Raw genomic sequence first — 116,807 nt, forward strand, 5'->3', positions numbered from 1 at the left:
CCTTTAATTTGTGTGCTTTCAGGGCTTGAGGGCATTTTCCAGTAGCTTTTCTTTATCCTGAAGGGATTTGAGTATCCTTAACAGGGGACTAAATTAATCCTTACATCAAATGATACCAGAAACATGGCCTTCGCTTGTTGTCAATTTAGAATTAAAAATGAAATTGCCTTCTCAGAAAGCAAAAGGAATGTAGAACGCAGGTAGAAATTACATAGAAAAAAAAAAATCGCAGTCAATACTTTAGTGTCTACAACGTGATTACAGAAGTGACAAAAGAGCAAATACATCTTCATGTCCGTTGATCATAAAATCTTGAATTCACCCTGTGTATGGGTGTTTGAGCACGTAAATTAAAATTAACAGAAGGGCAAAATCATGGCAGGAGCGGGAAATAATAGGAAACTAAAACCCCAAAACTTCACAAAGAAGTCTACAACCATCAAACAAATAAACATTGTACTAACTTACAGTCATTAGGCTTAGGTACAAATACTCTTTCTTATGAAACATCCCCCAAGAAAAATATACCGAAAATCTACTATTTCAGAGTGAAATGTTGAAAGGCATTTTTTCCTTCATTAAGAAGGTATTTTTCTCCTGCCTATAATACCTAGCATGGTTTTTTTTCTCCTTTAAATGCAGGTGGAAAAAATAGCAAACTACTAAAGACTGTAAGACCAAGAAGCTACAAATTTCATATTTGTACCAGATTGATTGTTACCAGGCCTTATGACTTCCCACAGCAGCTGATGGTTGTTTTTAGCAATTTCTAAATACCTGACAAGATTCTTCACACAAATGTTCAAAAATTTATTATCTTCTAATGAAATAGTGATATTTTTAACTAAATCCTCTGCTGGTCAGAAGTTGGCTTATAGACCTTACAAACCATAATGAGGCTCTATTCACTGGTCTTTATAATCAAACTAAATAACCTTGACTACTGAAGGTAACTGGCTTTGTGATTCTTGGAAGAAAGGAAATAAAAATTGTGTCTCTGCTCAGTAACACGTACATGAAAGAAAATTCACTCTTTAAGGAACATCTGAACCACTGCCACAACAAGTTATTGTGCTTTGTGTTATAACCTAGACTATAATATGATAGACCTGTCAGTTCCTGTATTTCCAGAAATTTCCTTGAACCTAGTTTTCAGTATTTTTAAGAACAGTTAAAAAAAAAAGTCCTTTCAAGACTTGTTTCAGAAAATTTACACAATACATGGTAATTTTGGTATTTCAATAAGCCCACCAATTTGGGGGGGGGGGGGGGGGAGGAAATCAACATATTTTCCTGAGCAAATAATCGTGTAATGAAAAATGGATCACTAAACACCTTTTCCCAGGACAAATATCATAGAACCACAGAAAAATGTCTAATTTTAACAAGTAAAGATTAGCTACATTTTATTAATATTTACAAATGAAACCTGTATATTTACAATGGAAACACTTCAAATTAACATAACCTGTAAAAAAAAACAAAAGATCCTCAAGCATTTGACTAGTGGAACACATTTTCTCTCCCTGAATTCAAAGAGAAATAGAATTAAGCTACATCCAAAAGCTATTTCTTTCACTCTCAGAGGGAAATTACAAGCAGAAGTCTACAAGTAATAGAATGCTATTTTAAATCACAAGAATGGTTAGATAAATTAATGTGGCATACTTCTCATACTAATGTATGTTATTAAGGCACATGCATAACAATAAAATCAAACTATGTCAATGAAATATGTTAACATAAGTTTAGCTGGAAATTCAGGAAAAAAAAAGCTTTGTTCTACAAGCAGAAAGAGGGGTTTTTTTTCTAGCTTGGAGAAGTTTTGATTTTCCTTATGTAACACTTCTACTAATCCTTTATTCAAACAGATCTTAATAACGACTATCTGCTATTGCAGATTCCTTTTTCAGGAAGAAAAAACATTCTGTTTACTTCACTGATGGGAATATCCCTCAATGCTGGAATTGCTTCTTCTTGAAATGTCTTCTGTTGTTGCTTTTTTGCATAGTTATCTACAGGAGACAATGAGAATATTTCATGTATTAAAGATTTCTTTCAAGAAATGTTATAGAATGCAATGCTGTATAAACTTAGCTACTGTAAGTGTTGCTGAAAATCCCATCTTGCTTAAGTATAATGAGATGGTCATCAGAAATGCTTTACATCAACATATATTAGCAGTGCCCCTGAAGAAATCAACCCTACCCTCCTGCTGAAATCACTGTCTGGGACTTCGCTTGGTTTAAGATGCTGTAGGACATTAAACCATAACTACCAACAGATAAAAAGAACAAAGAAAAAACCCCACGATGAATAGCTCAGTCTGTAGTTTGAATACTTTGTACTACGATTTCTGCTGAGAGGTGCTGTCCACCCTCCCTTTATCTTGGTGCTTCTTCCCATCATCACATAGCATCCGTTCCTATAACAGCATAAACATTTCTACAGGTGCGCTTTGAGCACAATTATGGAACTGCTCCCTCTGAAAAGGAAAATGTTCAAATATAGTTGTTTTTCAAACAGAGCAGGTCCCCCATCCCACCTGCCATACAGCCACACAAACTCTTGCGTTGACACCAAATGAAAGGGTGACATGAGAGTATGAATGAGTGGCCAGGACCACAGGGATGACTAAATGACAGTTCTTCACAGAAGTGTTGGAGTAAGGCATTTGAACTACAGCCCTGACTGATTTTTTTTTCCTTAGCGGTTCAGTGTAATGTAATACTATGCGCATAGTTTGTTAAAACGATGCAATCTCAGCAGTCTTAGCAGTAGGTAACTTTCTTGTCAAATTTTACAGTCTGCATTTTTTTCTAACAACAAAAATGGCCACCTGCAAATAGTGGTGGAATTTCTCATGTGGAGGAAGATGCAGCTGCCTGGAAAATATTGTGAATGCCTAGAACATGTCTCCTTGGCAGGAGTAAAGGCTACGCGAAAGTTGAGAGAAAAACTGAAGAACGGCTTTTCTAGACAGGGAATCACTAACATACCTGATCAGGCCTCAATACTGCAACATGTCCCTTGGTACCACCTTGACTGCTGCATGCCTTCCCACTTCTGCCACTGCCAGGTAGGTACTCAGGCCCTTCTTCCCATGACACTCTTCACTGGTTTGTAATGCAAGGTGCATGCCTGGCACATCCCGATATGCCTAACCATTGTTCCTCTGATGCAGTCTGGTTTACTAACAAAGTATGCTCTACTAGTGGGAAACCACTGCCATAAGATGGCAAAGAGGGAAGCGTCAGGCTCGTGGCTATCTTTTCACTCCAGTACTTCAGTACTTCCAAGAACTCCTTTTTAGATCAAAATATTTAAAGGCTTAAAATTTGATTTATATTATATGTGGCTACATATATATATACAGAAATTATCAGTTAAGTACCAAAACCTTAAAAAAAAAAAATCAGTAAAATTACCTGTAACAGTATGTGTGGAGTTAAGCGGAGCTGTACTCATCATGTTAATACCAAAAAGTAATATATAACCAATTCCTATAGCAACTAGTAGGTACGCTGGCAAAGCAACTGCCCAGTATCTGAGGAAAAAGATTTTAAAATTTACATATCATAACAATAAACACAATAACAACCACTACATTAAAACTGTTGTATCTTTAGGTATCTAGTACAAACTTAGCCAAGAGAAAAGAAAAAACACCTCTGAATACGGACCCTGGTCTCTCCCATGATTACTGACTGCAAGGCCACTGTAGCTAGTGTGGTATATACCATCACACAGATTCCTTACAGAAGGTTTTTACATTTTTAATTACAGTTTAAAGTTTACTGTATTTTCATCAACAAAATTCATCATAAAACATTAAAATACTATTTCTGTCATTACACAATGAAAAACTTTCATCATTGCTACTTATCTACATAAATAAAATGCTTCACAAAGATTACAGTCCTTTCTCATCAGGAAAAAGTGGATTATACACAAGGCCACTATTTAAAAAAAAGTTTTGTTATTTGAAAATAATTAAGGGTGTTCTATACTTACACATATTCTGCCTAAAGAATTTAATTGTTTGAACTTACCTTTGAGGCCAGTATGTTAGTCCAAATGAGAACAGCCAAGTCTCGGGAACATATGCCCAGATAAGATACAAAACTGCACAAAAGAATTAAAAAGTCATAATAATAATAAGACTGATACTGTTTTAGACTTCCTTCCTAAGTTTTAGAGCAGTACTTCCCTACTGATACATGCTGAAACAATATTTGCTTTTATACTACTCAAACCAAAATTGTTCTACCAAAGCATTGTAGAATATGCCTCTCAGACACAAAACCTGCCCAGTGTGGGGGCAATATTTTGTAGCTGATTATATCATATCATTTTTATATTTGCTTTAACATTTAGTTTCTGACTTCCTATGTAGACAAACAAGAATATCTTGCACATTGGACTGCAGAACAAAAAACTCCTCAGTAAAAAGATGCCAAATGACTCTGAATGCAGAAAATATTAAAGCAGAAAATGATTACACAGCAGGTCATTTGGTTGAAAGAAAAATTGATAGAATTGCAGTGCTTGGATGGAACTGTTCAGAAAAAGTTACTGGAAATACTTTCTGATTCTTGGCAAGTCAATAATTTTCATGTGAATAAAACCAATACTGAGAAATTTTGCTCCCTAACAACAAATCCAGAGAAAAGTTTATCAAAACTTGAGGGGAACAGGTTAGAAGCCAGTGACACAAGATATGGAACTGCAGTGGCTTCCTGTGAGAGGAACAGAAACTAACGTTCTTTCTACTCACTTCCTGAGGGTGAGAAATACTTACGGTAGGACCCTGGTTTATTATTCAACTACAGTATATTTTTGCAGCACCTTTTGTTGTGATGAAAAAGCATTCTCACCCTCTCAAGTCTTGGCCCTGTGTGGGCATGCAAGATATCCCCAGTGAAATGCTAAAGCACCTGTCACACCAGCAAAGAAATGCTGGGATAACCCTAATCATTTTCCATTGCTGCTGACTAGGTCGACTTTCCCCCCCCCCCCTCCAGTATTTGAGTGGGGAAGGTTGCACTACTACTATCTACAATGGTTACCGAACAGTTACAATGTATGCAAGCCAAGTAAAAAAGTTACTAAAATGAGAATGCAGAGCATTTTTCAAAGAATTTGAGTGTGTAATACTATCAAAGACAGACAAAACATGAGGAAATCAGAAAAGGCAATGACAGAGCTTTGTAACAACTGACAGGTCTGTCAGTAATGCTTAGTCCACCATGCACCCTTACAACAGGTGCTGTAATACAACTTTGACCCTTTTCAGATGGTCTTACAGGAATTATACTTGTCTCGGAAGCAAAGCAACACTTTTCGGTGAAGTATTCAGTACCCAGTATACTTACTAAAGCCAAACCACGATCCTAAAAAAAGAGCAAATCCATATATTGCCCTTTCGGGCAACGGGGCTGGAGAGTTTTCAACCATACCGGTCTCTTCCCTTTAACTTCGGGGGTGGTGAGGACACACTAAGAAGCTCTGAGAGGTTTCTCCTAAGTTCCTCTCCAAACACCCCAGTACTCGGGGCGGGGGGGGGGAACCGAGACCACCCGAGCGGTAGCGTTTTGCTCCCGAGCCCACGGACACTCCTCCCCACCCCCGCCTCAGCCCAGAGCGGCCGTTTCACTCGCCCCTCAAAGGACACGCAGGAACCGCGGTGCTACCGTCCCCCTTCCCGCAGCCCCCCCTCGCTCCACCCGGCGAAGCCGCTCTGCCTCCTTCCTTTCGAGGTCACGGTCTGACTAGGGGAGGAAACCACACCCAGGACACCCCCGCAGCAGAACGAAGACGGAGGCGCACAGCACGCTCCCTATCACCCCCCGGTACCACGCGTCCGCCTGCCCAGCGGGCCGCATCTCGCACATGCGCAGCCAGAGAACCCCCGCCGCCCCACCGGCTCGGGGCCGCCTCAGCAGCGGGCGCATGCGCAGAGCCCAGGACGGCAGGCGTGGACCGCCGGCCGCTTGCCGCGCGTTGGCTCGTTCCCTTGACGTCAGGCAGTAAGCAGCCAGTAGCTAGGGCCCGGCTGGGTGAGGGTGCTGGTGTGTGCGGTGGGAGGGGTTCGTTGGGGGCGGGAGCCATCTTGGCCCTGCAGAGCTGGAGAGGAGAGCGGCTGAGGCTGGTGAGGGAGCGAGCAAGCAACCAAGCAAGCAGCAGGCTCTGGGGCGGCGGCGGGTGCGGGTGTGGGTGTTTCCCTCCCGCCCTGTGCGTCGCCGAGCTCTTGACCCCTGTCAGCCACTGAGGCTGGGTCCGGGAGGGTGATGCCTGTTTCTCCGGAGCCCCCCGGCAAGGTGACGCCCGGCGCAGTCCGCCTGGAGAGGGGACTGGGGCTGTCGGCCACGGGAGCCGCGGCGCAGCCCTTCTGGGACCGCTGGAGCTCCTTGCTGCGGGGAGGACCGGGTAGGGGCAGGGCTGTCCCGGCGGGAAGCGACGCGTCAGTAGCGAGCCTCGGGGTTTCCGGGGTCTAACGGCAGCGGGGGAGCCCGGTATGTGGGAGCCCGGCCGGCCCCCGCCTCGCCGCTGTCGGAGCGGGACGGGCAGTGCCGGGCGAGCCCCCGGGCAGGGAGAGGGACGCGCGGCCTGGGCGGGGCTGCGCCGCTGGTTCTGTCAGACAGGGCTGCCCGGCGGAGCGGGTGGGGTGTTTAACTCCGCTCTCCCGGGATGTGGCAATAATACCCGACCTGCTGCCCCCTGACACGGCTGGAAGAAACTGCCCTTCCCTCTCCTGCCTGTCAGATGTGAGGTAGCATGCAGGAGTACGGTCAGGTATCAGGGACTTAAAAGACTGTTAGAATTAGTCGATTTAACTACCTTTTAACTGATGCTTTAGGTTAATTTTTTCAACGTTAACCTGTGCTATGCAAAAATAAGAACACATCTTACATGAAACCCTTGCAAAGTGTAATTTAATGTTGTGATCATTTTAAGTCCTGTAAAACACCTGTTATTTGCTTCTTGCCTTCCCCTCACATATTTCTCATAATGCTTTTATTTCAGGATCATGTACCATGGGTGAACCTATATCCGAATCTGAGTTTGCAGCCTTGGCTTTTTATGCTGGTGATAAATCTTGCTGTGAATTGGTAAGTAGGTTTGAAAGTAGATGAAAAACTTGCAAGGTGTCCCAGTGGGGTTTATACCCAGATCTGATCTACAGAGTAATTGCTAGTGTTCATTAATTCAAACTAATGCAAAGATACCTTATACTACTGTTATTCTCTTGCAAAAGTACTAAATTAAGATAGAGCATAGAGACTGTGTATCCTTTATCAGGTAAGTTTTACTGAATGCATATACAGCTATGTAAAACTAGACAGTGATGCATAGGTCCTAGTAACAGAACTTGACCAACCTGCTGGCCATGTATCTAGGCCATACTTGAGATGATATACCTCAAAGTGACAGATTCAGTTCCTTTAATTGCAAAGCAATCACAGCATAGCTCATGGAAGTTCAAGTCTGCAAATTAACAGCAGTGTTCACCCATTCTTCGTTCTTGTCATCTCTTACATTTTTTTCTAGTTCTTTGTGCCCAATAGGGCCTCTGCTTATTTTGTTGTTGCTTTTATTGGATAAACTGTAGCACTCTTCTGTTTTTATGCTTCCAAGAATGCTTTCATTGACTCTTATTTTCTGCTTCTTGCTATGCTGAAGGAGTCCAAAAAAATGGTGTGGTAGTTAATCTTTCTGCTGCTTGGAGAGCTCAGTTATGAGTTATTTATCCTAAGTGTTGCTGCTGCAAAACACAAACTAGCTGGCGTACCATTCTTCCTATGCAGAACTAAAAAGTGCAGGTAAATTTAGTTTATTTCTAGAGCTGTGTCTTTATAAGGGACAGTTACTAGTAGTGAGTCTCATTGAAAACTGTTTATATTAATAAAGATTTTTTTTTTGTGTACTGTGGACAACATAAAGCACTTTAACAATTGTGTTAGCATAAGATACTAGGCATTTTCTCTCAAAGTGATGTGTGTGCTGTGCTATGGGAAGAAAGCCCTCGATTCTGTGCAAGTGCTGAATCTTGGGTTTTCAAGTTTGCTTTGGTGGGAATACCACCTTGGGCTTGATGTATGGGGGAGTGTGTGGTTTGTTTTGTTTTTAAATACTGTAGCAAAATCCACTCTGTGGAGTGAAGGAGACTTTCAGTGATCTTTCAAGTTTAACTGATTTTGAAATAATATTTTTTTTTCCTCATTATTATTGAATGTCCTGCTCTGTTAAAGATGTCAATGTAATAGTAACTTATTTTTGAGAGTAAGCCTTGATCTACATGTAAAGTTGTAATAGTTCAGAAACACTGCTTGGGGTGAAATCACATGATTGCTTGTCATCACCTTAGGTCAAATTAGTAAGCTGTCATTGCGCAGCATGCTAGTACTTCCAGAAAGTCTGCCACTGAAAGAGTAAAGGTCTGCTAAAGAAACTGTATGAAAGATGTGTTTGGTAATTTGTTTTTATACTTTTTTCCAGTCATATTCAGAAATAGCTTTGCATTTCTTTGAAATTATAATGCAGCAATACATAGGCATGATATGTAGTATTTATTAAATGACACTTACATAATGTTTCTTAAAATAATAGACTTTGTAGGGATGTGCAAAACAGAACAAAGTCATTTATTCTTCAGCTTGAGAAGCTCATATGGAGTATTATGTTTTAAACCCAATAAAGTAGTGATACAGTATGCTGCAATGAAGTAGTAGTAAATCAACCACTCATTCCACTTATTTTGATATACACTTATTGAAATATACATGCACTAACTGTCAAAACAGAATGCTTTTCCTAGGTACTCTTGAACATTATATTGCTGCCTAGTACCTGATTTTGAATTATTAACTTTTAGAATACTATTCTAGTGTGATTTAATAGTTTAACATATTAACAGTTTTCCCATCCATTCATATCTATGGATATTTTTTTAATGGATCTGCAGGTAAACATTTTTTTTTCATAAGACAGCAACTAAACCATTGTGTTAGATAACTCTAGTAAATATGCTTTTTTCCCCTGTTTGTTTTTGTTTGGTTTATTTGCTTTTTGGCTGTGCTTAGTATGAATTATAAGATTGGATCCAAAGGGGTTTGTCATTTGATAGTGCAAAATATTGCAGACTTTAAGTTTCCTTGTTTTCCTCAAAAAAACATTGGCAGAACTGCAGAAACCTGTGGGAGAATGGGGAATACCAGTAGTATTTATTTCTTGGGGAAATGGGATGTGGGGGAAAAAGCAGGGGGAATCTACCCACCTCAGATTGATCTTAGAAGATAATGAGATGCTAGTGAGCATTGAATGAGCATTATTAAGATTTTATAAAAAGCTTCTGTTCAGAATGAGTAGGTGAATAGAGATAATTTTCCTGTCTACGCCCATGGCGTATGCATGAGTATTTTAGTTAATTATGAAATAATTATAGTCAATAATAGTTAATGAAATAATTTTAGTTAATTATTAATTAATTTTGTTAATTAATGTTTCTGCATTAGTATTTTAGTTTGGATCAGGAAAACACTTCTGAAGCAGATATCCCGATTGTCCCTGTCTCTTGTGTTTTGGCTTATGTTGTGAAGAGATCTTGGAGTGTGTTAGTGGGATTCAGTGAGGATGAAACTAATTTAGAAGGTGGTTTTAAGAATATAGGTAATGTGCATCAACCACGAATGGGTGCTGTCTTTGGGACTAGATTTGAACTAATGCAAGCTAAAACCCCTTGAAGAGCACCTAATGTAAAAGTAGACTGCTTAGTGCCAAATACTTTGCTTTATAGATTTGTTTCCTATTTGATTATGCTGCTTGCTTATGAAGATATAGCCATAGACCATCTTTTATTCTCATCTAAATATGCGCAGTGATTACCTTCTCTTGAGAAAAGGAATTGGTGCCAGTACGTAAAAATCACTTCCATTCCTCCCTTCCCCTGTGGTAAACAGTTTATACTGGTTTAATATTTAGAAACAGTTAAGTAATTGTAGTATTAGTTAGTGTAAGACATTTGCAAGATGTGCAATGTTAAAAAATATGTTTATCTTTAGGGTCATGGAATGTTTATACAGCGATCACCGCATAAGCCTAAAACAGGTATGTAAATCAAACCAATATTACATAACTTTCTAATGCACTTTTTGTGCTGTGCTGGGATCTTTTGATTGCTGTTTCACTTTTTTCCTTATTTTGTCTGAATAAGTAGAAAAATATTATGTCTGAGCAGAAGCATTGGTATGTTCTTTTACATTGGAATAACTCTCATCTTTTTGTCCTAATGTAATGTGCAGAAGACTGCTATACATTTGTAAGAACAATGTAAATGGTCAATAATATGTACCTACATGCAGTAAATTAATGTTATGAGGATGGGCATTTAAGGCTTGTGTTCATTACCTGTGTTTTAATTGTAGCTATGTTTTAGTTTTATATGTCTAAAGATACCTTCAAGTTGATCTTTGTAGATCAAGTTTTTGAGTTATATTATTTAAAAATGTTTTTTAATAGTTGTAGAAAAGCAGGTGGCTTAACAGCATGTCAAGCTCTTCAAAACTGTATTTGCTATACAAATGGTAACCTCTAATATGTAGGAAACTCAGATAAACACAATCAGCTGTGTAAAATGAATTTTTGCATATATTCAGACAATACTGCTTCTGCTCTGAGAGTACTTGATGCCACCTCAGTAGTCTAATAAGCATTTTTACCTTTTAAAGACAGTCTCTCAGGGAAACGGATTCTATTTTTGAGAGAGCCATGCATCACACATGTAATGGCCTCTGGAGAAAAAAAGAATAATATTGCTGATCTTTTTGTACTGTGTTGCTATGTGTCACACTACTCTGGATTTAGTGTAGAAAATAATTGAATGGGTACAGTTAGAAGAGGCTCATGTTTTATCTTGAAAATAGCATCCCTTATAGCCATTGACCAGCTCACAGCCCTTGTTAGGCTCCTCATTGGAAGCAGGCTGCATTTATTCATTTATAATGCACTATATCAATACAATTCTGAACTCGGGCAATTTCTTAGGCAAGGAATGTAAAGACTGCCAGGAGATCCACATTCTTGCCTCCATGTAAATTCCCTCTCCCCCTTCTGTTTATAAAAAACCTCAAGCTGCCAGATGTATTTAGAGTGGTTTGGTTAGATAGTACTTAGGAATACGGTATGGAAATAACTGGTGTTTTTGAATGCTTGTCTGGATTTTGATTTTATTACTTGTGCCTCAGTTGTGTCTAATTCCTAACTCTTTTCTTAAAGATGTTGATCCCTGTGAAGTGTGGTGCAGTCAGCCCGTTGACATATTAAGAGAATATTGTAACGTTATTAAAATACGCATCTTTTGGCCTCTTCTCTTCAAAAGAGAAAGTAATTCTTTGGTAGCTGATTGGAGGTAAGTAGTCATGTTCTCAAAGTGATGTCATCACAGAACAGTAGGGGTTGGAAGGACCTCTGACATGATCTAGTCCAACCCCCCTGCTAGAGCATGATCACCCAGAGCAGGTTGCACAGGATGGCATCCAGGTTTTGAATATCTCCAGAGAAGGAGACTCCACAGCCTCTCTGGGCAGCCTGTCCCAGTGCTCGGTCACCCTTACAGTGAAGAAGTTTTTCGTCATGTTGAGATGGAATTTCCTGTGTTCCAGTTTGTGCCCGTTGCCCCTTGTCCTGTTGCTGGGCACCACTGAAAAGAGTCTGGCCCCATCCTCTTGACATCCGCCCTTTAGATATTTATAAGTATTGATCAAATCCAATTTTTTTTTTTTTTGCTACCTGTGAAAGATCATCGCATACTTTCAGTAGCAGTTAAACTGTCTGCAGGAATGTTTTTACCAGTGGGCTAAGTTAGTTAAGGTCAGAAGGCATAGTTCGTGAATATACAGCAGAAAAATACTAAGAACGGGTTTCTGAAGTTTGGATTCTAAGTGTGTATTTAAGTACTTAAACGCATGCCCTATATTTCAAAAGTATCCAAAGCTTTGCAGCGTGCTTTTTTTTCTCCTCTCCTCTGAAGGGCTTGATTTGAGTTTGTAACCATTGTCTTGCTTAGATCTAATTACCATAAATATTAGTAATTAAGACTATGTAACACAGTGTTATTTTTCTAATTAATAACTTGTTCTGTTTTTAAGCAGTTCACAGATTTTAGACCGGAATTGGAAGAGGCTCTGTGATTTAGAGGTTTTGGAAGACCTTATTGATTTAATTAAAAAAGTTGTTGTAAGTATATTTTAACTTTATGTAAGTTTTCAAGTATAAGAGATTAATTAAATCTGTATGCTATGCAGCTTGGGATTGTATCTTAAATCAGACATTTTCGTTTGCTGGAGTGAATAAATTGTCTGATAGTTGAGTTGCAGCTTTCTAGAAAGAGTGTCATAGGTTTCATTACAGTTGGGATAACTTACTAAATATTTGCAGAATCAATAATACAGTTGACTGGGGTCCTTGTAAATTGATAATAGAGTCCTATCAGGGAGAAAAATGGCACTGTTCCCGGATGAACAAGTTAAATACTTTTTTTCCCCCCCGCTCAGTTATTTCTTCCTCTTTCAACAAATGATAGTTAAAGTTTGATGTAGTTGCTGACTTAAAACAGAAACATAACAGTGCAGAGGACAGAATGATGTAAGAAATGTTCTCAGCAGCTGAAGGGAAGATATTTTATTTTTCTTTTAAATTTATGTATGACATGTTTTTTTAAAAAATGGTTTGTTTGAAATTCTGTGCTCAACCCCAAGCTATACTTCTCCAGTCCACCTTACTGTTATATGACTTTCTATGATTAGGTATTCCTATACTATATTGATCTTATGGATTCATACTTCCTTATGCTCTTTTTGCTGCTTCCTCCTTCAGGCTGAGTGCTCTGTTTTCACCTCCTTGTACTTCAGGATGCCCCTGCAATTTTTCCACTTTGTCTCATGTGATGGGTTCTTTGTGCTGTTTCCTCCTCTGGTAGTCTTCCGTTCAATCTTTATATGAGAGGGTCTGTGTATATTCCCATTCCCCTGTTTACCTCTGCTTCCCTCTTCTTACTTCCTCAGCCTGTATCTCCTTCTCCATGTAAAAGATTGTATATCCAATAGTAAAATTTATTTGGAGGAGCAGAAGATCTCAGGAGAGGAAGTACTGTTGGTTTGGATGGTTTTCATTGGATGTATCAGCTGGTTCTTTTGGTATGTAGATAACTGCAGAAGTGGCTAAAGTGGCTGACTTTCCTAACCAGATGCCATAGCGTCCATGCATTCTCTATTTCCACATCAATATTTATTTATTTTTCAACAAAAATGCTAGGGGATTTGCTACTGAATAAAAGAATATTTCCTGAAACTTTGAAATGGACCAGAGCAACTGTCCAAATGATACTGCATTGAAGCAGAACAGAAAATGTTATTGAGTTGAACCTGAGCAGAGAGAAACTAAAGTTATCAGCTCTTAATAACTTGGTCTTTATTTGTTTTCCATCCCTCTTCCAGAACGTTCCACCTTTTATTGGTGGCATACTGAGAATTGGCAGCAGAATCGAAAATGTAAGTTTCTCAAGTTATTTTTAATAGGAATACTTCTTTATTTGTGAATACAAACAAAATATTTGTACAAATACCCAAATTTTAAAATACTTGCATAAATAAATAGTCTGTAGTTTTTGGAATATGTAGTGTATAGAACTGGGGTTCACAGTTGTTGCAGCTCTGAGCCACAGAACAAAATCTCTGTATGACAGGAACTGTGAAATAAATATTGTCTGTATAAGAAGACTAAAATGAGAACTTTGGGGGTAGTTCACATGCTGAAAATAAATGGTTTCTCTTGGAGGTTGCTATTGCATTGTGGTGGGTGGGTTTAGATTGTGCAGCTGGAGCCCAGGTCAGCTCTCCAATATCAGCTTTGGTACCTGCTGGAGGCTTTCCTTGGTGCTTTCTCACAGATTTGCCACTTCTTGTTGAAGGCTTATTCCTTTGAGATGTCTCTGTGCTCTCTCTGTCTACAGTCTTGAAGATTCTTAGGTTCCCTCCCATAAGCACACAGTTCTACCTCTGTGGTGCGTTTTGCTTTGTCCTCTCTGTGCTGGTGTTGGTGTGCTACGCTAACAGTCTAGATATAGGCCAAAACACACTTTAAATGTAAACAAAAGAAGTTATCGTTAGTATAACTGAAACATTCCAGAATTAATTATTGCAGAAGAGGAAAGAAAATAAACAAATATGACTAAACAGAAAAAGTCTTATAATGTTAACTGTATTATAACTCAGCCTGGTGAAAAGAAGGCTCTGGGGAGATCTAATTGTGGCTTACCAGTACCTGAAGGGGCCTACAGGAAAGCTGGAGAGGGACTGTTTATCAGGGAGTGTAGTGATAGGACAAGGGGTAATGGGTTTAAGCTGAAGGAGGGTCGAATCAGATTAGATATTAGGAAGAAATTCTTTACTGTGAGGGTGGTGAGGCACTGGAACAGGTTGCCCAGAGAGGTTGTGGATGCCCCATCCCTGGCAGTGTTTAAGGCCAGGTTGGATGAGGCTTTGGGCAACCTGGTCTAGTGGAGGGTGTCCCTGCCCGCAGCAGGGGGGTTGGAACTAGATGATCTTTGAGGTCCCTTCCAACCCAAACCATTCTATGATTATCATTTAATATATACACTCTTCACAGTATCTGACCATTTTTCAGGTCTTGTGCTCACTCTTGTACTGTTCTTTGGTGAATGGCTTCTGTCTGGTGTTCCCATGTGTGGGGTAGCAGGGGTACAGTCATCCCTACCTGAAGTTTTTTGCCTCATGGACTGCTGTTGATGTTTTCTTCTTCCTCATTCTAGAAACTACTTGGGTCTATTTTTTATGTTTGGTAATGCGCTTTTATACCCTGCTCTTTATTTTCATTTGTCTGCAGGTTTAAGTTACATATGATTATACTATATATATACATATATATAGTATGTTTTAATGTAAGTTAGAAACTACTCTTGCCCAATTTTGTCCAGCTCTATTTTTTTTTTTTAACTTGGCCACTTGTTTATAGCCATTGGTTCTGCAGTGTTAGCTTGTGCCCCATCTCTTACTAGCCCGTGCCCATACTCCTCTAAAGTGCATTATGTTTCTCCAATTTTCATGTCCTATGCTCTATCATATTTGGCTTGCATTTCTCTATACTGCATCTTTATTAGTCATAGCGGCATTAACTACTCATTACTACTGTCTATATGAAAGCTATTGTACCATACAAAAGTCATATCCACCCAGTCAGAAGAACAATTGCTATTGGAGTTAAAACTGAGCTCTCAGCAGGTTAGGAAAAGCTCAGAATAAGCCCTGTGGCCTTGCTAACTCTGTACAAAGCTTGTGGCCTATTACTGGCAGTGGCAATGCTGTATGATGGGGCTACAGGACTGCAAGTAGGGCTAAGCTTGATCACTGAAATAATGCAAAAGTGCTTCTCTTTGGAGACAGGTTGGCAATCTTTTGTGAGGTTCTCAAACGCTGATGCAATCTGAAGGACTGTGAATGGCTGAGTAAGGGTGTGGTTTGGAAACCTACCGATCCATCTTCATTATCAAATTCAGTGTACAATAGAACTATACTTCTTACGTTTTTCAGCTTGTAAGCGTTGGACTGTGAACATTCTTAATTTCCTTGTGTCTGTCACCTTTTTCCCACTTTCTAGTTTCTGCTGCCTGCTGTAGATTAAGTGCAAAAGTTAAAATAAAAACATTGACGTTAAAAGACAGTATCATAGCTCATAGTAGCAATAGGAGAAGCAGAATAGGTACAACTGTATGTTACTGCTGGATAACCCAGTTCCTGTATTTTTAGTGATATCTGTTTTAGTCATGTGGGTTTTTAGATTACTTTTCAAAATCTGTAGGCCCAGATAATGTGGGAGTAGCCCAGGCAACAGACATTCTTCATTCAATCCCTCTCCTTCAAATAAAGCTCTATAGCTCAAACAATTAAATTTAGTTTGAATAGAAGTCTTGATTTACGGAATTAAGTCTTAGCCCTGGCCTGCATGTCTAACAGCCTGGAGAATGTTGCTTGTTCTAATCAGGCTTGTCACTTCACACTGAAGCAATTTTGTATGCAGTCATCAAAAAGACGTTTCTAAATCAAATTCTGTAATTTGAATCGCTCCTTGTCTGCTCTTGAAAGAATGACTGTTTCCATTTTGTGAATATGCTGTATTATGCTGTGCTTCAGTTATCCAGATATTTATATTTGTGAGCTGTTGTCTATTTCAAAGGCTAACAAATCGGGAACAAGTGCATAGTGTAAGTGCTACAGTAGTATTGTTTGTTGTATTTACATGGAATGCTTCCACTATATTGCCAGTGAGCTGTTGGTTTGTGTGGCGTTTGTTGTTTTTGTTTTAAGACTTTGCTTTGTATAGAATTAATTACTTTTTTTTTAATTTTCCTTCAATTGAAATAGGGTTTCTTTGATGTTGGAGATGCACTTGATTGGGTCAGATATACAGGTGATGTCAGTATTCTGCAGAGGCTGGAGAAACTTGGTGATTTTGGTTGGATCTATCTCGAAATTTTCTTTGCTGAATGTAAGTATGAATGAACACTTTAGAAGAAAGAATGGTGAGAAAAGTCACCTGTGTTGTAGTTATGAAATAGTTAATGTTTGCATGTATTTCATTATGCTGGGAGTGACTGGAAAAGTATTGGTGGTGTGGGGTTTTTTCTTGGTTTTTTTGCGTATTTGAACCAGTCAGTTCTTCCTTGAGTCTTTGTATGTGGGTTGTGTTTACAGGGCACATACTCTCTGAACAGTTCAAAACATTTTTTCACTTTGGTGTCCAATATGGGCTGTATATGCCCCCTGTATTCCTTTAAGTTACAGTTAAGTTGAAAGTTGCCTGAAAAATTATTTAGGTCTTTCTGTTAAACGTTTGGCAGAGGATTTTGTCAAAATATTAACTGAGATGTAAGTCATACTTTAAAAATTAGCTTATGTAGCTCATGGGAGTTACCGTAAGATATTAACACTAGTAGCAGAAGTTCTGCTGAAATGACAAAAAGCTCCCAGGCCTGCTGGTTTTGACGTGTGCTAAATGGCTGGTATTCTGGTGTTTCTTTTTACATGTACTGCAACAGCTGAGTTAGAATGCGTATCAGGGTGGTAGAAATTGAACTTGTATGTAAGGAGAACAACCTTTTTACGGTTAAGTAGCAAAGTACAAATTCTTTAAAATACAGATATCTACGAATCTTTAAAATGCAAAATCTTTAAAGATACAAGTGAGTTTCACTTGATTGCGTGAAATTTGGCAAGTGCTTAAATATTTTACAGTCTGCAGCCAGTTATTTTGGGCTTACCAAATAATAAATAATTCCTTTTCTTTTGAACATTTCTGTTCCTTAATTTGTTTCTATTGTTTCTATTTGTTTCTATTATTTAGTATGGTATGTCAAGTTTTGCTTTCAGTCAGAAAACAAAGCTTGATTCTTAGTAGCAGAAGATAAACCCTACTTGTCTTCAGTAACTTCTTTACTCACTGTGTTTTTCTGAATTTTGTCTCCAGGCAAACGTTATATTACTAAAGTTGCTTTGGAAGATTGTAATTTAGTTGAAGAATTTAAAGCTGTGACCTGTGAAAACTGTAGGAAGGTGAGAGAAGATATCAGAATGTGTTTTGGCATTTCTTGTTTTGTTGTTATTTTGGGGTTTTTTTTTTCATGATCAAAGATTATAAAAATGACCAAAATGATCAAAGATAAAGATTTCAAAAGCTTGAGTGAGTAGTTGTCCTGACGTAGTTACCTTGAGAGATCCCGGCCTAACAAACAGAACACTAGTTGTTTATGTTACCAGTGTACACTGGAGAGTGTTCCCCTCCTCACTCCCCCAAAAAACTCAAGGTAACACAGCTAATACTGATAGAAGATTGTTCTTTTAACACAGAAATAAGATGCTCTCAAATTTTTTGCCGTGTGTTCCTTTAGGGTAGATGTTTGTTTGCGTGGTGTGTTTTTTGGTTTTTTTTGTTTGTGTGTTTTGTTGGTAGTGTGTTTTTTTTTCTGGGAGTCTGTTTAATTACTGTGTCTTCCTTGCTGCAATTCCGTAGTTCAGGAGCTATGCTGAAAGGCACTGAGTAGGGAACTGGTTGAGCTGTGCTGTACTCAGCCTACTTTGCTATTTGATACGTGCTCGCTTTTGATGATGACTGTATAATAGAACCCAGGAGAGCTTCTGAGTTAGTCCTGCTTTTTAATTACTGTTCGTTGTATTCTTGTTTGCATAAGTTTTATTTGTACACTTATTAATTGCAATGAATTAAAAGTATTAACTTACAACTAATAGTGCATACATAACATTCTGTTTTTACAAGCATAAAAACTTAGCTGCCTCTTGTCAAATGTCTTCTTTACTTCTCATTGTAACTGAGTTTAATTACAGCGATTGCCGAATTGTTTTTTCTTGATTTCACAGAACAGTGAATCTATGAAACAGAAAGGAAATGAGGAATTTTCCCAACGAAACTTTGATCGTGCTATAATGTCATATACTAAAGCCATAGAGTTTTGGTAAGAACTAAATTGGGTAACTGGATTGTTTTATATCATATTCAGCTTATTCAGATTTATCCTGATTTTATATAGTTTTGCATGAGCCACTCTAAGTAGAGGCCAAATGATACCTAATTTAATTAAAAAAAAAAAAAAAAAAGAAAAACTCTGTAATACATTTTTTTTTCTACTTTATTTCTTGTTACTAGTGGTTGGTTGTACTTTTACTGCTCCAAAGGCCCTGTTAGGGTTTAAAACTGATCTAAAATGACTAACAGAAAGTATAGTAAACCTGAAAGGAAGTTATTTGGTGTGAACAGTCCTTTTTTTGGTACCATCCCTCCCAAATATTCTTCCAGCAAGAACAGTATGACCAGCTCTTGCAAATATGTATCATTTCAGCTATGATGCAGAACTAGTGAACAAGAACAAATATTTATTTTTAAGTATCTGCTTTTGACAACTTTGTATGTGACAGGCTTAACTTCCTTTTGTAAGTCTTGTTTAATTGCTTCCCAAACATTATTTGCTGAAAGGTGTTGGAGACTTTCCTGGGCTCTGTAAAGGGGCAGGGAGACAGAGATTAAATGAGAATTTGTCCTGTGCATATAGAGCATTTTCCTCCTTCCTGTAGTCTGCATGTACTGTGAACTAGGTACAGAACATTAGTTTGGTGTTATTGCTACTTGTGTTGTAGTGGTGCAAATGCTGCTATTACAGGTTCTGGTGTCTATGAAATATGGTGAAATTCATAAAGTCCCACCTTTCTTTAAAAATTGTGCAAAGGGTTTTATTTTGAAGTCTGTGCCTTTATAATTGTGCAGTTGAAAGGTTAGCATTTTGCTGATGTCTTGCCTCAGGTTTATGTCATATAGTAGGATACATTTCAATCCCAAATTCAAGCTGATTTCAGCCTCCTTGAAAAGTTGTGTAGGCTGACTTCCTCTCCATTAGGTACATTGGGGGCAATGTGTTAGCTCTTTAGAACTGCTGCTTAGCCTGCCCAGTCAAGCGGAGGGTTATGAAAAAGTTGTAGACCCAGTAATCCAGAAGTGTTCATGAGATGTTTGATTTAATTAGGCCTTCAACGTTAGGAATTCTAGAACAAAATAAACTGGGATATATGTGACAGTCGAACTAGCTTTTCCTTGCTTCATGCCATTTTTGCCTTTTTGCTTTTTTTTTTTAAGTAGGCTGAGAGTGATTTAAATTGGTTGGAAGTTTCATTAGTGGGCCCAAATCTTACAAATTATTACATAATTAAAACAAATATTCTCAGTGACTTGATGTGTAAATCAATGGGACTATTCAAGGAAGCTTGTATGTAATTGTTGGTGCTAGAGTGCTTGCAGATAATCATTGTAAAAACTTACTTTTGTTTTTTCTCCTTAAGATTTTCAAAAGTAATATATGTTACTAACTTTTCATAATTTTTTTCTAAGTCCTGCAAACCATCTTCTGTATGGAAACCGAGCTCTTTGTTTAATTCACACAAGGCAGTACAAGTAAGTAACCTCATGTTTGTAATTGAAATGTGGTAATTTGCAGTTAAAAATTGGCAATATACTTAGGAAAATAGTATTTTTAAAACTTAAGTATATAGTAATTGTGATGCTACTACCCCAGAAAACTGATATTAAGAAAAATAAATAATACTAGCTGTATCTGCTGTCAGTATGTAATACCATTTAAAATTTGTGTGTATGTGTGGCTTATACAACATGAAAAAAAATTCTCAGTACCAGTGAGTACTGTGATTGTTATTAAACCTTTTGAAGAAATCAGTGTGGGTATGGGGGTTATTTTCCTTAAGCCAGTTAAGCTAAAAATCTTGTTTATGGTCAAGGTAGATGCATACCTGCTATGTAATGTCAACCCACAAATTTCTTGCTAGTATAATTGAACTGTGTTACTACTCCAGATTTAATTGTTGAAATAAAAAAAATAATAACAATGTAACTAAAACTGGTATCCCCATGATTCTTAGTGTCTGCCTGTTTTCCCGGTGTTACGCCCACCCCTCCACTGCTCCTCTGGGTACTAAAGTTGGCAGTTTTACTGCTGTAGCAGTGGGGTTAGAGAGCTGTTGGTGTGCAGAGCCCTTCTCTGGGAGGAAAGTGATGTTCATGCTGATGGTTTCTTCTTCCTTACTCTAGGATCCACTTGGGGTCGCTTTTGTGTTTCCTAATTGCTATTACACCTTTGCTCTTTATTCCTCTGCAGCACCCTGTTACATCTGAATTTACTATACTATATAAGTATATGTTACTTTTTATGAATATTACTTTTTCTTTGTTACGACGGATCATCTCATTCTCCTTCACGTTCCTCTGTACAAGCTTTCCTGCTATAATGGTTACAAAAAACAGTGGTAGCGACTAGGCAATTTATGAATGCTTTCATGTGAAACGATATTTTTTTATTCTATATTCCCTCCCTTTGCGGAGCTAAAATAGTTAACGCCTCGTGGGCCTTTGCAGGCCTCTCAAATTTTAGATCTCACTGCAGACATTTTCTAAAAGCCTCACTGAATCAGCATGACCTAGCTATTGAAGGAGTGAGTTACTTGTAAGCTTCCTCATGTGAAGTAATCCATATGTGACTGCTCTTTTTACTATATCCTGCTTAACTGACATACAGCTGTAGTTCAGTGAAGAACGAGTGGTATATCCCAAAAGTATATAACCTCCGTAACTGCCTGCTTTGAGCAGCACTGGTTTCGGCAAAGGCTCTGTGTTCTTTCCTGTAGCTGTGGGGATAGTCTGCTTCTCTTTTCACCTGGTCAAAATTGTAATTCTGGTTATTCCACGACACCTCATGTGTAAAAAGTCAAAGTCGGGCATGTTCTTCAGGTTTCAGTTGTTGCGAGTTTTGGAGGTTACTGTCTTTCAGTGCTCAGCAGTTAATACTTGCACCCTGAAATCTCTACCTATGATTATGTAATTACCTTCTAATATGCTTTCTGTCAAAATATTTAGATCTTGTATTCAGACTTTTTTATTAAGACCTTGCTTTTCAAAGGAATGTTTTGTTAGAACACAGTTAAGGGGTAGGTACATAAGCAGAAATGCTGGAAAACCTAGTAGGTAGGGGGAGGGAATAAATATCTGATGGGTGAAATATTTGAAACTGTAACATTTTAACCCAGGTAAGTTTCAGCTAACAAATGTTATCTGACCATGCCTTTACACAGGTGAATGAACTGTTCCTTTATTCACTTTGTATTTTTATAATGCCTTGTTCTTCTGGTCTGTATATTTTTCTGAAGTATAAATAATAAATGCCTCTTCTTTTTCCCTCCCTTCTCTAAGGAGAGCCCTTGCTGATGGAAAAAGAGCCACGATTTTGAAGCCTAATTGGCCAAAGGTTAGTTTCATATACATTTCAAAATTGTCTTTTGGTGGTACTTTAACATAAGAACTCAGAGTCTTAATTACAGGTTTGACCCAGGTAGATATGACATGTTCTCATCTGCGTTTAGCACTAATGACGGTAGAATGAAGACAGTACCTTGTAGACTAAGAATTATGCTTCAGTCAGCCAAGTACCTAGTTTGCTTGTGTTTTTATATTAAAAATGTTATTTTGACATGCTTGTAAGTGTTGTTACATGGTGTTCTGCATGTGCAAAGACAGAAGAAAACATTTATTACATTGTTGTGCATAGCTATGTTATCACAATGTTTTAAAAAGAATATACATAGTCCTTACCAAAAAAACCAAAAAACCCCCACCTGATTAATGACCAACATGCATTTCCCAATATTCTTGGCCTAAAGAAGAGTAAATAAGGGGTAGTTACAAAATTGCAAAGTAGTAGTTGAGGTTAGGGGAAAAAGCAAATTTGTTTTTTTCCGAGCCAGAGGCTAGCTGCTACTCCCAGTGAATTATTATCTTTTTGTTTCAGTCGACTGAGTAGTTGGAAACTTTGATTATTCATCATTTGACCTGAAACAGGTGAAGTAGATAACTTTTGAGCATGTTAAATTTTACTTTGTCTACTGCAGCTGTTTTGGATATAAATTGTTTTCTTATTTGCATGAATTAATGTTTGAAATTTAAACTTATGTCCATGTAGGGTCACTACCACTTCTGTAAGGCACTGTCGTTACTGGGGGAACATGAACTGGCTTTGGAAGCTAATGAGAGAGCTCAGGAACTATGCAAGAATATTCTTGATGGACTTAAGGATCTTATTCAACAAAATGACAAGTTAAAGAAGACATTAGAAGAAATCAATGGTAACCTTTTCTGACTTCCAGATCTACCTTGAACATAGCAAAATTCCTTCATCGCTAATTTTCCTTTGAAACTAATTCTTTTTTTTTTCCCTTTCCTATATAATTTTCCATAGGTATTAAACAACATAAACAGAAACCAAAGGCGGTGCTTCTTGAGAAAAAGTAAGCAAGTGTCAAGTTTGGGTTTTTTTTTAATTAGCAATGCTTAGTATAAGATTGAAGGAATTCATAGCGTAGATATTACTTAGATTTTGTTATCTATCAGTAAATAAAAATGGAAGGAATAAGTTTATCAGAACTGCAACCAGAGTGCAGCCTAGGCATAAAAAGGACTTTTAGGAAATAAATAAGCTATCTTGAGATGTGTTCTACTTCCAAGCAGTTTCCTTCAGCATTTTTACCCATGTTGGAAATAACAGGAAACAGTTACATTTTCATGGGTTTTGTCCTCCTAACTTGAAGTACTTAGCTGTTGAGGAAATTTAGTGCCTGAAAATGTCAGTGCAATCACACCCACTTTTTTCTGTTAAGTTTGCTACATAAAGTTTGCTAGGAGATTAAGCTGATTTGAGGACCTGAATGCTAGCAAATGCATTTTGGCAATGGTAAAAATGAACGTGTATCCTAATTTGTAGGAACTTGGTTTTACCACATTTCTTCTGTGCTTTTGCTTTGCCCAGAGAGAGTAAGAGAGATTCCATATTCACAGATTCAGCCAAGTTACCTGTAACTTTTGCATTAAACATTTTTCTGAAAGATCTTTTAGATTTTTATTGGCTACTTGTATTGATGTGCTGTCATTAAAAAATGGTACAATAAGTAAACTACTAAACAGTTTTTTTGTAAACCCAAAAATTCTGGAGGAACTTACATTTGTTTCCCTTCTATATTGCACAAATAAATTGTGGTCTTGGGTAAGATTGATTTTTTTTTTTTTTTAATTAGTTACCATTATTTAATTAAAAAAAAAGGTGCAGTAATTCAGTTCCTGTCCCTTTTATAGAAAATGGTGCCTTTTTGTTATGTTTTTGCATAGCCTTGGACTGTGTAATTTGAAGGTGTAAAAAATGGCTATTTATCAAATCCTTTAAATATGCTTATGCCATTGCACTTCTATGAGGGGCAGACTTCTTGAATTCATCTGTTTTGTTTTGTTTTTTGGTTTTTTTTTTCATTATACTTGGATGGTATGTGTCTTAAATATGGGGAAAAGACATCAACATTGGAAGAACTAGGTTTCTTTCTTTTTCCATATCAGAGAATGCAGTTCTTCAGAATCTCATTTAATAATCTCTCAAGAACAAAAAGAAATAGAAAAAGACAGAAAGAGAGCACAGTCTGATCCCAAAGATCATCATTGTCATCAAAAACATGATACCAAGGTAAGTTATGCTACAGCTGGCATTACAAGACTAACAGTGTGTTGATTTTCATCATCCTGGAATGTGTTATGCAATAGTGTGGCTGAAATTTTGCAGCCACTGTGCTTTAATTGTGTACTTTCTCAGCCAAGTGCACTTTTCCTGTAATATTTGACTACCAAATCTATGTTTGGAACTTTGGATTTGAAAGGAGGTGGGAGGTGGCTGCCTGAATGAGAAGGTGGAGGCTGTATGTTATGAGAAGAAGAGAGATCTCTTCGGGCTCCTTGAAAGTGCGACTGAAGTCATGGCTGATTTAATTGACTGCCCAGTCCTGCCTGTCATTGTGCATTCAGATGCGGGCTTCCCTTTGGCTTTAGGAGAGGACTCAGTTAATGTGTACTGGTGTAACGGAGTTCAGTGGAAGGTGCTTTAACCAAGCTAACCAAGTTAATTTGTGCACAGGCCTTTTGCTGTACTGGAGCATCGTTTTGCACTGATACTGTGACGTTAAGTTATTTGCATGGTTATAGACCATTATTTCATGCTCTGTAAACAGATTTCTTTCATATGGGAAAAACATTGGTTAAATGCTGAAGGGGTTTGTATTTAAAACTAGGGTTTTGTGGTTCTCAAATATCTGTTTGGCTTGTGCGTTCGAAACAAGTGTACTATAATGCTAAAGTGCAAGATGGACTTGCGTTATATTAGTAGCCCTTTGTAATTCTTTAGATTAATTCTTTCGGTTTAAAATACAGTTGACATGGGCAAATATTCTACTAGATTGCTTCTATTAACTTTTTTGGTGAGGAAGGCTTAAAAGAGAACGTTAAACTGTTGTGAGGAAGATTTAGATTGCTTGAAGAACCACTGCCAAAAGCAGCAGCAAAAGTGGGTTTACTGAAATAAGATGATGTAAAAGTAAGGTCTAACAAAGTCTGATTGCAAGGCTCTATTACTCTGCTGCACAGAGGATACAATAATGATTCAAAGTTACCAACACAAGATCTTAATGCCCTGTGATACAAGGTAATGTGTGATGCTGGTCACTTACCAAAGATTTGCAGTTGGTAAGGGGTCTCTCAACCTCGAGGAGTAACCTTGAGAGGTGTCCCAGCCCCAGGTGAGATCACCGCTGTGCTACCAGCTACTTAGGAGGGAGAGCTCAAAAAAAGCTTGCTCAGGCTGTCATATTTATGGAATAATGTGGTTGGCTTGTAGTCAAATTACATGCGATGGAAATGGTATGCGTAAGACTCCTTTGTGACCGCAAATTCCTTTGTTCCTTGACCAAATTAGTTTTGGAAGAACCTATTTCTGTGTTAATCGCATGATCGGTGTTCCAGTTTCCAAGCTCATATATATCAAAGCTCACCATGTCAACCTGTCCACGTGTGGGTTTTCAAAGAACAGTTTGGAACTGGAGAAGTTCATGGCCTGGTCATGGCCTAGGCCTTTACTTCCTTTGCAGCCTGTACCACACTACCATTTGTTTGGTTAAGGAGTCGAGTGGATCCATCACAGAAGCTTAATAGAGTAAACTTTGTTCCCTGTTCATGGCTGATTTTTGCTTCTGAAAAACAATTAAACTAAGGATACACATTAGTGAAGGATGACCAAAGAAATCCATCAACAAAAGCCTCTAATTCTGCCTCTTAGAAGGTTATTTTACTATTGAAAGTGCAATGATGTACTATGTTGTGTTTTTTAAACCCTGGTAGGCAGCTCAGTCCTGTGCAGCTGCTCACTCACTCCCCTTGACAGGATGGGAGAGAAAATCCTAAGTATAAAAGTGAGAAAACTTGTGGGTTGAGATAAAGACAGTTTAACAGGTAAAGCAAAAGCTGTGCACAGAAGCAAAGCAAAATAAAGAATTCATTCACTACTTCCAGGCAGATGTTTAGCCATTTTCAGGAAAGCAGAGCTTCATTGTGCATAACGGTTACTTGGAAAGACAGATGCTGTAATTCAGAACTCCCCCACCCTTTATTCTTTTCCCCCCAGATTTTATTGCTGCACATGATGTCATATGGTATAGGATATCCCTTTGGTCGGTTGGGGTCAGCTGTCCCGGCTGTGTCCCCTCCCAACTTCTCGTGCACCCTTACTTGCCAGCGGGGCAGTGTGTAAAACACAAAAGTCCTTGATGCTGTGCAAGCACTGCTCAGCAACAGCTAAAACATCTCTGTGTTATCAACACTGTTTTCAGCACAAATCCAAAACAGAGCACCATACCAGCTGCTATGAGGAAAATTAAAAAAAGTGGGAAGTTGGGCGATTTTGTTGGTGCTCACCTTATTTTAAGTGGGTTTTGCTGGTGGATGTCAGTGGGATTTCCCAGCTGTTGCTGTCTTAGTGCCTGTCTTGTGCCCAGTATCATGGGGAGCCTGTAAACCATTCCCGTGCGTAAATTTTCCTGAGTGGTTTGCTTTGTTAGATGCATGCAGACTATGACAGTCCTGCTGTAACAGCATGGAATTAAAAAATTTAATAATCAACATCCAGTTTACTTCTCTTTCACGCTAATTATTAATTTAAAGAAACATTGGTACCTCATTCTGATTGTCTTCACTAACATTATTGTAAGCTAATCAATAGTTTGTTATTATTTAGCCTATAAAGTATGTTATAAATAAGCTATATAATATAGAAAACAAGATGATAAATAATGTGAATCTACTAGCAAGGTCCCAACAATCTAGCATGCACATGTGAAAAAACCCTTTCAAGTTTCACAGGAGGGCGGGGCAGCAAAAAAGATAACTCCGTAGCGGGGAAAATGAAACCAATGTACAAGGGCAAAGGGAAGGAAAACAAAGTTAGAACTTGTTGAAAAGCAATCTACAGAATGCACAGGAAGCGCTTAAAGATTTTTGACTGTCTTACAAAAACTGCCATCTGTTTTTATACTATGAAAATCTTCGTAATGTAGGTCTGTAACTTTTATCTTCCTTTAGCATGAATATTACTGCAAAAAAGGCTATTATTTGTCAAACTAGTAGATAATATAAATTGATATGAATTGGGGGGGAAGTATAAGTGAACAAATACACTTTGATTAATGAAATGATTTTTCTTTACCTCCTGATTGGGGACATAATATACAGTATTATCATTGTGATTTCTTTGTTTAAATTTTAATGTTTTCATTTTTTCTGCATTTTAAATTTAGTGAGCAATATTGTGTTTTGTTATCTCTGTAGAACCAAACTAACATATTTGTCATTAGGTGACTGACATCCAAAGAACAGAAAGCAAAGGTTGGTCTCTGGAGTTTCCACTAAGTGAGTTTGGTTTTGCTATTTATCAAGTCCGAATCTGTCCTTCCCTTGCTGTTACTGTTATTAATAAGCAAAAGTGTATCTAGTGTTATTTTTCACAACAGTAAGCTATCATGTTTCACTTTTCCTGTTAGTGTGCACTTACTTAGATGCGTCTTGTCTCCTGTATTTCTGTCTTATTTCCTTCACGCTTTTGTAGTTTGAATCTACTTTACACGGATGAATTCAGAATTGAAACTGGAACTAAAATAGAACGCTGAGTCACAGGGTAGGAATGCTTTCCCTTCGTCTGAGACAGGTATGGGATCTAAAAGGATCTAAGGTTAAGAGAAGCCTGTGGGTAGTTTCAATAGTCATAATTCATTTGTGATTGCTAAAAGCTCCGTATAGATCCTTAAGAAAACAATACTGCAGTTAAAGGAAGGAGGCCACAAAATATCTGTCAGAGTGTATCTTTAGCTACAAACTTTGAGGTATAAGTTGGTGTGATTTACTGTTTTGGGGGGTTTTTTAATGAACAAAGAAAACTCCCAAACCCAACCCTTTTATAGAGAGAACTTCCCCACACACACCCACCCCAAAACTCCCACAGTGCCAGAGTTACTTTTCTGTGGTGAAAGTGAAGAGCAAGCAGTTCTGATCTTTAAAGTGAAATCTTTTCCTGGATTTTGTTCAGGTTTTTTATCACCTGCTAAACCTGCTGTAATCAATAAAGCATAAGGTATTTCCTTGACATTCAGAAATTGTTCTTATTCATAATGTTTGTATGGAACACTCCTACTGTGTCTGGACCAGCTGCATGCTTACACTGTATTCTAAAGTTGTGGCCTCCAAGGCCAGTGGGCCCTTCTAGTCCTGACCATGTAACAGTCTGAAGTCCTTGGTGCCCAGCCATCCTGTTCTTTGGACTTTGCATACTTAAATACTTAGCTGAATAGGTGCCAAAGTGCAGAGCACTTCAAAATTTGATTTTTTAGGAAGCCAGTGAAGATATATTACAAAATTTTATTTTAAAACGAGCAGTAGAAGTGATCTTGTTCTTGTGGACTTTGAACTTGAAGAATTAAACAATTTATTGGGAGATGGAAAATGTGGGAAAGGTTGCAAAAGAAGAGTCAAGATGAAGTTGTTGAAAAGATGTTATGTGATAGGATGATTAAAAGAAGAAATTATAAAGTGTTGAAGGAACTTATTGCAGAAAGCATAAATCAGGGAAGGGTTTTAGAAAGGGGAGGTCAAGCTCTGGAAGACAGATCAGCGTGTAGATGGTGTGAAGGGGCAAAATAAGAAATGCATGGAGGCCATAGGGAATTTTGAATGAGTTTGACTTAGTTGTCAAAGTGAATCCAGGCATTTTCCTGAGCAAGAAGGTCTGAATAGTAATGGAGTCTGATGACACATTATAAAACAAAGCTTTACTGAGGCAGTGGAAAAGATCAACAGCAACATGCCCATACAGTGACCTGCCTAATCACTGATAGCAAACACAGGATGACAAGTGATGCCCTGGCTCCCATGGACTGCCAGCAATGCTTGGTGTCCAGCTTGCCTGGCATTCAAGACCAAATGGTGCTGGTGCCTTTTGAATGCAGGTAAGAGTTGCGCTGCCCCTTGGCTCCACCAGCAGTAGTGGGATTTGAGATAATTGTACTTTACGTGAATAATGTGGGCAGCCTCCCGCTGCCTGTGTTGGTTGGGGGCAGGGTGTCTGCTGTCTCTGTGCTGATGAGATTGGTGAAGGGGCAGAGTGTCAGAAGGATAGCTGATTTTTAGAGAGGTTCAGGAGGAAAGAGAGGTAATGAAAGGCTGAATGTTGGGAGAGAACTGAAAATTCTTCTAGGCTAAAGAGATCATAGGACTATGAAATGTTACCTTGAATGTAGTAATTTTGAAAAAAACCCATGCTGATTCCATGTTTTTTTTTCTGTTCCTTCTTCCTCCTCTCCTGCTCATACTTACTATATCAGTACTGATGTAGAAGAAAATATTTGATTTGGCTTTGACTTGAAAGGAGGAGTTACACTCTGAATGACTAGCTGATACAAGTGTACTGTGGGTGGGGAAGAATAGCTTGCTTTTTCTTAGCCTTTGTTTGCTTAAAAGCTGAAGACTTGCAGGAGATTTAAAGGAAAGCAAAGGAACTTTATGCCACTGTATCTTATCTTAAAGTTACTGTCCTTTTTAATTTCATTTTTTGTCTGCATGTACTATTTTTTTGAGCATGCATACATTTCTGTTAAATATCTTTGTTTGTTCCTAATGGGAATGTCTAGCAAAAGCAATACTACTAATATTTTAAAATGTTTGTGGGGTAAGTGAATCATGTTTGCTGTTGAATTAATACATCTCCTCAAGTATTTTAACTATAATTCAGCAGGATTTGCATGTTACTTTTAAATAAAAGTATCTTAAAAATCTGAAAGTAGTATTTTTTTAAGTTGGATGGTATATGGGAATAGTAGTTTCTGTAGGAATTTTTTCGTAAATAATTTTTTGTTGAAAGGCTTTTAAAATTAGATCATTCAATGAAAAAATAGTGCTGATTAATTCTTTATTTTGATGGTGAGAAGGAAGGCTTGTATTCCTTTATCTTCATTAAGATTTTGTTTTGAATGATAGATTGGTTTCTTAAGGGAAAAGAAGCTATATAATGAAGAAAAACTAATATATCTTTAAATGGTTAAATGATGATATGCTTGAAGTGTTTTCTGGCTTTCAGAAGGATTATTGTTTTCAATCATTTAAATGTCTCTATTATGAGAAATTTGTGATAATTATTAGTGTCACTTTGAAGTTTTTAATGCATATGAACTGTTTAACAGATACCTATTCAGACTCCTGTGTGACAATTTCAAGAAATGGTTCATGAAATAATTCTGAACATGTTCAGTCTTCATGATGCTTGATTTTTTTTTTTTATTTGTTCTGATTAATTTAAATTTTAAGTCATTAAGTAGTTTTTAATGAAAAATTACTTCTGGCACAAGACATGAAGTGTGCATGCATACAATTTAACTCGAGTAATGAGTACATGAGACATCCCACTGGCTTGAGTTGGATTACTCAAATTAGTAGATTTGTATTTCATGTATATCATGAAATAAACTGTTTTAAGCATAGATAGTTACTGAAACTTTATATATAAAATTGATAACTTTTTTCCTTCTTTTGAAATTTGATTTTATCATAGTTCAGCATAAGCGTAATAATAAATCAAGCAATATTTAATGATTTAGGTAGTTGTACCTTATGTTTGGGTTCCAGTGCTTGAGTAGCTTGAATCCAGGTACTGGACTGTATGTTGTCTGTGTGATTGTGTCCGATATTAGGAAGCCACAGTTGCCTCTTAAACTGCTTCTGAAAGATTGTAGCTGGAACTATCCCCTCTTGGAACAGGTAGCTGAGGCAGAAGAAAGCATGGCTGGCTATATGCCTTGTAAAATGCATTAGGTTTAACTAGCAAAAAAAAAAAATCTGCTGCTCTGCACCCCTTCAGTTTACCATGTGTAATAAGGAACATCTGCAACATGTGAGGCTCAGCAGTTCTGCAGCCGAATTTGTCAGCTGCATGTTGGTTCCTTACTAGTCCAGAAATGCTATTTTTTTTTTTCCCCTTGCTTGTCTGATCATCCGGTTACTAGAAGCAGTGGATTTTGTCACTGTTGATGTTGTCATTAACAGCTTGTAGAGTTCTAACTTAAAATTCTTGAATATTAAAAACCTCTTGACTTCTCATACATGAGTATGCATGTGTACATTCAGATGCCTAATGTTGTGTTGTAATTGCACAGAAAACAGTTGAGAGATTATTTTGTGGCTCATGGCATGGCTTCCTGGTTTTCACCAATTACAATAAAGTATTAAAATATGTTTTCTTCTTCCTTGTTACTAATGAATTGTTTACTCAGCTTGTAGAGCCTTGCAACTAATCAATGATAGTGTTAGATCTCTGAAGTTATAAAGCATTAGTAAAGTTTTGATTGAGTCTTTGACATTAAGTTTCAGAGTTAGAAATGAATCAGTATCACACGATAGATTCTTTCTTGTCTTTGTGATCCAGTATTTCCACATCATCAAGCATTTTTATTTTGTGATCAGGGACATTTATCTTGATCAGACTTGTATTTTTACATTTCTAAGATTAATGTAGGTTGAACTTAACTCCTTTAGCAATGTATTTTTGAAGTAGCAGACTCTTTTTGTAAAATTTCTGTAGTCAAACTTAAACATCCATAGTGATCTATTATTCCCTTTAAAAATTCTAGATATCAACTAATAGCAAATAATATCAACTCTGGTTTTGGATAACGTACTGATTTCTTTAGCTTGGAGGCCACTTTAACAGTTGTTACAATATTGTAGAGTCAGATCACTATCTTACAGAATTCTAAGATTCTTCTGTTTATTTGAAGTATCTTTTCTCCTTTATAGGAGTAATAAAATCCTATACTGTTTCATAAAAACAATGTCACATTGATATTGTAACACTCAGAGGTGGCTCTTTGAAAATTTTTTTGGTTTTGTTAGTTTTCAATATTGTAAATATTTAAGATCTATTATTTATAAAGCAAAATGTGAGTTCTGAGTTTTTCCCTTTGTTTTAGGTGATGATCGCATTGTTTGAAATTCTTTTTCTTATTACAGGCCAAAGTCATCAAAACAAAGGAAGGCCAAAAGCCAAACCTGGTGATTCTGAAAAAACGAGGTAAGAAATTTTATTTATTTTTTAATTTATTATTATTTTGAGTTATTTTATGTAGCACTTAGGAGTTAATGCAACTTTGACTTGCTGCTTGCTCTTTGTGAAGTGCTTTGTTTACATTGTCTACATACTCTTCAGGATATAGTTCATGTTAAGATAGCTGATAAAAGTTCACAAAATTCCAGTTTTCATGAAAACCCTGAATTATTACTTGAAAACTAAGTATTTTCCAAAGCTCTCTTGAATTTTTAGTAAATGAAGGCATAATTTTAATAACCACTGTTTAAAACCTGCGGTCCAAAAGCAAGTCGTGCAGTGTAGCCATAACAGAAAATGTGCGTCCTTTACAGCAAAAGATAATAGGAATTTTCTTCCAGCTGTTACATTCGAACTTACACCACAACATAACTCAAGCTCTATCTTATTTTCAAGGCCTCTTTGTACTAGTTCTAGTCTGTGTACCAAATAATTTTTAAAACTCCTCTGACACTTCCTATGCTTACTAAGAAGAGGTTTGACTGCAAGGAAAGCATTGTAAATCAGTCTCAGAATTGAATACTGGAAAAAACCTTTTACTTAGGGTCCTTCAGTTGTTTGTAGACTTGATTTTTTGCTTAAAGCATATCAATGTCTAGTTTTAAGTGTATACATAATCCCCGTAGAACACGCTGAATGTAAATGAGTATGTTTGATGGTTTGGGGCCAAAGTTAAATTAGTTGAGATAAAAAAGACTATAGATTTTATGGACAAAACTTATGCTTCCATCTGTTATAACATTTAAAACAAATTTTAACAAAAGAAATAATTATTTCCAGTGGTACCAGGACCAACATGCTCTAAACATGTTTGCAGAAATCACTGCATTGATAGGTGATATCATATGCCAATGTATTTCCTCATCTTATAGATAGTTAATGAGTAAAGAACTGTACTGCTGACTTATTTGTAAGGTGACTGAGGCAAATGATGACTTGCTGTTTAAGGACATGCAGAGATGGAAGTGTTCGGTGTTTTAACCTGAGCTGTGAAACGAGACAAATTGAGCTCTGACTGTACTTTCTTGCTTGTGTGCTTCTTCAGCTAGTGTTTTTTAGTTGTGTTTAGTGTGATTAAAAACAGATGAGGAGCACAGCAAAATAAGCTGTTTACATGGAAATAGGAAAGTTTACATTAAGTGATCATTTTAAAAGGCAGATTTCTGATGTAGAAGAGTGCAAGCCTTTAGGAAACCTGGGAGCTGAACCTGATTATCCCCAGTCCTAATCTAGGTGTGACCACAAAACCTACCATCTTTTAATCTGTATTTCTTACACTGCAATCCTTTTGTTTTTCGGCAACACTCTGAATACCACTGTAACTAGGACAATTGAAACTTTGTTACAGGAGTAGTCATTTATGTTATTTAACTGGGTTGCCACCGACTTCTTTCCCCTTTCACTTTAAGAGGCCGGGGAACATTAGAGTTAACTATGGGAACAAGTCCTCTTTGAACCATCTATAAAACTGCTTCTTTCACAGGGAAGTTTTAGACTTATAAAAAACATGCTATTTCTCAACAAGTGAGGTGCATGGTCAGTTACAATCTTATCTCCATTTCTGTAATTAGCAGGTTGCCTGTCTTCCAAAAATCTAGGAAATCCTCTGACACCTTGTAAAGAATTTCTCAGATGATCAGTGTTTACCTTCGAATGTGGGACAGAACTGAATGTATATTAGCAAAAGGCAATATGGTAGCATTAAGCATTGACCAGCAATCTTAGCATTGAGGGTTTAGTTTAGAGTATTAAGCAATACTTTACCTCTTCATTATACTTCCTCCATTCCCTAGTTGTGCATGGCATTGCTGCTGCAGTAGTGGAAAGGAAGAGCTGGGAAGAAAAACTCTGTTCCTCTCGTCTCTGCTTTCCCTGCCCCCACCATGCATAGCTGCTACATGTATTTGATTTGAAGTGGTGATTGTGCTAGGATAAAGGCTCTTGTACTTAGGAAGAGTAGAGAAGGGGAAAGAGGCCTAAGTACCTTCTTATACTGCTGCCTTTGGTATAGGGAAGTTCTCTAGTTGTCTAGCCCACCCCTTCATAAGATCAACTCAGCTGCAAATAAGGTGGAGAAGATAAAAGAAAACAAATAAAATGATAAAGACTGCTACTTTGCTCAAGCCCTAGTGATTCCTGAGCCAGAAGTATATGAACTATATGTGTGGTATAATCCTTGATAGTGTTATAGTACTTACTGTGATTGTGAAAGTGTGCCATAATCATCTCTAGCTTGTAGACAAATGGGATGTAGTTGATAAAAGCACAGAAATTTCTGTTTCTTGAAAATAAGATTACATATAAAGTACATGTACAAACTCATAATGCCGTTGTCCTGTTATTTGTAGAGATCACCTTGATTTGAAGATAGAGTCTAAAGCCATCCAGGATAAACTCTTCTATACTGCACAACAGGTAACTGGGAATTCATTAAGCATAAATGATTTTTTACCTTTTAGTAACACTGTCCAAAACCTTGGTTCATTCAAAAATTTAACACTTCATACTTAGCCTGACTTCTATCAGGAGACAAAGATTGTGTGATTACACTGATTTATACTGTCTTTTTGCTATTAGTCCTCCTCTGCTTCTCCTCCTTCCCCTCCTGTTAGACCTCACACTGGAAATTAGCGTAACAAATCTCAGTGTAGTCCTAGAATAACTTAGCTAAAACAATGAGTTAGTAATATAGCTCCATTGTATCTTAACTTTTAAGAAAACCTACAAAAATTGCTGGGGATCATTCAGGGATTTTTAATACCCCTCCCAAAGTTCTGACTACATATATTTTCCCGTGTTTGATACATACATTTGGAAATAATCATAGGACATTTTGTTGAACAGCTGTTTAAAACGCTATAAAATTTGAGTTGAGAATTCTCCTTCTTGGGTCTTATCAGCAATGCATGATGAGTATCCCCGAGTTCTTGAATGAAATCATGGGGAGGTATGTCATTAATCATTTCCTCTCTGTTAATTCAGGGAAGCAGATACCAGAAACTTGTATTCTGATTAATTACCTCATAAGGCAAAACTGTATTCAGGAGAAGGTCCAGGTTCCGCCTGCACTTACTTCCTTTAAAATACCTATTTTTGTAAGGCTAACGAATTACTAGTATTGAAAGTAACGCTTTTAGTTGGCTTAATCAGCTTCATATGTCGTGTAGCTTAATATTATTAGCTTAACATTTAATTCATATAATTTATTTGGTTCTATAACTGTATGCTCTGGGAGCATTACCTTGTCTCAATAGTTCTAGGAAATTAAAATGAGTCTTAATTGTTTTTTCATTAACTCATTTCTGCACTTTGGTCTTTTCTGTATCTGTTTGTAGTTTCTACTGTCCCTGCCACTTTTGTTTATAACTATCACTAGATCATGGGTATTTTCTTATGCTTGTCCTTTTTGGTCAGTTGACAGGATGAAGACAAAACAAGATTGAAACTGATAGATGCTTAGGAAAATACATTCAGGACACGCATTATATTTAGTATGTTAACAGCCTAATTCAGTTCACAGGAATATGATTAAGTACACCACTAGAATAATGTTAGAAAAATTGGACAACTCAAAAGTTATGTTCCATTCTTCCCAAACCTTCCCATTCTTTCAGTTTTTCCCTGCCCACGACCCTGTCTTCAGAATCCCAGGCTCAAATATTAACAGACTGGGGGGAACAAGGGGCAGTTAACAAAAAGCTTGTAAAGCAGGATTACTTCATACTGAAGATTAATTCATACTGAAATGAGGTAGTGGTAGTCAGATTACTTCTACCCTGGCATAATGTTCTGCTTCCCAAAGATAATTTTATTTTAGTTTTTCAACGGATCAAGGGAATAGAAGTTCTTATTTCTGCAACTGCTTGTCTTGATTTACAGTCTCACTGCTGGAAATTCCCGTGGACTTCAGGAAGTATCGGTAGTGAAAGACAAATAACATAATACATTCTGAAACTTTCTAGCATTAGCTATTAATCTAGATGGAGAGAAAGTGTAGGCAGAAGGAAATAGTTGTCAGTTTTTTTCAAAAATGTTTGTACACAAACCGGACTATACAAGTAAGGAAAAGCATAAGTCTGGGTTGTTTTTTTTATATATGTAAGAAGGATTAAAATGATGCTTGAACTAAACTTGAAACTTTCTGGAGAAGAAAGGATGTACCTAATTTGCTGCTTTAAAATTGAAATTGTGATAAAACTGTAGGAAGTACAGAATTTTAAAAGTTGTCTGCTGGATAAGTATTTTAGCAAATAGCTTGCTTGCTTTAAAGAAAAAAAAAAAAAGGAAGAGACTATTTTATTTTGGACTTACTGTTTTCTTAAATATTTTAGGTGGATTTAACTATGTTGCCGGAAGAGGTTAAATCCCTTGTTCATGAAGGTTATACAGCCTTGATGGACCAGCGGTGTCACAGTGCTGAACAAGCCTTTTCACAATTGTTGAGCATTCTAAATCCTTCAGAATTAAAGGTAAACTGAGAGGAATAACTTAGTTTATTAGAGTAATTGAAGCTTATGCTTTCAATACCATGTTTCATTCTTTCCTTCCACCTAAATAGTCATTGTTATTGAATTGTTGCCTGTGAAGTTGACTACAATGCCAAGTGTTTCACTAATAAGTATGCCAAGGACCTTATGATTGAGAATAGGATAAAAAAATTATAGTAGCACAGGATGTATTTTTGTAATGTTCAGCATACATGTGCATTTCTAGATGCAATCTAAAAAGTATTTACCAAAATAATATTCCTATAAAAATCACATAAGATACTCTTATCAAATACCTTATTTAATAAGGAACTACTGTCCATTGTCAGCTTAATCTTTATTCATAATAATGTTGGGTAAAAATAATTTGTATTCTTCAGGTCAGGTAACTCTTTGATAGCAAATACTGTGAAATTTTGTGTATATGTATCTAGCCAATCAGCCATTGACCCATTTGTCATCCTAGATTTCTTTAAATTATTGTACTGTGGTGTGTGGAGATGCATTGCTGTGTTTCAAGCTCCCATTTTAGTAAAGGCTGTTGCAGTACCAACAAGTCTGTCCAAGCAAGTAATGCACCAGTTCATCTGGAATTGTGATCTAGATTGAGGAGGAAAAAGGTTGAGAAAGGTGGGGTGGGTTTTTGTGGTTTTGGTGGGGGGTTTTTTTATTATTTAAAAAAAGAAAAAAAACCCTGCTCAATGCCACACATGCAATATAGCAAAGATGCTGTACTGCATGAGGTCAACGTAGTAAGGCCTGTAGTTAGCACTTCTAAAAGCAGACATTTCAGGATGTATCAGTTTGAAATATATAGGGGTGCTAAATGACCAGCAGTAAAGGTGAAGTTAACCTTCACTTTTTATGCTAATTGTAACATAAATCTGAATAGAGGCTGTGATAAGAAGGGTGAGAAAACAGTTTCCTAGCTCTGTTGTGAAGATCTTCAAGTCACAGTAGACAGTAATGTTCTAGTTACCAGCAAAATGGTTTTGTGCATGCTGCTGCTGCTATAACTTGACTCTATTTGCAGCAACTGAATCTTCGTATTATTAACTATGTTGTAATCATCTATGGACACGCCACTGCTCTCCTTGGAATAGGACAACCTGAGGTATGACACTAAACCACTACATTGCTTTTATTGAAAATGCTAGTTCAGGTTATTGGCCATCCGTTTTTGTCTCTTCTTAACAGACATAAAATGAGTGGGGAAAGAAAGCTTTTGTTGCATTTTAGAATCATACAGTTTAATATCTGGGAGTAGATCTTCAATGGTTTTGGATAAATTAAGCTACCAGATAAAATTTCTTTTTAAGCTTTCAAATGAGAATCTTAAGTATTAATGAAGTATAGTCAATTATTTTTCTTCTACTTTGTTATAAGGTGGTTATGCACTAGTCTTTCTAACACAAACATTCTACTTCTAAAACAAGAGAAAGAGAATGCTTTTGGTTCTGGAAAACACCAAAGCAGAAGTGTGGGTTGTTTGGGGTTTGTCTGGGGTTTATTTGTTGTTTGGGGTGTGTGTGTGGTGTGTCTTACAATGAATTTAAAAATGCCTGGGCATTTGTAACTCAGTGAGCTCAATCATTTAATTTCATTATTTCAGAGGGAGTCCATGTTTACAGGTTAAGTTTCTTTTAAAAAAAGGAAGCCTTTGTGTGTGATCATAAGGCTGCTTAATTCCCTTTACTGTTCATAAGACTGATCAAATAATAGGGCGTATTGACCCACTCAACTGGAGCAAAAAAAGGGAGAGGAAAGGTGAAAAGCTTCTGGCAAAGTGCCACATATTTTTGTCTTCAATTTTTTTTGAAGGCATTGACAAAGGCTGAAGACCAGTTTAAGAAAATAATTGAACAGTACCAGGAAGAAAGATTTGGTTGTTTGGCATATTATGGCATTGGAAAAGTATACCTCAGACAAAACAGGTTGGTATAATGTAAAGCTTCAATATTTGATACAAAAAAAGCTTAATTTGAGAAACCATGTATGATTTTTTTTTAATAATAATTATTCTCTGTAAATCACTAAATTCATCCATCAGACTGATTTATTACAACTTCTAAGTTTGTAACTGCTAAGGATCTAGTGGACGCCAGGGCATGGGGATATGACTGTGACGTGGTTTAGCCCCAGCAGGTAGCTGGGTGCCACGCACCACTCACCCACCCCTCCCCCGTCGGGCTGGGGAGGAGAATGGAAAAACAACGGCAAAGCCCCGAGGGTTGGGATAAGGGCAGGGTACTGGGACAGCAAGGGAGAGGGAAACAATCAACAACAGTACTGATAACAGATATTCACAATCGGTGATAACAAAGAACAATTTACCGATCCGACGACCGACCGACCGGACGCTCAGCCTGTCCCAGAGCCACACCGAACCCACCCCTGCCCGACTGGCCCCCTGTTATGGTGAGCGTGATGGCACATGGTATGGAATAGCCCCCGGCCAGCTCGGCTCACCTGTCCTGGCTCCTGGAGAAATTAACTCTGTCCTTGCCAGAACCAGGACAGGCTGATTAGCACACCCCTGCAGTGGAGGAGAGCTCCTAGGAGAAGAGCAAAAACTGATGATCTCAGGGAAAAATGTATCGCAAAGAAAGCTTAACTTATCTCAACACTACGGAGGCTGGAGAGTAACCTTGGTTTTAGATAAGGCAGCTGCACCAGTGAGTCATCAGGTTCCCTGAGACAGATAAAGAGTAATGTCTTCTGGAGCTAGCCAGACCAGCATGGGGAGAGGGGGGAGTGGTGTGCGTGGCTCAGCTGAACATAAAGTGCAGAAACTGGACAACTATTAAACTTGAGAGTGAAGGACTTGAGCTGGCTTCAACCCATGTATTCCTGGTGGTATTTCTTCCCAGCATCCTGATGGTAAGCATATAGAGACCAGTAATGGGAATCACGTTTGTATTGATTCAACTGTGTATTGCAACTGCTTTGTTATGCTCGTGTTGTGATTTCAGAGTATCACTGTATTGCTCTACTTAATCAAAATCCCCCTTAATGCCTGTGGTGGGTTGATCTTGGGTGGCTGCCAGACCCTCACCCCAGCTGCACTCCCCCTCCCCCTCCTCAATGGGAGACAGGGAGAAAATAAGATGAAAAGCTCAGAGGTTGAGATAAAGACAGGGAGATCACTTGCTAATTACAGTCATAGGCAAAACAGACTCAACTTGAAGAGAAATAATTGAATTTATTGTCTGTTGAAATAGATTCGGATGGTGGGAAACAAAAAATGAAACTCACCTTCCCCAGGCTCGATTTCACTCCGTCATTGCAGACTTCTCTACCTCCTCCTCCTCGTGGCACAAGAGGATGGGGACTGGGGATTGTGGTCAGTTGTAACAACTCTCTGCTGCTCCTTCCTCCACAAGGGCTGCTGTTCCTTCAGGGCACATCCACCTGCTCTGGCAGGGATCCTCCACGGCTTCCCAAGCTTGCCACATAAACCCAATACAATGCCAAATATATCAAATAAGTTTGATGTTAAACATTAAACATTCTTCATATCGAATATCTAAAAGCACCTGGTCAGAGAGCATTGGATGCTGAGAGGGGATTCCTCCTTCCCACTGCTGCAGCTAAGCCAGGTGCAGTCTGTGTCCCAGGAGGTGTCTGCACCCCAGTCCCACAGAGGTGGCTGCAGTTTCCCTTGGTAGTTTTGACCAGTACTGAGGCTGCGTGTGTGTCCCGAAGAGGTGTGTACACACGCACACATGACAACACAGCTGGCTGCCCAGGCTACCCCAGACGGAGCAGCTCCCATGTATAGCACCACCTGAACTCAAGTAAAATGTAAGTGGGAGAGTCCTGTGCCTCCTCACTTGCTGATCAGGGTTGAAGGTCACTTGTGAACATACACATGCCCTCGCTCTCTGTATTGACAAGCACACCCATGTTCATGGGTCCCTTGAATATCAGTTCAGGCTCTCAGTCTGCCTCATATCTGTGCCTGGACTCTGGGCCCCTTACCCAGGCTGGCTTGCTGGCTCACACCTTGAGTCTTTTGTACTGAAGAGTCCTTAAACATATAACTTAATGAACCAGGTGCTTTTTCATTCCACGTGCTCTTACAGCTACTGGTTTTTTGTTGTTTGTTTTTTTTTCTTTAATCATTACATGAATTGTGAAAGTATTAAAAGCCTTGTAGAAGTTATTCGTATGTGATCTGAATATGTGGTACCTGTTTCAAACTTCAGATTTTCAGATGCGCTTGATCAGTTCATGAAATCGCAAACAATGGTTAATCACAAGATTGTACCTGGAGTATTAACTTGGCCCACAACATCTCGGGTCATTGAAGAGACACGCACAGAGAATTTACAGGTAAGTTTAAAAGAAAAAAAAAAACAGTTGTCATCCTCCTCCCTGCCCCCCTCCATTGTCAAGGCTAAAAGAATGGATGGAGGGTGAAAGGGAGGTTTCAGCCTGGAGCAGCCAGTGCAAGCACTGCTGCTCATTGTCTAGAGTGTTGTCAGCCCTAAGGCCTAGTCTTTGTAGAGCAGAACTCTTGAATGACCTGGGAAGCATCCCATTTACAGCACACAGGTCAGAGCTCTATGTCAGGCTCTATGCTTGGGTATTTCTAGGTAATAATATGGTTCTAATCCTCTCCAGGTGTTTCATATTGTGTTCACTTAGTTGCACCTTACCAGACTTTGTGTATATTATTCACATTTATTTAATGTAATGCTAGAGAGAACCAGTTAAAAAATTTGAATTAGCAAAAATCTGAAGTTGAAAATTGCAGCAGCGGTGCTATATTTAAAACCAAATAGGAGAGTTTGACCATGTAGTTCTTGATCGATGTGGTGGAAGTTGTATGGTAAAATTCCCTGTTTGACTTGAAAAATTTAACTTGTGGTTCTGACGTCACAAATTGCTTTCTCGCACTGAGCAGCTTTTTTTTTTTTAATATAAATTGTTACTATTGTTATTATTTTTAAACTATAGTTGAGTCACTGTTATTTGTGAAAGCTTTATGGATAAACCCTGCCATGAGAGGCAAGGCGCTTGAGCTCCTCTGCATGGAGGCAGTTTGACACAGTAGAACATGCTAGGTTAGTCAGTGTATGAACTTGGCTATACGATACTGACCTGTTTCATTTCTGGTAGAAGCAGCAGTACTGTTCTTTCCTAAACAAAAACTGACCTAAAGATTTCTCATAGACCCCCAGCTGACACCACAGTAGTCTGACCACAGTAATACATAAGTGATGTGGGACTTCTGGAGAACATAATGCAGACATCTAAAAGGCTCTGACTGGTGGTCTGTTTGTTTCTAATAATGTTTTATTAATCTGGGCTCAATGCCAATCCTATGGGACTTGAACTGGCTTTATATAAAGCCACTGTAATGTCTTTACCTCAGACACTATTCTGGGAGATCTCACTAGCTCCAGTGCAGGGCCAGGTCCGAGCTGTCCCTGGGACTGTACTTGTAACCCAGATCCCAGGTGAGGCACTCCTGAAATGGTGGAAATGAGCAGACGCTCCATTTTTGTCATGTTATCTGAGTAATCTGGCTCATCATTTTGGCAATGGAAAACTTAATATATTTTCTCATGGAATTTGTCAGCATGTAAAACATTGGTCCAAGATTAACCCGTGTCACGGTTTAACCTGGCTAGCAGCTAAAACAACCACACAGCCATTCGCTCACTCCCCCGTCCCTGTGGGATGGGGGAGAGAATTGAAAATGAAAAAAACCCCACAACTTGTGGGTTGAGATAAAGGCAGTTTAATAGGGCAGAAAAGGAAAGTAATGATAAAAGAATATACAAAACAAGTGATGCACCACACAATTGCTCACTAATTTAACATGATGCTCAGCTAGTTCCTGAGCTGTGCCACCTCCTGTCCCATTCCCTGGCTGTGTCCCTTCCCAGCTTCTTGTGCACCCCACCCCCCCACACCCCACCGCACCCCCGCCTTCGCCTTCTTGTTGACAGGGCAGAATGAGAAGTTGTGTCCTTGACTGCTTGGCAACAAGTACAAACATCAGTGTGTTATCAACACTATTCTCCTCCTAAATACAAAACACAGCACTATACCAGCTATGAGAAAGAAAATTAACTCTGTCCCTGCTGAAACCAGGACAACCTGCATGCAGGGAAGCTATGAATACTTAGCAGTTCAAATGAGTTTTTGAATATTTTGCCATAAAAGGACAATCTTCCATAGCTTTCACTAGAGAAGAGTTGTTCTTTTGGTATTAGTCTTGTGCTGTTCAAAAAACAGATGTGTGTTTCACTGCTGATTTCCCTAGATATTTGTAAGTACATATCGGATCTTTTCTTGGTTTCTGTGCAATTTGTTTTATGTTGTGTTTCTCAGTTGATTTTAAAGAATTGTATTGAGGAATGCAAGTTCCCTCCAGAACCAGATGCAATTTGTCGATATCAGCAATGCCATGGCCACTCCAAAATCCAAATATTTTTTACAGACCCAGATTTTAAGGTAAATTTTTAGTTTAAAAGGGTTTGGGAAATAAAGCTTCATGTTTACATGTTTTCTGCCCCCTTTCATATTAAAGAGCTATCTGGAACATACCATCTTATCCTAGCTACTACAAAGTTGTGCACTGTTTTCTGGTTTGGTTTTGGTTATTTCAAGATGTGAAATTCATACTTTTTCTCAATATTAGGGTTTTATACGTATTACTTGCTGTCAGCAATGTAGAGTGGAATTTCATATCAGCTGTTGGAAAAAGTTGAAAACAACAAACTACAGTGATAAAAATGATAAGGTAAGAGCTGTGTCAGATTACAAGCATTTTTTTTTAGTCAAGACAATAGCATTCCTTTAGTTTGGTAAGTTCAGTGATACAGCCTGATGTTCTACCCCCATGATAATGGCAGGAGGAGAGACAGGAAAGAGGATTCTTTTGCTAAATTGTCTGACATGTGAGTGTGGGTAAAGCTTGCTGTTGTCTACAGAAAAAAGGCCTGTCTGTGTGAAGCTTGCTATGCTTAGCCTCTTTATCTTGCATCATTTATGTCCTTCCATATGGGAGCGTTATTCTTTCTACAGTCTTGCTGTTGAAGCAACAGTTTGATGTGGAATATATCTAAAGGAACTTTACAAAATACAGTATCAGCAGCCAGTGTAAAATGAAGGGAAATCCTGGCAGAGTATGAACTCATAAAAGAATATTCTTAAAGTTTACTCTTGAAGTTGGATGAAGAGGGGCTTTGCTATAGCTTTGGGAATAACATGTATATGCCACAGATCTAGGATCCTTTTGACTTGCAGTCCTTGCCAAGTCACCTGTCACTTGTTTTCCTCATCCAGTAAGAGTTCAGGACTGTGCTAGCTTGAATAACCCTGGTCACCTCAAATTAAGAAACTGTAATCTGTATATGAATGTAGATTTTGTGTGAATTTAAATGTATTTGTTGTGTGTATCGCTTTCTCCTACAGGATTTTCTTCAAGAAATATGTTTCACTCCTGATTGTACAGGCCTTATTTCAAAAATAGTTATTTTCAGTTCTTCTGGTCTGGTAAAATGTGAAGTAAGTAAATGTTCACGTAAAATATGAAAATAACCTTTAAAATATTTACCTTGGTAATGGAGATAAAGTGAAGATGAGACTGTAACTGTGAACTCATAAGGAATATGCTATCTTAACTACGGAATCTGAGCATTATTTAGGAATATTAATTACCTGTTGTCGTCTTACCTTTTCTGGTAGAGCAGGCATTACTTTATGGTATTGGTTAGAATTGTCATCGATGAGAACTGGAGCTTCGTTTTATATTTAGCATATGTGACATGAAGGGAGCTGTTAGTTTAACTTGGAGCTAATCTTGCTGAATGAAATAGTTGTATTGGAAGAGTGCTCTTACCCTCTATAGAGTCACAGGAAGATGGATACTTCTTCCCAGAGCAGTACTGATGTATGAGAAGCGGGAAAAAAAAAAATTATAAAGTTTGCTTCCTGCCCACTGGTAAAGCAAAACAGCCTCCTGTTCTTCCTGACTTTGTGTTATCTTTCAGCCTGTCTTCTCTGTGGATAAACACGTGTTGCTGTATACCAAGTTGTAGCAGTAGAAGATAATTTTAGGTACACCTTCCTGAGGCTTATGTAGGCTGCATTCTCTTCTGTAGTATTACTTTTACTGCTTTCCAAAGCATCAAATGGCCTCGGGTTTTGAGTACAACAACGTTGCATTGCAACCTCAATTTAATTAATACGATGTCACTTATTTTGGTAGTTTGAACAAAAAATCACAAAACCCAAGGAACCACCAAGAGCCAGTATTAAACAGAAATGTACAAGGTAAGATCTCTACTGTTTAAAACTAAGTTGAATCAATTTGAGAACAAAACAGATTTCTCTGATTGGTTTTCATGCCTTTTTAAGAATTGCTAAAATACCGTAAATACTTTGGAAAATTATTCTTGCCCTTTGCCTCTGAGAAACTGTCTGGTAAATATGTTATGATCCAATTATAAAAGCATTTGAATTAACTTCTAAAAGAAGATACAGAGCTACAGATTTATAACGAGCACAGGAGGGCATTTACTGAATATTTGCTGAATAATATATTGGTAGCTCTCTAGTAGTCATACAGTTCTTTAAAAGCAACATTTTCAATTTGGTCACAGGAAACTGTTTTCAAATATACAGCATATGAGTTGATGCAAATCTGATTTTTCCAAACCTCTGTATTGAGAGATAAATTGTCCGTTGCACCATTGACTTCCCGGCAATTTGAACCAAGAATTTTTGAATATAAATCACTGTGGTCATCTTTAAGTCTTTATACTTGGCACCTGATTTCATTGTGAAATCTGTGGGCATGGACCTAAGGTGTTATTTGGGGAAAGTGTGATTTGGAGGTTGTGTGCAGAACTTGAGAACTGCTTCTTTGCCTTTGCTCTCCATACATGTCTTTCATTTGTGCTGATACTTAACAATTGGAATGCTAAAAGAGTGGGTGTCTGATAATCTTCTTAATGGATTGAGTGTCTTAATGACACTCGACTTTCACTGCAAGTATGTCTAGATTAGAGTACCGCCTCTATATTCAGTCTGAGACTGCAAGCGTTGTTCTATTCCTTCCCCTTGCGAGAGGGAAGAAACTCAGCAAGCTTTTTAGCTGGATGGGAGAGGTATTGCTGTGTGGCATAAGTTCAATGCCACTGTCCCACAGCATTTACTATCTAACCAACTTTGTGTGAATGTTTAGAAAGTGTAAATAAAACCTGCATATAACAATGCTATTTGAGTTATTGATGGACATACCTTTGACATAACTGAGTTTACACTTTTTGATCACCTGCATATAACAAAGCTATTTGAGTTATTGATGGACATACCTTTGACATAACTGAGTTTACACTTTTTGATCAAGTAGGGTTATAAATAATGAGGAATCATGCTGAGAGCATAAACAAAATTGATTTTTAAAAGTTAAGGAAAACCAAATGTTGTTATGTTGTTTGAAATACTGAGTTATAAATTAAGGAAAAACCTGATAGTATTTCAGTTAATCTTAATTCAGACATCATTAATGAGAGTAAAAATTATTGTGTCTTGAGGATATTCTTACTCTTACATACTTAGTTTTTATTAAACTATTATGAAATTTTGTGGTCTCTTAACTTCTAAAAGAAAACTAGCTTTATTATATTTGTACTTTTCAGCATAATATTTTATAGTACAATGGAGCTTATAGCTATTCTAAGACACGGAGAACAACTTAGATGTGCCTAACTCCTTTGGCAACTTAGCTCAACTAACATTAGGCTTACCCCTTAATTGCCTTTTTAAGTCTTAGGAAGTTAAAAATGAAACAAGAAAAAAAATTACGAAGAAAACGTGCACGAGAAGAGGCACGGAATTCTGCTAAAAAGAAAATAGAAGAAAACCAGATGGGAGATGAACCATCTCAATACAGTGATCACAGTGGTATGTGGAAGTATAAGTTCTCATTCTAAATTATCATGAGGTAGCATAAATAGCATTCTAAATGTCCTAAATGAAATAATAACAGAATACTAACATTGAACATCATACCCTGTTAAAGACTTGCAGTTTTACTTAAGATTACTTTTATTTCAGTTCTGGTTTTAATTTCTAAATAACTGTAAGATGTTAGTGTATGGTTGAGTTCCTTGTAGAAAACCTTTATTCATGCTTCATTGGTTCATGAAGAAGCAGCCTGAAGAGGGCAAAGGCTCAAATTCCAAGTTAATCTATTTAAAAGTGGTTTCAGAAAAAGCTTTATGCCCAACAAGTTAGGACACTGCTACAGAAAAAAGTAACTGCATCTCAGATAAAGAAAGAACGATATCCTTACTGCAGAAGCTGCAGTGACTTGAAATGTATGTTTCAGAGGATTGGGGAAGATACTTTAACCTGTAAGTACCTAGCTGGTTAATGCTTCAACTCTTGTGTTCCAGTTGTGTTGATCTGCAGTGCTCTGTATTTGAGATGTGAACTTCCACTGCATTTTGTATTTGCTACAATGCAAACAAAAATGGGTCTCTTCTGTAATTATTATTTTTTTCATTTTTGTCATATTACTAACTTTAAAATAGTGCTTATGTTAATTTCCTTGTAGAATTTAATATTAAACACTTTGCAGGCACTTTTTTATCCCATACATGCATACTTGGAGTTCTCCAGAACCCTGTTGCCTGTTCAATGGCATATCCTGGCCTTTTTATGAAACACTCTGTGTTTAGTTTGGGTTTTTTCTCTCAGTCATTTTATTTGAGAGCAGTCCCTTCTGTTAGCACCATAGAATACTATTTTTCCTTCCATGTGGTTGTCTAAAATAACAGTTGATCTTGTGTTGTTGTTTGTTTGTTTGTTTTTCTTTTTAAGTCTAATCTATCTCCTTTCCTATGGCTTATCTTTAGTTCTGGTCCTTGGATCCATTGCAGGTCACTCACTCCCATTGATGTGACTTGACTGTCCCAAACTTAAAACCTCTAAGAACTGAAAATGCCTTTAGTGTGACAAAAACACTCACCCTGCAGTACTGTGGGTAAAAGTTGGGACACCGATGCAGGAACTTTAACACAGTTCTGCAAAAATCTGTGTGTTGGTGTTGGCCGACCTTTTTAATTTGTCCTGAGTTAATTCCGTAATAAAATTGAAGTCTTGCATGTCTTTGGAGACAAGCTATCTATTACCCTGGTTTTTTGCTTGGGGAAACTGCGAGGAAATCTTTCAAAAGAACATCTAATTTAATCTCCCAAGCTGCCTTGAGAGGTTGAGAGGGCAGTTTCAGGGGACAGCTAGATCACAAAGAGGTGTTTTGTTTTGTTTTATTAGCAGCTGTAGCTACATTTAAATAAGAACAAATCTGCTTGCAAATTGGAGAGAGATACAAGAGGAGCATTTTTTTGTATGCACACTTGTAAGATAGAGGTTTTTAATGCGGACTCCAGGATAAACTCTAGGCATGGCTTATACCTGTAGAGTTCATTGAATCTGTTAGCATGCTTGGAACTGTTTGTGTTACAATGCTTAATTATTCTAGGTGTAATATGTAGTGCTTTGTTTTTAAAAAAATTCTTTTCAGATTTACATCTTTTGACTATGGTTGCTGTCAGTTAAAATCTGAGAGTGACATTCGATAAATGTCTGGTCTTGAAGAATAATGAAAGGTGAAGGCTGATATGAACCAGCAATCTTATTCTATAAACAACCAGTGGCAGGGTCAGGGCAAAGGTTTGCTACTAGGTGTAGCTTGGGCATTCCAAAGTGAGCCTTTGCTCTGAGACCTGATGCTTGGGGGAATTCTATCTCTGCATCAGATAAATCTGTATAGACAATTGCTTGAAGCTACTATTACTGGCAGGTAACTTATTTTTTTACTTCTTTCTGAAATCTAGTAAAGATGCTAAGGACTGTTTCTTTGTGTAAACTAAATTTAAAACAATGTTGTGTCAAATTCATAATGCTAAGGCTAGTTTGTATGGAAAGTTATATATTCTGTAATTTTCAGTGTTGTGATGTAGCAAGTAATTAAAAACACCACTTAGTCTAAATTATCTGTACTTTAAAGTTGATGTTTTTATTGTGATAAACAGGCATGAAATCTTGTTTTGTTTGTTTGTTTGTTTTTTAAATCCCATTATAGGTTATGTTCAGGACTTATATGCTGGTGATCGAGTCCTTCAGCATATCAGTCGAAATGCTGAGCAAATAAAAACAGCTGTTCATGATACTTCCAAACTATTAAAGGAATTACTTTCATGGTTTGTAATCAGTGAGGAGGATTACACATCATATTCCAAAACTAGTAGCATGCCGCATGAAGTGATGGAGCAGCTCATCAGCTACTTAATTCAGGAAAAAAACAGAGTAAAAACACGGGGTTTTATCCATGTGCTGAGTGAGCTGGAAGAAGTGGATCCCAAATTACACAAATGGCTGAAACACCTTAACAACTTGGGTAGGCTCTATGTTTATGTAATAGCAGAAGACCTTACCCTGTCATAATTGTTCAGTTTACAGATGAAAAGGTAACCTCCCTGTTTTCCAGTCTTGTTTTCTTAACTTTAAATGGTAAAGTAAAGCTTTCCTCTTTTTCATTTACTTGATCCTTAACCAGGATTTCTAGAGAAGAAAGAATGACCTCTCCTGTCTCTGCGAGTAAAGCATTATATTGTGGGCAGGGCTTTGTCTGTGTAGGGAAGAGAAAATTGAACAGATTGTGGTTTTTTAATGTCTTTAAATTCCAGAATAGGCTTAGATGATAATATTTATATAAATAATTTGTTTCTGGAAAGTAAATAATGGTGAGGGTTTTGTCATAAAAGTTCAGCTGACTGTATAACTTTGAAGTAATTTAACTCGGTGCTCTGTGGTAGTGTTGCCTTGCCATGTAGTTTTCTATTGAATTTATAATGGCGTGAAGGCAGAAGTTTGGTTTTGCAGGCAAAATGGACATAAGATGCCAAAACCTTGGATTTGGGTTCTTAATTCTATTCTGTTGTGTCCATGTCCTTTAAGGAATTTATATAGCTTTATTATACAAATAATAATGTGGTGTTGACTAAGTAAAATTTATATAAACTCCATTTATCATTTGTGTTTGCATTTTCAGGATACAAAACATTTTACATAATCTGTTTCAGCTACTATGTATTTAATTTCTAGAACAAACTGTTCCTCTTTGAAGAGGAATATCAAACTGTAAGCACTAAAACTCTGGAGCCGGAATGAAATGTTGGGGTTTTTTATCTGTCTTAGGTCTGACAGCTACGGAGAACTTTCTCCTTCAATATGGACAACTTTTAAAAGAGCTTGACCTTTCTGTTTTAACCACACTCTGGAATGAGAAGTATGGTAGTAAATTTGACTATGTGACAACTAGTTTTGAAGACAAAGAAATTCATGATTATTTCTTAAAACCACCCCTAGAGAAAACTCGTTGTTTTATATGGCTGTTAGAGGACAACAGAGAAAATTTTCCATTTCTTCATCAAGCTTTAGATGAATTCTTTGATAAAATGGGTAAGTATGCAAAGGTCATCGTTCTTACAAGCAGTGTATTTTGTCTGTTTTTACACCACAATTAATGGGCTCTGTGAAAGGCTGAAACCTCAGCAGACTACTAACCTCCTTGTCATACGGGAACCTGTGTGTTTGGTGCTTAAAAGGCAATGTGGCCTCAAAAGGCAAGGCACCCCCTTTTTAGGCTGCATTCTGCTGTTTTGTTTCATGTGCCACAACCAGCATGTGAGTTTAACTATATGCATATATGATGTCCAACCAAAATAAGTATTTATCTTTCAGTTTAAGCATAAAGATTCTGCAACTACAGTCTTTGAGGTGCTTTGGTGGTGTTGAGGAGAGGATTATAATAATTATTACTATAATTTCATAGCTCACAATTATAAGTTACATAAAATATTGCTATTTTTGTTTATGAATGTGACTTTATCCTTTCAATAGATGACCCTACCATTATATTAAAGAAGCAGGGAAATGAAAATATATCGGTAAGTGAACTTGATGTCTATTTGGTATAAGCTCAGAAACAAGTACGAGTGTGGTGTTTTAAAACTGTGCAAAAGTGAATAGAGACGTGCATCTCTTGATTTATTTTACATCATCCTTCAGAACCGATTAAAGATTTACTCTTTTATTTTATCTTCTCCTCCCACCCCTGCTTTTCTTAAAGCATTTGAAGACTGCATACCGTTTTACCTAAATATCTGTCAGTAAAATACTTGTTTAGGGTTTTCTGTTTAGTTAAAACACAAACTAACAAGTTACCTTCTGGATTATGAGCGTTTCAAGGATGTGGATGAAGAAGTTGTAGCAAAAGTGGATGAGGGTACACTGATGCGCTGTTATCACCCCCTTTGGATAAGGAAGATAAGGCAAATAAGGTGCATGGGAGTAACATTTACGTACTACTTATAACAGCAGTTCGGTGTTCACTTAAAAAAAAAGTCTCTTTAAAAGTATCATTGGGGAATTAAAAAAAAAAAGTGCATGACTTACAGACAGAGAGACATTTATGAACTGCCATATCTGCATATTTACCATGACAATGGAACTTGAAGTGTGATTCTTCCCTGAGTGTGGTTAACTTGAATCTGCATAATCTTGGATACTAATTGTACTGTACGTTTTACAATCCAAAGCAACAAATGGACAGGTAGTGTAACCCATCTTCACCTTCAGACGTCATTAAATTGTAAGGCTAAGAATTTGATGTTTGTTCTGCTAATAAGCAAAGTAAATTTGAGGTGTTAGACATATTTTTGCAATTGTTCATTACAATTTATAGATGCTTTTCAAATTCAACCCATAAGTCTTAAACTGTACATCATTCTGAATCACTTCTTGATTCATATCTTAATTAAAATCCATTCTAACTGGCAGAAGTATATTATGTATTTCAGTTAGTTATGTGTTTGAGGCACTTCTATTTATAATAATTCTAGCCTGAAGATAAATTTATCTGTACAAAACAAAGATTTACTTTTGATACAGAATAAATCTTTACAGTTAATTAAAATATAACTCAATAAGATGTGAAATCCTTTGCATTTTCATGTCATGAATTGAAAATCCAAGAATGAAATGAAAGCCATTAGAATAAAACTACTTCTATTTCAATGTTACTTGTATCCTAAAGTAAACTGTTAGTAGAGTTATGTTAATCACAGTCCTATTAAAAAGTGAAGATGCATTATCTTGCATATCTTAGAAAATCGAAGTGCCCAGAACATTTGACAGTTCTGTTTGCTTCTTGTTCCCACGTGAAACTCTGTTGTGTGGGATGTCACAGCTGCTTAAATATGCAATTTCAGCTATCAGTAATGAGTAAGCATCTGAAATACTAAAATGGTAGAATATTCTGATTTTAAAAATTGATGTTCTGTGCATTTAAAGAGGAAAATGATGAACAAAGTGGATAGTCTTGCAAAACTCTGTTTCTTTTTGTGTTTTCCAGCTGGGGATGGAGAGAGGGAAGATTGCATGCTTAACCTTGTAAATCTTGCTGGTCAAACCAGAATGAGAATTTTAATATGAGACTTCTTAAAATTTGCATACTGGTTCTGGAAATGCATCATACTTTTATTCTAACAAAAATCCCCAGTGATTTTATTTTTTTCTGTTTCAGACTAATGGTATCAAAGTTAAAAACAAAAACAGGAAGAAGAACTCAAAAGACTCAAGGGTCAGTAACTTTTTAGCTGCTTACTACAAAGTTGTTTTTAGAATTGCTGGAGTTCAGGTGTATAGAGGCTATTTTCCTAAATACCTTGTGGAGACTCATTAATGAAGTAGTTTTTCCTGAAGTAGAATAATGCTGTTAAGACTCAATTAATACAGTTTTGTTTTGTTAAAATATGAATTTGTCAGTATAAAAGGTATTTCTAAACTTGGGGAAGAAAAAAGTTACTTTTGGCTCTGACTTGATACAAGTACCTTTAGTCTATCCACTGTCTTCATACTGAATGACTGTTTTGATCTTAATTTCCCATACGGGAAAATGAAAAAACCCGCCTGTGAACACAGCGCACTGACTGCACTATGTAATTAATACTTCGTGCTCCATTTCATTTTGCACTGACAAATAGCAAATTTGGACAAGGATGCTTTATCAGTCATTTTGAGAAAGAAAAATGTGCCCTTACACCTGATGAAATGGATCTGAAATTATGTCTTTAACTGTATCTTCTGATAATTTCTGTGGGTGTATCAGTTATTGAAGATGCAAGTGATCCATTTATTGCTCAGAAAAATATTGTTCAGTATTTTGTAGATTTTGCTAGGAATAGTATTCTACCTGAAACTTACACTGTCTCTTGTCCTGCTTTTCTACGATTTTGCTTTATTGAAAGCTTCAGATACAATCGTCTTTGTTTCCTACATGACCCCAACTTTTTATAATTTTACTAGAATTTCAAGAGTAAACTTAAGATTTTTTTTTTTTTTCCCCTGTTCTCATCAGTCAGGTTTTTCTGACTTGGATGCATTCATACAAGTCTCTGTATTTCTAAAGTTATCAGATAATAAAAATTAAAAGACAACTAAAACATTTGTAATGGTAAATTTAAGAATAACAGGTGTCATATTAAAACCATGTGGAACTAGGGATAACTCAGACTTACTTTGTACTAAAATTATTAAAGCTTGAAGGCTCTCAAATGTAAAGAAAGAGAAGCCTAGAAAGTCAGTTGATGTGCAGCCCAGTGGAAAGCAGTTATACAGAAGTTTTAATGAAGCAAAGCCATAGTGTTGGGGTTTTTTTTCATCCAAACTCAGTGAAAAATTGGGCACATCTAGGATTTTGATGAAATTAGTAAAAAATTACAAAGGGAAGTTGGGCCGAATATCCCAATTTCTTATTCCAAAATAAATTCTGAAGAAGAAATTAATAATTTCAAATTAAGAACTTTCTCAGTATGGCTTAGTATTCATAATTGTACTTAAAAGTTTTGCAGTTCATAATACGGCATCTGAACATGACAAAGTTGCAGATCACAGCTCCATGTAAATAAGTTACTCATAGTCTTTACAATGGATCATTTTGCATATACTTTTGTGAGATAAAAATAATGATCTGTTTTTAATTAGTCTATTTTAGTATTATCCAGTGGAGTTAGTACAGCACCACGAGAAGAAGAAAAGATATTTATAGAAGAAAATACTTTGTAAGTACCATTGTGCATCTTTGCTTTTATTTCCCAAACTCCAAAGTGCTTTGCAGGTACCGGAGAAGACAGAGTCTTAGAAACACCAAGTCTGGGTTAACATCTAAGTGGTTTTGCTATGAGCTTGTATGGAGCCATCACTTCTCTGCTTCTAGGGCAGGTGTACGGGGTATTAGATTTTTAACGATCTTAACAATATAGGAAGTAACCAACTGGTCACCAGGCCGCATCCCAGTACATCATCTAGGCCAAAAGCTATTCTTTCAAGTAAGATCTTACTTGCTTTGTGTTCCACTTGAATGTAGCAAGAAATGAGTTGACAAATTTGTACATAGTCCATCAGTCACAGCTGAACTTTGCTGTCCATGCCACGTCAAGCAGGTTGTCACGTTGAATTGAGATAATCTGTAGTGCATTGCTCAGAATTTGTGTGTTAATTAGGAGTCAGACTTTGGTATTCTGAGCCCAGTTTTGCTCTTGCTTACAGATGGGAAAGCTGCTAGGCAAGAGCTAGGCCTCATTATTAGCTAGTCACAGGTTAGTAAGTTTAGCAGTTAAGTGTTTTGGGGATAGTGTTTGTTCTGCTTGTTAGAAAAAAGTTTGCTATTGGAGTATATTTTTAGCACTATGTAGTTACAGTATACCGTTTTCAGTATATGTGAAAAGTGCAATTATTTTCAGACAAGAATTATTGTTCATATGCACTATTTCTTTCTTCTCTTTCTTTCTTTTTTTATTTTTTTAATGCTACAGTGATTTCACAAATTCTTATGAACCATTTGTAATCCCAGAATATCTTCGGGGGCAACTAGAGGAATTTGAAGCTCTCTGTGACGTTTCAAATAGTAACAGTTATCAAAGATTTTTGGATAACAACCCCAATCAAACTTGTGAAAGCTTATACGAGTATGTATACATTTCTGTGCTTAGCAGTTTAAAGGGTTTAATATTACTTCATAATTTTATAACATATTGTATTAAGTCCAGAATTTGAGTCGTGGTGGTCTGGTACATGTAGGTACATACATAAAGGTATGTAGTAATGCTTTGAAATAGTTGCATGGTTTTAGTAAGATGTGGACAAGCAAGAGTATTACAGAAAAATTTTATGCTTGGCTAAACAGCATCTTCCAAATGATTGTTCTTCAGTAGTTCTAGAGGTTCTTTGCTTTTAAGTATTATTGTGAAAATACGATGTGTGAAATACGATTTTAGAATTACATGAAAAAGCTTCTATTAATAATGACAACTTTTTTTTTTAAGATACTTCTCTCAAATCTTGGAGGAACATGGCCCTATGGAAATTAATAATAAATTACTAGTTGGGGAATACGAACATTTCCCTGAAGAAGCTCGAAAGATTGTAGAAGATGAAGGTGGTCTGAAATCTTTTCTTCTGAAATCCCTTCGTTTCATTATGGTGGATAATCTTATTGGCCTAAGAAAGCATGCAGTTCTTATTAAAGAAAATACAAACAGCCATGAGACTGGAGATAATGAAGAAAATTATGTAGTCTGTGATGCGCAAGAAAATTCTTCCCAGAAAAAGCTACAGTTAAATCCAGCTGCTAAGGAATTCAGACCGCTCTCTTATCCTAAGCAACCCCATATATCAACATCTACTGACTTGACAGTAGCAAAGTATAAGCCTCCACAACATTTGCCATGGTCTTTTCCTACTTCATGTAAATCGGTGCGTTCTTTGCATAGTCAGAATACCGATACCATAGAAAATGAGTCGTCGTTTTCAGACATTTTACTAAAGTGCTTTGATTCTAAAAATCCTGGTATATTTTTGTCTCAGACTTCCTGGGGTTATCAGTATGAAAGACTATTGCCAGTGCCTTCTCAAATGCCTTTCATTTCAAATGTTGCCAAGCAACCTTGTTGTATTTATGCTGATCATGTAACTCATCAGGATAATGATGAATCGACGATTTCAGACAGAAAATATGTCTTCGGCAGTCTTATACCAACTGAAGTACAAACATATGAAGACTCTTGGTGCCAACTGGAGAACTCAGATGACACATTTTCTGAAGACAATTTTGCTGTTGTTAATAGTACAAATGAAGCTGAATGTGGTATACAGGTTATTAAGATGAAAAAAGAAGGCAGAGGCATACCTCTGAAAAACAATCCTCATACAAGGATGATAGCTGTTCAGGTAAGAAATTAAAATGGAACTGTTAGTTGAGAGCTTTTGAGTGATAAATGACAGTGGTGAGCATTCTTTCCCCCCACTTCATGTTGGGCTGTATTCTGTGATGATGTTCTTGGAAACTTCGCATAGGCCCACAACAAGGAGGTTTTAGAGCTTTGTTCTGTAGCTATTCAGATATAGGAGTATGTTTTGAGGAAATTTAGTATTTCCTCCCCCAAAATCTTGAGGTTTGATTTTAAATACTCCATTTAGGCACAGAGACAGCTCAGTCTGAGGTTAATGGTAGTTTTATGCCAAAAGTGAGAAAATGTGGCCTTTGAACTCATCGTATTCTGTTCATGGTCAGATGTGAATGTTCATTTCCTGAGCTGGACTGAAACTGTTATACAACTTTCTCTTAAACACCCCCCACAACCAACAAACAAAAAACCCTACCCCAACCACACTCAAGATTTTGAATCTCAACTGGCAGCAGTCTGTTCCTTTTTAGACATGGTGAATGTTTGCTGCCCTGTGGTAACAGATAATAGATTTTTTTTTTTATAACTGATTTATTTTCAGGGAGATATTCTACGCCTGGAAAAAGAGCATCAGGTATTAAAAGAACAAGTTAAAGAAGCACAGGAAAAATATGATCAGTTACAAAGCCGAAGCTCGGAGGAAATCAGTGCCTTAGAAGAGCTCCTGAAAAAAAGCATTGAAGAGACTGAGGTAATGTTTTTATCCATGCAACAGTGGGACAAACTGCAGTGGCTCACAAACTTGTATGTAATTGATGAACCATATTTTTGAAACTTGAATGGTAGTCCTCATTGCTGTGAAGTCAGCAAACCTCACCATCTCTGTGTGTCATCTTCCTTTGAACGCACTTCAAACACATAGGATATTGGTTGCCTCCATCTAGTGGACAGATACTGGATTTGGTTCAACCCAAGAACAAAAAAGCACTACGCTGACTACTCCTTCTTGATTTGCTGGGTTTGCTTTTGGCTTTATTTCCATGTAAACGTCAAGGAGCAAGAGGAGTAGTCCCCAAATGGCACTATCAGCCTATCATCACTTTGACTTGATTAATTTTATAGTTTAAGCTGTAGATGCTGCAGGCTACCCATTTGTCTACAGGAAAAGGAATTTTTCCATTTTAAAAAAAATATTTCGAGTGAGACCAAAGCCATCTCTCCCCATGCCCTCTCTTTAATCTTTAGTAAGTTAGGGCCTGTCATTCAATCCCAACTTAATGCATTTTTTTTCCTTTCAATGGTGTGTTGGGGTAAACTCATATACTGCAGCTTGGGAGCTCCTCAGTTGTAGCTTTACCATTGACTGCAAGTAGCCTGGCAAACTTTCATGTAAGGGATGGTGGAGTCTCACATCTGGTTTTCTGTATGAATATTTGGTAAAAATGTGAGGTCAAAAAGTTTTGAGCTGAAAGTATGGCTGTATGCAGGGATGAACTTGTCCATAGGCATTGTAGGCGCTTTTTAAAAAATAGATTTTTATATTTCCCAATGATGCATTAATGCCACTTCGATTTTTTTTTTTTTTTTTTTTAAAGCAGTTATGGCAGCTGTAAGATTCACTACTGTCTTCATAGAATCACAGAATCACAGAACAGTTTGGGTTGAAAGGGACCTCAAAGACCATCTAGTTCCAACCCCCCTGCTGCGGGCAGGGACACCCTCCACTAGACCAGGCTGCCCAAAGCCCCATCCAACCTGGCCTTGAACACTTCCAGGGAGGGGGCCTCCACAGCTTCTCTGGGCAACCTGTTCCAGTGCCTCACCACCCTCACAGTGAAGGACTTGTTAGTACAGAACCAACAGTGACCTACTGATTTTGAGCTGGATTTTGAGTTGTATTTCAGTGTGTACTTGTACGTGACACTGTGTAAATGGGTTTCTTTTATCTGACTGCAAAACAGGGTTGCAAGTATCCTGAAGCCACGTAAATGAGGTGTGCAGATCATTGCAGGAAAGTATTTATGAGTATGTTGCCCACATTAAACACCTGAACTAACAGTAATTAAGCACCAGTAAAACTCTTACTGTAATTTTCCCTGGCTTAGCTTCTGCTCTAACTTGCATTTGAATAAAATAGTATTTTCAGAAATAATGTTTTCTTATCTTTGCTTTTAGGTATCAAAGAATGAACTGGATTGGCTTCAACAAGACTTAGAAATAAAAATGAAAAAATGGCAACAGGAGAAAAAAGAAAATCAAAAGAACTTAAAAGCACTAAGGAACACAGTTAAAAAGCATACAGATACCAATGATAGGTACTAGTTTTATATACAGATTTACATTACTTTCCTTTTGCTTGTTTTTTTTTTTTTTTTAAAGCAGCAGTAACTTCTGATAGGCTATGATCAGTTTCAGTATCTACTGATTCCATGATGTACGCAGAGTGAAAACTCAAACTTGTTGCCCTGATTATGTCACTCTGAAATGAGTTAAATGCAATTCTTGGATTAGAGCTGCTGTTCATAGGATCTACATACAACATTATTTAACATAATTAATAAATACTACTCCTTCACTATTTAAGACCTTCCCCCATTTTCCAGAATCCTTTAGATCTGTATGGCTTTTTCACTTTTCGCCTTCATGACTTACCATCGCTTCCTCAGCGTGCTCCTCTACTGCATTATGATTAGCTTTAAATTCTCATTTCCATTTTCATTCTTCCTTCTTCTCTTGCACAATTGACCCAGCCGAACTCTGGCCTGCATCTATTTTTCTGACGCGCTTTTTCTCTGTTCTGCCGCATTGCTTATCTGAGGGTCATCCGAGGATACATGTTTCCTTCTTTTCTAGTCCTGTCACTCATTTCTCGGATTCAAGTGAAACTGCAAGAACTGCATAACTGCAAGTATCTATTGTGGTGGGGTTTTTTTAACTCATCCTTCATCCTAAAACAGCAATCTGCAGGGCTTTCCATGGCACTTAAATCAAGACTATCAGTGTGTGAATCCCATCACGGCCCCACGTGCAGCAAATGCAGCTCTTCCCCTGGCAACGAGCTCTCCTGGCTATGGAGGAGCAAGAATCAATCTCGGTCAATTTCTACCACAGTCAACAAGTATCCATGAGATCATGTCACTGACATACTGAAAAAGAAATCTTGTGTCATTTGATGAAGTATTACCAGTAGCTCTTCCTGAAATCTTCAGAAATCTTTAAGTGACATAATCATTGGCTGTGTAAGCAGCTAGATGTTTTATCGCATAATAGGCTGAAATATGCACATGTCTGCTTTTGTATTTCGGTTTGGGTTGGTTTTTGTTGTTTGGTTTTTTTTTCAAGTTACAGGTAAACATTTAAAATAGCTTCTAGATAACTGATGAAACTGCCTGACTTAGCAATAATATTTGTAATCAGATTTGACAAGTCCTACTGTATTTTTAATGTGTTCTCTCATTCTGTCCTTGAATGCTGTTGTATTATCTTTAGTCTGAGTAGTTTGGGCTGAATCTCTCTTGAAGGATCATTGGCCTGCTTTTCTATTAGTTACTGCTTAATTAGGAATACATTTAAATGCACTTATAGTATTAAACAGCATATAAAACATATAGATTCTCACTGCTGTGTGATTGTCACTATGGTTATAGAGGAACGTTTGCTTGTGAACATTTTTCAGAACGAGCTGAGTAAATGTTTTATTACTCTAGGTATTTGAAGACCATTGATGAGAAGGAAAAGCAGTATAATGTATCTTTAAATACGTATCTCGAGACCAGGTAAAACTCTTGTACCTTTCCGCATTATTTAAATTTTTCTACTGACTTGTGATTATTGGAGTTGTCTGCTTCACTCTGTATTTCTTACTATCTTCACCTATATCTCTTATTCTCAGTTAGTTTACTTTTACCTATTGTAAGTAAGTATTATTTTCTGTTAGATATTTAGAATAATAAAAGTCTGGGTTTTCAAAATACTCTCATACATTTCCCTTGATTATATGATACCACGTTCTAGAACAGACGTTAGAAGTTGGGTGCGATAGATATACTGAATGGTTCTATGTAGCTTTGGATCTAAGTGTCATTTAGGACACTTAGTCCTAAATGTATATAAGGTTATCTAAATATTTTCTAAAAGTTACTCATTTGCACGTAGTATAAAGTCAAGGTTTCACGTATAGGTACGTTATATATGTGATCAGGCTCAGAACAATTCTACTTGCGTGACTGCAGCAGTCAAACTCCTCTAAGCTTTTTAGGTTGCAGAGTGAAGTGTGGTTAAGAAACCCCAGGGTCGTGTCCGTGTAGCCAGCAGCATGGCTACGTGAACATGAAGGCACAAGCTGTCCAGTGTCAGTGGAGACGCGTGGTTCCGAAGAAGAGAGAAGCAATAGCTGTAGAAAGCCTCTAAAGTGCCATAAATTTTAACTACTACTCTGTTGTAAATGTTACTCAAATATTTAACTTCTTTTTATTTCACAGTAATAAACTTGCTAATGAGAAAGTAAAATTGGAAGAGCTTATAAAAAAGAGCCAAGATGACTGCCAAGAGTGTGTGAAAAGAGCTGTTAAAGCAGAGGTACAAACAAAAAAAATAATCTTAAAACACTTTTGCTAGAGCTTGGATCACTTGCGCTGATAGTAGGTGGGGAAGATAACTGGTGAAGTCTTATCTAACAATGTACTTTTTAAATAGCATCTAAAACTTTTCATAAGCGTATATCAAAAGCGTTACTCAAATATTGACAAGTGCTGTTCATGATGTTATCCTACCGAACTTTGCAGATCATCAAGGCACAGTATTATGATTGACCAGTATTAAAAGTGCACAGAATTTGGGGCATATAGTAATTCTCCAAACAAAATTCAACTCATAATTGAGTTTGATGCTTATCCTTGTTATGAATTGATTCTATTAGTAAGAGCTACCTATAGGAACATAAAATTCCTTGTTAAAAGTAAGTCATGGTTAGTGAACGTGTAGCTACTTCTTCATTGGGTAGACTCAGAATGCAACAAGAGACTCGTGTGTTTCCCTGAAAGGAGGAGAGTACTAATAAATAACAAGACTTTTTCTAAAACCAGTATGTTTTATACTGGAAATGCTTTGAATATCCTGAACAATTCTCCCTTCTTAAGAAGGACTTGAAGGCTGTCTTATCTGCAGTAGGATAAAAAGATTAGATTGTTGGTCCACATTAGGCTTCAACCATGCAGTATTTAACAGGCTGCCTGAATCACTTCAAGTGTGTATGTGTATATATATTGACACATAGATATGATAAGTTGCAAATGGAACATTTATGGAAGCTTTCTACTGTGAGTTGAAGAGAATGTAGCCTTTTTATCCTTGCGAAGGCCTGCCAAGGCTGTTAATTCCACTTGAAATTCCTCACAGTAGGAACTATGTGGTGTACTCTGTATCTGAAACAATAGTTTGATGATGCTTATTAAAATCTATTTTGAGGTTTTATTTCTTGTGTTACAGCAGTGCTATTACTGCACTCTTTTTTTACACTTTAATGGTTTTTTACAGATATCAGTACTCAAAAACTGGAAGGAAACTGAAGTATGCAGACTAAATGGTATAACTGCCAATGCAGAAGTAAATCTCAGGGTGCTGAAGTCATTCAGCAGGTATGGAGAGCTTACACCAGAAATTTCAGAACTATTCGCTGCTAAATACGAGCAACTACTGAATGCTCAATCATGATCGATTGTTTAACTAGACAAGTTAGCTCAAGCTCAAGACAAGCTCACAAAGGGATGCTGGCCTGAAAGGTGTGTAGAAACTTGATAGTTAAATGCAGCTTTCCTGAAGCTGAATTTCTTCTTAAATTACCAAGATACTTAAGCAGGAGCAAGCTTCTTGTCTTATTCTTTTCTAGCTGGGGAAGATCAGGCTACAGGGGACATTCCAGTTATTCCTGCACAGTATCACTGGGAAAGGGCTGCAATGTAAATAGAAAAGAGTGCAAAGAAAACTGCTGGGCGTGCAACAACATTGGTTTCTTCCTTACAAGGAACTCATTTAGCCCTTGATGTTACCTTTTTGAAAACTTAGGCCACGTTCCCTTTCCCCGCCTTTATGTTGCTGCAAAATACTAATTTACATTTGTGGAGTCCACTTCTGAGATCGGAGAGGATCTAAGTGCCAGTATAACTGATTTTAACTTAAAATTGCTTGAAGTCTTTAACTGTGATTTAGTTGGTAGTTTTAGTTGTACTAAAACTATCAGTCTTAAACTCCAACATTGCCATTACTTTTTTTTTAACTGAAAATCTTGAATACTTCAGCAGCTCACCTTCAGCAGCACCCACGTTGAAGTCACAGATTGATTCTTGGGAAATATTTATTTCAAATGTAAAGAAACAACTGGAAAAAGTAGAGGTAAGCCTTAACTTCTCTTAACAAGCTTTAAGTTGAACTTTGGAAATTAGAACAGAACTAATATCTTAAGTAATTTTGCCTTCCTTTTTTAAAACACCGGTAGCTTGTCCTCCAAATACTGAACTGCATTTTTTTAATTACAAAAGAAAGATCTAGTTTAAGTCTAGATTATTTAAGTATAGTTAAGTTACAATAAATATCTTCAATTTTATAAGGGCAAAAATCTGTCTGTTATACCCTTGCTTCAAAACTGGATCCCACATTAACAAGTCTAGTCTCTTGGTTCGTTTGTATTTTTTGAACTTTAGAAATCCATGCGACTTCTTTAAAAACAACAGAAAACTCTCTATGAAAAGTTAAGATGTAAAATGTCTGGGCTGAGTTTTAAGAACTGGAACGGGTTTCCCAAAACCTTTCAAGCATCAATGCAAGTACTTAAGTACAGATTTATGTTTCTATAGCAAATGGCCTCACGTCTCCATTTGAAAGTCCTGGCAGCTTTGGCGTTTTGCAAAAAAGTAGTTGTGTTAATGCCATTTTAAATAAAGAGTGAGCTTTAGTTAATGCCAATGTAGAGGATAATTTGTTTTCCTTCTGCAGGCTAAGTATGAAGAAAAAATTCAGATGGTGAAAAATGGTGTACGGAACTGCCTCACTAAAATGGAAACTGTGGAGCTTTCTTCTCCTCCCAGCGTCTTAGTACGTATCTCACACTTGATAGCAGTTTAACAAGTTCTTTAAGTTTGCATCGGCATGGCTATCCCTTACAGGACATATATTCAAGTTCTTTATCTACATAGCCTTGAATACAAAGTAATCTGGCTCTCCATACATCCAGGTAATGTTCAGAAGGAAAGGTGACTGCAGATTAGCATGATGAAGTCCAGCGAGAAGCACATTCTAAAGGCCTTTGAGAGGCTTAAGATGTTTAAAGTTAACTTGAAAGTGCTTCGTGTTCTGTCTGAATTAGAACTAATGGTTTCACATATCATGACTTCCCTGTAGCACCAAAACCCATAGGGACAAGCCCGTGTTACACCAACATGTGTAACAGATTACGAATGCCAAAATCAACTTCCAGCCGTATCTGTTATGGACTAGATGGAGTATAGCCATTTATGGAAATGCATCTGTAATGACTACATCCCAGATAAATATAATTTAAAAACACTTTCTCGTGGGCCAACAGTTCCACAAATGCTTTGCTCAAATCATGTCAGTGACTTCTGAACCCTGTGATTGTTCTTGGTGCAAAGATGATGTCAGTATGAGTCAATATTCCTTGAAGGGTTCATCAGCATGGTGGTGGGAAGACACGTGGCGATGATAAAATACTTAGAGCCGAGCTTGCTGCAGCAGTGGTGTGAACAGCCTCTCTGCTGCCATTCACCAATGGTAGAATTGAAGCCAGGGCACAGAGCCGATGTCCAGTCGTGAAGACAAACAGCATTCAGCCAACCACTGGACCTGGGATGCTTTGGAGTAGGGAAAAAAGGGTTCAGTCATGTCTCAAAATAGGGGAGGTCATTGACCCAGTAAGTAAAAGGCACTCGTAGTGCACATGCATACAAAATCCCTGAATTCATCGAAGATGCCACACAACTTTTTAATATATATTCTGTGCAGAAGTCCTAGATTTTTCTTTTGTTTGTTTTTTGGTATAATTTAGATTCAAGGCTTTAATGCTGTATGCTTATATGATTGTTAGTACAGGTTTTCTGGACTTACACAAGTCCTAGTCACTCCTGCGGGCCTTTTCTTCCCCATTTATTTCTAGGTATCTCCTTTTTACTTCCTGGCACAGAACTCTTAAGAATATGTAGGTAACTTAGTTACCATGAATTTACAGGCCGGGAAAGAGCAACTTCTGAGCCTCTTGTTCTGCATTTGGTATCTATTTTTACTGCAGTAATACAGGAGTAACCTTTTAGAAGAGAGACCTGTAATTCTTTCAGCTTTGAGAGGATGTTAATAGGCAAATACTGAGTCCAAATGAAAAAGATGTGATGAAAATCCTTTTGTCCCTGTTGAATTAATTCAATTAATTAAACACCTTTACAGAGAAGCCAAAGTACAGCTTCAGAAACATGGTAAACTAAAGAGCACAGAAGAACCAGCAGGTTTGACTATGAAGAAGTGTAGAATTTTAGTTTCATGTGTTAGAAAGCCACGTTCCTAGAGCAGTCAAGTTCTGAAACAAACAGCAGTCATGGGGTCAAACAACGAAACTTATTTTAAGGACGTCTTTCCATTTATGGAAGAAAGTTGTTAGTGCAAAAAGAAGTCTTCCTGGATCATGTCAGCTCCAAGTTTTTCAAGACAATGACTATAGCTGACACATGTTTCTGTTAAAAAAAAAAAAAAAAATTACACTGGATTATATATAGATTATATAATCCATTAAAAGCAGTGAGTTTTGTATTTTCAAATTGATAGCACTTACTTAAAGCAGTTCTGTTTCTACCACCAACTTCAAGCTACGCTTCTTTACAGCTACAGATGCCCAACAGCCATGCATTCTTTAGCAAAGCAAGAATAAGTTAAGGGAACAGTTTGTGTACGTGCTGTCCTACGCAATCCTGTTTCAGACAGGTCGTATCTCTGTGCAGCACCTATTAATGAGCACCTTTGTGCAATGTTTTTATCTAGGTAAAGCAAATTAAGATATGTTGATAAGACCTTAGCTAAGATCCTTAGCATGACCAAATGTGCTGCAAACACTTGAGAGTTCTGCTTGATTTACTCTAATCCTTATTTTTCTTGTAAAACCTGTTTATTTCCTAGACAAAACAAGGCAGACCTCCAGTCAGTGACCCAGCCATTGTCACATATTCCTCTGCATCTGCACATCCTAATTTACTTCCTGCATTTTCAAGTTCTGAAGATCCAGGTCCAACACGCGCTTCACTTAATACACAGGCCGGAGTTAAGCCAACACATGCAAATTCTACGGCTTGTTCTGCAAGTGGTGGATCAGTGAAAACACACTCCAAACCTCTGGAAGGATCATATTCTGATAAAGTTTCAGCAACTTGCCCGTCGGAGATTTCTGGAAGTAATATTCAGAGTGTCCAGCCAAACCAGAACCACCAAGATGACTTGGCTGTACAACTGAGGCCTTCTGGACTTCCAAACAACAAAATGCTTCCAAAAGCATTTGAAAATGTTATTGCGCATTTATGGAGTATATTCCCAAACTATAGCAGGTATGGTTTTTAATGTGTGTAATGTTACGCTGGGTAACAGGAGTTCTAAACATCCAGTGATAAAGTACAAAAATAATTGTTCTTTTAGTAGATGGCTTGTTTCATGAGAAGAGTATTAGTTGTTGCCCTCCCTCCCCTCCCATTCAGTGAGACGTTCCTTAAGGGAATAGACCTATGGTGTTCACTTAGGTGTTTTGGGTTTTTTCCAATTAGAACCACCAGCAAGTAGAAGTGGTATTATTATTATTCCAGAGCACTGGAACAGGCTGCCCAGAGAGGTTGTGGAGTCTCCTTCTCTGGAGAGATTCAAAACCAGCCTGGATGCCATCCTGTGCAACCTGCTGTAGGTGATCCTGCTCTAGCAGGGGGGTTGGACTAGCTGATCTCCAGAGGTCCCTTCCAACCCCTGCTGTTCTGTGATTCTGTAATTATTTTACTGTTTGAGTTTTTTCACAATTAAGGTAGCTACATCCTAGTTTACTGAGAGATATTGGAAGCAAGTACTTGCTACAGTTCATTTGAGAAGTTAGTATCTTTTAAAGGCGCTACTGCTGTGACTCAAAGATGGCAGCTACAGTCTTCTCTAACACTGTGACCATGCTGGTAACAGCCATAGTATTGCCAATCAGTATGATGTCATCTTTTTTTTTCCCTCCCTTCAGTTCAGAGTTTACTAGCTTCATAAAAGACGTACAAAGAAGAAATGGGAATACACTGTCAGGTTTGAGCTTAGACGAAATTCTAAGCAGAGTGACAGAACTCATTCTGGACCAGCAAAATAAGGTATGTGGTGTATGGAGCTGCTGCCTTCTCTACTGTGCATCCCTGACAGAGGGAACAGCGCAGCACAGTCCAGAAGAGGATGCAACCTTCCTTTGCTGTCAAGCTCCAAAAGAGGAACTTGCTCAGAATTCTTTTCCAATTCCTGCCTAGGCACCAACTTCAACAGGGAGACCTCTGAAGTCAGTATCCCCTGCTTCACCAGCGCAGACTAGAACTCGGGGTTGGGAAGTAGCTGCAGAAGAAAATGTGCCCAGCGCACCCAAGGCAGGACCTGTGCAGAAAAATGCCTCAAGTAAAAATCCATCTTGGCCGAATCCCCAGCCGTGGGAAAATGTTGGAGCAACACCTAAATCAAAATGGAAAAAACTAGACTACACAGTAAGTTCTCCACTGTCTCAATGAATGGGAAGCGATTGCTGTGTACTTCTTATAAGGACATGAAATAATCTAAGTATTTCTGAAAAAATAATTGACTTGTTCATTGTGTATACAAAAGCTTAAACGTACTTGGTTAAAATTAGTAACATTATGAACTACTTAGAATTTGCTGATTAATTGTTGCTAGTTTGCAAATAACTTCACATTTTATGTACAGGCCTCCAGTGATGAGCTGTGCACAATATGTCATGATGAGCTAAGCAAAGACTTGTGTGAACTAGAATGCGGGCATTGTTTTCACAGAGAGGTAAGGATTTTTGGGTTTAGCACTTAGATGCAAACATTTACAAACTCTGTTAGGTTGTGCCCTTGTTCCACTTGCTAAAAGCAGCCCTCCCCCTCTTACCCTCCAGTGCTTAAAGAACAGCACACAATTTTCTTTTACATACTTTGTACACCAAGATTTGCTATATATACAGTCTTAGTGTGTTAGAAGGCTTCCAGGTTTAGATTTTTAAGTAAAATGGTAATTCATCGGAGTGAATTTAAGCTTATTCTTCAGAGAATAAATTTAGCACTCGAGTCAGATTTGTTTGCAGCATGCTCATGGAATGGGCTATCACCGTAAACCCTGCATTTCCCACCTGATAGCAGTTGCTTGCTTAACTTCACGTAGTAAGAAAGTCAGAATTATGTTAGAATACTGTGATACTTCTGTCCATGACCTTTTTGAATTAGTTGGTTGGTTTACTGCTGATTTGTTATTGCAGAATAGATGCAAATGTAAATTGATCAGCAGAGCGTCAGGATTGGAGAACAGTTTTCTAACTACAAGTTTTAGTAACATAGAACATGTTGGAAAATTACTTTACCTATCAGTGACTATTATTAACGTACTTAAGCTGAACTCTTTATACCTGACTCTGTTTCCTCAACATCATCTTCCTGTTCTTGCAGTGCATTAGAACATGGCTTAAGCAACATTCAAGTACCTGCCCCATCTGCCGCATTCATGTTTTGTTATCCGAGGACTTTCCTAAGCTTCCTGCGCGGAACAAATATGCCTAAACCTTGTTTTATTTGAACACATTGTAAGAAGATGCAAAGTGGCTGCAGAATAAGGACTGTGAGAAGGAAGAAACATGATGCCTAGAAAGAGGCAGAAACCCTGGTTTTATTGAAAATGGTACAAGAACTCAGACTGACTCAGTATCTAACACTTGGCATTAGGCCGCAAGAGCCTGGTACTGCCACGGCACCTGCAGAATCAAGTTGGCATACTCCAAGACCCAGCACTTTCCCTGGCTGCTGCCTTAATGTGTGAAGCTGATGCAGCTCAGAGGCCAGCAGCACACCAAACTAGTATGGTTTTTGGCCAAGGGATATTTATCTACTTTTCTCAAAGGATGGTGCATAATTCCTGTAAAGAGAGGGTTTCCTTCAGAGTTTACACCACACTGAAAATAAATTCTAGTATCAAGCAAGTAGGTGATCTGAATGATGGACTAGCAGAATTTGGAACAGCCAAGACATTACCTTCCTCTGGCATTAACAATTACAATTTAACTGCAGGACTCATCAGGCTTGTTATAGTCATTATGAATGCTGTTCATATAACTGCAGCTCCCTTCTCTGCATAAATCCACAGCTAATAATTCAAATAGTTTAAATAATTACTTTTAGTAATATTTTGAAGCAAGAACTTTCAAGTATTCATGTGCTTCTTTCTGTTTGTATATCAAGTTGGAATACTATGGCTCAATTCTTTAATCTTGAAACATGGTTTGTATTTCCCTCATCATCGAAGAGCTGATTTGTTAAAATAAGAATTACAGGATTTTTATTTTTGAGGAATCAATACACTGCATCTATATTCTGTGCATGAATGCTCATTAACAGTGAGTGTTAGTGAGGTACAGAACACACCCAGCTGAAAGACTGGTTATCCTGCTGCTTTAAGAGCCTGAGCTTGGCAGAGTACCTTCGGCACTGTAAAACTTATCTCAGAGCCAGAAGACCAGGACTAGAGTGTGTACAGCTTAACCACTCCGAAAGTAGAGTGTGGCTGTTTGGATACAAGCAGTATTAAATTGATCATAAGACATTAAGTTAGCCAATTCTAGGGATCATTTGTTTCCCCAGGTAAATGTGTATCCTCCAGATGAACTTTTAAACTACTCTGTGATTAATGAGTATATTAATCTGCACTTGATTAAAAATAAAACTACTGCTGCAGTGATGTGTTGTTTTGAGTTACTGCTGAGAAATCTACTCTGTGCTAGAGAGTTAAGGCACCTTGTGCCTGAAGAATTAGGTGCTGTGCTGCTATTACAGCACTTGCATTTTTTCCAGCTCCCATTATTCTCTTAGGGCAGGGAATACACACATACCATCTTCTTAGCTTTTTACAAAAGCATCCTAAGTCCTTGGCCCTCAGGATGCTTTTCCAGAGCAGAGGTGTCCTTGACCTGCTAAGCAGTGGAAAAGCAGTTCCCTCTGTACTGTACTGGGCAGCATTCTCCAAAGAGAACATCACCTGCCTTGGGGTAATAAGGGTGAGCTGGCTGTGGAAATGGAACTGGTATTTACCTACACTTGCTTGGTATTGGCCAATCTCATTTCTCCCGTACCCACAGCACAGCCAGGATCCCAAGTTCCTAAATAAGCAGGATGGGTGTTAATCTGGGTTCTTTTCTTCTTCCCTGACTCCCACAAGCCAGAAGGGTGGTAGTGATCCCCAGAGAGAGTTCAGTCACAGCTTTAGAAAGGAGTCCCCCAGGGCCATGGCTGTACAGGGAGAGGGGCAGCTGAGCAGGCTGGAGCTCAGCTACTCTGGCGGTGGGGGCCCCAGGGAGGGTGAAGGCCAGGCCCTCCTCCCCAGTCACTTGTGATGGTGGGAGGTGATAGCGCTCTGCTGAGCAGCAGGTGGCACTGTTGAAACATCACACAGACTAGAAAGAGTGGCTTTCCTTTTCCACAAATGATCCTGTACAATTTCCTGATCTTTGAGAAGTGTTAAGTTGTAGTAAATAGCCTCCCCCCCCCAAACATTGAAATAAGAATTTCAGATGTTTATCCCTGAAATACAGATGACATAGAACCAGGGCCAAACCTGGAATTATATTTTCCTGCTTGGCAATGCTGCTGGATAAAGCTAAAGGAAATTTTTTTTTTTCTTAATTCTGTCTTTGCAAGTTGTCATCTTTACACTTATACTGTATATAACACTGTATATACTTAGCCTGCCTCCATCCCACATAATATTGTATGCAAAAATTCACAATTAGAATGAAACTTAAAACAACATCAAAAATCTACAACCCATTTGTGTTGGGAAAGTTATTTCTTACTGAAACAGTTTTCCTATATAGTTCCCTTAAGATGTATAGTTACAAACACTTTATTTACCTTAAAGTATAAATGTAAATGCCAGGAAAGGAACAAGTTAAGTTGAACAAGTGACAATATTAACCCACCTAATTAAAAAGAGACAGTAGCTCCCTTGACATGGTTATTCATATAATGACAAGTCAGAGGCTGAAGGTAAAAGGTGCCCCAGGGTACAAGTCTTTAATGCAGTTTTCCCACCAGCAGCCCAGGCTGATCTGCAACAATTCAGTGGTGCTGTTTGGCATGTGACAGACTCTTTTTTCATATCAAAACTGAGCTGTGGAAGTCTTATAAAAGGGAAGACAGCATAATGCAAAGAGTAAGTATATTCTCAAACTATAAACTTGCCTGATCCTTTTCAGCATTACTTTACATAAATTGCAAAGATGAAGCAAGGTCATTGTTTTTCTAACCCAGGGAAGAGCCCAGGGAAAAACCAGACACAAGAGAACGACATCAATTCCTCCAGTACAGACTCATACTCCCAATTTGACCAAAATACACTCAGTGTTATTACACATCATTATTCATTTCACATCACATTCATCTTGCGATATTCATCCTGCATCACCACCCTGCATTGTTGTAGCACCATTTATTTTACCTTCAAAGACAGTATTATATTACAAGTCCCCTACCCTCCCCCCAGTATATATACACCACATATAACAGGACCTACTAGGTTTAAGAGGTCTTTAAAGGATTTTGGAACAAGTATTACAACATGAAAAAAGGAGAGAAACTCATTACATATTTCTGCAACTTATAGAAATACAGAATTATTCCTTCAGGATTTATCTGAGAAAAACTGGGGAAAACACGGTTGTTGAAGTCCAAAAGAGACCTGACAGCTGTCTGGATCAATACATCCATGTAGGCTACAGTAAGGCGGGCTAAAAGTCTTAGCAGGATTTAGAGACAACTGAAAGCACAAGAACTACCAGCAGGGAGAAGGAAGTGATGTTTTCAGTTAAAATGAGACATGGATAAAATTTCACTTTGCCTCTAATGAATTTTGTCCTTTTTCTGTAAATCCTTAAGTGATTCTCCTCTGGCTATTTACATCCTGCAGAGCTTCAGCGGGAAGTTCTCTGTGATGAGATGATCATCATGCAGAAGGACAACAATGTTAACTTCAAACTCTGGAAGAAGGGGGAAAACATAAATAAACAAGGAGTTGGGTATGAATCTGAATCGCAGCAGCAGGATGAAAGGCAGGCAGCAGTTCCCATGCTCACACATAGCACTTCACAGGGCTCTTCCAAGCTGCTTCAATACCCTGGATTTGCCCATGGCAGGGATGAACACGGTACTCTAGGCAGAACCTCACCACAGCCATCCCAGACCTTGGGCTGTTCCTAGAGAACCTTGGCTTGTTTGTATCCAGAGGAATCCCAAAGATTACCTTTCGTATCGCTGAAAGACCATGGCATGCAGTCTTCTGGACAACAGGCAGAGTTCAGACATCTACGATTAAAATGTTTGGGGAAAGACACCTCGCACCAATATGCACCGTTCAGAAGCACGGAAGTGTAAGAGTTAGGGAACAGCCTCCTCGCCTGCTGCCAGCATGTAACACGGCATTACGTATGGCCTTCAAGCCCAAAAGACAATAAACCTACAAACTATGAGAACAAGTTTTCAAAAGGAAATCTACTCTTTAGATATTGTACTGTGTTGTTCAAAACCAAAATCAGTATCAGACCCATAATCAAGCCTAAATGGAGACAGAATACAAAGTCAGGTAGAGTTAATAAAGGGAACCAGAGATCAGAATAAACTGAAAATAATTGTCCTTTTTAGAATTTTCATAACTATATTAAGACTGTTCTTATAAATAAAAGTAGATACTACACTAAGAGTAGCCATTTGTCACTGTAAATTACTATTCAATAGCTCAAAATGGCAAAAAGTAGAAAATAGTATTATTCTGGGGAAGAAACCCTCACTGTACATGTCGGGTGCAAATATGCTCTTGGGGAACAGATAAGCAAGTAGGCAGAGCTGAACAACGAGTTGTGCACATTTGTCCAAGGTGGTACAGCAGAAAAGTAGGAGGGGCTTCAGTTGGGAAGGATCCTAAAGGCTGGGCCTTGTAGCTTCGATCTGATACAATAAAATAAAAAAAAGATCCAACAGATTCCAGCAGGATGAAGCGAAGAAAAACAAGCTAGCAAAGAGAATTTTTGTAGTAAGTATTTGAACAAGTGAGGAAAATCCTAAATTTCAGGTGTTTTTTAAGGAAAATGTTGGATTTTGGCAACGATAAGCAGGAAGAAGCAGCTGGTGTAGATCAAGAAAAGCAAAGTCACATACAGCCTAACCTTACCTTTTCTACCTCTGAGACTGCAGCAGGAGAATGGGAAAAAAAAGGAGAGGAAATGGAAAGGGGGATTCTCATTGGTGATGAAAAGAAAGGGTCATCTTGGCATTTTATCTTAATCACACCTAATTTTTTGGCAGAAAAAAAAATTCCCTGCCATTACACTGCTTCTCCTGTCCCTTTACCATATAATTCTATTAGTCAGAAGTAGCTTAATAGTTGCACAACTGTTTTTAGCTAGAAGTATTTGGGCCGTATTTTCTCAATTTATATGAAATACAGCAGACCACAATCCTGTTTCAAGAAACCTCTACATGGAAACAGATTGATGTCCTTGGTTCTTCTTGCAGTGCTGCCAGTGATTTATCCTGTTACCTGCCAGAAGCTAAAGTGAAACTAGAAACTTATCTAAGATGAAAGATGCCAACACAGCGTAAAGTCCTATGGACTTACCAACTTTGAAGTTTGTTGTTTCCAGGGTAGGGCAGGTGAACAACCTGGGAAACACCATGTATATAGGAATCGGGAGGCCCCTGCAGACATCCCCATCAGCGATCTGGATATTCTGTATCTCTGTGGCATCTCTGGCGTAACCTTCTGCACACCCTGGTGAAAGTGGGAAATTCAGAGAGAAAGAAGAGAGGAGAAGAGAGAAGAGAGGAGTGGCCAAAATGTAAAACAAAGACACACTGGGGTTGGGGGGGAAAGGGATGTGTTAATTGTTTAAATTCATGTTTGGACTGTTCCACCTGAAGTGCAAAACAATCTTTTGCAAGTCTTTTTAATTAGATGCCTTTTGACAATCTTTCATACTGAAGCTGAAAGAGTGCACGTGGTAATTACTGCAGTCTATTCCATTCACATTCAATTTATAGAGAAACTTACCACAGGTTTCCACACGCACTAACTGCAGCTCAATACTTTTGACTGCAGCCTCTGCATTCTCCACTACCAGCTCCCCTGTTAATGGCTGTGTAATGATACAGTTTGTAGAACTGAGATGACCTCTGATGAGGAATTTTGGAAGTGAGGCTCTCTAAAAAGATTGAGGGGGGGGGGGGGGGGGGAAAGACAACTGTGAGAACAGATGAAGACAAAAATACCTTACAGTTAGTTATCAAAATATGTAGGAAATCCCAAAAAATTGCAAAGTTAAGAACTCAAAAGTTCAGAAATGCCTCACGTAACTTAAATAATCTAACTTTTTAAATATGCATCCTTATGCAGATGCATTAAGATCTCTCTTACTACCCCCTGCCTTGACATGCATCCCCCTACTCATTCCATCCACAGGAGCATTTTTCCTGGGAGTCACGGACAAAACTTGGCTGTTACAATTAATCCAGAAGTCAGGAATTGCATGGTGAAGGATGTATGCTGGCAGGAACTAACAGGATGGTCAACTTAAGTCAGTTGGCAGTGCTCTAGAGAAGTGCATTCTGGACCCATTTTGTTATGGATTACACTATAGTCTATCATTTCAGTGATTTTCCCACCTTTTTAAATTTCTCTCTCATGGCCACTATTATTGGGAAGGAAAACAGGCATTTAAAAATCTTCATTTAATGCAAGATGTAGCTTATGTACTGCTTATGTACCAAGACACCAATTAAGGACAATTAATAAAGAGCTTAATTTGAATACAGAATCACACTTTTAAAATTTTCTTAGAAAATAGGAAACATGCTTGCTGTTAAGGAAGGAGCAGTAAGAATAGCTTACTATTATGTCGAGGATAACAGTCTATAAATCAGTCTCCATAGAAGACCAGAGTGGGGGTTTGCTCCCCTGGCCCTCCCCTTTTTTAGGCCAGCAGAGGAACTCACATGCCAGAAGCTCTGGCTACAATTCAAGTTCTGACAGGAGGCAGCTGAAACAGCAAAGTTTTCTACCTATGTCTTCAGCTCCTATCGTCACCATCCAACTATTTCAAACTCTTTGAGCATCCTGCTCTACCCTTCCCCTTAATTTGCAAGCCTTATTCTTCTCTCCCTTCTTAATTTGTTGTTATTGACACCTTTGATGTTAGCCCCTACCTGTTCACACTTGCTTGTGGTGTCAGATTTCCTTGCCTGATTTTCCCTTCTTCCAAACCAACTCTCTTGTCTCAAACACTTTTTTCTCCCAATCTGTTTGTTTTGCTTCTTAGGCCTGGCTGCCAGTAGCAATGCCAAAGAAGTTCTCCCCAGCTACTGTTCAGACTGTTTCACTCAGATAACCAACACCTCCGCAGAACTGAGCTGTTCCACTCAAAATAAATCTTTGCAGGAAATAAAGAGAGAGGAATTTTCATATGTTTAGTAAACGTGACCTCACTGGGGTATCTTCTCCCAACTTAACAGAAGTTACATCTCTGACAAAACCACCTTATGAAATATTGAGTCCTAATAATGTATTAGTAAAATGCCTTTTTACTGTATGATCCCCAGCAGGTTCTTCTCATCACCACTGTTAGTAAACACAGACTTACTTCCCTGCTTCACAGGGACATCATATAGCTATCCCTCGAAGTACAGTGCTCAGGAACCTAAGAGATGGAGATAAAAGGAACTTGTGGAACAAGAACTTGAGGCCATTTTCCTCAATCCTAGTCTACAAGACTTGTTTGGGTTTTTTTAAGCTATATTTCTCCTAAAGCCTTACTACTCTTGTCAGTGCTCTTCATATTTTAATCCTAGCTAGGTCTTCTCTCATAGGGCCCATCATTTACACGCTATTTCATAATCCCCTAAAAATGAGAATTAAGAACATATGAGCAAATCTATCCTGGTTTTTCATATAACCGCTTTGTGCTTTGCTTGGCTACTGCAAACCTCCTTATCAGTTTTCTAGCAGTCTACTAGAAATTATAGTTCAGTTACAATCTCCAGACAAGCAGAGAATTGAAATTTTATTATTTTAAATATACTGAAACAGTGACTTTTTGTACCTGTTCACCAGGTAGTCACTTCAGACCCATACATTTTTCTGAGACATGGAGGGGGGAGAGGGAAAAAAAAAAATAAAGAGAGAGGCTACCATACTACCATACACATTCAATACCATTCTTTAGGCAGCTCCACAATTAAATACCAAGATCTGCTGGATCATTTAGAACCTACTTTTGTGGTTATGTACCTGAAATAGATAAAGGCACAGGGTCTGCTATTAAACTTAAGAAAGAGCTCTTAAAGGATAGGACTTTCTCATGATGTACACTACTGAGTCTTTGCTAAGACAATGAGTAGAATATCAAGATAGAGAAAAGAAAGAAGAAACAGAAGATACTGTATGGAAACATGGTTCATAGGAAAAGCAGACTGTTGAGAGCTTAGTATTTAGCAGTAGTCTCAAAAGTAATTTTACCACCAAGAATAGTTATTATCTCCTTATATTTGGAAAAACATATACTTTCAGTGTGCAGCAATCTCCAGAGACATGAGACACTGCTGGCCACAACCTGCTCATCCTCTAACTCAGCTGGATTTAGAGTTCAGCCATGACAGCTGGTTGGTTTTCTACAATCACCTCCTCTACGCTCAAGAATGGTCTATTCCAACATGCAGAAAGTCAAGCTAAGGTAGGAGGAGACCTGCATGGATGAACAAGATGCTACTGATAAAATCATAAAAAGGAAGTATACAAAAAATGGAAGTAGGGTCAGGTGACCCAGGAGGAACATAAAAACACTATCTGAGGGTGCAGGGATGGTTTTGGGAAAGCCAAAACCCACGTGCGGTTAAATCAAGAGACATGAAGGGCAACAAAAAGGGGCATCTACAAGTCTACCAGCTGCAAAAGGAAGATGAGGGCAAATGTTGGCCTTGTACTGAATATGGCAAGGGACCTGGTGACAAAAGACATGAAAGAGACAGAGGTACTTAATGTCTTCTCTGCCTCGCTCTTTACTGATAAGATTTGCCTTCAGGAATCCCAGGCCCCTGCAACCACAGGGAAAGTCTGGAGCAAGGAAGAGTTATCTTTGGTAGAAGAGGAGCTACAGGCTCATCAGCCTTGCTTCAGTCCTTGGAAAGCGATGGAGCAAATAACCCTGGAAGCCATTTCCAAATATATAAAGGACAAAAAAGTGACTGGAAGCAGTCAGCATGGATTTATGAAAACGAAATCATGCTTAACCAACCTGACAGCCTTCTATGATCAAATGACTAGCATGGAGGACAAGCAGAGCACCATTGATACTGTTTATGTTGGCTTCAGGGCTGGTTTTGATACTGTTTCTCCCAACAACCTTACTGACAAACTGATGGAGTACAGACTAGAGGTATAGATGAGACATGGAGGTGGACTGAGAACAGCCTGAACTGCTGTACTCAAAGGTTTGTGATTAGTAGCACGAAGTCCAGCTGAAGGCCAGTCACTAGTGGCATACACCAGTGATGGGGGTCAATATTGAAGATGATATTACTTCACATCTCCAACAATGGCTTGGATGATAGGACAGAATGCATCCTCAGCAAGTCTGCAGACACTACAAAATTGGAAGGAGTGGTTGGTGAACCAGATAGTTGCACTGCAACAGGGACCTCAACAGGCTGGACAAACGAGCCTACAGCACCCTGAGCTGCATTAGAAAGTTTTGCCAACAGGTTGAGGGAGGTGATTCTCCCCATCTCTTCAGCACTGGTGAGACAAAATGGGGACAGTGTGTCCAATTCAGGACGTCCTGGTACAAGAAACACAGACTTACTGGAGCAAGTCCAGCCTTTGCTGGATTTGGCTGTAAAGATGGCTAAGAGCATGTGACATACAAGAGCCTGAGAGCTGGGATTGTTCACCCTGCAGAACAGATGGCTCAGGCGGATCTTATCAGGATGTATAAATACCTGATGAGAAGGAGTAAAGATGATGGAGTCAGTGGTATCTAGTGAAAGGACAAGAAGCTATGGGGAAAAAAAAAAATCAAAATAAAGGAAATTACTTTTAAATTTATTTTTTTTAATCCTGTGAGGGTGGTCAAACACTGTAACATTGTCAAGCAGTTGCAAGTCTCCATCCGTTGAGCTACTGGAAACTTGACTACACATGGCACTGAGCAACCTGCTCTAGATGATTCTGCTCTGAGCACAGGAGCTGGACTAATCAATCTTCAGAGGTTCCTTCCAACCACAATGATTCTTTGAATATGTAGAATAAGGTCAACAACAGTATGAAATAACCAAACAGCTGATTAAGAGGTCTGTTTTGAGAAACAAGTAGAAGAGCAGGTCTACAGTCAGAAGTCTGGGGCTAAGAGCAACGGAAGACAAATTAGGGATGCAGAAGGGAGCCCTAAAGCAGAAAGTAGTCTTATTAACAAAGAGAGCACAACAAGAATATCTGGAAAAAAAGAACACAGGTCTCAGTGGACAAACAGCAACCAGTGTTCAGAAAGCTAAATGACCAAGACATCTACTGCTGTTCACACAGGCTTCCCAAAGCCACATGGAGCTGTAAAAAAAGGCATAGCCAAGGATCAAAATACACATTTTTAAAGGATCTCAGCTACCTGTGGTATAGAATGTTCTCCCTTGCTTCACTGCCATCTTTCACTCAGAAAAATGATAAAAATGTTTAACCATTACTGAACAAAGTTCCACCTTACATTAGTCACCACTATCACAAGAGATCAGGCAGAATTACTTGATTGCTTACAAAAGAAAGAAAAGGGAGAGAGGGAAAAAAAAAACAAACAAAAAAGTTTATTATCTGCAGGGCACATTTAATCATTCCTCTCTTGTTCTCCCTCAGAATCACACAAGCATTACGTTTAAAATAAAATAAAATAATAAGAAAACCCTTACCTCTTTAACATTTTGTAAAGTTTCAGGAGTAATTGTGAAGTCTACTGGGCTAGGCATCAGTTTCCCTTTCTGTGACTACAAGTAATGAAAGAGTTAAACTGTAAACTATTATTTACAAAACACACAGAAAATATTAAAAATGGCAACAAAGTCAAGCAACTGTTGGATGTATTAGTTTTCAGGATTGTCTTCATACTGCAAGTATGCATCTATGTAATAAACTCCCTGAGACTGCCTGTCTTTGTTATTAAATAACATCATGATATTGTCTAAATACAAGTCACAATGCATCACAAATCTGAATTACAGAAACAGAACTGTGTCAGTTTTTGGTTACTTTGTGTTTGTCATTGCAATAAACCACAAGTTCTCCATTTGTAAGTTTTTGACATAAGATCTACCTACAGTGAAAAAAAGAAAAAAAGGAAAAAAAGGAAAACAAAACCAAAACATGTTTGACTAAACCACCTAGAAAAGAAAAAATACACTACCTATCTGAAGCATATAGTATACTATAGAAAAAAGTTAAATTTCACATTTCTGTATTTGCAAATAATTACATTTTATATTTCACTTGCAATGTTTTCTTTCATTATTAATACTTAGTAAATTTGGGGAGGGGAGAGAGGGGGAGATAATAAATGAACTTGTTCCATTGCTTCAGATATGTTTTATGAACTCTCCCTCCCTCCCTCTTGTTATCTCTGAGCACTTTGAACTCTTTCTGCTGCCCTTTCAATAACAGCTCAGGTCTCCTAAGCCAACCTCATAATACTAGGAGATCCTCAGCTGATGGAATCTAACAGCGCTGATTTAATGGGCTTAGCATTCCATCATCTTTAACTGTAAAATAAACAAAACTTGGTCCAGGTTAACCTTCCACACTGGTGAAGCAATTTTGGGGGCACATTATTACAGTTCTTCAGTATCTATTTACACCATTTATCACAAAACCAGGAAGTTAAGTCTTTCTGTAAGTGGCTGAATGGGCCCTGAGCTCTGCTGAGAAGGCAGCCGGTATAGTGCATCAGGAAGGTAAGTTTCACTTACCATTCACCGACCTCTTTCTCTCTCTCTCCTTATCTCAGTGATGCACACTGTCTTTTCCCAACATATTTAGAATAAGTGGCCAGCGCAGCATCAATTATGAGAGACCCACTGTATGTAACTGGGAGTTGGCAGAGCACACCACCACCAATGGGCTTAACTTGAACTCTTAGGATCTAGCCTCACTGCTTAAGAATTCAAAATAGCTTCTGCTGCCCAGCTGCAAGATGGAAGATATTAGCAAAAGATTGACTGTAGTTTCCCATAAATGACAAATTCTGGCAAAGAATAAAGTTAAGGGAAATGGTACATTGAGCACTGACAGTGAGAATTATATGTTCAGTAAAACCTCATTAATTCACCCTGACTGAGAGACTCATGATTTACTGACTTGTGATCTAAGAAGTGCTGTAGTGGGAACAAGAAATAAAACCAGGAAACTGCATAATATGTAATTTGTTCACTATTTTGACAAGTGTGGCTTACTTAAAATGTAATAATGGACCAATAAAATGTAGCATAATACGTTTTAGAAAATAATGAAATCTTACCAACAGGAAACTTCTTTATAGCATCTAGCTAAATCTTTAAAAAAGGTACTATAGAACTAAAATAACATATTTCCACCATTATTCATAAGACAGACAAAAGAATCTAATACTTTACTGTCCTGTTAGAGTTCAAAGGAATGATACAAACAGTATGTTCTAGCAAGTTGTGGGTGGAAAGAGAGATACTTAATTAGGCCTGCACAGTCCGTACTGAAATCAGATGCTCTGGACATGCGTACAAGTCAGTATAAACTAAAACCCAGTCTGACATAGGAACTTCAAATAACAAGCAGCAAAGCATTTCTTGTGAGACAGTCACATATCATCCCACAATGCTACCTCCACAGGAGGAAGGCTTTCTCCGTGTTACTAACCACGGGGTGTGGATATTTGTTAACCTAGTTATCTTACCATATTGCCAATCATGGGCTTACTTAATAGTCAAAGCAATTAAGCCGACAAGCTTCTTATTTCCAACTTGATACAGTCCCAACTTTGATACTTTGAGATGACTAATTATGATTTAGAGCCCTGACTCAAGAACAGAAATCAGATATTTTCTCTTCACCAACGAACTCACGTTTCTAGGACAGGCATTGTGGGTGCCTGGAACTTTTGGCTAAGAAATGCTCAGATAATCTGAATCAGTGCTTAGAACAACATCATAATATTTATCTAACCACACTATTGTTTCAGAACTGAAAGGATGAATAAGAAAATAAACTCACAGTGCAGTATAAAAAACATCTTATAAGCCACATCCTCTTTGTACCATTTTCTTTAAATGAAGAGAGAGATGCGTTATTCTAATCAGAAGCAACTGACACCCTAGCTCTTCTGGATGGTTTTTTTTGAGGCTAGCTTCCGTTACTCATACATATCCCATGTATTGCTACTACAAATTACATGGGTTTACTTGGTTTTCTGACCTTACCTGCCAAAATTCACTTAAAGTGGAAAAAAAAATAAAATCTCACTTTGTATAGTTAATACAAACCACACTTACCAGTGAATGGACAATGAATTCACAAGTCTTAGTTAGGTCTTTTGCCAGCAGAGAACGTCGCATATCGCACCGTAGGGTATACTGGCAAGGACAGGATGGCAGAGAAAAAGAAAAGAGCCTCAGTTAAGATTTCCTCTGTCTCTCTTAACTTTTCATCTTCTTATTGCATATGTGCAGAATGTTACTGATATTAATATTTAAGGCATCATTTCCAACAGATTAGTGGGTAACGTATATACCAGTGATGGGGAGAGGGGAAAGAGGCAAGAGATGTACAATGTTTTTGGATGCTCCCAAATGAAAGCTAATTTTTCTTTGTGTTTACAGTCCCAGAGTCATTTGCAAATGCTTTCCATATCTTCTGTGTTACGTTACAACCTGTGAGACTGAGGGACTAATCCACTGACAGAGAGTAGTACTCTTGTATGGCTTCAGCACCCAAATTACATTCAGTTAAGAGCGATTACAGTACTGCTTTTCACCATGCTTTGGATAAGCGATTATCAATAAGATATATTCACAGCCCCTCTAATTTCAATTTCAGTCTTACAATAAATTTAGCAGCAGAACAGTTATAAGCATATTTAATGGGGAACTGTCTTTAACTATATAGCTGAACCTTCTTCAAAAACTTGCTGCCTATTTCCTTGCCTTTCTTGCCTAAAAAGGGAGCCATGAACCAGCAACTGAAAATAGTGCAACTTGGTTCTCACAGTAATCGTACACTTCAGCACCTGTAACATAGCCTTTCAATGTCCTCACAAGATAGGGAATTTGTTGGGGCGGTATTTTGGGGCTTTTGTTAGTTGTGTTTTCAGTTCCTTCTTTACAGATGAGGAATTGGCAAAACCAAGTACACTCAGACTAAGGGACTAAGCTTCATAACTTCTAGTTTATGGTGCGTCTCTGCACATAACCTGAATATGCGGGCAAGAACAAGACCGGGCTGCATATCTTTCCCCATCACAGACTATGGTTTCCACTGAAGTTGATCACTGTTGAACAAACCTTCTACTACTGCACTACACTTCGCTCAGACCAGGGAATCCAGTGCAATGAGGCAGCAGGACCACACATGCCTTGCAATTTGTCTCACAGCCTCCCCATCGTTGTCTAATTAGAAGGTCTTTGCATGAGAACAGAGACTTGAATCTTGATACTGAACCCCCAGCTAACGTACTAATACCTAGATCAAGAAATACAGGCTTGCTTTTAAACTGCACAGGAGTTGGACAGAGGTTTAGGAAGTGTTTCTTAAACACTACCTTTCATTACTCAAATGAAAAGAATAAACAGGTGGTATACTGTTTGTAGTCTATTTTTCCATTTCTCAGTTTGAACAGAGAACATATATAAATATGTTAGAAGCAAATGAACTCTTTCCTTTGATTTATTTAAAATTAGCAAAGCATTTTTAAGCAGTTCAAGCCTCCTTTTTCTAGAAAACAGATTTAATGTTCCCCAATTTATATCTACATATCTGTTTTATTAGGTATCAGTGTACCTTAAATAAGCTTGGGAGAAACTGCATTTTCCTTTTCAGGACTCTAAAAAGGTTGGCTGAAATCTAATGATTAATCTTTTAATTACATTTTATCCCCAACTTGTAAAGAGAAGCTACGTAGATGAGAGAGGGAATGATAAAACAAATATTCACCATTAAAGTCTACCTTAAAACAACTGATATTGATCATAGGCAAGTTATCTGGATTATGGAAAGCAACTGAACCAGTTTCGCACCATTTTGACATATGTACCACAAACAACAGATGTTACATTAGGGAGAAAGCCAAGACTGAAAAAAAGACTAAAAAAACATCTGAACATAGACAAAAACCAAGGGTTTTTTTTTTTAGTTACTTCTAGTTTGTTAGGTTTTTTAAAAATCTCAGACTGTAATATAACACTTCCAGTTCAGCTAAATAGCTAACAGTTTCTACTTTGTCATCAAATCCAATAGTCTCATCAGTGAGCTACAAGTTTGTGTGGGGGAAGGTTTACAACCCAGTGATTCTTCATCAGCACTGGTTTGAAGACTTTTGCATTTAGCGGCTCCTACAACTTTTTCCTTGAAGATTAAAAAAAAAAGAAAAAACCAAAATAGTAAGAAAAAGTATCTTCTAACACAATATTTACATTCAAGAGATAGCTGAAGAAAGACTTTCCCTCAATAAAACCCAAATAAACCCATTTACAGTAAGAGAATTTTTAATTAAAAAAGGTCAAATTTCAAAACTGTGTTTCCACAAGACTGTTACAAGCATGTAGTACACATGGATGCGGGCAGAAAACGTTACTACTCATCTCCACAGGAAAGCAAACAATTCACGGTTTTGAAGATCCTACAAGCTCTCAACGTTTTGGTTGGAGTCTTCATTATGAAATTACACAGCCACATTTCTTTGAACAAAAGGACACTGGTGCAGTCTTTTTTCACGAAAGAAATAGATGTAGTTGTCTACAGCATAAGGAGGGATCAGATTTCTGTTACGGTAGTTCTGGCAAGGTATATAAAGCACGGCATCTCGTTACTGTTCTGTTTATGCCATCATTCCTTGAATATTTACTCCATATGGAAGGCCTGAAACGGTAAGTGATGGAAATATTTCCTCTACTTAGAGGACGTTTCTCACAAATGACAGTGGGAAAACAGACCCTCAATGCTAGGTAGCTTTGTTTCTGTAGGATTTATCCCTGTGTCTTAAAATGGATCTGGTAAGTCAGTACACTTCATTTTTAATAAAGTATTATGAGCAGTAATTGCTTGTCTACTATGCTAACAAAAATCTCACTGGTACTAGGTTAACAGTACATACACCTGTATCTGGGTATGTACTACTATATAGATTATCTACAAAAAGGTAAATGCAACTTCTTTCACAATAAAGTCAGAACTAGATGAAAACACCACCCTGTACAAGAACTGTACAAGATTTAACAAGCATGACAAATACATTCTATCCCTTCTCAGCCCAAAGCCCCTTTTTCCAGTATGCTTTTAATTCTCTTGTACATCTCTTGTTACATCGATCAGTTTCATTACCATCAACAATTTCCAATGAAAAAAAACTTGCTGGAAGAGAAAAAGGAACAGACATCGCAACAACTTTTTTAAAAGCAACATTATATTAATGGGATTCTAAGATCTCAAGATGGTTCCTTTGCTACATTTAGGAAGTGTTTACCACCTGTGGAAAGTGTTGACTCCTAGAAACTGAAAAAGGCAACTAGAAACTACCTACAAACTAGTACTTAAAAGGTTAACATGTATGCTGATTTTTACTCTTAAGTTCTATCTAGAAAAATACAGTACACACCAAAAGAATGCTACATTAATAAAGGGAAGCTTAAAAGCTACTTATTTCAAAGGATGTCTAACTTTCTGCTCATTCTTCAAATTGAGAAAAGAAAACATAATGCACTATGAAAAGAAAACTTTATCACAAAACTTTATCCTCTGCTTCCATGGAATAAGAGATGCTTTAGAATACATTCTGCAGATAACAAAAGTTTAGATTTTCTTTACAGATATGACTGCCTTACCTGAATATTAACAAAGACACCATGATATGTCTCATACAGAACTTTGTTCCCCTTCATGTGCAATGGAAATTCAAATGGAATTTCTGTCTTGCCACTGGGAAGTTTCCCTGGTTTTACCATTTCAATAGTGCTGTTAATAATTTGAATAGGCTGCAAACATAAATATTTAAGAGGTTTAGGTTGAAGCTGAGTGACAGACCCATCACTTCATGAACCGACAACATCCATAACGTTCTAACAGACTTCCTGTATTTCCAGAAACTCAGGTATTTCTTCACAACACACAGCTCTCCAGTCTTCTAATGAAAAGAAACATTAAGAATGCTTTTCTCAAGAAAACAATTTGTGATCTATTTTATGGTTGTATCATATTAATGACCAAACATATTTAGACAGCTAAACAGCAGAGTCTCCAGTGCTTTGGAAAGTGGAGTTCCATTTTTCTAAATTATGACCCTTAATAGTAGCAGCAGAAGTCAAGAACTATGTGTGCCAGTTGAGCAGTTCACCATTCCGTCCTACCTTCTTCCTGGCCCTTTCCCACTCTAAAGATCTGTATTTAGGGCTAGTTGTTCACTGGAACAATGGTTAACTATGATTCAGCTGGGGAAGCCTGCTTGAGGATTACACCTTTTCTCTCTGGAGTTTTACCTCTACTAGACAGAAATAAGAAAATCTATTGCTTCTACTGTTTTTTTCTGTTTTTCAATCATTCATGGGCAGATTATTCATACTGTAAAAAAATTAACTATGATACAAATGAAGGCTTTAAAAGGTCCTGCACCAAGGCTATCCTAACTTAAGCAAACAGTTTTGCAAATGTAGCTATTCTGTCTCTAGACAAAGCCAGCCTTGCTTCAATCAGTACAGCCATGTTTGTGTGGAGCCTGAGGTATCTTGCCCTATTAGATCCCAAACCCCACACTTCCAAACCCGGAGAGCAGCAGAGAGACCTTCCAGGAGCTCTGCAGTCAAACAGTCTGTGCACAGCGTTGTACTCCACAGAAGAATCTGTGCGAGTCCTGTATTGTGCCTAGTAACACACAATCTCAATGGCCTCTGCAGAAACTATTGTGATAGTGGCTGATCTGGCACAAAAGTCCAATTAAACCCAGTCACTTTAAAAAAAAAAAATAAAAAAAAATCACAAAATTTATTATTTTTCTTTAAGTCACGGTCCTTCAATGCATCATCCAGTAACTATTCTATTTATGTTACTGCATTTCAACCCTAAAGAAAACTCTCCAGTAAGTACAAGTTCCTCCCCAAAAATGTCATCATATATCACTAGGTAATGCTAAGCATTTCTCTGCTTTCTATCATTTATATACCACGAAGTGCTGTAACTACCTGAAAGCCATTAAGGAAAGATTTAATTTGAGAAAAGAGACAAAAGTTTTGTGCTAAAAATATTAACCTGCACAGGTCTTACCTTGACAGAGTTATAGAAAGCTTCGAACACACCCACACTTTTGGCACTAAGCTGCAGATTTACCGATCCTTCCATTGTTAATGAGATACCTTGGTGCTGGACTGTATCCTTACTTGTTATGACCACGACTCCAGAAAGAATTTCCTAATAGGAGAAAAGACAACGTGAAAACATTTGTTTATAAATTTATTCTATAGCTGTTACTCAGCGTGCTAACTGATTTTCAAACTCAAGAAAACTGTTCCCAGAGAACAGCCTAACCTTGTCAGAAAAGTACTGATAATGAAAGCAATGTGAGGAAGAGCGCTCTGTACTTTTAGTTTGTTTTCTTTACAAAAACATTCTCCTCCTCCTTGCAGAAGTACTAATCTAAGCTTCAATTCTTTCCAAAGTTTCAAGATCTTCCTCTCCAGGAAGATGAAAAATATCCTCATAAACAACCATTAGGTCAGATGGTAATAGACAAGTTTCATTTCACATGTTAGAATGAAATTGCAGGAGGAATTTTTATATGAAGAGTGGCACGGTCAGTCATAGGAGATGGAAGAGAAGGCATAACTGTAAAAGTGATGGCCAAGCTGAGGATAAGACTCACCTCAAGAGTGGAGTGGAACAGATTTAAAATGAACAAATAAATAGTTGTTCTGCTACACAAGCAAATTCCATGCTACATGGGAAATAGTTTAAAAGTGCATCTGAATCTAAGGCACAAGATGTATAACTCAAGAGATGTGTCACTTATCACTTAAAGAATGTTTTGCCTACAAAATTTTATTTGCACACAAACACTGCATCTTGGAAGTATCAACTTAGCAGTTCTAATACTGGAAAAAGATTAACTGCAGGACAGCAACACAGTTGATTTTACATACCCCATAGTTTATCCTTCCCCTCTCCTACGACAGAGAATCCACTCCAATCCAGAGTTCCCCATCAAACATTCATACACATCTGGAAATAGCAGCAAGTAAATTGAGAACCTGAAGAAAGTTTCTCGGAGCTAACCTTCTCTTTTTCTCAATACTAATGCTCTCTGCACCTTCACCAAGCTTGCAAACTAGACACCAAACTACAGATCACTCCAACCAAAGGATAATTCAGACTGCCCACTCTACACTCAACCAGTTAAAACCAGTCTAGTTACGTACATCTCTGACAGACGCTATTTGAATTTTGCCAGCCTTTTGTCTTTACTAGTGGTACAGGATGACAATATAGAAAATGGGTCAGGTGGTTTAAAGCAGAACAGGACAGCAGTAGAAGATCAAGCATCACAACAAAGGCTGACATGCTGCAAGTCTGAAAAGAAGACCTGCAGCAATTGGGAAATGCCAGGAACAGGAGGCACCAGCACAAAAGGACAGTGAAGAAAAGCTGACCTAAATACTGTACTGCTTTGCTAACAGGCTTTAATTAGTACAAGCAATTAGGTTATTGCTTTGAAAAATGAGTACAGCTGAACTATAAGAAGCAAGGACAATCCTGAACATATGAACTGCTTTAATAAATGAGAACGGTCTCCCACCACACAGCAACAACCTATTCCAGGGCTATTGCCTACATACTTTCACACGATAAGGGTGTATATATTTGGGGCAGAAGAACGACTTGAAGTTAAATATGAATTTTTCTTCTAACATTTAACTTCTCTTAAGACATGAAAAAACACCTCAAAACCACTTTCTAACAAAAACTTTTAAAGGTCACTAGTGCGGGGGAGAGGGAAGTATCATGAAAAAGATGCTGTAATATCTACTTAAACTATTTATATGCAATCAGGTTATATTTCTGTTTAATGGGGGAGGGGAAATTGGCTATGTCTTCTCTGGAGAAGAGTTACTTTGTCCTTTTTTGTGTAAAACCAGGCCTCCCCCTAAATTCAAAGCTGTCGGTATATTTGTCCTTCTAAAAAGTACAAATCAAAGAACATATGCTTACCAAGATGTTCAAATACTTAGAGGTAGCACACAATTTATGAGAAAACTTTATTTTTGCAAAATATTTGCAAACATGTACCATTTGTAAAAGTTACGTGGCATCGCTTAATACTAAACTAGTACTGTTTTCAGTCCATACCAAAAGGGGTTCTTTACCTTTAACACCACAAAACTAAAGGTGTAGAGAAAGCCACCATTGGAATTAATCCCCACATACTACAATGTAGTAACTTAGAATCAGTTGCTCTTACTCACTGCTCTGGACAGACTGGAGAACTGGGCAATCACCAACCACATGAGGTTTAACAAGGGCAAGTGCTGGATTCTGCACCTGGGAAGGGGCAACCCTGGCTATACATACAGACTGGGTGATGAGACGCTGGAGACCAGCCATGCTGAAAGGGACTTGGGGGTCTTGGTCGACAGCAAGTTGAACATGAGTCAACAGTGTGCCCATGCTGCCAGGAAGGCCAACTGTATCCTGGGGTGCATCAAGCACAGCACTGCTAGCTGGTCTAGGGAAGTGATTGTCCCACTCTACACAGCGCTGGTGTGGCCTCACCTCGAGTACTGCGTGCAGTTTTGGGCGCCACAGTACAAAAAGGACATAAAACTATTGGAGAGTGTCCAAAGGAGGGCAGCAAAGATGGTGAAGGGTCTAGAGGGGAAGATGTATGAAGAGAGGCTAAGTCCCTTGGTTTGTTCAGCCTAGAGAAGAGGAGACTGAGGGGAGACTTCATCATGGCCTACACCTTCCTCATGAGGGGGAGCAAGGGGGCAGGCGCTGATCTCCTCCCTCTGGTGACCAGTGGTAGAACCCAAGGGAACAGAATGAAGCTGTGATGGGGGAGGTTTAGGTTGGATATTAGGAGAAGGTTCTTCACCGAGAGGGTGGTCGGGCGCTGGAACAGGTTCCCCAGGGAAGTGGTCACAGCACCGAGCCTGACTGAGTTCAAGAAGCGTCTGGATAACGCTCTCAGTCATATGCTCTGATTCAGCTGGTCCTGTGTGGAGCCAGGAGTTGGACTTGATGATTCTCATGGGTCCCTTCCAACTCAGGATATCATATGATCCAATGACTTTTTACCTTCTCCCTTACCAGGAACTCCTCATGGCTTCACCATGTGATGACATAACTTTGCAAGACGGGACTAAGCTAATACAGTTTGACACAGACTTATTCATCTAGAGTATCCATCCACAGGAAGGCCAGTGAAGCAGACCGAAGCGTGAGGTACATATGCTAAACTGCAAACAAAACATTCTTGCGAGAAGACTGTCCCAGGCTAATGATCCCAAACAAGCTTTTTAGCTTTCTGCTGTCAGTTCCTTACCATTCAGATATGCGCATGAAACTGCTAGGAAGACTGACACTTTCAAAGTTTTGGTCACTTTCAAGGTCACAACTAAGATGAACACCTGCTTCATCCGATCCAGCAGCACAATCCCTTGTTTCTCTAGCTGTGGAGCAGAGTTACTCAAGTCTGGCTGAGGACAATTTAGAACGATCTTCAATCAATAACAGGAAATGGTGCATAACACGCATCACAGAATCTCATCTCGAGTGCCCTAACATCTAGACTTCTGACTGAACTAGACAGCTATTCAGCATCTATAAACTTTATGTAAAGACAGGAAGGATCAAAGTACACACTACAGTGTCCCATAAATTGTTGGGAAAATTCCTTTTAGTGTTACAATATATACTAGTTCCAACCTGACTGTTTACACTATCAGGTCTGTTTGCTACAGTAAGGAGCTAGAAAAATAATTTTAGCTAGATATTGTGTATTTTAAGATTATATAAAATCACTTGACAGCATCCCTGATAAGAAAAATCAGTTGGTTTTTTTTTCAAATGCAAGGTAGCTTTGAAAAAATAACAAACCACAAGGCAGGTGTGGTGGGTTGACCCTGGCTGGGGGCCAGGTGCCCACCAGAGCCGCTCTATCGCTCCCCTCCTTCACTAGACAGGGGAGAAAATCTATAACAAAAAGCTTATGGGTCAAGATAAGGACAGGGAGAGATCACTCACTAATTATCATCATGAGCAAAACAGACTGAACTGAGAGAGGAAATTCATCTAATTTATTACTAAGCAAAACAGAGTAGAGGAATGAGAAATAAAATCAAATCTTAAAACACCTCCCCCCACCCCTCCCATCTTCCCGGGCTCAACTTCACTCCCGGCTTCAACCTCCACCCCCCTCAGCGGCACAGGGGGACAGGGAATGGGGGTTACGGTCAGTTCATCACCATTGTTTCTGCCGCTTCTTCATCCTCAGGGAGAGGACTCCTCTCATCGTTCCCCTTCTCCAGCATGGAGTCCCTCTCACGGGGTGCAGACCTTCAGGAGCAAACTGCTCCAGCGTGGGTCCCCCACGGGGTCACAAGTCCTGCCAGCAAACCTGCCCTGGTGTGGGCTCCTCTCTCCATGGGTCCACAGGTCCTGCCAGGAGCTTGCTCCAGCGTGGGCTTCCCACAGGCCACAGCCTCCTTCAGGTGCCTCCACCTGCTCCGGCGTGGGGTCCTCCACGGGCTGCAGGTGGAACCTCTACACCCCCTCATCCTTCCTCCATGGGCTGCAGGGGGACAGCCTGCTTCACCATGGTCTTCACCACGGGCTGCAGGGGGATCTCTGCTCCGGTGCCTGGAGCACCTCCTCCCCCTCCATCTGCACTGACCTTGGTGTCTGCAGAGTTTCTTACATCTTCTCACTCCTCTCTCCGGCTGCAAAAGCTCTCTCTCTCTAAGTGTTTTTCTTCTTCTTAAATATGTTATCACAGAGGCGCTGATTGGCTTGGCCTTGGCCAGCGGCGGGCCCGTCTTGGAGCCGGCTGGCATTGGCTCTATCAGACACAGGGGAAGCTTCTAGCAGCTTCTCACAGAAGCCACCCCTGTAGCCCCCCCGCTACCAAAACCTTGCCACACAAACCCAACACAGCAGGTTTTCAAGACCACTTGAAATCTGTCACCACATTTTTTGAGGTGTTGGTAACAGCAGAGGACATCATACCTAATACCACACAGAAATGCCTAACGTTTCTCTAGTTCAATGTGGTATCCACTACACATCTATGGACTAAACTTTTCATTATTTTGGTAGAATGGAAGTCCACGGTCAGTTGGTTACCAACAAGATGCCTTAGGTTCCTTTTAAGATTCCACTTTCCACATCACAGGCATTCACTTTTAGGACAAAGGACAAACATTTGGCAATTTAAAAATTCACGTTAAGCTCACGTAAGTCAAATTTACTAAATATTTCTGATCATTTTCTTCCACATCTATTCCTCTACGCAAGCCACCTGCAAATCTTAACTACACATAATTCTGATTATTTAGAAAGAAACCGACCACATGCAATAGAAACAGTCTGCTAGACCCAACTAACTAGTCATTAGATGCTTTAAAACCTCAATGCTCATATTTACTAATTAGTTTGCTTTTTTAGAAAAAGTAAAAGGCTTCCTTATGGGCAAATTCTGACTTAAGTATATTTTGGACTCACTTGTCATTAAAAGTCTTGGCTGACATTAGCTATGGCACCTTTCCTTGTACAATGCATTTTGCAGGCCTTTCAGCTTAGAATTCTTTTAATTATCAATCTCAGACTAACTACCACAGTTACTCCAGTCATCCTGTTTAGGTTTTCTAAATAAAATGCATCATTAGTTGTGCCTGTCCCTCATTCTTCTGGCATTCCAGAATTTATTAAATGAGCCTCAACAGCTCAAGAATTCTCCAATTAAAAAATAAAGTCTCCTGAACAGAGATCTTCTGTTCCTAGGAACTTAAACACAGCTTTGCTGCAATAATCCTTATTTTGCTATTACAGGACATGCTATTAGGATCCATTTTATTGTCTTTTTGTTCTTAAATCCTCTTTTTTTTTCTTTTTTTTTAAACAATGCTATTACTCTTTTGGTCCAAGAAATGGTAAACTTCGTTTTTACTCACAATTTAAAGTAATGTGTTTAAGCCAGCTTTTCTCAGATTGTACTCTGGACAAAATAACGGTCTTTGCTTAGTTCCTCCAGTTTCTGATGATTATAACTAATGAATACAGAACATGCTTACTGTTTATCACAGCACATTATTTTAACCAACTTCCTTTTTAAAAGCAGGAACACAATCTCAGGCTTGCATGAAGCATGACTATGTTACAAATTTTCTGGCTAATTTCTCCTAATTAAAAAAGAACAGTCAACGTAGAAGCAAAGAACAGCTAAAAAGAACAAAATAGTTGCACGCTTAACTACCTAGAACTAAAGAAAGTTTTAGGACTCCCACTTGGCCTAGAAGATCACTTTGCAACAGTGAAAAATGACTGAATTCAGCTGGATTTAGTATAACTAAGGTCACCGTACCAGGATGAGAAGTAGTCTGACCCAACGCAAGACAATAGGGAACAGTATTTGAAGGTTCTGTTATATGATATTTCAGCACCAAAGAGAAATTTTAAAGAACTTGGCCTGATGAGGAAAGCCTACAATGAAACATACGCATCACTCTGACCTTACAAAAAGCAAAAAAGTTGTTATTCAGCCTTAATTTTCCTGGTAAGCTGCTTGCTTAAAATACATCCTTATCTTCTCCACTCACCAGCCTTCTCATATGTACTTTCAACAGTATTTTCCCCTAACAAGACTCAAATTCAGTTCTGCAATAAAATTAAAGATAAGTTTGTTAACTTTCAGAGTTCTTCCCTGAAAGTTTTTAATGTAAACTTGTGCACCTCCAGGGCCTTATTCAGTATGGAATTTACCATTAAGAGAGTCTCAGAACAGTGACTTGTTAAATATGGATCTCTCCTGTATCTGTTTCCCCTCACTCCTTCCCTCTTGGTGGGAATAAAGATGTATAGCAAATACGCTCAATGATTGTAAAGATGCTGGTTGATGTACACCCAACAGATGAACAGATGCCAATTGCTAAAAATCCCTGAATATTTCACCTGGACTATGCACTCTCAAGAGGTACAAAACCAGATCCTGAATAGAAGAATCAGCAGCCATTGCCATTATCAGTTTTTTGGTCTATCATCACTTAAAATCACAGGCTGAGATCCTTTAGACTGTTCTTTATCTACCCCACTGTATTTTGTTTGTCAGATTTCCTGCTCTGCTGGAGCTGCTCCACTATGTCTAATCTCTCTTCTGTAGGCCATCCAGCACATGACCATTCTGATACTGATTGTTAAATATTCTCTGTTCTACTCTACTTGAGAAGACATTCATAAGAAAAACAAAAAAGTATGTTCATGATTCAACAACAGAATGATTTTTTAAATTATTATTTACTGGTTTTGATTGTTGCGCCAATCAAATACTATCCATTTCCCTGATCTGGCTTACTGCATAGCCAGTACTATCACAGCACAAGAAAGGTGGCAGAAATTGAATGGCTAGGGAGGCAAGTGGCATTATGGAGCTATGCTGGATTAATCATGGTCTCGGATAAATTATGACTTAGAAAGCTCAGTAATGTTTTAGCAATTTTTTGTGCTATTATAATAGGCATAACAGAAAGACTATTATAGCAGTGCACAATTTAGACATCACCTTCTTCCATATCCAAATGCAGCTTTAAATAAGTTCACAAAACAAAAGATCAAGTATAGCCACAGTATCCGTATTGCCTTCAAATGAATAGCTAGACATATACATTGGGATGAACTACTGTCTTTACTACAGGAATCCCTTCATTTTCAAGTAGCATTGATGCAAGCATGTTTTGGGATGCAAGTTGCCATATACCAAAGGTATTATTAGCATAGCTACTGTCACTGACATATACAACAATCAGTACATTTCTAAGAAAAACTTCCAACAAACCTGCATACATTCCATGCCTAGAGATATGTAATTCCTTTCTGTCCCTGTGAAATTTCTATTAAAAAATCATGTTGTACTTCCAGTGTACAGCTCTTTTGTCATTGTGTTTTCACATCACTCAAACCTCCAAATTTCAGGCCTAGTTAATGAATAAAATTATAAACCATTTCACACAGAGTTAAAGTGGAAGCAAACAAACAATACTGACATATTTACTAGCCATAAATATCTTATTTAACTTTGGCTCTAAAGACAGAAGAAATCTCTTTCCTGTATTAAAAAAAATAAAAATCTAGTTTAAAGTGATATAAAGCAAGCCAAGAGAAGAAACTAAAAATGGGCACAGCATTGTGATATGGAAATAAATAAGATCCTTCTAATAATGTACATGAGCACAACAATGTGAAAGCGAGATACAGAAAGTAGTCTTTACCATTATGACGCCATACCTAAAAGGATGTGTTGTTCCAACTGATAATTCCGCTTTATGAAAGTCATTGTCTAGATGATTTGACAATTGTAGAACAGATGCTGCATACCTGTCCATTCAAATCCACTTGAAGCAGTTTTCCAGCATTAAAAACATCCAATAAATTAGAAATGTGCTTTATACACTGTAACAGCCAAACTACTAGCATACAGGAAAGCTGTGTGTGAAAGGGATTTTTGTAATACAAGTGTGTGGCTGGATAGCAAAAAAAAACAAAAAAGGACCTGAAACCTTCTGCTTAAACAATACAATATTTTGAGAAAAACAGTGATAAAAATAAACCTCAAAAAGCATGAGACAGGTAATTATTTTTTGTAACTGCGCTTGAAGTCTTCAACAATAAAAAAAGGCGCAGCATTTTCTCAAGTAGATGGAAAAATTGAAGTATGCACAATCACTTTATCACTATCAACAACTACATCAGTGAAAAAAGTTAAGAAATCAGACTCCTGCCCAGTGGAAAAAAAAAAAAATCTGTTCTTGCCTAAGTACTTTATCTAAGAGCAGATTTCCTATCAGATACAAATAACAACTGAAGACACTTTCAGGTTTCTTGAAGAGCACAGAAAAGCCACAAGACTCTGTAACAGCAACTGGCCGCGCCTGCATACTGCATCAAAGCATCAGTCCTGCTGTAATACACAAGTATAAACAACAGAAGCGACGCTACCCTATAGGTGAACTCCAGATTGGCAGGGGGCCTCGCTCCTTCCTTTCCCTCTGAAGCCCTGCGGCCCTGCCCAGAGACAGGTTAGCGGTACTCCCGCGGTACCGCCACGCTAGCTAGAGGAAAGAGAAGGACAACAAGCAGGCCTTAATCCCGAAGAAGTGCCGGAGCTGAGCACCGCTTTACTACAGGAGGCCAGCGGGAACCCGCGGCGTCCTCGGTAGGGACCTAAGGGGGGAGCCAGGGGGAGGGCAGAGGTGATGGAGGAGAAAAGCTCTGGGCAGGGGCACAGGTAAAGCTTCCCCCAGCACGATGGCAGCAACAGCCTGCAAGCCCGGCCACAGCCCCATCACCACGGCAAAGACTGGCGCGCAGCAGAGAGCCGTCACTATAAAGGAAGAGATAGAAGGCGGCGACTTATTCCGCCTTCCAAGGAGGCGCCCCGCTGCCTCAGAGCAGCCGGGACGTTCCCGGGCTGCCGGCAAGCCCCAGCGAAAAGCCAGGAGCCAGGACACGGCACCGGGCGGGCAGACCGGCTCCGCGGTGACGGCCTCAAGCCGAGTCGGGGACTCGCAGCCCAACGGTGGCGGAGTCTCCGCGGGGCTGGGGCCGGGCGTCAGGGGGCCAACGGGCGCGCGTGTCGGTTGGGGCCGTTGGGCGGGGGCGCGCGGCCGCACTCACCCCGCAACGGTAGACCTTGTTGGCCCGCTTGATCTTGATGTCCAGCGCGGTGCCCATCGCGGCTGCCGCGCGCTGTCACGTGGCGCCGCGCTGTCACGTGACCAGGCCCGCCGGGAGGGAGTCCTTCCCCAGCCACCCGCTTCCGCCGGGGGGGAAGGGAGGGGAGGGTCTGTCCCATGAACATCCGGGTCTTCAGTAGCGTCATTTCTCAGCTGATGACTCCGCTTCCCGATCGGCTCCGCCCGCTTCCTGGTAGTCATAGCAGGGAGGGGGAGCTTCCCGCCGGGCGGAGGCAGTGGAACCGAGAGGCGGGTGACGCGACACGTCCCGGGAACTACAAGCTCCCGAGCGCTTGGAGCGCGCTGTGGGCGAGGGAGGGCCGCCTGGCCCGATGGGACGCGTAGGCGGCGCCCGCGGGAAGCTGGAGCATGCGTAGGGCGGTTCAGCCCTAACGGTCGAGCTCGGGGGAAGCGATCTCGCGCGTGCGCAGCCGGTGTCTCGGAGCGGCGCGCGCTGTCCGTTGGCGGGCGCGGTGGGGCGGGGCGGCTGATGCCGGGAGAGGGCGGCGGTCGGCCTCTCGGAGCCCCGAGGCTGCGTCTGTTGCCTCTCGCCGCTGTCGGAGAGACTGCCCAGTCAGGCGCACCTGTAACGGTGGCGGTGTTCGGGTGGGAGTGCGGGAGTGCGGGCCGGGCCGCCCTGCCTCGCCTGCCCGGGGCGTCCTGGAAGCGGCCGTCGCGATGGTGCGGGCCGGCGCCTCTCCCTCGGCCCCTGCGGGCGCGGCCTCGTCGCTCCTGCGCTGTGGTAGCGCCTGCGGGCCGGATTCTAACTGCAGTAACTATGGGAGACAAGGAAAGGCTTCGCAGTCTTTAGATTGATATTTCTGACGACGCTTAAAGGGATTAGTCTTACATACGCCTTACAGTCATAAGAACCTATATATACGAGGACTGAATTTGTCTCTGTTATAATTACACATACGATTCAGCATATTGAATTTCAAAATACATTCCAGCCTCTCTTTCTCAAAGCCGTCTGCAACTTGTTTGATGAAAAGGCAATGCCTTGTAAAATATACGGTGAGAAAGTCTGTGTTAAAAACCTGAAGCAAAGAAATACCTGGACTGGAAAATGTTGCAGGTGAACAGCTAATGTACATGGTCATGTTTTAGTACTGAGAGAAATGCTTCAATCTTTTACAGATGTGAACCACAGATAGGTAATTCCTGTGATTTCAGTTGGACCAGAAATTGTCCATCAGCAGTATCTCAAGTCTCAAAGGAAATCTATAAAGCATGAATCTAGTCATGAATTTTAATGGCTTTCTAAAGTCGTTATTCTTACCATGTTAAAAAGTGAAGGCAGCCATTTCATTGAGATGATACAAGCACAAGCCAGCTTCAGAATCTAGCAACATCGTTCTTACCTCATTTTAAAAGGTGGAGTTCTTTAAGTCACTCTTAAAATATAGCTTGGTGGGGGAGCAGGGGATTGTGATAGATTTCTGGTTTTTGAGTACTAGCAATCAAAATAACAGAACCACTGAAAGCCTGAACAAAAAAATCTGGAAGTAGACTGTGCAGCTACTGTAAGCTGGCTCCACTGTAACAAATGTGCATCAAGTGCACAGCTGAAGGGTCAAGACAAATTTGTCTGTGGAATGCTGACTTCCACAAAGGCTTTAGATGGCCCAAGATAGACACTTGGGGAACTGTCCGTTGGTGGCATTATGGATCTTTGAAGCCTGGTTGCTAGAGCTGGTTCTCTTGACCAGAGCTTGACGAGGAGTCTCCTAGCATTTTTATTACTGTTCTCTGTGAAAACAGGTAATGCAAATGCATCTAGAAGAAATTAGCGAATGAATAAGCCTTTCAAGGACTCTAAAGTTTTCTATATTTTAATTTTATTGCCTAGTATAAATAACTCTGTTTTTTTAAGATTGGTATTTAGAAGTAGCAATCTAAAGATACATTTTCTTAAGCTTCACATAGTTAAAAAAATACAGCCTCTTTCAGTGGTGGGAGTACCATGCCCTAGCAACAGCGTGCAGAGAGACCATTCCTGCGCATGAAGGGGCTCTAGAAGTGACGAGAGGGAAGCACTCACAGTTCACATGAAGCGGTCTGCAGCGCTCCAAGTCTGCATTCAGTCCTCTTGGCTACATGCAGCCAAGAAGTTGGTTCTGTCCTATTCTTTCTCACCCCAACGCACACTTCAGTACTGAAGGCCACCTCATCACTGTGCCCCTGTGACAGATGCACTCAACTCCTTAACTAAAGTAGCGGTAGTTTGGTATAGGCTCCAAAGGATGTAAAGGCCTGAGTCATAGCTGGGCTGACAACTCTTCTAGTTTCAGTCTGTTCTCTGAAAACCCACAAAGGAGCATAGTGGCACAGTGGGCATCGAGGCGTAGGAGCTTGGAACACCGATCATGCGATTAACACATGAATAGCAGGTGGCTTTTCCAAGACTCATTTATCAAGGAACAAAGAAAGTTGTGGGTGCAAGGAGTCTCATGCATACCTTTCCCATCGCATGTAATTTGACTACGAGCCAACCACTTTATTCCATAAATATGACAGCCTGAGTGAGCCGCCTCTGAGCTCTCCCTGGTAGGCAGCGTGGCTGCATGGCGGTGATCTCCCCTTGAGCTGCCTCGAGGAGCAGCCTTTTACCAATGGCAGATCTTTGGTAAGTGACTGATAGCATGCTGAATTAATGCTAATGAAACATTACTAATCCATGTAGCTATTAAATATTATTACATACTTTGTATAGATAATTCCATTAGACATAAACCTTTATCCAAGTCTGAGACTAAGATTGGACTCAGCCGCACTTAAGCTCCATCAGGAGTTTAGAAAGCCAGGGGGTCCACTCTGAACCTTGTGACTCATCAGGAGGGTCTTCCTTACCCCTTTGTGTTTCCGGTCTCTGTGTGAATCTTTCTAACTCGATTCTGACTCAATTTTCCTTTGTATGTTTCTTCCATGCAGTAATTAATAGCATGAACCCTGCCATTGAACTTTGTTAAGTCGCACTTTTACAGCATCATATTAAAACCACTTTTGCTAATACCTTTGACAGTAGTTTCTTCAGGGATCCTAAATCAGGATTCGCGACTTACTGAACCTTGGTAAGCCGCTAAATTTTGTTCTATCAAATTTATTGAACTCTGTCAATTATTTTTACCTCAATAAAACATATTGCTGCTTCTCTCTTTTAAGTGAGGTGCATTCCGCTTTTTGGTGACACCTCCTTCCTGCTTGAGTGCTTACTGGCAAAAAACAGTGCACCCTCTTGTAACGAGGAGCATCTCTTGTTTTGGGAAAACAAGTGAGATAGCTAATTCATTCCACATTCCGCAGTGTTTCAGAGAAGAGAGAATGAGAGTGGTCAGTATAAAGAGAGAGGAGCATTTAACTTTGATTAATGAATATTAGTGCCATGCCTTATATAGCTAGTTACTATTATTAGGTACTGTGAGGCAGGTAGAGAGGGAATATTTTCATTTTTACTTTTTACCCCAACAAAGGAGAACTTGAAAGAAAAAAGTATTAGCCTAGACGGTATAGTTGCCTTCTGAGTATGTAGATTTTTCTGCCATCACTTTCACAATCGAGTGTTTATCATTCTTAGGAAACTTTTTTAAAGGTACTTCAGTTACTCATTTCTAGGAACTGAAGTCTCATGTCCAGAAAAAGCTCCCGTCGGTACAGGCTGTAGCTGCCCATCTGCCTAGCAACACAGATCATCACAAACAAACCGCTCTGGAGCACCCGGGTTCCCAATGAGTGCAGTGTCCAAATACGGTCTCTGTATTGACATTTCAACACTCTTAGTGCAGTTCTTTTTGCCAGCATTGGATATCTCCTTCAAGTCCATGACCTCTGATGCAAGGTTTGTTCTGGTGGACTAGTGAGGTTGTTGGCTAAAAAAAAGGAGATTTGCAGATGTGACCATCAGTGTTCCCAAATGTCTGGACCAAGCTGATACTAGTTACAACGATTAGAGATGGCCTAGCCAAATACCAACCTCATCTCTTCAATTCAGCTTGCCAAAGTCTGACACTGATTTTTACTGTTACTTTCTTGTGATCGTGCTTTCCCCTTTCAACTACTTTTATCTTACAATATCAAAAAAAAAAAATTATCAGAGTCAAATCCAGCCCTTTGAAGGGAAGATCACGAGTCATCAAGTCATCATCTCTTGTATTATCTGTTTCTGTCATGTTACTAGTTACAGGCCTAACTAGAACCATTCATAGGAACTGATTTTTTTGAATGATCCAAGTTACAAATTTTATTTTCCGAGTATCCACCTCATACTGAATTATTTTGGAAGATTTCAGCAAAATCAGTTAAACAGTTCAAGCTTTAGAGCAAAGGTTTGGATTTTGGAAGTGAGTCCTCTCATCGTCAGGAGCGTGCTGCTTCTGTCCACTTGAAAAATCCACTCTGAATTTGGACAAACAGCCAGACTGAAAATTAAAGTCTTCATTTGGCCAGCGGGAGGTCAGGTCCTTCAAGGAACTGCAACCGTGTGTTGTTTGTACCAGCCACACTCCAGGGTGAAGGTGCAGAAGCAATGAAAAGGGAAGAGGGGGTAAGGGGCTTCTCCGGGGAATTCTGGTGCCCACAGACTGCAGGTGGAAAGGCAGCTCGCCTGTCACCACGCGTGGGTGACGGACGCCACCTGCGGCACCTGGAGCAAACCGCGGGGCTTGCTCCCTCTGAGGGCAGACCCAGGCACATGGCGACAGCTTGTATCACTCAGGCTATTTGCGTAGCAGTGGTCTGTGATGGGAGTTAAGGTATTCCCAACAGATGATGTGTGTGTATCACTACTGTGCCATATAGCAGAATTTGGGAGGTGTTTTTGTTGCTTTCTTCACCTTCTAGTAATTTGGATGTGCTGGTAGATCCCAGGGTTAAAGAATCACAGGTTAGGTAATTGCAACATTAAGGTTACTCTGCAATCTTCAGGTGCTCTCTCTGTATATACATTTTAATGACAAAATCATATGGAATATTTCTATCCCCTAAAGTAGTTCTTTTATTCCTCTCTTTTTTCTGTTTTGTTTTTGGTTTTTTGTTTTGTTTTAACATAGTTTTATTTAGGAGATTTGAATTAATTTAGAAACATAGTAGCTACTTTGATATGACAGCTCTTTATTATTTAATTTGTATAAGTGTTACTGTTGTTGGTTCATGCAGTGCTGCATTCAGCTGCAAGAATAAGATTAAATAAATAAATTCTGTTTATTCCTGAATTTATCACAAAGAACTAGACAAAAAGGTACACTTTTGTTTGAATTAATCTTGTATGTAATTCTACTTGTGGAGTTAACCAAATCCAAACTTTGAACTTCAGTCGTTTTTCTTGAAAAAAACATTTTCAAGTTTTGCTGAGCCTGAACCAGAACTGAAGTAGAACAACTCTGGTAAAAGATGAACGTAAACTGAAACCAAATGGAAAAATTATATTAACTTCAGCAGAATGATACATACATTTTTTTTTTGGATGTAACTGATCTCCTCTGGGATTTAATTTTAACAAATATGTTTAAATTATTTAGAATAATCAGACTTCTGTATTTGCCAGAGCTGAAATTTATGCGTGAATTGCTATAGAATGATTGCATTCATAACTTGGAATAAGCAAAATGTAGTCTGTGCAAATTGGGTAAGTGTCCATAGGGAAGCTGAAACATACTTTTTTTTTTTTTTCTGCTTTTTTAATAGGTTTGAAACCTTTGCTTAGAGAACAGCAGTACACCTAAGGAGTTCAATGGGAGAAGTTGTCCAAGTAATACAAAGTCACAACAATAGAAATGTACTTGAAAGTTCACTACTTGCCAACAGAACAATATGGAGTACATACTAGTGAAAGAGATCAGAGATGAAGAAGTCTAATAAAACAGTAATTTCAAATATTGTTCATGTATTGGACAATTTTCAGAGCACTACATGGTTTATATAAGCATATGTTTGATAAACTGCAATTTGTTTTTTAAAGCACCTGAGTGGAAAGGCTATTCTTCGCTCCTAAGTAACACAAAGGAGTTAGCTGAAGAAATGACTGTGATACACTAAACAACAGGAAGTGTATTGAAATTCGTTCTCTCTGGTGGAGTAATCATACCAAATCCCAGCACTGTAACATGTAAGTGGTAGTGTTTCTGAATGCCTCAGAAATGAGGAAGATAATAAAAAAGAAATTAAAATCTCTGTGCCACATATAGGGGCTACATACACATTAAATCCTATCCATGTTTTCTAAAACATTTCTCATTGCACAGAAATGTCTTTTTCATTACAACTTATTCTTTAAAGTATATCAGACTTAAAAGAACTACGCATGTATATAAACGAGAAAAGGCTACAGAAGACAACAAAACACACCTATTTGTTCTAAAATCAAGGTGGAAAAAGCTAGTCAAGATGAAATGAAGCTGAGGAAAAATCCATACGGAAGGTCTAAACACAGACAGATAGTATGTCCTGTTAAAATTAAGAGAGATACAATAACCATAAATGCTTGGAAAGAAGAGACATAGAGTAGAAGAGTGCAGGTGTAGATTCCTTGTCCATGTTAATTAGAGGAGACCCTATTCAGCCACTAGAAAGTAAAAAGAACAAGAACTAGATTCTGTGCTATTGAAGCCTGTAGAGCTTTTAGTGTTAACTTCAGTGGCAGCATGATGAGGACTCCTCTAAAGAGGGTAAAACCACTGCAAACTGATGCGTCACAGGAAATGCGGAGATACCTAATTTTATATCTGCCAGGCAACAAAGCAGTGCTGGAAACTGAGGTGTTGAAAAAGCAGGAAATGGTGATAGGAAGGCAAGAAACTAAATGCAGATAATCCCATAAACTAGATAATATCGGTCAAGGCATTTCAAAGCTATTTAAGAATGAAGTAACTCATTTTCCAGCAAAAATTCACAATTTTTAAAGGAATTACCTCAGAGTAAATGTCATTAGATAGCTTAAAAAGGGCTTGAACTGACTGAAAATTGCACTGAGCTTTACTTCCCTCTCAAAAGAATTAGCAAATATTAAAAATCATAGAATCACAGAATGGTTTGGGTTGGAAGGGACCTCAAAGATCATCTAGTTCCAACCCCCCTGCTGCGGGCAGGGACACCCTCACTAGACCAGGCTGCCCAAAGCCCCGTCCAGCCTGGCCTTGAACACTTCCAGGGAGGGGGCCTCCACAACCTCTCTGGGCAACCTGTTCCAGTGCCTCACCACCCTCACAGTAAAGAATTTCTTCCTAATATCTAATCTGAATCGACCCTCCTTCAGCTTAAACCCATTACCCCTTGTCCTATCACTACACTCCCTGACAAACAGTCCTTCTCCAGCTTTCCTGTAGGCCCCTTCAGGTACTGGTAAGCCACAATTAGACCTCCCCAGAGCCTTCTCTTCTCCAGGCTGACTAACATTATGAAACATGTAGGGGGTGACAACCAACAGTAGATTAAAAAACCCAAGTGATTTAGACATTCAAAAAAAAATTATTGAAAGAGTCTGCCAGGAAAAGAAAACAGTGACAGCGAGGCCTTATCCTGAATAAGAGGTACTTTAGAATGAGAAAACAACCTGTACTAATAAATGATAATTTTTCCTAGTGCAAAAGGTGGATACTGGGTGCTGTTAGATTCTGTATGATGACATGCAAGCTGGTATCTTTAAAAATGTTGTGAAAAAAGAAATTCTTAACAAAATAGTAAAATTTGCAGACTTCTGTGTGAGGACTGATTGATATAAAGGAACTGATTGGTAAGTTGCCAGATAGCTTATGGCATGGTACAAGTATGTAGAATAAAAACAGTAGAAAGTAAGTTGCATGCTCCTACTGAAACTTCCGTATTCTGCCAGCACCAATAAATTGATGTAGGCAGTGTTAAAAAAAAAAAAGGTTTTGTTTAAAAGAATGTTAAAATAATATTAATCACACATAATTCCTGTGTAAAATAGACTAACTCTTCGAGTGCTGATAGCACTTGAAAAATAATTTTATATTTATATAGATACTGAAAACATCCACAGTCATATTAAACATAAAAAGTGTTGCCCAAAATTTATCTGGGAGATGGATATTCCATAACGCTCCATGATGTTTTTTATGACACGTCTTATGTAGATAGCAAAATCTTGGATCAATCAACTCACTAGTTTGATCTAACTTGATAATGTTTTTTATTCCTTTGGTCATTATGCCCAGTACTTAGGTCAGAGAAGGTACTTAGAGGAGCAGAAATTGCCATGTTTTCCCAGGAAACAAGCCTATGTACTTGCTAATAATGCAATATAAACCTCACATTTTACATCAACAAGCTTTTTATAATCAACAAGCTTTGCATATCTAAGTTTTGTAGTCGCCTCAACAGAGTTGAATGTAACAGAACTTTTTACATTTTTTTTTTTTTAAATATTGGTTTGGGACTGGATAAAAAAACTGTATCAGTAACTGATATCAATACCCTCAGCTCTTTACATTTTAATGCTATATGAGTAGTTTGTAAAACTCCAAGTCAAAATTACAATTTATGGATTATTTTTTATCCACTGATGTTTCTTTCTGCTAGTTGTAAGGAGTATGTAAACAGCCATATTTAAGCTATGTTAATGACTGGATGTTTACAACCATACTGTCTTGATTGTTGGGCTGTGGAGCTAGCTGATGTGGTACAGAGATCTTTTTTTAGTTTTCTTCTTGTAACATAGAAATAAAACTAACAGGGTCCCTAAAATAGTTTTCCCCTTTGGCATATTATAGATATGGTGGCAATGAGATACCATCACACAATGTTGAGTGGCACTAAGCATTTTTAATGATTGTGGTGGGTTGACCCTGGCTGGAGGCCAGGTACCCCCCAAAGCTGCTCTGTCACTGCCCTCCTCAGCTGGGCAGGGGAGAGAAAATATAACCAAAGGCTCCTGGGTCGAGATAAGGACAGGGAGAGATCACTCACCAATTACCGTCACGGGCAAAACAGACTCGACTTAGAAAAAATTAATATCATTTCTTACCAAACAAAACAGAGTAGAATAAGAAGAAATAAAACCAAGACTTAAAACACCTCTCCCCACCCCTCCCTTCTTCCCAGGCGTAACTTTAGTCCTGGTTTTCTCTACCTCCTTCCCCGCAGCGGCACAGGGTGACACGGAATGGGGGTTGTGGTCCATTCATCACACATTGCCTCTGCCGCTCCTTCCTCCTCAGGGGGAGGACTCCTCACTCTCCAGCGTGGGGTCCCTCCCACGGGAGGCAGTCCTCCACCAGCTTCTCCAACGTGAGTCCTTCCCGTGGGCTGCAGTTCTTCACCAACTGCTCCAGCGTGGCTCTCCCATGGGGTCACACGTCCTGCCAGCAAACCTGCTCCAGCCTGGGCTCCTCTCTCCACAGGTCCTGCCAGGAGCTTGCTCCAGCGTGGGTCTCCCACAGGGTCACGGCCTCCTTCAGGTGCCTCCACCTGCTCTGGCATGGGGTCCTCCACGGGCTGCAGGTGGGATCTCTGCTCCCCATCATCCTCCATGGGCTGCAGGGGGACAGCCTGCCTCACCATGGTCTTCTCCATGGGCTGCAGGGGGATCTCTGCTCTGGTGCCTGCAGCACCTTCTCCCACTCCCTTCTTCACTGAGCTAGGTGTCTGCAGAGCTGTTTCTCTCACATCTTCTCACTCCTCTCTCTGTCTGCAAATGCTGCTCATCTGGGTTTTTTTTGTTTTAGTTTTTTTTTTTTTTCTTAAATACATTATCCCAGAGGCGCTACCACCATTGCTGATGGGCTCAGCCTTGGCCAGCGGTGGGTACGTCTTGGAGCTGGGTGGTATTGGCTCTACCGGTCATAGAGTGGGTAGTGCCTGTAGACCATCAAGGTGTAAAAGGAACACTCAGAGAAAGCAAGACCATAGGAGGAAAGACTGCATTCATCTTCTTGCATCTGTGTTCACAGTGCAGCAGCTTAGAGAAATCCATGTCCAAACTTTGCATTCTGGAGAATTTAGGAGATCTGTCTCAAACGTAAGGGCAGGGCAGAAAAGGATAGAGAACAAACAGAATAAACAAGACATCATGGGGACCAGGTGGCCTCCATCCAGGAGTTCTAAGAGAACTCAGGTGTCAGAAAGCTGAAGTACTAACTGCAGCGTGTAGCCCTAGTTTTAAAACCCCTTCCCCTGCTAACCAGGTGGGGAAGGCAAACCCAGGCAACTACATGAGTGAGCCTCTTGTGTTGTCTGTCCTGGGCAAGTCAGTAATACCTGTCCTACAGAGCAGAATCACTAGACAGTTATGTAAGTATGACATATCAAGGAAGACAACACAGCTTTTGTTGTATTATATCAAGTACTGCAGATCCGTAATTCTTTGGTGATGTTAACGTATATGTGGACAAGATCTCATGTTTAAGGGTCACTGGGATTTCCAGGGGCAATGAGATTCCTAGACAGAGCTTCATTAAAAAAATAAAAGGACCTTTATGCAATAAGAAGCAAGAGGAATGAATCAAAAAATGGCTAAATGACAGGAAACAGAAATAAAACAGAAATGAAAGGTCAGTTTTCATAGAAGAGGGAGATCACAAGAGGAGTCTGCAGGGACCTGTGCCGTGACTTGTGCTGCTTAATGTATTCATAACTGATCTGGAAAAAGAGGGTGAGCAGTGAGATATCACAGATTGCTAATGATATTAAGCTATTCAGGTAAAGGAAAGTTAGAGGACAAATTGTGATGCAGTTAAAGGGCTGACTGAAGAAATGAAGAAATACCTTACAAGACTGAGTGACTGCATAATAAAACAGCAGATAAAATTTGATGTAGTTGTGTAAAGTACTGCACCTGAGGGGAAAAAAAAAATTATATATACAGTGATGGGCTGTAAGCTGGTTTTCCACTCACAGATGAGATCTTTGGGTTCTGATGAATATTTCTATGAAAATATCAGCACAATGTTCCCTTTTACTCAGAAAAACAAATCAAATATTTGGAATTACTAAGAGTGGAACAGAGAACAAAACAGAGAACACTAACACATCCACCACCCCAGTATCAATCCATAGTTCTCTGTATATTGAGTAGTATGTACAGTTCTTCACATCTCAAAAAGGGCGTAATAGAACTGGAAATGACTCAGAAAAGGTTTGACAAGGATAACCAAAGAAACAGTATGGTTCTGCATGAGGTATACTTATGGGGTCTTAACTCTGAAAAACAGATGACTGAGGGGAGATACGACAGAGGTCTACAAAATCACCAGTGGCAGAGGACAGATGGAAGATGGAGACGCTGTTACTGTCTTTTTCCAATATGAGTACCAAGAATATTAGTGAAGCTGGTGGGAAGCATGTCCAAAACAAAAAAAGGGTTCTCTCCATGATTTTAAGTTATGGAAATCTTTGCTGCAAGATACTGTAAGATGATGCAAGATGCAAAAGGTTTGGGAGATAAACCCAACCAGACAAATTAACAGAAGAAAAGTCCATTAAATATAAGGGCTGTTAAATAAGAAAACATCACCCCCATCCAGACTGCAGAAGCCTCCAGACCACTGGGAATGCTTGGGGACCACACGCTTGTTTGTAAGCTCTTCCTTGGGCATCCTCTATTGGCTGCTGCTGGAAACCAGATACCAAACTAGATGAGTTTTAAGTTCCCAGTACAGCAGTTCTTCATACAAATGCTATAGAAAAGAGAAGATTAAGAGGCCGTGAGGTTTACCATTATGACATGATTCAGAGTCATGAAAGGTTAGGAGAAAGACCGATGACTTCAGGAAGAAAAAATCCTAATCCATATAGCTGGAAAATAGTGTCAAAACCAGTTAGGCAGTGAAGTAGGTCACCCGTGTGTAAATACCTAACACCAGCCCTCTGCAGGGGAAGGCATGCTGGTGTCTGAGGGTTCTGCTGGTGATCACTGGGACAGCTGCTAGCTACAAAGGCGTATCACTGAGCAGAGGGAGAGAATTAACTTAGAAAGCAAGAAAAGAAAGAAAGAGCCCATGGTGGAGGAAAGGCTACCTTCTTGTAGGAGAAGAGGCCACCTCAAAATCCCTCTCCAAAAATAAAAGAAAAATCTCCATGAATTGTCCAAAATATTTTGGTTTTTTTTTTTCAGGTGGCCACTGCCATTTTGAGAAACAGAAAAGACGAGTGTAAATGTGGGGGGTAGAAATGCAAGAGGGAGTGCGACCTTCAGATGCGAAGAAGAAAATGTAATCTCCTCCCTTTGTATTTGTATACTCAGAACTTCTCTCCCTTTAGATGTATGGCAGAACATGGCATAATGCTACAGCGCAGCCTGAAATAAAAATTTTCTTCAGTTGTAAACAGACTGTATAGAAGATGCTCGTCTCACCTCAGCTGTTTGCACATTCACCAGATTATAACGCTTGCTGTGCTGAACTGTGTTACCTGAGGTTGTAGTTGAGTATCCTTTTTCATCTCCCTTTTTCATAATTAAAAAAAAATCCTTTTTGCACTGGAGCTTTGTGTGCTTTGTTTCAACTCAAGAGTTACTGGGAAACTTTAGCAAAATCAGTTATTTTTTACTTATATAGCATGAAGGAAAATACATTTCCCGTTAGTCGCCAGTTGAAATGTCCACGATCATAATGCAAAAGATGAAATTTGGCTTGTGGGGCCATTAAGGAAAGGAAAACAATCTGAGTCTCAATACAATAAAATCATTATTTTGGTGCTGCAGTAATTTAAAACTGAAATATCTGTATTGATGCAGTAAAAACGGCCATTCATTCTAGGTGATCTATAGCTAGAATTGTTTATAGTGCTATATGAATGTCAAGCTGCTGTAGTTCTGATTACTCTCATCACAAAGTTACCTTACACCCTTAGTAATGGCCTTAAAGGATTATTTGGTTCTAACTCTCCATAAACTAGTCTCCTGCCGTTGACGTTTCTGCTGCGAGTGCCCTGCCATTTCGGGGGTGGTAGGTCCAGGCCCTTGTGTCTCTCCTGTCCAGGCAGGGGACTGGAAAGGTGACGGTGCTTAGGAGATGAGGCAGCTAGGAGGGGCTGATGGAGCCATCAGTAGTACGTAAGCTCTAGAACTTCACTGTGATCTGTGTCCCACAGGTATGTCAAATCTGTGTCCCACAGGTATGTCAAATCTGTGTCAGGCAACAAACCTTGACTGGGAATATGATTAATTTATGAATAGTGTGATTTTATTAAGTTTATTTAAAGTAATGTGTTTACTCTTCCTATTAACCATAAAATGAAACATGTAAAAGAAGATGTACTTTGGGAGCCATATCAAAACTATCAGGTGCTTCTGTTGGCTCTGAAGAAGCAGTGACTTGACACCTTTTCTCTCAGAACTAACTGTGGCAAAGCCACTGGCAGAATTTAATGATACAACTGGAAGCTGTTGCAGAAAGCCATGATTTCGTAGTTTATGATACTCTGTTGGGAAAAAGAACAACAAATGCTTGGAACACTTCCCTATTTCAGAAGTAACTTTTAAGCAATATTTTTTTTTTCTTCTGTGGAACACATACAGCGACACTTGTCTGTCGCCTGTAAAAAATTGTATATTGTTGTCTCTTTGTCTAAGAAGCAGATGATGCTTAGGGCCATCTGGGGTTTGGGTAAAAATTAATAACACAGAGTTGGGATATTGACTATAATTTATTATACGCTGATTCCACTGCCCTGAAAAACAACATGGAAAAGACAACAAAAAGTTCTTTCTTGTGAAAATCTAAGCTAGAAATATTTTTCTGCTGTTTTCAGCCTTTTAAACTTGCATTTGGTTTGCAGTTGCTATAAATTTCCCGAATCGAAATATTACCCTTTCCAAAATAACCCCAACTTCTCCCTATTCCTTCCCCTTTGAAAAAAAAACAAACGTGAAAAAAAGAAAAAAATCAGCCCAAAGCAACACCCAGGACAGAAAACTTCTTCCAAGTAGTTAAAGCTTGGCAAACCTATAAACAATGGAAAACAAACAAACAAACAAGGATTAGTTGGATGTTTGCCTCAGCCTGAATGTTCTGGACACACACAAAAAACCAAACCCCAAAGTGCCCCAAAAACCATGGCCAGAAAGATTTCAGCTGTTACTCAGAATGAAGTTAGGAGGAAATAAATTATTTTAAATTTCTTAGACTTTTAACTGAAAACTCAGTCCTCCAGAACCAGGCTTTAATAATCAATATAGGTGCTGCCCTTGTGTCAGAGAGAGTCTGTCTGTTCCTTTCAGATTTACCCCAAATCTCACATTACGAGCGCTCAAGGCTCTGGCCACCAGCATACAAGCAAGCACAGAATGTCCGAGACACCCAATGTATTCCACATGCATAGAATGCGGTTCTTGCGTCACACACACAAGAGTGTCTGATCTCAGTGACTATAGACCGTGTGCATAAATTGATTATATTCGGTGTCAGGCTTAGTGAACACTGCCTTTGGGACCTATTTGAAACTGGGACTTGGCTCTTGCTCCAGGGCTTAAGAAGACTCAACCCTTCTTATTATCCTCCCCAAGCAAAAGTTACGAATGTCTAAAGAATCACAGTTGCCCATGCACAGTCGAAACTTTGCTAAATTCCCCAAAGTTCCTGCTTCTCCAATTAATACAGCAACCGGCTAATTGAAGTTTCTTGCTCCGTCATGTGGTGGCATCTGCATTCTGGGCACCCGCACCTCCAGCGGGGAGAATCTCTCTTCTGTCTCGTCAGCATCACTGCTGCTGAGGTCCAGAGGAATCAAACATCTCACTGAAGCTGAGAGGACAAAGAGCAGGGTTACTGTGGACGAGGGGATAGGTACAAATGGGGGAAGAAAAGATGTCTAGGGTGCAGGAGATGACGGAGTCAGATGGTGCAGACAGGAGTTTCGGCCTCAGCAAAAGAAGCGTCCATAAGACTTGCCTCGGGCCTCAGGCTTCTTTCAACAGATGCTGCTCTTGCTGTGCTTTCTTGGGTTAGTGCTATCAGCCCTTCCTTTCCATCTTAGGTACATTCTGCGATGTTTTGTAGTATTAGGACTCTGCCTCATTCAATAGAAAGTTAGTAACTTCCCACAGCACAATGCAAGTACCACATCTTATTTCATCTAGCTGAGCGTTTGATCAGGGCGGCTGGCTTTTCAATCTATTGGGGAGGTACGTGCTCTGTTCGGTGGCCACTGGCATTAACCTAGCAATTAAAGAGTAGTATTTAGAGTAGTTAAGTACCAGGAAGGGAGAGTTAGTAATTATAAACAGAAGAGCTAAGTAACACAGTGTTCTGTACTCTGTTTCATGTAGGAAAGAAAACTGTACACTCTGTCCATTCCAGATATAAAGTACCTGTGTAAATTTGAGCGCTGGTTTTTTATTAGTCTCCCATGTATATAACTGGCACTGCGTAATTAGTATTTTATTAAATGAATATAGTCTAGTTTTTCAGAAAATTTATTAATTCAGACTTCTAGATGTCAAATATGGGATTTACATTAGATACTGATACACCTAGAATAAACTTAAAAAGAGTAGATATGTTACATTATTTTTTTATATACTTACACTACTAATGACACATCTTGGTCACAGCAAAGATAGGGTTGTGTTAAAAAAAAACGTTTAAAAATTAACACATTTGGGATTTTCTCTGAAGTTAGTGGGATTTTGATACGAGCGTTCACAATTTAATTTTCAGGCACTTTGAATTTTCTATATGCTTTTCATTTAACTTTCTTATAATTTTTAACTGGAAGTCTTCAAAATTATGCTCTGACATTTGACTACAGTAGTACAATTTCACATACCTGAGGTAATATCTTTTAAAACCTCCTCTGTCAATACATACAAATTCAGTTGAGGCTTATTGTGAAAAGACCTGCTATGACATGTAGGTTGGAAGGGGGGGGAGGACAAAGGGTTTGAAGTAATTTTTCAGCTTTTGTTTTTCATAACTGAGTTTTATATACCAAGAGATAAACTTTATGTGCTGTGAGCATAACTGTTATGTGCTCTGCTTATAAACTCGATGATGTGTGCACTCATAAGCATGATAGTCTGTGCATTCATAAGCTTGATGGGCCCTACACATAAAAATATTAGCTATCTGGAGTTATGTTAATTTTATTCTCCAGAAGGGAAAGAATTTATGGGCAATGCACTTAACGGAGAACAGAGAAGTGGGTCGGTGCAACCACTGGCACAGTGAGTTTCATGTGCAGCTGCTGCCGAATGAAATCTTTCGCATCTCTACAGTCTTGCCGCCTTTACCCAATCCGTTCTACAATTTAAAAAATGACAGATTTCTTGTGAATGACACATTTCTTGTGAAACAGTTTAAAATACTATTTATGAAATACCACCAATGCAAATGCACAAAACCCAGCAACAAATGAAAGAGCAGCACAAGTCCTTTTTCTGCTCCACTCACAATCAGGTTTCACAGCATTTATGCAAACAACACACCTCGGCTTCAATTACGCTACCAGTGCTTGCCAGTATTCCATCATCCCCAACATAAACCACTTTTTTCCATACATCATATAACTGTATCTGCCTTCCACAATTAATACACGTGCAGATAAAGGTGAGCTGAAGGAGATCTACACTATTTACATACACATAACAGAAGTAATGTCATTGCCCGTGGTGGTGAATAAAGTCAAACGTAGTTCAACGTGCTTAACATCTTGGAAGCCAAACCACCACCCTTTAAGAGCCGAAATGCAGATTTAGACTTTCATATTTAAACTAGATCAAAGACTTCATTCAGAAATGCACTCCAAACATACTGACACTGATAACACTTGACCACAAGTTTAGGCAACCTGTAGTTACGACTTTGTCAGTGTGTAAACATATCCTAAACAAAGCAGTGTGACTGCAGGAGTTGCAGATGGCTGTAGCACATTGGTGTACTACCTGTGCGTCTTGTGTTGCCGTAGATTTACTCAATGTACAAAGCCTGGAACTGACCTTAATAAAACAACATGTGACAACACACACTCCTGCAGAGGAAAAACTGCTAATAAAGAACAGTCCAGCTATCTATTCTGTATAACGCTTATAGGCCAATTCTTGCCCAGCAAGTGTTGCCAAAACACAAGCATCTGGCTCAGCTCAGGATTTCCTGAACTGATTTGGAGCTGGTTCAAACCATTTTTTGCTAAGGTCTTTTCACAAACATATCTGTGCTGAATAAATGAACAACTAGACCTCCTGACTGCAGCTGAGAAAGAAAAAGGATGCATTACCCCAGATTCTTTTGGCGGGGCTGGAACCCTTGCAAACTTTTGTCTTTTCCTGGGACCTGAAAGCCATCATTTCTCCAACCTTATTTTTTAACTCATCCTGGCAAGTTAGCTGGCAGTTAGTTTAATATTAAAGCCCCAGCACAAGGGAATTTGGAGTGGAAGTCGCTAACGCCGACACTAGGGGAGGTAGCCCTGTAGCCTCTTCTTTAAAAAGAGTGGGGATGGAGAACAGTAAGATTCAACAGAGTCAGGCCAGCCTAACTCACTGCAAACCATCTGGTGACCGTCTGGACTCATCCCCGCTATTATACCTCTGAAGGAAACTGGGACCTGACTTAACCGCAGGAAGAGCAGGGCTGGCTGACATGCTAGCACCAAATTGTATGACATTATTCTTCCCATGCCGGTTTCAGATTTATGTCCGCACGTGTGCTTCCCCCACAGGTGCCTGTGGCATTCTGCCCTCCCCGGACTGTTACAGACAGCCTGGGGAACCTACAGTGGGAATACTTAAGAGATATCCTCGCACCAGCAGAAAAAACCCTGCCCGGCAGCCGACGCGCTATTTTAGTAGCTCGGTTCTGGCAGGACTACCCCCGTGGGACTTGACACCGCAGGCCTGCCTGGCCATACCGCCGGCATGCAGCAGTGGTCATGACGGGGTGGGCAGGGGCATTCTCAGCGTAAGGTCAGCGCCGACCAGTTCCCTGGAATAGCTTGCGAAGGTGAAACCGCAGGCCCCTAAAAAGCGTGCTGTACAAATAAGGAGTGCTGGCCCACGTGGCAATTAGCCTACATCAGTGATGCTGCAGAATAGGCTCGAGGGCCACAACGGTGTGGATAGCCAGGGAACTGAGTCTGAAATACACGTTATAGGAAGGTAATGTACACACAGCTGATTTGTTTTACGTGCATACTGGAAAGAAACAAACTCTTTTTATTCCGGTTTCATAAGGCTGAATGGACTGCCTCTTGATTAGACCCTCAGTCCATCTCTCAGAGTAGTTTTTAACTCCTAGTAATGATCGGCCACCTCACGATCTGACAGACCTGTCTTGGGCAGAGATCTTGAATAAAAGTGGTTCAAAGAAGTGTTGTGAAAATTGGTGGCTGGGCCGAGGGTTGATCCTAGTTAATTAGTTAACCGTTTCTCGCTTTGTGAAAAGCTGAACTGTAAGATGAACCATTAATGCTTCTGTTTGGTCGGCTAACCGGCCAAGCTGCACACGTGTAACCCCAAGTCAGTCACAGTTCACAGTCCCCTTTGCTCAACAGACAGTGCAGGGTCACAGGCTGGAGCTTTGGGGTAGTCCAGTGTCTGAGGTGCACAGGGAATCTGAAAAGCTGAAATAATATATTGGACTGGGAGGAAATATAGGATCCGGGAGGAAAAAGGGATAGACAACCAAGCATTCCTGCTTCTACTGCTCAAATAATGACTTGTCAGTATGGTGAAATGCTGTAAGTGAAAAGTTTAGATAAATTTAATTTAAAACTTGTCATCAATTTCTTTTTCTTAGATAGCTGGAGGTTTTATGGTCAGGTAGTCATCTAGCAGAACAGACTTACAAGAACTTTCTTGAACAGATTTGTGAAGTCGGGATACTGCAAATATCATGTGTTGGAACTTCATAGACAATATCCCTCCAGAGGGAGCACAAGAAACTTTCTCCTGACAAGAGCAAAGTTTTCATTTTAGCCAGCGAAGACATACATTCTGCTGCACAACTACAAAGTAAGGAAATTGTATTTTGTATCACTGGATAAACTTCAAAAGAAGCTGCCAATGAAGGACCTAATTTTAACAGGATTGAGGACAGTTTTTGACTCTTCCAGGAATTCCTACAGAGAAGCAAAAGCTTTGTACTAAACAGGTGTAGGTAGATTCAACTTAGCTATGTTACAATCAACGCAACCAAATAACAAATTTTTAAAAAGTAGTGTTGTACTAGTCCTTTTGGATGTGAGTGAAACTTTATTATTAAATTAACATAACGTCTTTTTCACCTTTCCAAACACAGGAAAACCAGATCTCTCTAGAAGTTGGAAACTGAGGACGTAGAGGAGTTCCCAGAGGGGAAATACTTGACATTGTAGCACTTGATTTGCAAAATTTTTAAAGAATCACAATTTTTCAGGATGCCTGATTTTAACAGAAAACCATTCTGCACTGCTACAATGTATTTATCATGGAAAGTGATTTCAGGAGAACTTCTGTGACACAGCTTTTAAGTTTATATTTCCCCTAAAATAAGTAACACAGCGTCTTTCCTAGAGGCTTCTTCCCCAAAAAACTCCCACTGTTCTGGGGAAGGACTTTGAAATCAGAGTGAGGAACTTGTCATAGTTAGGAGTGTGATCTTCAACCTGCCTCTTTATAGAGTGAGAACACCAAGGCATACATGACTGCCATTCAAGAGAATATCAGAGAAAGCTCAGGGAGTCGCACAATTTTTTTTTGTAGCAAGCATCATCCGGCAGCAACAGCAGCAATTCCAGGACCTTCTGGTCCAGAGGCGTGCCAACCTACACAATATGCAGTACTGGCTGTCAATCCAAACCCTGTACTATCAAAGCCAGGCTCTGATGATGACTCAAAAGCATATCTATCTACATGCGAATAGGTTACCATGGCAACCTCTCTGGCCTAAAAAGAGATGGACCCATTAGTTACTTAGCAGCACCTTTTTGACAGGCGAAACACAAGCTGCTCACTCCAGATGATGGTTTGATTTAGAATTAAGTCTGTCTGAGAGCTGCCATGGCATTCTCTGAAGTGTTAATGATGTAACCCAGAGAGAAGAACTTCTTTTGGGACTTAACTTCAGATCGTGGCCCAGCACCACAGGGACTGAGCTATATGGTGGCTTTGCCCAAGAAACACAAGTTAACAGAACAGTTGACATTGTAATCTTTTTTCTATATTATGAAGAAATCCTTTCTGAAGATCTTCTAAGCTGGGTCTGCTGGCCTAAGGTGGCCACTGTTGCAGAGGATGTGCAGGTTACCAAGGATTTTTTTAATTGCTACTGGCACAACAGATCTTCTAGCTTGAAAAATCCATTCAAAGTACAAACATTAAGCCCTGGAAAGGTCAGAGTGCCCATGACTGCTGCAAGAGAAGTCTGGAGTTCAGACAGAAATGCACACGCTCCAAAAGAAAAACTGCCTGGCTACAAGGGCTTTTCAGGCTTTGGATCACAGAATGAAGACTTCCAGGACTTACGGACCCTTCTACTCAATGTAGCAAGGTTGAAATGGGAAAACCGGGGACGTATTACCCACGGCCACACTCCACTATCAGGCAATGGTGTGGCTGAAACAACAAAATGCGTATCTGTAGTTTGAAGCAGGAGGAGACAGAACTAAGCTGATAAGATACTGAACAGCTTCCAGAGACTTGGGAAGTACTTAGCCCCTTAATTAGGGAACCGTCTTCATCCCCCAAATGGTAGAGATATAGCGTTACTCATATAATGCGTGCTCAGAAGGCCACAAAAATGACTACTGACACAACTATACTGCTTTAAGTCAATGACTGGCAGAACGCTGGGCTGGATAACTAAAAAGCTATTTGAAAATACTAATTTTGTGAGTAGACTTTCCTAACTAAAGAGTTATGAAGCCCTGGTAATCTTTGACAGGAAGTGAGGAAAGTTCTGAAATTACCTATTGCTTCCAACATCTGGGAACCCGGGTAAGTAAATCGTATGCAGACCTGTAGACTATACCCATAATCAGAGGCAAACAAATGAACCAACAAAGAAATGAGTAGAACTGGCCACCGTGGATGTAAGAAGTGCCACCTTTAGCACACCAATAGTCAATCCACTTCAGTACTGTCTCTTGCACAGCAGCTTTCACTACCAGAAATTTTAAAGAAAACAATTATGAACCAAGGAGACCTAACGAGTAATTCCTTTTTAATCTTTACTGGGTAGAAGACTCAAAGGGTGAAAGTAATGTTATGCAATTTTCAGCTTTTCCGTCTGATTTATTTATCTCTTTAATCTATTTATTTGGCAAACCAGAAAGCAAATAGGAACACACAAATATTTATGTGTGTTCATAATGTCATATTCTATTGGTCTTCACTTAGATGACAAAGTCTGTGGTTTTTTCCCCCAAATATCAATAATAATAATATCCATCAGTCTGGGAAACCCTTTGTTTCTATAGCATACTTTCTATAGCATATGTTTCTGCACTGGTCCTAAGTCTACTTTGTTGACAG

The 116,807-nt window shown here is 39.0% G+C and overlaps 3 protein-coding genes across 14 annotated transcripts; 1 reads left to right on the forward strand and 2 right to left on the reverse strand.

Moving 5' to 3' along the window:
• Positions 1-1,385: 1,385 nt before the first annotated feature.
• PIGP (phosphatidylinositol glycan anchor biosynthesis class P) lies at positions 1,386-5,954 on the reverse strand. The gene is made up of 4 exons (XM_054813154.1): positions 5,376-5,954; positions 4,053-4,125; positions 3,429-3,547; positions 1,386-2,015 (listed from the first exon to the last, which is right to left on the reverse strand). Exons 1-4 carry the CDS (start codon positions 5,455-5,457, stop codon positions 1,885-1,887), a joined length of 405 nt encoding a protein of 134 aa, XP_054669129.1. The 5' UTR covers positions 5,458-5,954; the 3' UTR covers positions 1,386-1,884.
• A 145-nt stretch (positions 5,955-6,099) lies between these two features.
• TTC3 (tetratricopeptide repeat domain 3) lies at positions 6,100-69,692 on the forward strand. Of its 9 annotated transcripts, none has more exons than XM_054812544.1 (45): positions 6,100-6,151; positions 7,027-7,112; positions 10,062-10,107; positions 11,275-11,407; positions 12,147-12,234; positions 13,494-13,547; positions 16,437-16,560; positions 17,539-17,624; positions 18,447-18,541; positions 19,966-20,028; positions 21,835-21,889; positions 22,601-22,763; positions 22,877-22,925; positions 24,022-24,145; positions 27,354-27,408; positions 32,050-32,110; positions 34,492-34,558; positions 36,475-36,612; positions 37,664-37,744; positions 38,452-38,564; positions 40,839-40,965; positions 42,976-43,098; positions 43,286-43,387; positions 44,062-44,154; positions 44,858-44,922; positions 46,421-46,557; positions 48,743-49,057; positions 49,858-50,121; positions 50,563-50,609; positions 52,247-52,303; positions 53,707-53,783; positions 54,537-54,689; positions 55,047-55,950; positions 56,509-56,658; positions 58,083-58,222; positions 59,615-59,683; positions 60,389-60,485; positions 61,443-61,543; positions 62,207-62,297; positions 62,898-62,996; positions 65,082-65,503; positions 66,166-66,286; positions 66,437-66,664; positions 66,882-66,971; positions 67,622-69,692. In XM_054812544.1, the coding sequence occupies exons 2-45, from the start codon at positions 7,038-7,040 to the stop codon at positions 67,730-67,732; spliced, it is 5,853 nt and encodes a 1,950-aa protein (XP_054668519.1). In that variant the 5' UTR covers positions 6,100-6,151; positions 7,027-7,037; the 3' UTR covers positions 67,733-69,692. The 9 variants fall into 9 exon arrangements, with proteins under 9 accessions (XP_054668519.1, XP_054668514.1, XP_054668517.1 ...); XM_054812539.1 differs by having other exon boundaries at positions 62,204-62,297; positions 67,622-69,691; XM_054812542.1 differs by having other exon boundaries at positions 12,150-12,234; positions 62,204-62,297; positions 67,622-69,691.
• A 516-nt stretch (positions 69,693-70,208) lies between these two features.
• Positions 70,209-95,548, reverse strand: VPS26C (VPS26 endosomal protein sorting factor C). 4 transcript variants are annotated; one of them, XM_054812549.1, is made up of 8 exons: positions 95,349-95,548; positions 85,737-85,880; positions 84,305-84,454; positions 80,762-80,842; positions 78,158-78,232; positions 73,263-73,413; positions 72,831-72,983; positions 70,209-71,196 (listed from the first exon to the last, which is right to left on the reverse strand). In XM_054812549.1, exons 1-8 carry the CDS (start codon positions 95,403-95,405, stop codon positions 71,114-71,116), a joined length of 894 nt encoding a protein of 297 aa, XP_054668524.1. In that variant the 5' UTR covers positions 95,406-95,548; the 3' UTR covers positions 70,209-71,113. The 4 variants fall into 4 exon arrangements, with proteins under 4 accessions (XP_054668524.1, XP_054668526.1, XP_054668527.1 ...); XM_054812551.1 differs by lacking the exon at positions 95,349-95,548 and adding an exon at positions 93,960-95,232; XM_054812550.1 differs by lacking the exon at positions 70,209-71,196 and adding an exon at positions 71,203-71,521.
• Between the last annotated feature and the right edge of the window lie 21,259 nt (positions 95,549-116,807).

This window comes from Grus americana, chromosome 1, assembly GCF_028858705.1.
Source record: "Grus americana isolate bGruAme1 chromosome 1, bGruAme1.mat, whole genome shotgun sequence".
Taxonomy (NCBI): Eukaryota; Metazoa; Chordata; class Aves; order Gruiformes; family Gruidae; genus Grus; species Grus americana.

What these genes read in the sequence shown, in the direction of transcription:
- PIGP (XM_054813154.1), bottom strand. Translation starts at nt 5,457, where the DNA reads ATGGTTGAAAACTCTCCAGCCCCGTTGCCCGAAAGGGCAATATATGGA. An exon ending in AGGATCGTGGTTTGGCTTTA is followed by an intron (nt 4,126 to 5,375) that starts GTAAGTATACTG and finishes TCTTTTGTGCAG; the next exon opens with TTTTGTATCTTATCTGGGCA. An exon ending in CTAACATACTGGCCTCAAAG is followed by an intron (nt 3,548 to 4,052) that starts GTAAGTTCAAAC and finishes CTTTTTCCTCAG; the next exon opens with ATACTGGGCAGTTGCTTTGC.
- TTC3 (XM_054812539.1), top strand. Translation starts at nt 7,038, where the DNA reads ATGGGTGAACCTATATCCGAATCTGAGTTTGCAGCCTTGGCTTTTTAT. An exon ending in TCTTCTATACTGCACAACAG is followed by an intron (nt 34,559 to 36,474) that starts GTAACTGGGAAT and finishes TAAATATTTTAG; the next exon opens with GTGGATTTAACTATGTTGCC. An exon ending in AAAGAGCTGTTAAAGCAGAG is followed by an intron (nt 60,486 to 61,442) that starts GTACAAACAAAA and finishes GGTTTTTTACAG; the next exon opens with ATATCAGTACTCAAAAACTG.
- VPS26C (XM_054812549.1), bottom strand. Translation starts at nt 95,405, where the DNA reads ATGGGCACCGCGCTGGACATCAAGATCAAGCGGGCCAACAAGGTCTAC. An exon ending in ACAAGGTCTACCGTTGCGGG is followed by an intron (nt 85,881 to 95,348) that starts GTGAGTGCGGCC and finishes TTCTCCTATTAG; the next exon opens with GAAATTCTTTCTGGAGTCGT. An exon ending in AATTCATTGTCCATTCACTG is followed by an intron (nt 78,233 to 80,761) that starts GTAAGTGTGGTT and finishes CATTACTTGTAG; the next exon opens with TCACAGAAAGGGAAACTGAT.